We start from the raw sequence: 127,038 nt of genomic DNA, 5'->3' as shown, positions 1-127,038 counted from the left end.
GGAAGGACAGACAGACACTGGGGAAAGTGACCCAGAGGAGGGAATCCATATGTAGACAGACTGATGCTGAATCTAAAATCTGAAAGAACACCCAGGCTAACAAGTCATGTTGCTGCTTGCCATGACAACCAAAATGTAGGTTATCAGGTTAGATGATGAAATGAGGCCTTAGATGTAAACAAGAGAGTTAAAATATCAAAGAGGGAAACACTGTAGGACAAAGCCTATTCCACTCCCGAAGTGGAGCAGGGATCTCTTTGTAGGACTTGACCATTGGAAATCACCATTCCCTCTGAGAACCTGACATAGGAGACCCAGATGCTCTAGCTAGAGGATAGGCTAAGCTTCCTATCAGCTGAGAATCCGAAATCCCAGCACAGCACAATTGAGAGCCTTTGCTGTGAAGGTTGCCAACATAGCAACTGTACAGAGAAGAGTGTTCAAACAGCAGCAAACCACACACCATGCCCAAACCTACATGCCCATGAATGCAGCCTTCAGCTGTTCTCAAATACTTCCGGAGACCTTAAATGGGTAAACCTTTGTTGACAGTAGAAGACCCCGACTTCCCTGCAGTGCTGTGACCTAGGCCTTTACCCTACCTATAGGGATCCCATCCAATACCTAGGACCCCTCCCGTGATCTTATTTGAACTCCTTAGTAAACCTTGAGGTTAACTTTAGAAGCCACCAAAAGCAACTGCAAAGTCACTCCGTAATGACTCTCTCCTGGGCAGCCCACCCTAGTGCTCCGGAGTGGGCCTCACTCCTTCCCTATGTGTCTCCATGCCCACTAACTCCTGTTCTTAAATTTTCTGAAAATGCTTAACAAATAAACTAATCCCCAGCTCTGCTTCCTAATGGCTTGTCCGGAAATTCTTTCCTGCAGGGAAGTCAAGAATTGGGATTGACGTCATAAAGGGCCAGGGAACTGAGGATGGGAGTGAACTGCAGGCAGTGTGGAGCAGAGCAGTGTCTCCCCCTACTGCTCCTGACTCTGTTACATCCCCTGATGTCCCTCTATGGGTCTGCCCAGCAGCATAAGTTTAAAAAAAAAGAGGCATATGTTACCAAAGCAAATCTAAACCATCACACCATATCACCCCAAAGTTCTTTCAAATAACATGACCCCACCTCAAAACTTCAGCCTCAGAATCTTCTTTTAATTGAGACAACCTCACTCCCAAAACTGCTCATGCTTGTGAGAGGAGAAGCTTCCAACCAAGGCTTCTGAATACTAGGAAGCATCAGAATTATTGGAGAGAGGAGGGAGTCTGTTAAATGCCTTGAACACAGAGTCTTTGGTTTGATTAAATCTGAAACAGGATTCCTGGTAAGGGGGCTGGGGCTTACAGCAGAGCTCTAGGTAAGGGATACCCAACCATGTGCAGAGCCAGATAACAGATGATGGTGGGCTGTTCAATGCTGGGGAGTGTAGGTGGAGGCTGTTCATTTGTTTCTGGATACCCAGACCCTAAATAATCACACAGAAACTGTATTAATTACAACACTGCTTGGCCAATAGCTTAAGCATATTTCTAGCTAGCTCTTACATCTTAAATTAACCCATTCCTATTATTTTATATTTTATCACAAGGCTTGTGGTTTACCAGCAAGATTTCAGGCCATCTGTCTCCTTCAGCAGCTACCTGGCATCTCTCTTATTCCATCTACTTTCTCCCAGGATTCAGTGTAGATTTTTCCACCCTGCCCTATTCTGCCTTGCTGTAGGCCTAAGCATCTTCTTTATTCATTAACCAATAAAAGCAACACATATACAGAAGGACTTCCCACATTATCTCCCCCTTTCTGTCTAAATATAAAAGAAGGTTTTAACTTTAACATAGTAAAATTACATGTACAAAACAGTTATCAAGCAAGAATTGTAGTTAACAATATTTATATCTATGTCATCTTTTACCATAACTAAGAAAAACTATTATTATAACTATTTTTCAACTCCCTCAAAGACCCCAGCAGGATATAATATTACCTAAGTTAACAGGAAGTGCATTGTAAGCAACCTTCAAAACTCTAGAAGGAGCTAAGTTCAGAGAGGGAAATGATGGAGGTGGGTCATCTGTCTATCTGTTGCTTTCATTGGTTAATTAATAAAAAAACTGCTTGGCCTTTGATAGGACAGCGGCTTAGATAGGTGGAGTAGACAGAACTAAATGCTGGGAGAAAGAAGACAGTGAGACAGACACTATAGTTCTCCTCTCCAAGTTAAGGTCTTTCCTGGTAAGCCACCTCATGGTGCTACATAGATTACTAAATATGGGTTAAAGCAAGATGTGAGAATTATCCAGTAAGAGGCTAGAGCTAATGGGCCAGGCAGTGTTTAAAAGAATACAGTTTCCGTGTAATTATTCTGGGGCTAAGCTAGCCAGTGGCTGGGAGCTGGGCGGCAGGAAGCGGCCCCCAGCTCTCTCAACACCTCACTCCATGGCAAGTGTAAACTGGCATAGCTTGTCAATCCAGTGTCTATAATTTTGAGAAAACCCTGTCCTTTTTTACTGACTTACCGCAGGGCTCTAGGGTATATTTGAAAAGAGGCTTCATACCTCCTCCTCATTTTGCTCTTAGAACTTGGGACTGTGCAAGCTTATCCTTGGCCAATGCTCATGTTAACAGAAGGCATAGTTTCTCCCCACAACCAAACATGCATGGTTTGAAGGAAGGAAGACTCCAGGCAGGTGTAGACCCTTTCAGACGTCTAGGCTGATGAAGGCCTCATCTGAGCCATCTCTGCCCCACTATCGCCCTCTGCTGGGTCATCTTCGGGTTCTGCACAAACTAGACCTCTCAAGGCTATGTAGAAACCTGCTTCTGTACTGATCTATATGAAGGCTATCAACTCACCCGAGGCAGGACCTGAGTCCACAGTGTACTGCTAAGCAGCCAGCAAGAAGTGATTCCAATGGGGGGGGGGGGAGTGGTGGTGCATTAAAATGTTGAAAACAAGAGAGCCATGGCTGTTTAACGAGGACACTTGAGGTTAATGAGAGAATGCACCTCTGACGTTGTTCTCCTCTGATGGCGTTCTTTCGAGTTTGCCCTCTTTTCATGATTTTTTCAGGGCTAGCAGCCTCAGGAACTGTGGGAAACTGTTAGAAATGTACATGCAAGGCTCCTGCTGAGGCTGAATGCTCACCACACCACACGTGCAAAGAAAGTCCCATCCCAGCAATACAGAAACTGAACATGGAGGTTCACCTATGTCATCCCAGCACTTGAGAGGTAGAGGCAGGAGAATCAGGAGTTCAAGGTCAGTTTTGGTTACATACTGAGTTTGAAGCCAGCTCCATGCTACAGGAGATCCTGGAGATCAGTGTGTGTGTTGGGGGGGGGGGGGGGGTAAGCAGGAAGGAAGAAAGGGAATGAGGGAGGGAAGGAGGGAGGGAGGGAACAGGGAGGGAAAAAGGAAGGAAGACAGGTGAGAACCCTCCAGCTTCACCTTAGATACACTGAAACCGAGGCTCTGCAGCTCGGTGCAGCATTGTTATTTAGCAAACAATCCAAGAGCTCCTGACACACAGCAGAATTTTAAACACATTGCACAAAAATTTGTCTTTTCAGAACGTTATCCCCCTGCAGATGCATGCTAACATATCTCCCCAAAAATTGTTGCAAGGTACCATCTTGAGGGAATGTACTCAGGGCAGCGACTTACTCACACCCCAGCGATGTGTCTGGCAGGAAGAACTCAGCAGATTCTCGCAGCATCACAGTGGTTGGCAGCTGTCCCTGCAGCCTTTCCTGCTAAGGTTTCATCGCATATGGATCGAGGAGTCTGCTCAGAAAATGTCGCAGCTCTTCGAACTCCTTCTAGATGCGCCCAGGTGCCTCTTTTCCTGGAGTGACTGTGTCAATATTCATAGCCAGGGAGGAGCCAGACCTCACAAGCTAACTAATGCCTGGGCTCTGCATAGCAGAGAGCACAGGACACTGGGGGACAGACATAAATGCTTCCTCCAGATGGAGAGAAGAAATCAGGGTACTCTTTGAGTTTCATCTGCAAGCTCCCCAGCTCCACAACATGAACTCTGGAATGGGGCTGGCCATCCGGATCTGGCCCATGGTGTGGAAAAGGAGTCACTTCTGCAAAAGTGTTTTCCTCCTTTGCTTTTGTGATATAATCTCGGGCAAAGTGCCTTTCCTTGGCAGGGGACAATACCCAGAAAAGCGGCATTCTTCTACATAAAGACCCTAGTGCTGAGGGCCGCGAGTTCAGTCTTGAATGGCAGATGTTGCACCCACAACCTCTGTCAAGCGTGACTTGTAGTGGACAATGGCTACAGACGAATGGTTTCCGAGGTGGGTCTCTCACTGAGAATCAAGGGGTAGTCCTGGTTCTGTGTTTTTGACTATCCCTTTGGGTTCAGTCCAACCACACTGGATGCTTTTAAGTCTAATGAGGACTCTGGAATCTTTTCCTGATCCTCCTTGGATATATTATGTATGTTCCATTAAGGAGGAGGCATCAGGCTGGCATTCTGTTCTTAATCGTTGCAGCTTATTCGAGCTCCACAGATGCTAAAGCTGACATCTGCTCTCTATAATCTGGGGGAGTTTCTTGTCCCCACCTCCTGCAAGGCTCATCTAGTAGTTACCCAGGTCCACCTGAATTACACACAGAAACATCGTCAAGATCTTATCCATCTGCAATGGTTCATCGTGACTGTCAAGTGGATGAGGTTTAGAATCACCATGGAAACAAACCTCCACTGTGCATTATCTCTAGGGACTCTCTAGGTTAGGTTAATGACGGTGGGAAGACCACCCTGAGTATGGGCAGCACTGGGCCTTAGGCTGAATAAAAAGGAGAAGGTGAGCTGTGCACCAGCATTCGCCTCTCTCAGCTTCCTCCCTCTGGACAGACACAATGTGACCAGCTGCCTCACAGGCCTGCCATCTGATTCCTGGACACAGTGGACTGCACTGGGGAAGTGTGAACCAAGAGCAACCCTCCCTCCGTTGCTTCTGTCAGTATTTTGTCACAGCAAGAAGACAAGTAACACACCCAGGCTCACACACACATGCATGCACACGTGCATATTGCACATTCACATCCACATGCATACAGGTATATGCACATAAACTCTCAAGTGTGCACACACAGGCACACACAGATAGATACACGGGACAATGATCCACACATGCGTGAGTGTGCACACATACACAGGCACACAAGCTCACGTATACACACTTACATGCATGTATACACTGACTTGAATGTGTGTACACACACACATGCACACACACATGCATATAAAGTAAGCCTCTCCTGACTGCCTTGTGTAAGGCTGAGCTGCTCCCTGCTTTGAGTACAACCATGTTAGTTTGATTTTTCACCTCTGTGACGTAGTGAAAAAAAAAAAACAACTTAAAAAGATAAAAGATGTATTCCACTCACAATTTTAGTCCATCATGGCCGTCGAGGCACTGAAGAGCACCTCCCTTCTTGTTAGACAGGAAGCCAAATAAGGGAATGCTTGCACTCTCGGGGCTCACTTCTTTCTCCAGCTTTATCTCGTCTGAGCCAAAGAGATGTTTCTACCCACACTTTAGGGTGGGGGCATTTCCCATGGAGCCACATCACAAACAGCAAGGCATCTGCCAGTACTGAGAGCCCTGAGTCCCTGCTTCAAGGACTCGCAGATGCACCCAGGGTTACTGATTTCCTAGGTGCCTCTCAGTCCATTCAAGCTGATGACCAAGATTGCCTATCATTGTACCTCAGGAAAGACAGTGAAGTAGTGACTCAGATGGGCTGGATCTGGGCATGGCATTGTGGATTCGGTTGGGAGAGGTCACTTAGACATTGGGCGGACATTTGTTTTGGATCCATAGCGTTCCTTCAGACACCTGCCCTTACCTCACAGAGTGAAAGTGGTAACACCGGTGTGATTTCCACACAGAGACAAACTCAAATACAGCAGCTATGACCTCTTCTTCAAGAGGGAACTCCAAGACCCAGGCTAAACATGGGAAAACTGCAATAAGGACAGTAGGGTGCGAGCTGTGCTGTGCAGGAAACATGGTTAACAGGAAGACATGCACATACTACAAAATGGTTCGGACTCTATCAGGTATTAGGATTAAACTGCAGGTCAGATCAGGAGAGAAAACGGCAGAATTCTTAGGCTCTTTCCTCATCTCCATCACCAGGAAGCCCTGTCAGACACCCTGACTTATGACCCAAGAAACTGAGGAGGCTGGAGAGCTGGCTCGACACGTGCCAGCACTTATTCTGGCAGAGGATTGGAGCTCAGTTCTCAGCACGTGTTTCAGGCAGTTCCTAGCTACCATTATTCCAGCTCCGAGGTTCTGAGGCCCTCGGCTGGTCTCTGCAGGCAGCGAATGAATGTGCGCATAACCCCTACACACACACACACACACACACACACACACACTCACTCACATTTTTAAAAATTAATTTTTAAAAGAAATGAAGGCTTAGGTCATCTTTCTAAAGCCAGACAAAGATTCAAACCTTTCTAGAACGAAATTAGACACAAGCAAGCAGCCAGAAGTACACAAGGTACACAGACCGTAGGGCATCAAGGCAAGCTTACAAACCCAATCTGAACTGGTGGGATTGCAATATCATTTTGGTATCAATAAATAGCAATGGTGTCAATGAAGCAGGAAGGTCAGTAACTCTTTCCCTATGGGACGTTTTATTGAATCAGCTGTGTTGCTGAGTGGAGGCCTGGGGTAAAGAATACCAAGGAGAGTAAGGAAGTTCGATGCATACCCAGGCAGCAGAGAACAGACACACCATGCAAAGCGAGGCAGTGATTCAAGGCAGGCTTGGAATGGGGCAAAGAGGAGGATGCATCTATCCGTCAGGGTACCCACCTTGTGGTACAGAGATTCGAGCCCCCAGTCTGGGAATCACTTGTGGGTAAGCTGAAGGAGCCTGGCAGAATTGAGGAAACCCAGAAGGTAGGCTCAAAGGAACTCTGGAGTGTTCTGAGTGTTCTGAGGCATTGGAGCTATGGTTCTTTCTCTCTGCTAGGACCCACGCCTCCCTGAAGAACCTCCTGTCCATGGTTCTGCCTGAGGCTTCTCCTGGCTGACTCTGCCGTCATCCGTCAGTCAGAAAGGTATCTGGAAAAAACACTGATTCCAGACATCTGAGTCTGCCCAAGCCTGGGCATGCAGGGGCCACTGTGCCCCAGTGCTCCCAGTTCACTCCCTAAATCTGCATCAGAGGCATGAAGGCTGTCCATATAAGCCAAGCCATCAGGCCAACTTCAGCCATTTGTAGAGCTGATGGTTTGTACAGCTTTGTAAGAGAACTCACGGCAAGATATATCGAGGTCAAAGAAAAAAGCAGGTCCCTTTGGTGGTATATGATGTAAGCAAAAACTGAGGGAGAGGAAACGAAAGGATAATGAGGTTACAGCTACTACCAGCTATGCCTTTGCAGGGTGTGGTGGTATATGCTTGAAACCCAGCAGTTGGGAGGTAGAGGCAGGAGAATAAGGAGTTCAAGGGCATCCTTGATTGTCTAGTGCATTTAGGACGGCCTGGTTGTATAAAACCCTGTCTCCAACAAACAAACAAAAACATAGACAGAGCCAAAAAAAATCTTTGAGGACTCCCAAGAAGAACTGTGGTCCTGAGTGTCAGAAAGACCAAGGAGGAAGACAGGGCAGAGAGCCTCTGTGTTACCCGAACCACCCTGCAAGCCAGAGGAGAGGGCAGTGAGCCTCCGTGCTGTCTGAACCACCCTGCAAGCCAGCTTCTAACAGCCACTGCAGTAACAGTTGCACCTTGGCAGCACTCAGCAGAAATCCTGACTCCAAGAAACACCTGCAGCTTTTCCAACAGAGCAGAACCTGGACACAGAGGAGGCCTGAGAAGCAGCCAGTCTCGGACCTGATTCGCCTAACTCTCCATCATCCACACTGGCCTCTGGCACCCTCAGCTCAGTGCTGAGGCCTTGGTTATAAGACGATATGCTGAATGTTCTGTGTGGGGTGCATGCTTGGTGAAAGCTTGGTTGTAGTTAGCTCTTTAGGGCAGCAGACTGGTCACAATCTAGAATTCCACCTGTGGAGCCATTAGGTGGGGCCCCACACTGTGCAAGCCCCGGGGCTCTGAGAACCAAGCAATCCAGCTCATCTCTGCTTTCCGAGGACCACAGATGAGAAACCTTTTCCCCAAGGCCACTGACTCACCAAAAGGAGATGCAAGTGTGCAAGGACCCATGGCAGAAATTATGTGCATAGAAACACAATTATGGGAGAACACACATGCATACAACATACACATATGTACATCTATCCATATAGAGAGACACAGATACACATGCATTCACAAGCACACACAAGCACACATAGAGGCACACACTCATCCTCATATACACATACATAGACACATATACACATATGCACATATACAAAGACATACACACATACACACCCAGACAAGTGTATGCAAACACAGGCATACATGCAGATGAATACACATAACCATACACACACACATGCACACACAAACATATTCACATGTACAGGCACATACATACATACCCATATATGCACACATCCAAACATACACTTGCAAACACTTCCACATATATGTACACATATACATACACATAGAGATACATGCATACACATCCATCCATGCACACATCCATATACATGCACAAATGCATACACACTCAATGCTGCAAGGCTGTGGAATTGCTGCTGTGCCATGGACACACTGGATAGTTTTTGCTTTGTGCTTTATTAATGGCCCCGGAAACACCCACTTTCTTCATGATCTCTTGGCAGAAAATACACTCAACAACCCTGGTCCTCTAGGATCCAGCAACCCTGCTGTGGCTCTTCCCACAGTGCAACAACTCCTATGTCCTAACAAGATGTCTGGGTGAGAGACAGCGATGATGGCGATCCGTGTCACTTCTCTAAGATCCAAGATCTGAATCAGGGAATGCCAGCTGCAAAGTGGGCAACCCAGCACACTGCTCTGGCCATGGGCGGTACCGGCACCAATATCTTAGGTGCCAGCTGCTGGCTCCTTTGGCTGGCCTGTGCTGTCCCTGGCCACAGTCTGTCCAGCCTGTCCCCTTCCAGGCAGGCCTCATCCTCTGGTTTCCTTTTCCAGCACTGACAGGGGCTTTGTGTACCCTGCGCTCCTTCACTCACTTGATCAGAGCCCAGACTGAATCCTTTTCATTTTAAACTTTGCCTTGAGTAACAGGAAAAATGTAAAAGCTGATTAGCATTCAAAGTCGGCATTAGTGGAAATAACTAGACGCACAGAACGAGACAGCCATCTGCATGGCTTCAGTGACAGGCTGCAGCTGAGCTGAAAGGCTGTTTCAGTGGCTGCAGAGCTGAAGGGGTGGTCTGTGCTGCGTTTCTGCCCCTATTTGTATTTTTCCCGGGGTACTTACAGACAGGCGTGCATGTCAGCCATTCCTTTGCAGCTGATTTTACATGCTGAAGCTTGAAGCTTGGTCTATGCAAAGGCATCTCTGCTTGGTAGGAGGCTTTGTGTCTGCAAAAAAAGTCCATCTTGTAATGATGCCTCTGGCCAGAGTTCAGATAAGAGAAGCAGGGAAGTTGGCCTCCTCCTCCCAGGCACCCTGCTGACATAGGCATGCCTGGGGTCTGCCTTCCCTTTCCCAGCACCCTTCTGGCATAAGGGTGCCTGCCTCTTGCTTCCTACACTAGTTTGGAGCATCTCTCCAGCTAATGAGGACCCAATGGAGAGAGCTCCTGGTGATTGTGACTGCTTCAGAGAGACCTTCTCGGCAGGAGCAGAGAGGAGTGAGGAGAAACGCTGAGGCTTGCTCATGCCTACTTTGCTCGGATGTTGTTCTGACGTTTTAGTATGTTGAAGGAATTTCATGACACCTCATGTAAGAGGCTACTAATGATGTCTCCTTTTACTAATGTGAACACCAGGAACAGAGAGGTGAAGCACCTTGCCCCAAAGTCACCCAGCTTATAAATGTGGAGCTTAACCACTGTACGAAAACAACCTTCAAGGTGCATTTGATCTTACCTTGGCACAATTGGCATTCAAAAGATGTTTCCCTAGTCTCCTTTGCTACCCAGAGCAGTTCTTGAGGATGTTTGTAGCTGAAAGGGTCTAGAGACAGAATTATGGACCTTATAGGAAGTTTCATGAGATTGGCAAGAGGCTCTAAAAGGTCTTGAAGAGTCTAGAGAAGTGTTGAGCCAACCTCTCCCTAAAGCCCCGTCCCTCGAGTGTAAGCTTTAAAAGATGTCTAGGAAGTATATGGAGCAATTGCCTGAATGAAGTCACAGTTATTTATGTCCATATATTGATCCCGTTCTTTTCGTTTAAAATGACACATCTTCTAGACCAACCACAAACCAGGTTGCCATGCTGCCCATGCTGAAAAGTCTCGGCCACAGCTCCCTGTCTCTGCAGCCTGAACTGCACAGTGAACTGAGCCATGAGGAAATAGAAATATTCCTGCTTCAGAAAATAGAATTGACGCTGGGTATGAAAAGGCCCATGTTAGCAGGTCCAGTGCGGACAGACATGGCAAATCCTCTTCCTCTGCAGCATCAGCACCACTGTGTACATAGCTGGATGACCAGAACGCCTCCCTCTCATGGGCTCCCTATCTCACTTTACATATGATCAGCTAGGGAAGAAGCATGGTTGGTAGAATGTTTGCCTGCCATGCTCAAGGGCCTGGGTTGGATACCATTACCACAAAACCCAAATGTGATGCTGAATGCCTGCCATCCCAGTACTGAAGATAATCAGGAGGATGGGAAATTCAAGAGCATCCTCTGCTACCTGGTAAGTTCAATGACAGCCTAGGACCTATGAGACCTTGCTGCCACTAGAAAACAAGGAAGGAGGGAGGGAGGAAGGCAGGGAGAAAGGGAGGGAGGGAGGGAAGGAGGGAGGGAGAGAGGGAGGGAAAGAAGGAAGAAAGGAAAGAGGGAAAAAAGGAGGGAGGAAGGAAGGAAGAAGGAAAGCACCACTTTGGCCCATTAAAGCTGGATACATACGTGAACATATCAGACTGGATTTTGACTTTAAAGCAGGGTAAACTCATGTGGCTCACAGCCCATCTACAGATTCACTTTGAAGGGCTGAACCCACGGTTGACTCTGGGTAGGTGCTGACGTGGATTAAAGTTCATTAGACGAGGAGTAGCAGAAGAGTCGGTCCCTTCTCTTCTGACCCTTTTTCTTGAAGCCTGAAGAGTGTCATGGAAACTGTTAGCATTTGCCAGAAAGCTCCGCACTGGCAGATTTGGAGTATCCTAAAGTAAGCTAAGTATATATAAAACTCCCCTGGGCAGTAATAATTTTCTTCCAAAATATCAAGTGACATCCAATGCTTTTGCTGCAGGCACTTGGATGGTTGGCATTTCCCTGTGCTTAATCGTTCGAAAATTACTCAACATTTCTTCCTAAAATTAATATGCTGTCTTGACATATTTGGAGATAAGAAATGAAGCTCGAGGCATTTCAAGAAAGAAGATGAGGGGTTTATTGAAAAAAATCACTGTATAGGGGAAGGAGGGCTGGAAAGAGTAGCTCCTTTTCTAGCACAATGCAGGGGTTCCATTCACCAGACATCAGTCAGGCTTTCCTGCTCAACATGGCAACTCCTCCCTGTCTGGAGCCTTGTGCATGCCTACTGCCCACCATGTTCTGCTCGCTCTGCTGAGGAGTGTATTGTCAGAAAATGGGCCAGGTAAGACATCGAGTCTCTGCAATGGAAAGCTAAGAGATTGGTAAGACAAGCCATAAGTTGGAGAAAATATCTGTGAATCACAACGTTAATGAACAAGTTGTATACAGTATACAGGCAACCTTCTGTATCCATGCATTCAACACCACAAACTCAATAACTGTGAGGAAGAAATAGTGGGAGAGACTAGACCATATCCAGACTTTTCGCTAGTCCTTAGTCCCTAAACATGACAGAATAGCATTTGTTGCATAGGGCTTCGATGGTATTAGGCATCACAAGTAACTCAGCGATGATGTCAACTCTTCTGGTGTGAATATTTTATGTAAGAGACTGGAACATTCCCAAATGTTGACATTGATGGGGGATTCTGGGGTTAATCCTCTACAGATCCCGAGACAACTCTTTATTCAGAACTCTCGAGAGCCAACAGTAGAATCAGAAATGACAAGGAGAAGAATCTGAGCTGGCATTTTTTTCTCAGAAAATGGAGACCTTCTCTCCAGTCGTTAGGGAATTCGAAACGGAAACCTCTAGGAAGCACAGGGCAAATAGGAGGCTAAGGTGAAAACAAATGACCAATCAAGGCTAAATAGGGAGGTGGATCACCTGAGGGGCTCCCGTGTTGCTCCTGAGGAGTGCTGTTTGCTTCTGTTGCTGTGAAGAAACCCTCTGACTAAAAGCAGCTTAGGGGAGAAAAGGGTTTATATTTCACCGTACAAGTCAATGTCCATCGCTGAAAGGTCAAGCAGTGACATTGCTCATTGAACTGCAGGTACCACCTGCTCCTCCCTAAAAGCCAAGGCTAACCAGGGAACCACGGTTTGGAAGAAAGTGGTGACTAAATGTCAAGTCTCAGCTACACGGGGGTGAATATTCTGCAGACAGCTTGGTTTAGCATGGTGCCCATGTGCAACAGGGACTCAAACTCCCAGCCTCTGCCAAGAGGGCATCTGATGTTAAGCGTTCTTAGCCACAATCAAAAACAGTCTTGAAGATGGCTTCCCTGGGCCTTTAAAATTCTCCGCAAAGGAGAGATTAGCTGGACATTCTCCCCTTTCTCCTAAATCCCAAACCAGGACTCTGTGGTCAAATAAAAATGAACTCCAGGCAGAAAAGAAACATCGTTGAGCAGCTGGGGGAGGCAGAGAGAAGTTCTGCATAAGAGCAGGTTCCCTGAAAAGGAGAAAGCTAAGGAGGAGGAGGAGGAAACCATGAATGGTCTACGAGGTGGCTACCTTGTGACTGTTTGCCTGGTGGCCTGTGAACCAGGGCACTGCCATAGTCCATCCATTAGCTTTGAACAGGCGCACATTTCCTCCGAGGATGGAGCCAGCCAACCTGGGGCAGGAGCTGCACCATCTTGAGATGGCCTGGCTTAAAGTTTGTCAGTCCTCCTACAGGTTAATTATGCTAGTGCCAAAGAATAAGCGAATGAATGGATGGATGAATGAATGAATGCATGCATCTCTACTGGTTCTGCTTCTCTAGAGAACATTGGCGGCTAAAGTAGAGCTTGGGAGAAAGAAGGACAGCCTGGTCTCTCCCTTCATTCCCTTGATTACAGCCTGATCTCCCTTTCAATTCAGGCAGTACAGCCTGGTTCCTCTTCATCCCAGTGAGTATAACCTGGTCTCTCCTTCATCCCAGGGAGTACAGCCTGGTCTCCCCCTTTATCTCTGTGAGTATAACCTGGTCTCTCCTTCATCCCAGGGAGTACAGCCTGGTCTCTCCTTCATCTCAGGGAGTACAGCCTGGTCTCCCCCTTTATCTCTGTGAGTATAACCTGGTCTCTCCTTCATCCCAGGGAGTACAGCCTGGTCGCCCCTTCATCCCAGGGAGTACAGCCTGGTCTCCCCTTCATCCCAGGGAGTACAGCCTGGTCTCCCCTTCATCCCAGGGAGTACAGCCTGGTCTCCCCCTTTATCCCTGTGAGTATAACCTGATCTCCCTCTTCATCCCAGGGAGTACAGCCTGGTCTCCCCTTCATCCCAGGGAGTACAGCCTGGTCTCTCCTTCATCTCAGGGAGTACGGCCTGGTCTCCCCCTTTATCTCTGTGAGTATAACCTGGTGTCTCCTTTATCCCAGGGAGTACAGCCTAGTCTCCTCTGTCTCATTAACACAGAGGTCTGTGCTTTACAATCGGTGTAGATCTGCATTTGGGACTAAAAGAAAACAAAAGAATTTTCTAACAAAATGTGACTGGAGAGGGAATTCAACTGGCAAAGCACTTGAAGACCCGAGTCTGATCTCTAGAACCCATGTTAAGAAACAAAACAAACAAACAGAAATCGTGTCAAGTGCTTCTACTCCCAGCACCAGGGAGGAAGAGACAGGGTGGTACACTGAACCTGCTGGCTGTGTCAGTCAAGGCTGTCTGTTGAGATCCAGGCCAGTGAGAGACACTGCCTCAAAACACAAATGGTGGATGGTACCTGACGAATGACACCTGAGGTTGTCCTCTGGCCTCCACATATATGTGCAGGTGTGCAAGGCACCGGCATGTGTGCACACATGCACACACACATGCACACACATACACACACATACACACATGCACACATGCACACACGCACACACATGCACACACGTGCGCACACATGCGCACACGCGCACACACATGCGCACATGCACACGCACGCACACACGCGCACACATGCGCACACACATGCACACACATGCACACATACACAAACATGCACACATATACAGATGCACACACACATGCGCACATGCACACACATGTGCACATACACACATGCGCACATGCACACACATACACACACATGCACACACACATACGCACACATGCGCACATGCACACACATATACACACATGCACTTATCTAACATAATTCTGTGACACAAAGCCCTAGAGAATGTATGGAAGACCCCCGTGCCTTCCCAGAGTTCAGTGATGTCTATACAGCATCAAGGACATCTCTAAACTCTCAGATCCCAGCTAACCTACTCAGATACTGCATCAGTGGGCAGGAAGAAGGACCCAGCTAAAGGAGTCTGGCAGAGGTTGTGGATACAACTCAGTGACAAAGCAAGTGCCTAAAACATGAGATTTTGGGTTCAGTTTCCAGATAACAAAAAGAATCCTGTCTTCAGGCAGTATACCCAGGACCTCAGAACCATGGTGGTTCAGAAAAATAACAAGGGGAGACGGCATCCATTTGCTGGGACCCCAAGGGCTGAAATCACTGTCCCCAGACCTTGGAGGACTGAAGCAGGTCCCACCATTGGCATCAAAAGGCAGGCATCCAGGTGTCTTCTCTTGCCTAGGACAGTCCTTTTAGAATTAGGGATACTTAAAGTAAGAGATGGTGAGTGGAATGGTGGTGGGCTCCTTACTGAAGCAAGTGCAAGCAGCTAATTGTGCTGTCTAGTTTTTCCTTCAACGACTGAGGGAAATGTAGTCTATAGAAATGAAGGAAGGAGAAGCCACTGCCCTTGAATAATTAATTGCTTCATCTTCTCTTGAAAAACGGGTTTATTATCTCCAATGGAAATGCATTTGCTCTCGTCACCTGTGCCCGTGTGACAATAAGACGGATGTGCTCTGGCATCGCCTTGCCTCTTGCTTCTTTAGACATCTCTCCTGCATGTAAGATGGAGAGGCACTTGCCATCACAGCTGGTCTAAAGAAGCCCCTCAAGCACACGCCCAGTCCCAGGCCCTAACCGTCTCAGTGAACATCCATATAGTTAGAACGGCCATTCGGAAGCTGTGGAGCTTTGCTTAGAATTTTACACTTTTACCATCAACTTCATCTTTGTTCACTTGTTCACCACACATAAAGAAAAAAAGAAGCCATGACAGAGCAGAAACTAGAAGGCAAAAAGCATCTTATCTCCGGTCAGGACTTACGTCCCTTTGCCTGCCTCCCATCCTCCTTCATCACCAGACATTACCCTCCCTTGCTCTCCTTTCTGGATGTTGCTCTACAGCCACGCTTGCATCTCTACACACATGCATTAGAAGCAGAATCCACATCTGAGACTGGGTCACCTCGCTTAGCAATAGACTGTCCATGTCCACCCTCTTCCTGCAAATTTTGTGACTCCAACTTTTACAGCTTACTAGTATTCCGCTCTGTCTCTATACCACATTTTCACTATCTGCTCATCTGTTTATGGACATCTAAGTTGGTTCAGTTTCCTTGGTATCATAAATAGAGCAGCAATAAGCATGGGTGTGCAAATATCAAGACCCAGCAACATCTTGGGAGGATCCTTTTGGATGAGCACAGCCCACAGAAACAGGCATCCCCATCCTTTGCTCTGTAATGGCAGCTGAGCTCAGTTACTGCAGTAGAAGTGACTTCTCACTGAAATGAGAAAACAAACCTGAGCCAGTGAGGACAAAGCTGCAGGTCTCTCTCCTGATGAGCTTCATGCTCAGTATTTTCAATAAATCTATTTTTATCAGTCATGCATTGTGTGGCATGAAGCCTCATATGATACCCATGAATGTGTTTTCAAATGATGCTGGCTGTTAGAATTGAAGGTCCACCTCCTTAAAATGGAGACAGTGAGGTGAAGATAAACTCGCAGCTGTTGACTCTGTAGGGCCTTTTGCAGCCAGGTTATCTCTGATTCCTGGGCTGCAGGCGAAGGAGAGGGAGTCTGGGGGGAGGCACATCTAGTTAAGGGGTTCCCATTGTAAGACCAATCCCTTGACTCTCCAGAGTCTGGCAACCTGAGCCCCCGTGACGCAGAGTGGAAGAAACACGACATAATTATCAAAGTGAGTAGAAGATATTTGTAATGATAACTCAGAAGTTCAGGGTGGATGAAATGAGAACCACAACTCTCTCCTGCTGCATCAGCACAGGTTGGTGGAGTCTGCCAAACCAAGCAGGTCGTCTTGACTGCCCACAATATCATCTTTTCCTCATTTCCTTTCTTCCTTGATGGCCCCATGGGATAAAAGGAGAGGACCAACCCCTGCACGCTGTCCTCTGACTTCCGTATACATACTGTGGTAGGCATGTGCCCCCACACACTCACACATACAAACAAATAAATGTAAGGCTCAGATGTGGGATTTCTGAGTAACACAGAAATGGACTGTTGGGGATTAAGGAGTTGATTTAATGCCACAGACAGACAAACTGACAACAACGTGACAGTGGCTTTAAGGAGTGTCCGGGTCCTAGCACCAGAGGCAGCATAACAGGGACTCTGAAGCAGAATCCGTCCTTCCTGGCAGAGTTGGGGTCTTCCAGCTTCCTGGGGAGGAGGTAGTCAGGCTTTCTATTGCTGTGTTAAAACACCAAAACCAAAAGCAACTTGGGGAAGGAAGAGTTAATTCTATCTTACACCTCCCAGGTTATATTACTAAGGGAAGGGTTGGTGGAGAACTCAAGGCAGGAGCCTGAAGGCAAGAGCTGAAACCGAGACCAGGAAGGAACACTGTTTACTGACTAACTCCCTAGGCTTGCTAGCTTTGCTTTCTTATACACCACCAGAGTGGGCTGGGCTCTCTCACATCAATTATTGATCAATTAAATGCCCCTCATTAATTAAGAAAGTGTCCCATAGACTTATCTACAGGCCAAGGTTATGGAGGGATTTTTCTCACTTGAGGTTCCCTCCTCTCAGATAACTTTAGCTTGTGTCAAGTGGAAAAAAAAAATAATAGCCAGCCCAGAGGTGGTTTCATAGCATAAGCCTTCAGTCAGGCTCTCTGATTCCCAAGTAGGAAACATGGAAAAGGGTGGGAAGCAGGGTGTGTGGTAAGAAATCTAGGCACCTACAAATCCGTTAGATTGAGATTTCACAGTGATTCAGTGGGAGCTGGCCCAGGTCTGTGAGAGGGGAGGGTCTGCCACCAGGGCGATGGCCTGAGAAGCAGCTGAATTCAACATCCCATTCTTACAGAGCTGTAAATGCCATCAGAACAGGCCACCTTCCTTGCAGTGGGATCAGGAGGACTCACTCAGGCAGGAACCCGGCTGTGGCAATGGTAGGTAGCCTTGCTGGCAGCCAGAGATAAGAAACTGACCCATGAGACAGAAGAAGAGCCATTCACATCACAGCGTCTCAGAAAAGGGATCTGCAGAAGGAGGAAGTGTGGAAGCCAGAGGCCTGTGGCAGATACTGAGAAATCTGCGGTGCTGCAGAGGTTGCCGGCAGCCTTGAAAATGGTTTTCTTGCCTGGTAGGCACAGTGGTGCATGGTGCTGAGAGAGCCCGAACCCAAGGCAGGCTCTGGAGGAGGACCTGAGCCCAAGACAGACTCTAGAGGAGGACCTGAACCCAAGACAGGCTCTGGAGGAGGACCTGAGCCCAAGACAGACTCTAGAGGAGGACCTGAGCCCAAGACAGGCTCTAGAGGAGGACCTGAACCCAAGACAGGCTCTGGAGGATGACCTGAGCCCAAGACAGGCTCTAGAGGAGGACCTGAACCCAAGGCAGGCTCTAAACCCTTGCAACCTGCCCCCACTTCACATCCTCCTTCAAGACCGAGACCTCCTAAAGGTCCCCCAAGTCTGCACACAGTGTCACCAACTGGAGAAGAGGTGTCCAAACACATAAGCCTTTAGGGGACATTCCCCATCCAAACCACCACTCCCAAACAGTGCCTTCCCTCTCGTTCCCAACAACTGATGGTCTTCTCATATTTATTTAGATTCTTTCACTGGGGCATCTTATTGTCCATTTTCTGTTATTTCTTTTTTCTCCTCTCTCCTTTCTTCTTTTCTCCTTTGGGTAGATGGCATTTCACCCACTCATTCCACCTTTTTCCTCCCTTGTCTGCTTTGGAGTTTGTAAGAGGCTTGTCTCCTTTTTTCAGTGAGTTGTCTTGCATTTCACAGTCCATCAACATCAACTCCACCCTCCCAAATGGCACAAAGACCTTAGGGTCTTCGAGTTGCAATATCTGCCCTCCACACCCATGGACTCGTATTGTAGTTTCACCATCTGTCTTGGTTTCTTTATCTGCTTTCATTGGTATGTTTATTTACACGGGTTGCATGTTTATTATTCCCTTTGGCCCCCATTCCTCTTCACTTTTCAAAATCTTCATGGGAGCAGTTGGTGTGTTCAGCCACATCTAATTGGATCTTCCCTCCCTTGCTGTTTTCATGGTCTCTCTTTGTGATTTGCATGTTTGGTGTACACACACACACACGTGTGTGTGTGTGTGTGTGTGTGTGTGTGTGTGCAGGTCCATGCATGTGTATGGACAAATGTGTGTAGAGGTCAGATAACACTCTCAGATGTCATGCCTCAGTGACTGTTCACATTGGTTTTTTAGCTGGGGCCTCACCCATTAGGCTAGGCCAGCTGGACCCAGGGGTCCACTGTCTCCTCCTTCCCCATACAGAATTACACATGTTTGCAACCCCTTTCTGTGAGGTTTCTGGGAATCGATATTCAGAACCTCACATCTGCCTGGCGAACACTTTGCTCGACATACAATATTCCTAGCTCTCCATTTCATCGTTTTCCATGTGCTCCTTCAATAATTTTAATCCCACGTCTTTGTGTTTCCCACATAGCCATTCCAGCACCTGCCCTCATGGCTGAGTGTATCTGTGCCACTAGGCTGATCCTTCTCGGGGTGCCTCCCTTCCCCAGATCTTTTCCATTCCCTAATCTGTATGTCTTGGCTTTGGGGAGCTCTCAGGGTTGGAATTCCTCAAGGCTTGAAACAAAATCTATTCTTCTGAAGAGAGTTTCATTTGTTGCTAGGCACCTGGAATACCAGAAGCTTGACTACAATCTTTTTGTTTCCCTTGAGATTTTTCAGGCAGTCCTTTTAAAGACAAGTCCCAAACCCACATAGAGAGTTTGTGTCAGGAGCCCTCGAACACAGTTCCCATTCCTTTCCTCCTCCAGGGCAGAGTCAAGGCAGGCATGATGTACACACATCTGGCATCCAGGAAAGGCAGTGCATCTTGTATTCACCTGGGACAGGTATCAGCACAGGAGCTTTTGATTTGTGGGTGAATTGTCCCTCCTGAGGCAGGTAAATACAGCAGACAGTTTAGTTATCTGAGACCCCATTTGAGTTTTCTTATATACAACCCTACTCATAATAATGCGCTTGGCAGAGTAATTCCATCACCCAAAAGGACAATGAATACACATCTTTCTCAAACAATACCCCTAGCAACCTCAGAACTCCCATCCACGTGGATAGGTACCTTTTATCAGCGAGGTATTCTCATCTTGCTTCTTCTGTGTCTGGGTTACGACTGCAAACTGATCCTTTCCTCTTCCCAGAATTCTCCTGTTCTCATTGTCCCACCTATACTTCCTGTCTGGCTACTGGTTAAATCAGTATTTTATTAAAAATACAAGTAACAAATCTTTACAGGGTACAAGACCATTGTTCCACGGCACACTAGTATAGATTTCCCTGTCCCTAGCAACATCTAAATTTAGACAGTATGTATTCAAGTGTATTCTTAACATATCTGGACATAGGGAATAAAAATGATAATTCAGTCTGAACTTGTTTGGGGCAGATATGCAGTAAGACAAAACTGCCAAGAGAATTTTAAGGAAGACCCCCATGCTTACACATAATTGGGCATGCACCTGATCAAAATCAGATGCTTTATGAAAAAGGGCATTCATATTAGGAAAAATGAATATATAGTGTGACTGTTTGAATAAAAATGTCCCTCATAGGCCCATAAGGAGTGACACTATTAAGAGGTGTTGCCTTGTTGGAGGAAATGTGTTACTGGGGTAGAATTTGAGATCTCAGAAGCTCAAGCCAGGTTTAGTGTGGCATTCTTTTCTTATTGCCTACTAATGCCGACGTAGGGCTCTCAGCTACCTTTCCATACCATGTCAGCCTGCCCCCTGCCATGTCCCCCCTCCATGATAATAATGCCCTAAATCTGTGAATGGTAACTCAGCCTCAATGAAATGTTTGCCTTTATAAGAGTTATCATGGTTATGGTGTCTCTTCACAGCAATGAAACCCTAACTAAGACATCCAGCTTAACCTATCAATCAAACTGTAGTCCAAACTCCTCCCTTAGTAGCCAACTCTTCCTTCTCTTGAACCCATAGAAGAAAACTCCAAATAACACTGGGGCTTTGAGGTCCTGATCCATGCGGTCAGTATGACCTGAGTGCATGCCCTCTGCTCTGTTTGCTTTACTTCTGAGTGAGATTGCCTTGTTCCATCTCACGTAGTGACCACCCTTGCTCAGCTCTTTTAGTCAGAGTCCAGTACGGTGGTTTGGATCAGAGTGGCCCTCAAAATATCATATGTTTGAAGACTCTGTCCATAGTTAGTGAGGGATTAGGAGGTGTGGCTTTGTAGGAGGAGGTGTGTCACTGGAGTGGGCTCTAACATTTCAAAAGATTTGAACTGCTCCCAGCATGCTCTCTGCCCCGTTTGCAGTTGGAGGTGGGAGTTCCCTCCCAGCTGTTTGGGCTGATGCCATCATGGACTCGAACACTCTGGAATGGTGAGCCCCATTAAATGCTTTCTTTTATTAGTTACCTTGGTCTTGCTGTTTTATCACAGTAATAGAAAGTGACTAATACCGTCAAGACCCTGGGAACACCCAGCTCAGGCCCCATCCTCTGCAAACACTTCCAGCCTGTGAGAACCCAAGATTATAACCTGGCACTATATGTGGCCCTAAACCTCCATTCCGGGCATCACTCTATACAGAGAACATGTGTGAATGTAAATTAAAAAAAAAAAACCAAGAGAGAGAACAAAGACTGGTCTATGCCCCAAGGAAGGTTCTGGCACCTGTGAATGTCTGCCTAAAGGATTTTCACTTTCTTCTCTCTTCTTAAACAGTTCTCTTACTCTGCTAGATAATCCGTATACTTGTTTAAACTGTAGTTTTAAAAGGCTTTCCTAGACATTACCAAGCATTTGCTGGATGAGGGGAAAGCTCTATGATTTCCCAGACTGCTCCATTAGCAGAAATGGAGGTGTGCACCTCATAAAATGAGGACAATCAAAATAAATGAGCAAATGAAAAGAAAAACTAGAAATCAATGCCCTGAGTGGTTGGTACACAGAGTCCATGAAGGCATCAATGGAGGATATTGACAGACAGACCAGTAAATACCACTCAAAGGCCAAGGTGTTCACAGCTTTCATTGTTAGGAAACAAGGATGCACTTTGAGTCATTATGAAAATTAATATCATGGAAAGAAAAGACAAGAAGAAGGAGAGGGAATGACATGGAGTCTGAACAGATGAGGAAGATATGTGTTAGGAGCCAATTTCTTCCTAAAATCATTACAGGAACCATCACCCTGGGGAGTCTGCAGAGAACCCCACACCCTTAATTGTGTTAGGAATAGTTCTATTGACAGAGCCTACCCCACACCCAAATTGGCTGTTAATGAGAGCTATCTGTTAGCGGAACCCACCCCACATTCCAAACTATCTAGGGATCTAGGTGTGTCAACTCGCGACTTCTTGGCCTACAGTGACCTGACCGAAGACAACCTCCTGCCTACGTGACCAACTCGGACCATGTGACCAACGTGAACCACGCGGCAAGAGCCCAGGCCCCTGTGCCCACCCCCCAACTCTTTACCCTATAAAAGTTGTACCCCGTCTCTAATAAACGGAGGCTTTGACAAGAATTCTCGCTTAGCCTCATTCCGCTTTCCTAGCCCATATCTTCCAGGTGGTGCCTCTCCGTGACCCTGGAATAACTGACTGCCAGGTGGGTTACTAACCCTAGACTGAGTAGCCCACCAAGGCTATGCATACAAGGTCAGGAAAAATAATCAGGTTCATCTAAGTTACCACATGCATACAAACGCCTGCACAGGTGTGCTCAAACATGTAGGGATATATGTGTGCATGTAGGATACCTAAAGAGAAAGAAAGTAGAGCCACTTGCTATAGCTTGCTAGAGGAAGGTACATGGGCCAGCTGCAAAGTTGTTCTCAAATGAGCCAAACTTTCTAGACCACATTGATGTGAAGGGAGGATGAACAAAATTGAGAACAGAGCCCAGCATTCACAGTGACTTCTGAGTTCCGCCACACCCACTCTGAGTGCAAAGTCTATAGACAAAAGCATTTCCATGACCTTCTCCTTTGCAAGAGAAGCCGCTGTGAGAGAGAGTGGTCAGACTATGGGCATGTGAAGGAAAGCTGATCATCCCCCAGGGTCTGAGCCTGGAGAAGCCGCTGTGAGAGAGAGTGGTCAGACTATGGGCATGTGAAGGAAAGCTGATCATCCCCCAGGGTCTGAGCCTGGAGAAGCCGCTGTGAGAGAGAGTGGTCAGACTATGGGCATGTGAAGGAAAGCTGATCATCCCCCAGGGTCTGAGCCTGGAGAAGCCGCTGTGAGAGAGAGTGGTCAGACTATGGGCATGTGAAGGAAAGCTGATCATCCCCCAGGGTCTGAGCCTGGAGAAGCCGCTGTGAGAGAGAGTGGTCAGACTATGGGCATGTGAAGGAAAGCTGATCATCCCCCAGGGTCTGAGCCTGGAGAAGCCGCTGTGAGAGAGAGTGGTCAGACTATGGGCATGTGAAGGAAAGCTGATCATCCCCCAGGGTCTGAGCCTGGACAACAGGTGCTCTTGCTCCGTCAGAGGGAGAGACAGTTAGAGCTCTGACTAATTTCTTAAGACTTACTTTTATTAAAGCGTAGATGAACCCCTTGGCTTTAATCTGCTGGTAAGGTGACCATTGCTGCCAACGAGCAGTGCTTTTGATTTCCATACACGTTCACATGTGCCGGGGCTGGGGGTAGGGGCCAGCCAGGGCCATGCCATTATGTAAAGTTCCTATGTTTTGGTTGAACTGCAACAATTCACCAAATAAACGTAATTTGGTCCCCAGAACTCAAGAAACTTGTTTCTCTATAATCCCTGCCCTCTCTATAATCAAGCCCAAATAAAGGAGGCCAAGAGAGGTGCTGGCCCATCACTTGATATTCTTTAGCTCACCACTTCCTTTCCACCCTCCTCCTCCCACCCTCCTTCCTTCCCACCTTCCCCCTTCCACCCTTCTCCCTTCCCACTCTTCCCCCTTCCTACCCTATTCCTACAAAACCTACTAGAAGGAATTTCTACTCTGCCAATTGAACATAACTCTCCTTGGACCCCCTGCCATGCTGTCTGCCGGTCTATCTATGACAACAATAATTCTAATAAGACTCTTACCCAAAGGACAATTTGTCTCAGTTGTCCCCCTTGAATGCTAAAACCCAAAACCTTTCAGTAAATAGAGCCTATGTTTTACTAAAACTAGGAGGAGGAGGAAGAGGAGGATGCAGAAAGGAAGAATTTCAGAGCTGAATTCCCAAGTTTCCAAGTTTCCCCTGTCAGTCAAACGAGAAAATTGGATTTTGTTGCAAGGGATCCAAGCTTCATCTAAGTCTGCCCGACTGTGGCAGCTGGTAAGCCACTTGCACAGAGAGCCTTCTCTTTATCTAAAGCTCTTTCTAACCACAGAAGCCCACTCTTAACTTTTCATATGTTTGTTATTCAAATCAATGCTGCAGGCAGACAGGAAGTATTTACTCGGCCAAAATGTGTACAATTTGCATAGCAAAGGAATGGCAGCCTTGCTATTATCATAACAATGCAGAATTGTTCTGCCAGCTCCCCTGAAGTCGGACTGCAGCAGCTAGGGATCAGCTGGCAGGGTCACTTTCTAGAGTCAGTTAATTAGGAGCTACTCAGACGTCTGGGCAAGACTGAGCCATTGCTTTGCTTTTTAGAAGCAATGAAGTTTCCTAGATTAGTTTGGGGATTTAGTCCCTAAAGTTTCTAATGCAAAAGTCCCACTGACTACAGTGACTAGGCTGGTGTTACACAGCATTGAAGCACTCTTAAAGGACATCTTATACTGCTTCTCGCCTTTTGGCTAAGATCAGATGTTAAGGACAAGAAGGGCGTCTACCTCTGGGCAGAGACTTGTCATTGTCTCCTCCCTCAAGAATTAATCCATTTGTGCTGTCACTCATGTGGCCGAGGGACCACTCCTCAGGAAGGCTGATTCTGCATAAGCTATGTTAAGGAGATGAGAGGAATAATTATCCCTTTAATGAGATTTTGCCTTCACAGGATTCCTGCTCTCCCCGTAATCATCATATAGCATGGGCACAGAGCAGAAAGAGGCTTCTTCAGAAAAGGCAATGATCCGTGGACATAAATAAATATTTAGAAGGCCCATTGACAATACGAGACCTATTAGCACTCTTTTGTTATGTGTAAACCTATATAATGAACCACCTTATAATCTTAATAGGTTTTCTGCCCACCCTTTCCATAATAGGTTTCCCTGACAACACAGAAAGCCAGATCAAGTCGAATTGAAAAAGTATAAGAACAGGCATATTGAGCAAAGCAACTCCCAGGTGGGTTCTCCAGTTCCAGAGACAGAGGTCAAAGAAGTCACACCCCAAACAACAGCTGGGAGATTTTATGGGTTGTAGGTAAGGGGTGGTGACGTGTCCTGCACAAGCTGGGTTGTGTCCAAGTATGGCCAAAAGCTGAGCGCTTAGGTGGGGACTTGAGCAGCAGACAACTTCCCTCTGGCCTCGCTATTTTTGATCACTCAGCTTTTTATTAAACCAATCATAAGGTGTCTTAGGCAAGTGAGGAAGCACATAGACACATCTTCACACAATGTATGAAAAGACTGTCTTAATAGTATACCAAAATATTTTTACTTAATTTTTTTATTTATTTTTTTAAAGATTTATTTATTTATTATATATACAACATTCTGCCTCCGTTTATGCCCACACGCTGGAAGAGGGCGCCAGATCTCATTACAGATGGTTGTGAGCCACCATATGGTTGCTGGGAATTGAACTCAGGACCTCTGGAAGAGCAGCCTGTACTCTTAACCACTGAGCCATCTCTCCAGCCCCCTTTACTTAATTTTTTAAACTTGGATATAGATTACCTCTGTTGGCCACTGTAACTTCAAAAGCTTCTAAATAATACAGAGAGCTATTTCTAAGCCTCTTTTTCTCCCCACCCCCTCTCTCCATGCATGTGATTACATCATGTATGTCTGAGTGTGACAGGGCAAGACAGTGCATAGGTTTCCCCATCTGTGTGATGTGGGATTTCCCTCTGTATGCTATAAATATGTTTTATTGCCAATGGTTAATAAAGAAGCTCCTTTGGCCTATGACAGGGTAGAATATAGCCAGGCAGGAAAACTAAACTGAATGCAGGGAGAAGGAAGGCGGAGTCAGGCAGATGACACGGAGCTACCCACGAAGCAAGATGTGAGGTAACAAGCCATGAGCCTTGTGGCAAACTACAAAATAATAGAAGCAGGTCAATTTAAGATGTAAGAGCTATCTAGGAATACACCTGAGCCGTTGGCTGAACAGTGTTGTAATTAATATAATTTTTACATCGGGATTGCCAGGAAATGAAAATTATTCAGGTTTGGATGGCCGGGAAATGAAAACACAGTCTCCATTTACATCTGTGCTCTTCTTGACACCATTTCAGGTTTCACAATTTGATCCCCTTGATGAAAACTCCCATGGGAAATGACCCAATTCTATCCTAAGAATCGAAATCAAGATACAGCTTAGGTTCTGTTAAACAGACTGCTTGTGCACACGCCCCCTGCAGCTACAGAGTGAGATCCCAGGATGTAGTTTTGGCCTTTAAAAGCCCCTTGGTCTAAATGCCCAGGGATACAGGCAGGTCCCCAACTCCCTGAGTGTAGTCCCAGCCAACTGGAATAAAGACCTTCAGTTGGCTATAAATGTCTGGGTGGTCGTCTCTGGCAGCCTCCAGTAGCATAAGCATGTCATATTCTTATTTGAATACATTCCATCTTCAATTCACGGACTCATCCTGAAATTCCTTTCTGCAGTGGAAGTCGGATCTCAACTGCATCTAAGTAGCAGTTCCTCCTCATCCAGTCCAGCTGGCAATGTCCAGTTTTACCCCAGTGATGGGCAACACACAGCAAGATAAGGGGCCAAGGTGGCCAAAGTTCATCTTGCTTTTGGCCTGTTAACTGTCAAGCCACTCAGGCCCCAATCAGTGAACTGTGGAAAAGGTTTAATACAGGTATGATCTTCAGTTGCTGGTACCAAAGCCAACCACATTTATCTCAAGACTCAGAGATGGGGCAAGACAGTCAACCCTCACACAGAACATGACAAAGGGTTCATGGTGGATGGGGCAGTAGAGGCTAAGTAAGGGGCACAGCCAGCCAGGGTTGTCCTATGATAGAGTTGATGTCACTTTCTCTGTGGTCAGCCCTTGCTACACAGAAAAGGGAGATTATGCAGAACTAGCTCCTATCTGTGTCCTCTGCTTACGTAAGCAGATAGGTGCAAATCTCTTGGCACAGAGGACAGCCAGCCTAACCCTGCATCTCCAAATAACCAGTTTTTCAAGCTTGTTGCTGCTAATTGCCAGCACAGGTGTGTCAGGGAAGGGACTGGGAGGGGCACCCTCTCCAGCTCCTGCTGTGTTAAGTGCTCTGTTATGGGCAGTTTGTGTGCTCACATGGAGGTGTGCTTAAAAACACCCAGTCCACACTGCTCACTTTTATCCACTTGCTTTTGTTTTAACCTCAAGACTATGTAGCCAGCGATGACCTGGAGTTTCTGATCCTTCTACCTCCACTTTCTGGGGGCTGAGATTAGAGGTGTGCACCCCTCCACAGCACATTATGTGGCGCTGGGGCTTGAAACCGGGACTCCATGCCCAGTCTTAGCCTATAAACAGCTCCCCAACCCCATAAAATGCTAAAGTAGTGGGTGCTGGGAAGCCTTTGACAATAACTTATTCTCTAGAGCATAGAGTCGATGGGGAAACTCCCACAGTGACTATGGAAACCAAACACTCACTGTGCATAGAAGCCACTTCAGAAAACCAGGGAAAGTTATGCAATCAATGACCTGACTTGGAGGTCACCTTCAGAACGAAGAACGGTCTAACCCTGGGCCAAGCGGAATCCCTACTAGACCATTATGATGGTCTGAGATTCATGTCTAAATCCTAGCAATTGTGGCTATATATTTTTTTTCCTAAGGATTTTAAAACCAACCTGTGACATGCACGCTCTCTAAATGGGTAATTTCTAAGGCAGCAGGCCATGCCTAATGCTTGGCCAAGGGTGTCATCACGCTGTCATTTAGCCTCACGATCAGGTCCCCAAGGGCAGAAGAGCTTCCATTACAGGCACATTAATAACTGCTATAAATAGAGGCGGGGAGTGGATGAAAAACTGTTACCATGTCCCTTCATGCGTGAAATGCAAGGAGGACTCTGTGTTAAAGAACACCAGGCCTCTGTGATGCCTTCCGAGGAACAGCGTCCAAGCTGGCTCTACCTGGGATGGGATTTCACCCAAGTCCTTGTTGTGCCTTCTTAACCTCCTTTCTGAAGGGACTAGCCCTGGTCCAGCTGAGACTGGTTTTGGCTAAAAGCTGTTAGATTTTTGTCAGATTTCCTCACTTAGAAGGAGGGTGTCTGGCTGGCACTGTGCTGCCCTCTGCTGGACATCAAAAGTCAGGTCAGGCAAGAAAAATCTAGGGTATAGTTCTCTCTCTCTCTCTCTCTCTCTCTCTCTCTCTCTCTCTCTCTCTCATACATGTGTGTGCAGGAGCATGTGTGTACATGTGAGCTCACGCATGTGAAGTCAGAGCAAACCCTCCAATGTCATTTCTCAAATGCCTCCTGCCCTTTTGTTTGAAGTAGGGTCTCTCTTGGGCCAGCCCTTTGCCAAGCAGGCTTGGTACTCCTGGAATCCACCTGTCTCCACCTTCATCTCCATCTCACTGGCTCTGAAATTACAAGCCTGTGTGGTCATACCTGGATTTTTGCACAGGGACTGAACTCAAGTCCACGTCCGTGTGCGGCAAGCTCTCAGTACACTGAGCTGTTTCCCCAACCTAGATCACTCATTTTAAATAAAGCTTATGAGAATTATGAAGAGATCTGCATGGGCAGACAAGCAAGCCTGTTACAGTTTAAAAAAAAACAAGCACACAAACAACTAACTATCCAGAGACAAACCTGGGATATCTGAAAACATTTGAAGTTGGAGATACAGTAGAGACCACGGAGTATAAAGCTATAAAGAGTTCAGATAGAGGCCCTAGGCTTACAGGTCCAGTCCTGTCTACTTCAAGGGTTGGAGACTCGAAGATTATAAATGGGAATTCATGTAAGTTGTTGACAGGGTTTCACTTAGCTATTGTGGTGGTTTGAATAGGAATGACCACCATAGACTCATGCATTGGAATGGTTGGCCCATAGGAAATGACACTATTAAGGAGGTGTGGCCTTGTTGACATGTTGCTATGGGGGTGGGCTTTGAGGTCTCATATAGTCTACACTCAGACTCTCCTCAATATGGTCCATATTGAGCATATGATGCCTGCAGATCAAGATATGGGACACTCAGCTACTTTCCCAGCACTATGTCTGCCTGCTGCCACGCTTCCCACCATGATGATAATGGACCCAACCTCTCACTGTAAGCCAGCCCCAGTGAAATGCTTTCCTTTATAGGAGTTGCTCCAGTCATGGTGTCTCTTCACAGCAATAGAACACTAACTAAGATAGTCTTCAACAAACGCTGGTCGCCATCATTTCTCCAACCTCCATCTTAAAGCTGCAGAGGCTGAAATCCTTAGGGAAGGGAACCGAGGCCTGTTCAGGGTTAGAGAAGGGATGAAGCCCAGGCTGCAGTCTCCACTTTGCCCTGGGTGTCCTGGCTTCTGAAGAACTTCCCTAACCCTTGTCCCAAGCCGGTGCTCATCATAGAGGAGCCTTCGGCTGGTCTTTGGCTGACTAATCCCAATAGCCTTACACCAGGTAACTTGGATTGGGCCTAATGCTCTCCCCAGCAGAGCAGTTTATCAGAAAGGGGCCAGGAACAGAATGGGGATCCAGGAGCTTTCAAAGTGAGGAAAGAAAATCATTCTGATACCAGCAGAGAGGTAGCAGGCCAGTCACGGAGCAGAGGTCCCAGCAGAGAAGCCATGATGAACCCATGAGCTATAAAACATATTACTGGAAGTTCATTCATTCATTCATTTTCATTTGTTCACTCATTCTTAAGTAATTACTGGACATTGCACAGACTGAGCATAACCTCTTGACCCCCATGCTGAAGAAGAGCAAAGTATGTGGCCTCTGCAGTGGCCTCTGGCCCCTGTCTGTCAGTGGCCTCTGTCAGGCTGTCATGCCCTCTAGCACCTGCTGGGTGGACCTGTTCCTCTTTCTTGAGGTTCGTCACGCTCCCAAGGCTGTGACCAACGCCATGCAAAGGCATTTTCAGAAGACCTTGCCAAGCATGCAGTCCCTCCAGTAAACAGTTTGAACAGGTGGAAGGCTCACACTGAGAGTTTCTGGTCACCAACATCCCATACATTCTGAAGGGGATGACATGTTCTGGGTGGGCACCAATGGAGACCCCTCTGATGTCTCTGGTGTAGAGTGTGGAGGCGTTACCACACAGCACCAGGGAGGTACAGATCCGTATCACCAGTGCTGGTGGAACTCCAGAACAACTGAAGTTTTGCCCTTGCACTGCCTTGCGTCTCTCAATAGAATCTGCCCATCAGTCTTTCTTGGACCTTGGGAACAGGAGCACAAAGCTTGTGAACTGTTGCAAAAATTAGGGATAGTAGTAGAGATAAAGACCATGACTGTTCTATGAACGGTGGCCATTGCTATTTCACAGTTAATAAAAACCCATGCAATGGACTCTGTGTAGTTCACTTCACACACACAAGAATGCATGTAAAAATATTCATACTAAAGTCAGGTGGTGATGGTGCACGCCTTTAATCCCAGCACTCAGGAGGCAGAGGCTGGCAGATCTCTGTGAGTTCGAGGACAGCCTGGTCTACTAGAGCTAGTTCCAGGACAGACTCCCAAGCTACAAAGAAACCCTGTCTCAAAAAAAAAACCATACTAATTACTTTTTATTCATTAAATATTTAGCCTAATATAGAAAAGAAAGGAAGAACATATATTCGTTTTATTACAATGGACAAATGGGCTTTTTTAAAGAACTAAAACAGTGAAGTCACAAAGTCATGACCACTACCATTCCTTTCTCATCTCTTACTGAATTTAAGCTTCTGCTCATTAAAAGGCAAGAATAAGACAAGAGCAAAGACTTGGGAGGTAACAACTTGCCCTGTGTGCCTGGCAACAGGCTTTGATCCAGCCTGCAGCTCCAAAACTAGTAATAACCAAAAGATAATTCAAAGTAACAAACACAAGTCAAAACCCAAAACCCAAGGATAATTTTTATAGAAATTAGTGAGGAAAATATTGGGCAGCATATTAGATTGTTGGAGGAAGGCCCTCTTGTTTTTTACCAGCTGTCCAGCTATCTTAAATTCAAAATAATCACACAGAAACCATATTAATTAAAACACTGCTTGGCCCATTAGCTCTAACTTTTTATCTGCTAGCTCTTACATTTTAATTTAACTCATCTCCATTAATCTGTGTATGGCCACATGGCAGTGGCTGATCAGCAAAATTTTGGCATGTCTGACTCTGGTCGCGGCTCCATGGCGTCTCTCCGACTCAGCCTTCTTCCTCCCAGCATTCCATTTAGTTTTTCCCCATTTAGTTCTGTTCCCCTACAGCTCTGCTATAGGCCCAAAGCAGATCCTTTATTCATTAACCAATAAAAGCAACACATAGACAAAAGGACCTCTCACACCATTAGATACGCTCTGTAAAAAGAATAGACAACTCTGTAAGTATACAGGATATGTTCAGCTCAATTGGCCATCAAGGCAACCCACACCTCAGTGTGGTGGCACTCCAACCTAAATAGAACAGCTGAAGATGGAGGAAGGGCAGGAAGGGCTGGCCCTCCTGCTAATAGAGGCTGGGTCAGGAAGCGCTGGGCCCTCCTGCTCTGCAGTTCTTGACTAGGAGCTGGTACAAGCCCTTTGGAGCCTTGGGCAGTTTCCTGTGACTCAGCAGGTGTGTTTGCATATCCCAGGCTCTCAGCCAAGAGAGTTGTTACAGCACGTGTTACAGCACGTTTATAAGATCCACATAAGAATGCTCATACTAGCTTCACTCCCACTCCTTAAATAAGAAGCAGCTTCAACACAGATGTATGAACTATGTGTACCTGCATGCGCACAACATGCACAATACATACACATTACACACAACATATACATGATATACATGCAATACACAAGCACATGCATATACACACACAAAGTATAACATGTACCATTCACATAAACACATGCACAAAGACACAAACATAGATTACTCACAATGCACTGCATACATACATGCAATACAAAAATATATACACAATACACAAACACATTCACAGACTCAGCACACACACACAACTGCAGTAGAAAAACAAGTAAACTTAGCAACTCAACATGTGTCCATCTGCGGGAACAGTGTCCCACACCAAGCCAGGTATCTTACAGTTCAATTTATTCAACACCAGCTACCTAAAGACATATCCCACATACAGGTCGGGGCAGAGACCCTGGGGACTGACTCACAAACCTTATGTTGGGACCTACACTTCTGATCAACTTGCTACAAAATAAGTCCCTGCCATCACACCTCAACTTGAGTTACATGACTGAAAACGGTAAATCACAGAACTCTGGGAAAACATTTGGCATTTATTATGAAATTTGTTACATAGCTGAGCAGCCAGAGGTGTATAGAAGACAGTGGAGGTCCCAGCTTGGTCACTATCATCCAAATATCCCACATGCTCACTAACCCAGAATTGCTCCAAACCCTGGCCTTGAAAGGTCCACAGAGGTCCCCTTGAGGCCTGCACCTTTAGGATAGATCCCACATCTGAATCGGGCCATACCTCACTGAAGCTCTCTTGGACAGAATTAAGAAGCTGTCTGTGCTTCTGTGCTGGAACTGGAAGCCCTCAACCATGGCACCCTGCCCTTCCATGCCCTTTGCCAGCTTTACTCTAGGGCCTAAATCATGTGATACTACACTATCCTGAAAGCTCCTAAGAGTCGGATATTTCCTTGGTTCAGGGAATTTGGGTCTGAAGAATCCTGGGGAGAACTGTTTAGGTGGGCTCTCTGAAGAGGCTCTAAGGCCTCCTTCCCCCTGCTCCGCCCCACAGCTCTTTCTTGGTGGCTCTCTATTCTCACTCTTAATGAAGCTCCTCCCCAGACTTAAATGGGAGCTAGTCCCTCCCTCAAGGCCCCATCTTGCTAAGATCACTGTATACTGTGTGCCTCTGTCTAGCTCTCCCTCTCACCTTGAGACCCAATTGTGGCCATGAGATTGTTTCCTTGCAATAAGCCTCATTAAAGGGAATTGTGCGGGCAGATTGATTTTGCTTCTTTATCACTTACACATGACTGATCAAATCAGCAGCCATTGGCAGCCAGCCTTCTCTCTGGAATACTCTCTCTCCATAGCTTTCTGAGGATCACTAACTTATTAGCTTTTTCACTCCTTTCCATCACAGGTGTGTTTTCTTCAGACACCCCCCTGTCTGCTTGCCATTCTCACGCCACGGTTCTTTGCAGCGTTACCTCTACCTGAAAAGTCACGGTGGGTTGCCCCTCTGCCCATCAGGCTGCCAGCGTCAGAAGGACAGAGACCTTCTGGATGATAGCACCAAGCTTTAACACAGCATGAGGTCTGTAGGCACTCCACACATAGAGCAGGTTGATTGGCAATACACCTAGCACAGGGTGTAGGGTCAGCTTCTCACTGCTTGTTACCATGAAGTATATACGATGTTCCAAAGTTTGGCATTTACAAAACTTTTGATACAAATTTTTGCAAGCAGGCCTGATTCCCTACAGGGAGTTTCTTCTTTTGATATGTGAAACACAAGGTTCTTTTTAAAAATCGTTTTTGAAGCTTTCTCCAATACACTTCCCTTCCGAAGTGTTTCTTCCTGCTCTATTCTGCTGCTGGTTGTGGTTTGAGCCCTGCCAACTCCCCGCCCTTCCAATCTCCGAAGAGCCCCTTTGTACGCAGCCACACACTCTTTCCTTGGTGCACAGGCCTGGGTGGTCAGCTCAAGACTTTGTTGGGATTGATCATCTCATCAGGCCCTCCAGGAAAAGAGTCAAAGGCCACCTGTCCCAAGGAAGACAAGCCCATAGGAGGAGCCAGGATTTCTACTTCCCCGTCAGCAAGTCGCTGCCACACCTTTACAGGTTTTGGGTAACTGAGTAATTCACCATCTGATTTTGCATCTGGTCCGTGGGAACACCATTCACCAGCCCGGCGACAACTGTTCTCAGAGCAGCTTTTTTGACACCCACTTCTATATGCAGAGAATCTGCTGTGGGGTGGAACGAGGTGATCAGCTCAAAGATCCAGACCCCATGTGCAAACCTCTCCGCGCTCAGTGCTGCTGATGGCGAGGTGTCTCCCCACCTCCTGCCTTTACCACTCTCTACTTCTCCTGCCTTTCTCCTCCTTCCATCCCTTTAACCCATTGTCTGGGGCCCGTGGAGAAAGCTGCTGGTAGTGTAGACTCAGTAGCCTTGCAATGAGTGCCAGGTGAGAGCAGCGTGGGCTTCTCTCTGCTTTGAGAGTTCCTCGCTTTTTTCAGTTTGGTATTTTCAACTGGAAGTTTCTTCTCTCGAAATTCTCTGTAAAGTTGTGTCCCTAAGAGTAATTTAGTGCATATGGCATTCGATGGTTCACTCTGCCTCTGCAACCTTCTGTCCAAGAGAGTGTCTCTGGCTGCCATTTTTGAAAAAAAAAAAATGGCCAAAATTTATAAACAGCATCACCTCCATCTATCTTTCTTTCTTTCTTTCTTCCTTCCTTCCTTTCTTCCTTCCTTTTTTCTTTATATATTTATTATTTATTTATTTGTTTATAGGGTCTCAAGTATACAGGTCTGACCTCAAACTCTCTGCAGCTGAGCGTGACCTTGAACTTCTGATTCTTCTATATTAAGATAACGAAACAAGCCTTGGTTGTACTAAAGATCAGTTGCACTTGAAATGTGTTTTTAACTAAAGATTTTTAAAAAGTGAAAAGAAAAATAAAACAAAACTCAGGGCGTAACAGAGCCCTTCTTTATTCCCAGCACTTGTGAGGCAGAGGCAGGCAGTTTGCTATGAGCTCCAGGACAGCCCGGGATACACAGTGAGACCCAGGATCTGAATACATGAATGAAATTAAAAGTGTTTGATTGACATGGGTTTATCTAGAAAAGTTAGCTAGTAGATTATCTGATATCATTTTAACTCAGCTCAATAGCTAGAGGATCAGGAACACCCAGTGACAAGGTTACAGATGCCACTGAGAACAACAGCCTGTCAGCAGTGTGAGTACCCCACGGCAGAGATGGCGCCTCCAGGTTTGGAGGGTGCATCAGAAAACTGGTTCCCCGACACGGTTTCTGTGCAGCTCCACGGAAACAGCTGTGGAGCGTGAGAGAATAGCATGGAAATCATTTTGATTTTGAATTTCTCTAATGTCCCTGAGAAGAATCATCTCCCTTCTCACAGTTACTCTCATACCACACCCTCCTGGGCCCAAGGATCATTTCTGGTTCCTGCCTTAGGTCAAAGAAGGTCATGATCCGGCTGCCCGGCACCCTCTGAACCAGGGTGTTTCCCAGTTGGCGAACTCCCCAGCAACAGTAGACTCTGAGCGTGTGTGGTCACAGGCTCCTGGTTGTATTCTTGTCTCTCTTATTGTTTTGAAAGGACAGTGGCAATCTTGTTATATGTTGAGCTGGCATGTGGTTAGTCTAAACATATATATGCATGCACCTGGAGACTTTTCACAGGACTGCTGGGTCATGCGTCTACACTCTCAGGAACAGCAGAGCGCTCTGAAGTCCAGAGCTCTAGAGACCTGGAGAGCTGCGTTCAAATCATGATTCTCTAACTTCCTGTGTCACTCAGGACACAGAACCTCTTCTCCCTTGGCTCCTCCACCTGTGAAACAGAAGGTAACCGTTCCTACTTCACAGACCAGAACCAGAGAAAACCAGGTTGCCCATGTAAAGGGATTAAATAAAGGTGTTTGGAGCTCTCCTAAACGTCTACTTAGGGTCTCTTCCGAGCAAAGTCTGCTGGGAGCTCTACACAGAAGAAAGAGGGAAGTACGCTGCCAGTTAAGCTGGGAAAGGGGAACTGAGCCCTGAAAGGAGGAACTGAGTTTAGCTGCTACTCATTGCTGGCAGGGGTCGCCCTTGAATTGTGACCCTTAGCGTGAAAACAAAATGAGAGCTGGTGTTTGTCGGGTGCTCTCAGTGGCCAGAGAGGGAAGTCCACGCCCCAGTAACCCCTCACCCATGCCCCTGGAACGCCTCACCAATGGCCCTGAAATCCCTCACCCATGCCCCTGGAACTCCTCACCCATGCCCCTGTGAGTTCCCTCTCACTCACACCCCTGGAACCCCTCATCCATGCCCCTGTAAGTTACCTCTCAGCCACGCCCCCAGAACCCCTCACCCACGCCCCCAGAACCCCTCACCCACGCCCCTGGAAACCCTCATCCACACCTCTGTGAGTTACCTCTCACACACGTCTCTGTCGTTCCTCATCCATACTCCTATGAGTTATTCCTCACCCATTGTGTTAGTTAAGGTTTTATAGCCGTGAAGAGAAATCATGACTATGGCAACTCTTATGAAAAAATATTTAAATGGGGCTAGCTTACAGTTAAGAAGTTTAGTTCATTAACATCATCATGGGGAACACGGCAGCATACAGGCAGACATGATGCTGGGGAGGTAACTGAGAGTTCTACATCTAGATGGGCAGGCAGCAGCTATAGAGAGTGACACCGGGCCTGGCTTGAACTCCTGAAACCTCCAAGCCCACCCCCAGTGACACCTATGCTCCTAGAGGTAACCCCTCAACCGTGAGCCTATGACCAACTAGTAAACTCATTGGCTCACAAAACAAAACACAATGTAAAGCTAGTGCCGCAGGGCGTGTCCGTTGCTCTGGAAAGAACGGAACACCCATGCACCCTGGAGCCTCAAAACACTAACTGCAATTGTGGAGATTCTGAGTACAAGTTAGATGCTGCCCTCTTTCTGTGCGTGTGTAAACACAGTGTAGGCGATGCTATGCAAAGATGAGCCATAAGGTCCATGCTAGCAATTTGTATGCACACTTGGAAGGACATACACAACAAACACAAGCAGGACAAGATAAAACAACGTTCCACAGACATTTAATCTTGGTTTTTGGACCAAGACCCACATGTCCATCTAGCCGAGGAGTACCTGCACATTACTGCGGTCTGACTTGTTTATTCTTGGGTATCTTTGTAAGACTTCACTCCCAATCCTAGTGTCTTGAAACATCCATTTAAATCTTAAAATTATATTTATTTATGTGTGAGTGTGCAGGTCCCACATGAATGCAAGGGTGGGCATGCTACTGCATGGGTACAGAGGTTCAGAGAATACCTTTGGGAAGTTGGTTCTCTCCTCCCACCATGTGGGACCCAAGGATTAAAATCAGTCCTCAGACTTGGCTACCATTGAGCCATCTATCTGGCCCCAAACAAACGTGTTGAAATACTGTGAGGGCTGAAGTTATGCTTTAAGTTTTAATTACTGTGCTTAAGAAAGCTATAAAACAAAAACGCCTCTAGCCTGTGAGCCCCACTTGCCCACGGACAGACAACTTCCTGCAGTGTTGGGGGCTGATGCTCACATGAGATAACAAACCCAGTGTCTTCACTTCTGTAAACAAGGTCGGTTGTTGCAGCTGCACAGGATGTGCTTGACCACAGGAGGGAGGTACATAGGCAGGAAGTATGTCAGGATGTATGCTTGTCTCTGATTGGACGAAGGCAGGAAGTACATAGCCTTGTGGGTTTTGCCTTTATAAGCACCTGACTAAATATCTTGTGGCCATTCTTGAGAATCCCAGTTATGGACCTGGCTAGTATCCGTCATTCTGGCCAGTATTTAATGACGCATGCTTAAATGTGGCTCAAAAATTGTGGCAGTGGTCTTATTTTCACACAGTGGGATTAACAGTACCTTATGATGTGTGTGATCTATAAAATGAATATCCATGTTCCCATTCCAAGAATGAACAGTTAACAACACCCATAAAACCTAATTTTAATGTCTGCCTGTCAGGGCTGGAGAAATAACTTCCTAGGTGAAGTACTCACTGCCAAATCATAGGACCTGAGTGTGGATCACCAGAGCCAAGAATAAGGTGGAGAGCAATTGAGGAAGACATTCAGTGTCAATCGCTGGCCGTCACATATGCATGCATGCGCGCACACAAGCTCTCTCTCACACATACACAGACACACATACATTCACACATATGCATACACACACATATAGACACAGACACACTCTTACACACACACACATGCACGCACACATATACAGACACGCACACACACAGGCACACATACACACACAGAGGCACACACAGGCACACATACACTCACACACATGCATACACACATACACACACACTTACACACATGCATGCACACACATACAGACACACACTCTCACATGCACACACACACATGCACACACACACACACTATTGTACACACGCTCTTCTTTGTCAGTATTTTAAAGCAATATCTAAGCAGGAGTTCATCAAAAATCCCTCAGTGTGCACTGTAAAAACGTGACCCAGCTGCTTATAAAACTAGGACCCACCGCGGTGACTCAACATATAGAGCTTCACTCTCTATGCAAATCCCCTGCTCATATCCATATTTTTTTCATTTTCTGTGTATAGGTGTTTCGCCTATACATCTGTGTGCCTCGTGTGTGCAGTACCCTTGGAGGCCAGAAGAGGGCGTCAGAACTCCCTGAACTGGAGTTAAAGAAGGTTGTGAGCTCCGTGTGGGTGCGAGGAACTGAACTTAAGGTCTCTGAAGATCAGCGAGTGCTCTTAACCACTGAACCATCTCTCTAACACCCCCCCAACACACAACACACAACATCTATTTGTGAGTCATATCCCTTAGTTCCTGGGTTTTCTCTGGAATACTATGGGAAATACACCCGAAGAGAGAGCGGCAATGCAGAGGAGAAGGTGAAGGGGGAACAGAATGGCGGTGAGCTATGATAGGAGGGCAGGCGTAAACAAAAGGGTGCAGGTCTGTGAGAGCCGACTGAAAGTGACTCACAGCTCCTCCTAAGTAGCGTGGAAAGGAGTAGACGGCAGCTGGAGGAGAAGACTGAGCTGTGGAACTACAGGAATGTCCAGACTGCCCAGCAGCAAGCTGTGAGGACTGCTCCCTCGAAGCTTGCCGGCCAGCTAGTGGGGGCTACACCACTGACGGCAGAGACACAAGAGACTGCCTCAAGACAAAGGTGAGGTGAGAGACAAGTCAGACAATGGCATGCATGCGCCTGCACAGAGAGGGAAAGAGAGAGGGGGGGGGAGGGGGGAGGGGGAGGGGGGAGGGAGAGTGAGGGGAATTAAAAATGCAGTGAGACCCTATAGTAAAAAGACATGATGTTAAATTCTGGATAAGAGTAGCAAAATAGCCATAGAGTACCATGAAGAACTCCCCCCCCCCCTTTCTAATTATCTACCCCATGAAAAGAAGGAGAACGGAGAAAATAAGCCAACGAGAAGCGTCAGCGAGTTATAGCTTGAAGTCCGCAGCTCCCATGAAAAGGAGAAGTATGAATGAGAGGATAGGGTGAGGTCAGATGGCTTCCCACCCTCTTCTGTGAGTCCAGCATTTTAATCTCACTCAAAAACCCTGAGAACAGCCACGAAGCTGTGGCTTGTTCCTGCCCTTATCATTTCTGACAGCGGGACAGTAAAATGGCAGCTGCTCAGATGTGTGTAAAGGGAGAGTACCAGCCATCACACCTGCGCTGGCTTGCGTGTCGTTTGTATGCACTTCAAAGGTCCATGTGCTAGAGGCCCAGTCCCCAAAGGCACTGAGTTGGTGCAGCCTTGTAGAGGAGGGAATAGTTAGGTCAATGGAAAGGAGCCATCAGAAGGGAATTAATAAAGTCTCTAGGACTCTGGTTAGTTTTTATGAGAGCAGAATACTATGGAAAAGGCAAGTGTGGCTTCAAGCTTCTCTCTGGGTTCCTGTCTCTGCCTTTCTTGTGTATACACCACCACAGTTGTGATTCCATGAGGCCCTTGTCCAAGGCTGGACCAGTAGGACTTCCAGTCAACAAAAATATGAGCAAATACAACTATTTTCGTGGGGTGTGGTGGTGCACCGCTATAATTTCAGGACTCGGGCTGAAGCAGGGGGAAAATGAGTTTGAGGTCAGGTTGTCTCAAAACAAATAAATAACTAAACAATTTATCAAGTAATTTCGCAGTCTTAGGTATCTGGTTACATTGGCAGAAAACAGAATAAAAAAGCAAGTTGTAAGGAATTAGAAGACTGGTTATTTTCAGCTTTCTTCAAAGCAACACTCAGTGTTCCAAGCTCAGAGCAAGGGACTCAGTCAGTCCCGCCTTTGCTGCCATTCCTTCTCACACGGATGGCAACACACCAGCACCCCGAAACCTGAGAAGATTGGCGCATCCAAGGTGGGATCAGTGGTGGAACAGATAAGGAGATTAGACATGGGAATTATTGTATCATGAGTGTCAGGGCTGTGGAGTGGCTGCCCAGAAGTTGGAGTTCTTCCTAGAGGTGGACAAAGAAAGAATTGGACACCCAGAGACAATGAAAGTCAAGGCCCAGAAAAGGTGACAACAGGCATTTACTGAAGCAGAAGTCACTCCATTAGGAAGTGTGGGAATCCCCAGAACTGCCAGACCAGTGAACTAGTGGTCTAGGCTGGTCCCCTCTCTTTTATCCCCTCTTTTCCTTCTCACTTCCCTCCTCTTCTATTTCTGTCACCTCCTCCTTCAGACTGTCCTTGGCCCAGGAAGATAACCACAGTGAGTAAGGAGACTTGAGAGTGGTGGTGGTGGTGGGAGGGGGGGTGTCATCTCTCTTCACAGTCTAAGCTACTGTGTGGGAACCTTATCTCTCCCTCCAGTCTCTTCCCCAGCTGCCTATTTATTCCCTGCTAACTCCTCACAGAGACACTGGTGGAAAGACCCTGAAGTTAACAGAGTCCCTGAACTCCAGAGCTAAGAATAAACAGCTGAGGGGTTGTTGCTGAAAACAGAGAGGTTGGGGATCTAACACTCATTCAGAAGCATCACAGGGTATGTGTGTGTGGGGGGGGGAGGGTATCAGGTAGCAGCAGCATGGTAGAGATACTTATTGCAAGTCTCACAGAGGAATTAACTCTAAAATTCCAGCTGACTGCCCAACAAAAGGGCTAAAGCTGCTTCTTTTCCTTTAAGTGCAGTGAGATAATTCAAAACAACAGCTTATTTATGACAGTCATTTCTGTACAATCAGTACATCTTATATGTTTATCCTGCTAAGCTCAACTGTTATATTTCATACAAGGATAGATAGGGGAGTGTTCTAGGTAAAGCGAGGCTGTTGCCAAGGGTCTACATGGGAAGAGAACTCTATGGTCATTGTCTCTATTACTGCTCTCATGGCCATGAACGCAGACTTGACAAGAGCAGCTGAAGGGAGGAGGGTTCATTCTGAGAAACTACAGATCAATGTGTTGGGGAAGGTGTGACAGCAAGAACGGCCTGTGGCTGTGGTGACAGGAGTGTGAAGTGACCAGGAAGCAGAGAGAAGACAAAAAGAAGTCCCAACTCTAAGTCCTCAAGCCTGCCCCCCTTCCTTCCCCTCCCCACTTCCCCCACCACACAGTAAAGGACCCACTCTAGGGATACTCTACCTCCTAACTTGTTGGGCATGGGCTGGAGACCAAGTATTCAAACACAAGCTTTTGAGAACAAACTACAAGAGTCACCTAGGTAAATGTCTTGAGTCTGGAGTCTTTCTATTTTCTCTGTACTTTTGTTTACTTCAGGAATTCTAGCAAAATTGGAGGCAACTTTTTGAGCAGTTCTAGGCACTCAGAAAAACTGATACATAGGCAAATAAAATCTGTCCCCAAAGTGACTTCCCCAGTTTGTTCTCGCCAGCACTGACAGAGCTCCTGTGGCTTCACACCCTGGCCAGCATTTGGTAGTGTCAGCATCTGCATATTGGACAGTCCAATAGCCCCACAGCGGATGCTCATCACTGCCTTACTCTGCATCTGTGTTTACAAATGAGGGGGGGGGGCATCTTCCCATTTTGTTCTTCTCCATCTCTACATCTTCCTTGGTGAGGTGACTGAAGTTTTCCCGACCCTTTGAAACCAGAGTCCGAGTTTACTGTTGTGTGCTGTGGAATAATCATTTGGACACTGAAGATCTGTCGCTCAGATTGGTTTAATAAAAAGCTGATTGGCCAGTAGCCAGGAAGAAAGTATAAGCAGGACGACTAAACTAAAAAGGTTGAAATGAAGAAGGGCAGAATCAAATGAGTAGCCAATTAGAAGCAGAACAAGTCAGACACACAAAAATGGGATAGAAGTAACATCCATGTGGGAGAATGTAGATTAATAGAAATGGATTGATTTAAATTATAAGAGTTAGTTATGTAATGAGAGTTACATGTATAAGAGTTAGTTAGAAATGAGCCTGAACTATCAGCTGAGTATGTATAATTAATATTAAGCCTCTGTATCGGTTATTTGGGAACTAGTGGGCAGAACAGAAACTTCTGCCTACCAATGTCTTCAGCTCTTTGTACATTTTGCACAGCAGCACTGTCTGCTCTTGTCTTTTTGGATCTTGTTCCTGGTTTGTTTCTCCTCTCATTCTCTTGATGCTGTCTTTCAACAAGTAACTATTTTAGAAACCATGCATTTTTATTTAAAAAAAAAAAGCATTGATTGATCAATGCAACAAACCTAGAAATAGACTCAGTGTAGGAATACTAAAGTTTGTGTGGGGGAAAACCAGCATTCTCAGCTCAGGGCAGGATTGTTGATTACAACTGATATTATTGGGCCAGTGAGAAGATTCGGTGTGTAAAAGCACTTGGCACTTGCCCCACATGCCTGAGTTTCATCCCCCCAAAGAATACAAGTGGAAGGAGAGAACTGATCCCACATATACAGTGTGTGCCCATGAACACATCCTCTCTCTCTCTCTCTCTCTCTCTCTCTCTCTCTCTTTCTCTCTCTCCCTCTCTCTCTCACACACACACACATGAGAGAGAGAAAGGGAGTTAAAAAACAAATGGTTTCATTATTTCTTCATTTTGAAGACAACTGTTAGTTTTACATATCATACCATATCATATCAATCATAACATATCATATACTAAGTTAAATTAAAATAAATCTCAAGGAAGAAGAATCTAAATATAAAAAGAACTATTAGAAGGAAATGAAAGACTATCTGGGCAAGGCATTTTGTTTATTTTACTTTTATGGGAAGGTTAAATTATTTTTAGATTACTTTTAATGTATATGGGTCTTTTGCTTGCATGCAGTACCCATAGAGACCTCTGGAACTAAAGCTAAAGACTGTTGTGAGCCATGGTGTAGGTGCTGGGAACCCAAATCCTGGTCCTCTGCCGTGAACAGCAAGCATTCTTAACTGCCAAACTGTCTCTCCAGCACTTAAATGTTAAATTTTGTCTGTGAAATTTTATTTAAAAAAATTTCAGGTTTATTGAAGTTTAATTGACAAAAATGATGTACATTTTCAGTGCACAATGTGGTGTTTCTGAAGTAATTGCCATAACTAAACAAATTAACGTCTGTCACCACAGTTGGAAAGACAGAAACATGAACTTGTAAGGCCTAGTGCATCTGAGGCAGTGGTGATGCACACCTTTAATTCCAGCACTTGGGAGGCAGAGATAGGCAGACCTCTGTGAGTTCAAGGCCAGCCTGATCTACAGAGTGAGTTCCAGGACAGCCAGGACTACACAGAAAAACCCTATCTCAAAAAAATAAATAAATAAACAAATAGCTCTCAGAGAAACTGTAGCCCTAAGTCAAAGGAAATTGTTCTCATATTTACCATCCAAAGTCTTATCCCCTGCCTACTAAAAACACGTAAGATGAACATGTACCTTAAAACTGTTAGGGGACTAGTAAGAACATAGGTTTCTGTCAGAGACAAAAGCTCTTTCTTATTGAATGAAAATCCCTTCTTTCTGGCTTCACCCGTTTCCCGCAAACAATTTTTCAGGGGTGATGAGTAGCTCACCATCAACTACCACTGAGATCACAAGAAGGGGAGGTGCCGTGAGCAAGAAACAGCAGAAATACTCACACAAAATAACCAGACATGGAAAGACTTCATGAGTCAGAATTAGCATTGAAAACAGCTATACTGCATGTGCTATTTTTAAAGTTTTATTAAAGACCCTAAAGTCAAAAAACAGATGATTTTTTTTTTTAAGTCACGGTGCTGGGAAGTCCCGGGTGCAGAGATTAGCTGATGGCTCTCAGGGCCAGCATACTGACACACAAGAATGCAGGTGTGTAAGGGGGAAGCCTATTGAGTGTAGAAACACTGGGCAACATGTTGACTGTCAAGAAGATTTTGTTTTTTTTAGGTATTTGTGTGATCAACTTCAGTGGCAGTTAACACTGAAGAAGACTCAGAAGTGGGAAGGACCCTTATGTCACCTTGTCTGCACTCTCAGTGAAACTCCAGAGAGACTTGGCCAGTTGAAAAAGATCGAATTTATTCTGCACGCACAGATCCAAGTCTTTTTACTGCTGTGTAGCAAAGTCCCCTGAGCTAAAACATTCAGTCTTTGAGGGATGCACAGTGTCCTAAAGGAAAGCTCACTAAGACTTGGGAAGTAAATTCAGAATCCTTAAGAAGTTCCTGAAACTGACCAGATACACTTGTTCCCTTCCCTCCCCCCAAGGTTATATAAGCAACAAAGAGTGTTGCAAGACACTTGCAGACCAGACAAGTTGCCTAGAAGAGAGACTCTTGGACTTGCTGAGTGAGCTACAGGTCAGTCATAAAGTAAGCTGCAGAGTTTTAGCTTCCTGGGCTGGGCTCTCTATTATGAAGATGTGTTTGATTCATTACTGCTCCCGTCAACCCATAAAAGTAACCCCAATAAACAACTGGTTCACCAAACTTGATATTGATGGTGTGGCTGTTTGGGTCTGTTATTAATTCCCTATCTGGGGTGAGTAGATGTTTGTTCATCTCTCCCTAGAGAGCTGTCATTAAAAATCCATACCCTTGAAAACACCTATGGACTCTGCAGCCTCCTTCAAGAGAAATGGCTATTCTGCTGGTTCACTGAAACAAAATTAAGTCTAATGATTGACAAATTATTAACCATAACAAATGATGAGCAACAAAAATTCTCCATTCAGGTTAAAATATTTAAAGGTGAAAAGGGAATAGAAATGGAAACCCAGGAACATTTTAAGCGCAAAGGGCAGAGGGGCTCCCAGTGAGTATAAACAGCCCGCATCCCTGCATTAGTGAGTATAAACAGCCCGCATCCCTGCATTTTCTTTGGTGGTGATTACAGTCTTTGCTTGGGCTTAGGGAACAGTTTTTAATAGGCACTTAAATAATCAGTGCTTCCAGGAAATCTTCGACAGGATGCTGCTCTTTTCAATTCCCCACAAACAGCATCGTTTATCTCATTGTATTTGTTTATTTACTGTATCTAAATACTCATTGTATTTATTTATTGTTGGTTAGAGTTTGCCAAAAGTGACTGTTTCGATTCTGATGCTATTTATTAACAGACTAACAAAACCAAAAACATGTCAAGAACTGCAGACCAGGATATAAGGAGACTGTGGGCAATAGGTAACGCCCTCAGAAACAGGGTTTTTGCAGGCAAAAGCCTCTGGGGCCACCTTTCGGATCACAATGATGTTGGCAGGAGCATCTTGGTCCTTTGACATTAAACACATCATTCCATAAGCAGTCTCAGCCTTGGGCTTGATGAGCAGGGCTGTGGTGGAGGGAGAAGCTTGAGCTTGGGAAACCCTCCTTTCTGCAAAGAGTGGCCTTGGTTCCTGGGACTTCCAGATCTGGGGAATGGTCTGTTCCTCTGGATATGTCGTGCCAGGGGACTGAAGGCCAGTTGTCTAGGGTTGCTGCCTGTCTCCAGTTCAGTTTGTGATGGTGCCCAGCTCAGGATCAAGGGCGCTGACTAGCTCTGTTTGTGATGCTGCCCTGCTCAGCTCAGGTTCAGGGTGGTAATTGGTTGAAGCTTGGCTTGGGGATCTGGGCTTCAGGTTCGGTGCTACTTGACTGGGTTCAAGGTACTGCTCATCTCAGGCTCGGTTAGGGGTACTGCCCCGTCCACGTTCGGGGTCTTAATTGTTTCAGGCACGGTTCAGCGAGCTGTTTTGTTCTAGCTCGGGCTTTGGGTGTTAACTACGCTGGATCTTGGGGTATTCCTACCGCGGCTCTGTTCAGGGCGCTGCCCAGCTCTGTTGGGTTCTGGGCGGGGTGTTCAGGGTGGCGGAGGAAGCGCGGACGCTGCCCGGGCGCTACCCGGGCGCATTGAGGAAGTTCCCCTGAGGAAGAAGCGGCGAGCCGGGCAGCGGGGAGAATCGGGGACCCGCGTGCACCAGGCGGGAGGAGGAGCAGGAGGAGAAACAGGAGTGGGGAGGAGGAGAAGGGGTTGAAGGACGAGGCCACCTGCCCAGGTAGAAGCCACTCCGCCCCGCCGCGCTTTAGAGCAGGGCCTCGGCCTCCCCTAGGCGACAGACCTTGGCTAGCCCAGGCTGGACCTCGGCTTGGCTCCACCATCTGCTGCTGAGCGCCGACCCACTCGACCCCAATACTCGGCACCGGACTCCGGCGAGCACGCGCGCGCGCCCGTGGGGCAGGGAGCGCGGCTGGCAGCGGGGCCGAGCCGGGAGCTCCACCTCTCGGCTGCGCACTTCGTCGGGCGACTCGGCGAACCCCGGGACTGACACTGTGCGCGCCCCCGAAGCGATGCAGAGTCCCAGAGCCTCTGAAATGCGGTAGGTGAGGGCAAGAGCAGTTTCACCAAACTCTGAACCCCTACCCAAACCAACAAGCTCTCTCTGCTTGGCGGACTTCCTTTTGTGAGTCGCCTCTCCAAATCCTTGGAGACTCTTTTAGGCACTAAAGTGTACATTTGAATGTATATCAGTAAGGCTCCCAAAACTTAACCTCACCTAAAAGTCATTGAAAAGAGACTCACTTCTTTCAAAGTCTGAGGAGTAGAAAGAATTGGGAAGGTCGGTCAGCTTGCCTTATTCTTGGGAAGGGTTTTTTGAGTTTTGCCTGCCTGACCAAAATTGTGTTCAAATTTAAGTAAAATTCTCCACGATGGGTATTTTTCTTTTCCTTGGTATCTTCTCTCTCTCTCTCTCTCTCTCTATATATATATATATATATATATATATGTAAAAATATTTAAATACTTACACAATATCAGGTGTTTTAAGTGACAATTTTTTTCACTCGGATTATTTCACCAAGTCATTTTGTTCTATCCAAATGAATAATTTGGTTTTAATAGACTTAGGAAAATTTTTACAGTCAAACAGAAATTTATTTGTATTCTGTATTTGAAATGCTTAAATATATCAGATTAAAAATAAGTCTTAAAAACGAATTTTTTTTGAAAAATGTTTTAAGTTAGGATAATAAATGGGGAATATATTGTTGAAACATATTTCACATCTGGAAGGTGAAATTGATAGAAAGTTTTATTTTGTTGCTAGGCTTGCATGAGACAGTTCTTTGGTCCTTTCAGGGCCGTATTTAATATTCTACATGTAGGCATTATCCCTCTGGTTTGGTTTTACTTACCCAGCAAACTGTCCCTCATCATTCAAGGTGTGTTTGGGATTTAGGAGTTTTCAAAAGTTAAGGTTTACATTTAGACTTCCGAAGGGTATTTGTATACAGAAACACCGCTGCTTGTGACCACTCCGGCACTGTTGGGCAGTGTTTTGTTATCCCAGGCTTCATTCTTTCTTCCCACAGAAGTGTCTGTATTCTGAGGGGAATAGATACCAACTATAAATAGCTTCTGTCAGTTTAGACCAGGTGGTGTCGTTCGATGAGGTTCCTTAAAACTTAGAGCGAGGAAGGAAAAACAAGCTTTGTTTTTCATAGCGGGGGCTCAAGGACTGGGGCCTTATTGGACTCCTCAAACTATCGCGTGCTTTTGAGAAAGTTGAGTGCTTTTGCAGCGGGACATCTCACCCCTTCCAGTACCCAGTGGGCGCGGGAAACAGCAAGGGTCCACCAAACGTCCACGCATTTAGTCACCCAAGTAACAGGCGGTTCATCCTATAGAGATAAAGTTTCAAAGATAGAGATAAAGTCGCATCATCCTGCGACTTCGGGAGAGAGCAAAAGTCACTCCAGGAAGGGGCGTGGTCATCCCCCACAGCTGCAGTTCTTGGAAGACAGATTTCCTGCTCCCACTATTATTGAAACTTTGTGTCTGTTCTCTTTGCCCAAGTCAGTGTACAGTCTCTCAGCTTTCGCTGTATGGACCTGTTTCCAGCTGCCCCAGCTACCCCAGCTACCCCAGCTGCCCCACTGCCCCAGCTACCCCAATTACCCCAGCTGCCCCTTTACCCTCGTCTGCAGCCTTTGGCCATTTTCTTTGTTTTTGGATTGGTGTCGTGACAACTGGGTGGGGGAAAAAAAAACACAGGTTGGATTTTTTTCTTTTTATGTTAGAAGGCAGAGTCCTAACAAAGATGTAATTCAATTGCTGCTTACTCAGTTGGATAGGTATCGCCACAATCTTTACCCTTGTGTTTGAACATTAGGCAAAAGAGGTTTTCATAGGGAAACGCTGCATAAAGACTAAAATAATAACTACGTTGATTGTATTTTATGAAGATTTCCGAATTTTGAAATATTTTAGGCACAATTTTCATTTGATTATAACTTTGACAAAAATGTTAGCTTGGATCTGTTTGAGGATTCTTTGTTTTGGCTTTAGTTTTTTTATACATATTACATATTTTCTTTTAAGAATCAATTACGGGAGAGAGGTGGTTCCTCAGGTAAGAACACTTAACTGCTTTTGCAGAGGACTGGGGTGGGTGCCTTTCCCAGCATCTACCCTGAATGAGGCTCACAACCATCTGTAACTCCAGCCCCTGGGGGCTCCAGCTCCCCCTACTGGCCTCCACAGGCACTGCGTAATTAGGCACAAATGTACACACACACACACACACACACACACACACACACAATTAAACAAACTTTTAGAAAAGAATCAATTATGTAGGCAGGTGTGGTGATACTTCTGTAACCATAACACTTGAGAGTCAAAGGCAGGAGGATCAAGAGTTCAAGGTCATCCTCGACTATATAGCAAGACTGAGACCAGCCTAAAGAAGACATTGTTTTTAAAAAGAAAACAGTATACCATGAAGTAGCAAGGGTTGTAAGTTGGTCAATAGAATACTTGTCTAGTGTGCATAAAATCCCCAATATCAAATAGATCATATGTGATAACACAGACTTATAATCCTAACACTTGACGGTGATAGGATCAAAAGGCCAAGGATATCCTCTAGTATGTTCCCAGTTTGAATCCAGCCTGAGCTGCATGAGACCCTGTCTCATAAAAAAAATGAGTAAATAAAAATAAAACTATGTAACTTTTGCTCTGTATTCTTTAAAACTCATTGACTGAATTTAAACATTAAATACCATGAAATATGGTTAAAACCAAAGCTGTGAAAAAAAGCATATTTCATTTATGTTGCGATCAGTTTAATAGACCAAAGTGGCCCTTCTTCATCCTTCATTTCATGGAAACTTGGGGTGCGTGCGGGAGTTGGGATGCTGTCCTGGCTGCTTGGGGTGGGGAGAGAGAGATGCAAGGAGGGAAGAACAGAAGAACCCCTTGCTCCCCCATATAGAGTCCTGACTCTGGGAGCTGTGGTGTGCCCCGCACTTCTGGGTCAGCTTTCAGGCTTGGGTGGCAACACAGGTGTGGGGAAGACTGACCCTGCTGGAGGAGGTCAGCTAGGAGAGGCAGGACAGACGCCCGGGTTGGCAGATCTGGGTGCCAAGTGCAGAGAGAAGGAAGGGCTCAGCACAGTTAGGGAAATCCATAATCTCAATATCAATGAATTTAGGTGGATTCAGCATGCCTATAGAAAGTGTTGAAATACCCGCTGTGGCGCTTACTGCCGCCTTTCTCTGTAGGTTTAGCTTCACAGATGGACCTTTGTTCTAGCTACAGCAGCCTCATGTGAATGCACTTGACAGTTCCTGTGGCGTTGCCATGGAAATGTCTTAGTGTGACCCGGGTTAATTTTGTCTTTTTACTTCATTTTAATTTAACTGAAAAATTTCCCTCTTCAGACTCAGCATCCTGTCTTTCTGCCCCATAGTCCCGCTTCCAAGAAGCAGGCTTTTCATTTTGGAAGCTGTTCCTTTCCTCTTGCAAGGCACACTGATGAGTTTATTTCATGACTCAGTTTCAGAGTGTGTCTGAGAATGAGGAGTGGGGAAGCCAGATGCCCATACCTTCTGATGGTAATCTGTCTGTGGTTTGTGTCTAACAGTTTACAGCAAGTGTTTACTGATGCTGTTTACTGCCATTCATGAGTCCCTTCTTTGTCATAGCATCTCCACTCTGATGACCCAGCCAGAGTCCACTGGCCTTCCCCAGTGTGTTCCCTCTTCAGTGCTCCCGTGTAGCCCTCGGGGTTGGCAGCCTCGCCAGCTACAAGCGCTAGGACCCCTTGGGTAGTCTGAGGTTTGAATAGTTTGCCTATGGCCCCTGAGAAGGTCTGGTGCTTGGGTTAAACCCTGAGTGGGTGTTGAAAGACAATTGTACCCTTGAGAAGTGGGTCCTAGCTGGGGTGAGGGTAATGTCCTCAGAGGAAGATGAGCACAGGTCTTCAGGGACCCTGAGTGAAACAGCTAGCCAGGCTACTGATTTCTTTGGCTCCTGTCTCTACATAGAATCTCTTCCTCACTCGTGACCCCTCCCAGAATACCTTCTGCCATGTCGTTCTGTGGCTCACAGGGCCATACCAACGGTAGAACAGATGGGATCACCCTGTCTTGGGCTCCCAAAAATGCAAGCCTGATAAACTTCTACCAAGTACTGGGCTTCAGGTATTATTTTCATAGCAACAAGAAGCAGAGAGGGCCGTTGTGCATTGCCATTTCCTTTCTCGTTCTTCCCTTGTCCCCTCTGCTCTCCTAGGGCAAAACTTTGTTTTGGCGGGTTTTTGTTGTTGTTGTTTGTTTGTTTGTTTGTTTGTTTTTAGTTTGCACAGAACCTAATACAATTTTCTTCTCAACTTATGACATAAAAAACTGAAACCTCGTTTGACACAAGTTTCCACACAGTCAAAAATATACCATGTTATCTCTCAGTTCCATTTTTTTCTTCTTCTTTTTTTTTACCCCCCCCCCCCCCCGGAACTATCTCCTGTCTTGCTCCAGGCTGACAGATGTTCTTCAGTCTGGCAGAACATATGTTAAGAGCTGAAGAAGGTCCTTAAGGAGTTTTTTGATGAAATATATTTCTTGGTACTCACTGAATTCTGTTTTGGATCTTGGAGGCCTAAAAACATCCAGGTCAGTGAGTAGATACATGGTATTACCATAATCTGTTATCATAATTGCTGGCCACAGTTCCCATAATCTTTTTATCTCTGTGGTTGCTTACTTTTTTTACTTTCAGAAGAATTTCTATGGTTTCTTCCATCTGAATGTATTTTTCAGTCATGCTATGTGAGAGATTGTTTTCACTTCCAATGCAGCGGTTAGACATCTACATTCTAAATCAGTGTATTCACCCATCACTGGTGCGCTTATCTGAGAGAGAGAGAAATGGTGGTCTCTCTGGAAAGCCCAGGCCTGGCCTTCCTGTCAGTTCTCTTAACTGTGCTAAGGTGACCATCATGGGCTGTGAATACCACCTTCAGAAAACTGTCTTTGAACCAATGCGGAAGACATGAGAAGGATGAAGTTTAGCAAGCAGAACTCATCTGAAGGACATGGAGAAATAGCCATTGTCATTCGGCTTGCTTCTCTGAGTGTGTACACCTGACATGGCTAGAAGCGAATCTTTTTCAAGTTAGGAGAATAACAACAAAGAGAGGTTTCATTGGAAGAATGGGCAGTGAGTGGACCAGGAAGGAAACTAATTTTGAATCAACGACATTTGTCACAACAGCTGGGAAAATTCTGGCCCCAAGTGAGGGCCAAAGCTTCCAGAGATTGAGGATGGCCCAAGGTCATGCAGACACAGTTTTCAAAGGGGTTTGTGCACCACCACGTGTGCACAGTCTCGGCCCCTGATGCTCGGGTCCATCTTGAGATGCTAAGAGGTCTGGGGTGTGGCCTTCTGCCCTGTTCTGCCTGGAGCCACTGGAGAAGAACAGGAGAGATTGCTGTTTTAGAATGGCTCACAGGATAAATAGCACGGACTTGAAGGCCAGGGAGTTTCAACTGCATGGGAATTGGTGAATGTGCTGGGTATAATGGCTGCTCTGTGTGTTAGTTGCAAAGACTGGGTGGTCCCGAAAGTTAACTCCCCATTTGATGTGTGAGAGAGAAAGAGCCAGAAACAGAGACAGAGAGCAGTGGGGGAGGGATCGGGCAACCAGCTTCCCTCTGTACACAGGTGTTTGTGTTCATAAACTCTGCCAGTCTTGGAATTTTCCGGTGTTTGAGTGTTTGTGAATGTCAGTCTATTCTGAGACGACTCACAAAAGATGAAAACATATAAAATAACTCTCAGGGAGAGAAAGCGTGTACCCGCCTGCACTCACTTCCACACAAGTCCGTTGGAGCGGTTTCTATCTTCGTGATACTCTCACAGTATTCTTAGTCCGTCCAGGACTTTGCGATCACACCGTTGGTTCTGTGCCTGCTTCTGTGACCTGGCTTTTTTTTTTTTTCCCCTCATGAGGACACAAGCTGCTTTTCTTCTGGTTGAGAGCTTGGGCTATGGTTTCTGGGTGACTGTGGCTTGACAGCTGAGCCTTTCAGGCTGCAGCCGAGGGTGACCTGAAGGCAGCCTGTGTGAGCCGTGGGCCGACTGTGTGTGCGGTCACTTGCTCGGCTCCAGATGTGTCTATCTGCACTGCTGCGCTGACCACAGAGAGCCCCAGGACATGTCACACACCCCTTCTGATGAGAACTCTGGGACTGTGGCTTTGATCAGCCACTGTCCAGTTCTACATGGTGGTTTCCTAGGCCCTCCCAGGGCAGCATAGTTGACAGAGGCACCCAGGATCCCGACTCCACCATTTCTTTCAATTACTTAGGTTTATGTTATCTCATGTACAAAGTGATGCTGGGCTCCCCCTTCCCTGGAGCCCCTTCCAGTCTCACAGCTGTGCTGTGCAAATCTGAGCTGCTGGCCTCAGAGAATGAACCCCCTGCAAGCGTTGATGGGAGAGAGCTGGAACCAAGGATAAAATGCTGCTGGTCACCTGGAGACTGAGGAAAGCATCTTTTTACAAGCAGAATGACTTTGCAAGGCCTTGTGGGAGGGTCATGAATACAGAGTGGCTCTTGCCCAAGAGCATCACCTCATTTTTGAAGCAAGCTTTCAACACATTAAAGATGATTGTGTTTATCATCAGCAAGTTGTGTGTGTGTGTGTGTGTGTGTGTGGTATATATGTGCAATACAAGTGTGTCAGGTTGAGAATTAAAGGTAACTAAGTCACTCTCTCAAAGAGACCTGAGATCAGAATATAGATCAGAAGGGACCCAGAGGCATAATTCTTGCCACTTTAACACAGTAGCTTCCTCTACACACACACACACACACACACACACACGCACGCACGCACGCACGCGCGAAGGGTGAGACTACAGAGAGGAAGACTAGGTAGAGAGAGAGAAAAAAAAGAGAAACTAAGTGGAAACAGTATGAACTTTGGAAACCCAAAGCTCACCTTCAGTGAGCATACCTCCTCCTACAAAACCAGACAACTGTAATCCTTCCCAAATAGTTCTGCCGACTGGGGACCAACTATTCAAACATAGGAGCCTGTGGGGGGCATCTTTATTCAAGCCATCACCCCCATCTTCACACACACCTTATCCTTCTCTAGACTGCCCATGACACCTGACACACACGCATGTCTGGATACATGGTACTGTCAGGGAACTAGGGCATGAAGGACAATGGGCACATATTCAATGCAGACAGAGTGGCTGTCTTTGACTACTGTCTGAGGCTGGGTGCATCTTCAGGAAGCTGCTGCCATGAGGGCTACATGTTAACTGAACCAACTCCACTGTTGAAGGTGAGAAGGTGAGGGTTTATTACAATTCTCAGCGGTGAGGTCCTTATTTGTAAGACATCAGCGAGGCAACCACTGGGACCAGCTCAGGTTTCCTTAGGACTGATAAGGAAAGGCGTACCACTGAGGGGACTATGTGAGCACTCCTGCTTGTGGATCAAAATGTAAGCTCTCAGCTACTGCTCCAGTGCCCTGACAGCCTGCTGCCATGTTCCCCACTGTAACCATCACTTAACCTTCTGGCACTGAAGGCTCCAATAACTGTTCTCTTTTCTAAGTTGCCTTGGCCACGGTGTCTCTTTGCAGCAATAGAAGAGTAACCAAGACAACAGGCATGTTCTTCACACTGCTAAGGACTCGAGCAGCTGCAGATCTGGGTACTACATGAGGTGGGGTGCTTGTGAACCAGTCCTTTGCAGATACTTAGGACTTAGTATGCAGGACTTAGCTTCTGAAGTATCATTTTTAAATAGGATTTTTATTTATACCTTGAGAATTTCAGACTTGTTTATATAATATATTCTGATTGTATTCATCCATCATTTCCCTGACTCAACAAGCCCCTCCTACCTCCATCTCCTCTTCCTCCTTCCCCTTCACCTCCTCACTACCCTCCTCTCCTCCATCTCCTACTCCTCTTTCTTTAGTAACCCACTGAGACCCATCAGGGTTGCCAGTTCACACGAGGATGCAGAGCTGGGCACCAGAGCATGGGCAACCTAAGGAAAAATTTCCATCCCTCAGTTACCATCAACTGCCAGTGACTTCTCAGCAAGGCACGGGCCCCCACTATCCCTCCATCACGACTGGAAAGTTGAATGACTCGGTCCTGTGCAGGTTCCATAGGTACCCACATCTGATGTGAGTTCTTGCATGCGATCGCCATGGCATGTCCAGAGGACCGCGTTTCACAGCGTTTCTGCCCATCCCCCTGCTCTTATGTTCTTTCCCTCCTCTCTTCCTTGGTGTTCCCTGGCCTTTGGGACAGGGTACAATGATGACATAAGGGCCCCATTTAGAGGTGAACACTCACAAAGCTTAATTTTTTGTTTTGTTTAGGAGGATTTGGGGTTTGGGAGATTCTTGGTATTTTGTTCAGTTTTCTGCAGCTTTAAAAGAATAATCAAGGTCTGGGGTCTGGGTTGGAACTTGGTGGTAAAGTGCATGCCTAAAATGTGTGAGGCCCAGGTTTTTAATCCCTGGTATTACACACATGCCACATGCACACCCATACAGACACACACACACACACACACACACACACACACACACAGGCATCTCCTCCCCCCCCCCCCATACACAAAGTGAGCAAGCCAGTGAGAGAGTCAACAGTGTAGTGCAAAGAGGGATCATGTCCCTTGTGGGGACAAACTGTAAAGGCCGTGTTGAGCAAGTTCCCTCATTCTGCTCTTCTGAATAGAGAAAAGTGAGATTATTTGCTGGGATAGAACTACCATGAGCTCTGAGAGAACTGGAAGGGCCCCTGAGGCCAGCAACAGGCCAGAGCATCGTTAGGTCCTTTTGGTGGACAGAAGTGAGTGGAGAACTGGGGACTCCTCCCACTGGGCCCTGTGAGTCTCCTCAGGATCCAGCCCCTCTGCCTGCTTACTCGGAGTCTAAGGAGAGACTGAATCACCTGCGTCTAGGATTTCTGTGCTGTGTAATTTGGGAGAGGAGAAAACACCACAAGAGGTGTTGCTCTGAGGGGCCCTGCAGATTAGGAGACTTCCTCCCTCCCATGAATCAGCCTGGCATCAGGAAGTACAGCTGCCTGGGCTGCCCCCGCCCCCCCCCCCCAGCCATCGCAGGGCTCTGTGACAGCTTCCAGCTCAGCTTCCATAATGAGCCTCTCACAAGACCCACGTGTCTAAAGGATTCCTTGTGGAGGGATTTTAACAGAAAGGGTATATTGGTTATTTTCTCAGTGCTGTGACAAAAACACCCGCCCCCTCCAAAAAAAAATGCAACTTGAAAAGGGAAGGGCTTATTCTGGCTCACAGTTTAAGGATCCAGTCCATCATGGCAGGGAGAACTTGGCAGCAGGAGCTTTAGGCCACATTGCATCTTCATTCAGGAACCAGGGACCAACAGATGCTGGCCCTCAGCCTGCTTTCTCCTTTTTATTTAGTCAGGGACCCCAGCCCATGGAATGGTACTGCGTACTGCCGGTGGTAAGGATGGGTCCTCTCCCCTTAGCCTAATCTAGAAAATCCCTCACAGCTGGTGCCAGAGATTTGTTTCCATGGTGACTCCGAGTCCACCAAGTTGTCAGTCAAGATGGAGCACCTCAACTGTTTCCCTGAATGCTGGGCTTCCACAGGACTTCCTTAGAACCCCAGGGGAAATGTGAATAGTCCCCCCTGCAGTCAGAAGCTGTGTGTCTGCTCTATAATTTCGGGAGTCAGCTCAGAGCCCCAACCTCCTAATGGAGACCAGAGCGCCAGAATGAGGTACTCTCTATCCAGGCTGCCTGCGGGCCTCACCTGAGAGCTACAGAAAATCTGATTTCTGGGCCCAGTCCCAAGATTTGAAGATCCTGAGGGGCTTGGGATCCTCCACTGGTACGGTAGGGAAAGTGCCAGAACCCTGACACCTGGTAGAGCAGCACTGTTCTTGTGACTGAACTGGCTGGTGCCAAGGAGCTGTCCCCAGCATCACTGGCAGGCATAGGTGGTTCTAGACTGCTTCTGCAGACTGCACTGGGCTCTCTGAATTTCTAAGAACCATCAGAAGCATCAGTAGACAGCCCTCCTCTGCCCATTTTCATCCCCTAATAAAGATAAAGATATACAATTTATTCCAAGCTCTAAAGTTCCTTTCTGCCCAGCCCTGAGCTTAGCTGGATCAGCATGTCCTGGGCTGTTTGTAGACACTGCTCACTGCCTTCTGAGAATGAGGTCTGGTAGATGAGAAGCCTGTGGTGTTATGCTGTGTCTAAGCAGCCAGGAGTGACCAGATCAAGCTAATTATCATATTCATGACCTCAAAGACTCAAGTATTCCTCGGGTCCCAAGACCACCACTCCCTGCCTTCTGGTCACATCCCTGACTGGTAACCACCAGTATATCTCATTTCTTTGAGTTTCGGTGTTCTAGACTTCACTTCTGTTTCATTGACCTTTCTTGGGGAGATAAGAGCAAATGTCTGTTCACCTCAAAGAAACCAGTTGGACCAAGTCTAGCTTGGTGAATTAGTGAGTTTATTGGCACCCTGGGAGCAGGATGGGGGTGTCCAATAGGAACACAAGTGGCTCAAAGGCAGCCACTTTCACCTAAAATCTCACCAAGGCTGCATCTCTGACCGCTGCCCAGCTTGCTGGCAGCTCCCAAGAGGAGTGTCCTTTCCCCAGCTTTCCTTCCCTTGAGTTTCTGAGCCTCTCCCCCCTTCCCTCCGGGTGGAGGGGAGCATCTCAGTTCTGAGGAAGGAATTGCATGGCATCTAAGTGATGATGTGTCTTGTTTCTCTATGCCTGACTCATTTCATGTCCTCAAGGTCCATTATTTGTTGTTACAAATGGCAGAGTTCACTTCCTTTTCATTCCTACATAGTACATGATAGTCTATGCTGACCATATTGCTTTATCCTCTCATCCACGGGTGGGCCGATCCCTAGGCTGGTTCTGCCTCCTGGCTATTGTGAGTAGTATTTCAGTGAACAACAAACTTGCTACTGTTTTTTCCACATTGTGATTTCAAATCCCTGAGACGCATGCCCAGAAGTAGAAGGTGGGTCCTATTTTCAGCCGAGGTCAGGTGATTTACTTTTCCTTTAGTTTTGGAGCTAAGACGTTTCTTTTACCCTAGGGATGAGGCCTCTTTTGTTTCTGAAAATGTACATCTAACTAAAACATGAGTTTTGCCTCCTTATTTAATTCTGTATTCGGGGACATCAGTGTTTTTTACCTTGGATCTTCTTTGCCTTTTAGAATTTTTTAAGTTCCGCTTCATTTTTCTCACGCTCTTGCCTCCGTGCATGGGTTCCCTGCAGACTCAACATCTGTCCTATTTGCTGCTCAGAACAATACCTACTATTTATTTCCTGGTCTTACCCTTCCACATACAACCTCAGTCAGTTGGTGCCCAGTGCCTTTCTATTCCTGCCCCTCTTTCCCCTCACAGACAACTGCAGTTTAAAACTTTGGTCAGCTACCTTCTTTAGCTATCTGTGTAGTGCTCATGCTTAGGCAAATATTCTCCATCTGCTGTTAGTTTTTCCTGTGGCTTCTCGCCTTTGATTTCCTTTGAGTAGCTACGTAGACTCCCAGTGGGCTCATCTTTGAAATGAATCATGGATGTAGCAGGACATCAAACCCAGACTATCACAGGGAGATCATCTGTGCTCACAGATCCCTCAGAACAAGATATACTCTGTGCCTTGGAGGACCCCATGGAGAAACATCACAGGGGTGAGTCCAGAGGACATGAGGGGCAGCAGAGCAGAGCCTGCCTATGCTTCCTGCAGAGGGTAAGAGGAGGCAGAGCCGAGCAGGCCCAGGGCTGACTGGTTTACAAAGTGATGTCAGGCTCTGGAAGAGGGTCTTCCCTCAACACCTGCTTCTGTAGAGGGATCAGAGCAGAGGAAAAGCAGGTCAGCATATGAGAGCCTGATAAAGGCCGCGGTTCGAGGTAGACTTTGGGTTGATTTGTTTACACTTTCTCTGAAGATTGCTCAGTGCTGGGATGGATATACCCCTAATGGCAGCAAGTCCTGCTATCAAAACACCAGAAGGTAAAGACAGTAAAAAAGCTGTAGTTAACACACACACCTCACTCGGTTCCCGCAGCGAAGATCTGAGAAAGGCCAGGGAGGGAGCGAACAGTAAGTTTGGAAAGCACCCAAACTCTCCAAGACAAAACACATCGTCAGAGCCACACCCAGCTGAGAGTTCTCAAGTGGATTTCTCCTTTCAGAGCTCTCCTCGCTCACTGAATCCCTTACAGGGCAAAAACCTCTGCAGTGAACAGGGGTCAAGGCTTCAAGGCAATAAGAGAAGGAGACATAGCTACCCTCAACCTGCACACGCAGATCAACAGGGCATCAACATGCATAAGGTAAACCCTAACAAGGTCAAAGACATAAAGAGAAGATGCCAATATTATGATTTGCAGTTTCGCTTTTCCCCTTTCTATAATAGATAGATCAAATAGAAAATCGATAGTAATGAAGAGGCCAGAGCAACACTGTTCATCCACCTGGTATCTGTGAGATGCTTCGTCTTACAACAGAAGAATGCATTGCTCTCACGCTCATGTGGAATATTTACCGAGATAAAATACTTGCTTAGAGAATCTGTTAAGTTTAAATTCAAAAAGCCAGGTGAATACTTTTCCTTCACATGTGCGCTGCACATACAATATGGAGGAAAAGTGTTCATACACATAAAATAATACTTTTTTAAAAAACAGGTTACCAACATTTTAAGAATGATGCCCAGAGTAGTGCTAGGGGAAACTTCCTGAATCTAAGTCCATGACTATAACAGAATTCCCGAGATGAAGGACCTTATAAAGAAAAGGAGTTGAATTTGGCTAACAGTTTAGGGCATTAAACACCCACGTTCCGGCAGCCCCTTCAGGTGAGCCCCTCAGTCATGCCATCCTGGCAGGTGACACCGAGTGGCAGAAGAACATGGTGGGGTACTGGTGTGAGGGGGACCAAGCTGGTGAAGTGACCTTGCTTTACAACGATCTACTGTCAAAGGGACTGACCCAGTCCTCTGAGACTTAACTTAGTCCCCTCGATAGCCGTTAATCTTTCCCAAGGATGGTGACCCAGTGGCCTCTCAGACCAGACCCCACTTCTTACAAGTCCTGCCACACCCTGACCAACCTTCCAACATACCTTTGAGCGGCACACCCACGCCGTGGTGATACAGCAGATAAAAGAAGTGCATCAAGTCAGTTGCCTGTAATCTTAGGCAAGGGTGCTCTGGGGAATTCTAGTAAATTAATCCTATACCACAATGGCGAAAACTTTATAACCAGAAATAGGAAACTGTAGACAAAAATTAACAAAACCCTCTTCAAGCCCTCAAAATTATCAACAGAATTATTAAATCATCAAACATGGTTTACAATAAAAAAAAGAGAGAGACAAAAATATGATATACCCTAAATTTGGAACATGGCTTTAACCATGTGTGGAGAAAGTGTGGGAAACCATATGCCCATCCTGACCGGGAACTGCGTGTCCGCTGACCCTCCTCTGCTGGCGGGTGTTTGTACGGGATCCCTGCCTTCCGACTCGAGCTTCATTTTGACTATGAAATTAACAGCCTGTCCTGGGGCCTCTCACTTCTGCTTTTTGTCTTGTCTTGCTTACTGACACTTTGAGGAAAAGCCACTTCCCTAGTTACAGACACCAGTCAACAGCAGGAAACCTCCACTGTTCTCCTCGGCCCGTTCTCCATTACAGTCATCCCCATTTTCAAGCCTGCCAGCTTCGTGCCATCCACACTCCATGCCGCCTGGAGCCTGGGAGCCCAGGCCTTCTGTGAGTCCAGGAGGGTAAGTCAGATCTGCAGCGATCAACAGTGTGACCTCAGGGTTCTGCGCCAAGCACTGGCATGGGAGGAACACATCAGTATCGGAGTGTGTGTGTGTTTGCGTGTGTGTGTGTGCGCGCGCTTCCCTGCCAACACCATACCCTGACTATGTTCGTTCATCTTAAGCTTTGAAGGACTTGACAATTACTGTAATTCTCATGTGACAAAACTGTATTTCTCGCCTGTACACAAAACCTTCGCAGCTTTCTTTGAGCTTCGGGGGTAATTTGTGTATTTAGATACAGTCATGAAATCTCAGGAATCCATCATAATTTCCTGGAATATTTTATAGTCATGAACTTCAGAAAAACCTGGGTTTCCTTAAGCAGGTATCGCGTGTCCTTTGTGTCTAACTTAGGTTATTCGGCTTCTGTAGAGGCCTTGAAGGCCTGTGTAGATTGTTTTTATGAGGTGGGCAGATGGGGAAGTAAAAATAGTGCCTAGACTCTTGCGGCTTCAGCCAAGCCCCCACGTCCTAAACAGAAATGGTGCCTGCTGATCACAGTGTCCACTGTGGCCTCCACCCTGGCCTCCTAGCTGGGGTTGTCTGGGATAGGGCTTCTTGGGGCTTGAGGTGGGAACCAAGGGAATACTCTAACTTGGCTATTCACCTGTCCTGGTTACTTTGCCCTAAGATGGTGGCAGTGAAAGCTAGAGGACATTTTTTATCATGAAATGTCTGATAGGTATTTTGTGTGTGAGTTATGTGGTATGTATATATGTGGACATTTATATGCCTATATGTATGGTGTATGTGTGCGTGCGTGTGTGTGAGAGAGGTGAATGTATATATGTGCATATAGTGGATATATATGTATATGTGTGCATATATATAAATAAATATATATATACATATATTGTGTCTGTGTGTGTGTGTACTGACACACACATGCCATGGTGTATGAATGTCAGAACACAACCCCAAGGGGACACCAGCCTCTCTGTTGTTCAGTGCTGTATATATAGTCTTACTGGCCCACGAGCTTCAGGGATTTCTCCTGTCTCTACCTTCATTTTACAGTAAGGCACCAGGACTAATGATATTGCTTCCATGTAAGTGAGGAGGGACTTGGATGGTTGGTTTCTCTGCTGTGCCAAGGGCTGTTCATTTGCTCTACCTGCCTGGCCAGTCCAGGGAGAATATGGTCTACCTGCTTCCCTCACTGGCAATGTCAAGTTAAAGAGGAAAATGCTGGCTTCTAGCAGGAGTTTACAAGTTTTCTTTTTAAAAATCTCTAAGAGAGACATTTGTACCAATTTCCCATTCTTTGGCCTCCTTGCTGAGTCTTTGCTATTCAAAAGCGTGTGTGGATCTGACACCCTGAGAACTTAGAAGCTCCGCCTGAGAGCACTCTCTTCCTTGTTCCAGAAGTGTCTGTCATCTGCAGGTCCTGTCAGCCAGTTGCCACGAGGTGCAAAAAGTACACTCAAGAACCAGGGTATATGTAGTCCTGGCTATGGCACCTTTTATTCCAGAACCTTCTTCTCCCTTCTTGTTGTCAGGGAAACAAGTGCATGTGTGTTCTCTCTGGCACAGCACTTGCTGATGAGCTTGTGGTATCCGTTCAACGGGTTGATCAAACAGGGCTGCGATTTAGATTAGAAAATTAAGTGCACCAGAGGCTGGGGAGATGGCTTAGTTGGTAAGGCGCTTGTCAAGCAAGAACAGAGACCTGAATTCAGTCCCCAGCTCTCAGATTTTAAAAAGCTGAATGGATGGCACTGGGTAATTAGGGTGCCGAGGAAGTGTGGAGAAAGGCAGAATCCTAGTGCTCAAAATACAAGGTGGTGACCCCCGAGGGACAACCCTGGGATCACTCTCTGGCTTCTACACACATGCACACCCCCATGTACACGAGTATGTACACCTATTAAGTGCTGGTTAATAAGGTGGGCTGGCTGCTTGTTTGTAAGCAAACAGTTAATAGTCTGTGAACCATAGGTATCCTCTGGGACTTGTGCTAACGGTGTCAAGGTGGGCATACAGACCAGCTTAGGGAACTTGCCTATGGACTCTGAGAGTGACCATGGGCCTGCCGAGATGTCAGGCTTTGTCAGGCATGTTTCTGGGGTTCTCTGCTATGGAGCTGCCTCACACCACTCTGGGTTTTCCTTTTATTGTCTCTCTATTTCTGAATGGTGGTGGACGCTCTGCAGGCCAGTCTTGGCTGTGTGTGTGTCCTCTCTCTCTGAAGTGCAGGCCTCTGCATTCTGAGAAAATTCCTATGCTTTCTGCCAGAACAGAATGGGCGGGGGGGGGGGGGGTTCCTCTGAGAAGTGTGGCTCCTCCTTGAGAGGCTAGGTGTCTGTGCATGGTGACATCCAGGCAGGGTACAGGAAGGCTGGGGGGACAGACCCCCCACAGGGTAGCATCCCAGAGGATAAACCCCTAACTGCCAATGAAGCCATAGCAGCTGGCCTGAGCAGTTCAGGCCCAGTATCCTCTGGGGTCCATTCTCCCCTGCTCAGGCCCCAGTCTGTGCCCATGTGTTTTCTGCATGGTAAGATCCCACAGAGAAGCCATGTGAATGCTCACAGCTCCGGGAAGAGGAGTCGTGGGCAGTTAGCTGCAGAGCCCGGTGCTGTGGGGTGGGCCTGTGGCACCTCCTTTTCCTTCGTTATTTCTCGCTCACTGACCAGCCTGACTAGCTTAGCGAGACTGACTCTCCCTCTAGGCTGGGTTCATTCCTCTTTTTTATGAAAATTACCCTAACCCCTGGAGGAAGTTTTTCTTTTTAATGAAGTTCTGGCACTTAACTTACTCAACTTAAAGCTGCAAGGAAATTTCCCAGGTACACTCAGTGGGACTGTTTTGCCTCAGGGTGGCCATGTGGTTTCAAGTGTCATAAGTCTGTATTTGCATCTTCCTGATTTTGTTTCTCTGTGCAGCCCAGATTGGGTAGAAGTTACCCTTGGGTGATGTTTTTCCTCCAGCCACAGTTCACATTACACCAGGGGCTTTTGTGGCCAAGTGACGGGGACACCAGCACACTTATAAAAAGACAATGCCAATAGCAGCAGGTGTGGTGGCTCACACTTCTCTTGGGAGGTAGGAACAGGTGGATCCCTGTGGCTGACTGGCCAGTCTAGCCTGTCTGGAAAGGTCTAAGCCAGTAAGAGCGCCTGTCCCAGAAAACGAGATGGATGGAGTCTGAGGAACAACAGCTAAGGCTGACCTTTGGTGAGTCCACACACACACACACACACACACACACACACACTCATGTGCATGCATGCACGCACACGTGCACACACAGGCACTTTATTCACTAAGATGTATTTGCAACCCCAGTCATTCATGGCAGCCTTGCCATTATTTGTGGACATGCACTAAGTGATTTTATTCTTTTTCTGTGAAAAAAAAAAAAACACTCTGGCAAAAAACAGCTTGCGGGTTTGGTTTACACTTCCAGGTCACAGTCTGTCTTGAGAGGAGTCAGGGTGGGTACTTAAGCAGGAACTTGAAACAGAAAATGTGTAAGAATGCTGTTGTTGGCTCACACTCAGACTCAGGCGTAGCTTGCCTTCTTGTCCAGCCTGGGACTGCTTGCTTAGGGATTGCGCTGCCTGTCAGGGGGCTGGGCCTTCCCACATAAGTCATCAATGAAGACAGTCTCTCACAGACATGGACCCAGGCCTCCCCTCAACTGAAGCTCCTCCTCTCAGATGACTCCAGGCTGTCAAGGTGACAATCACAGGACAGTGGTCCTCTTCTTGTCTCACAGCATAAACAGACCCGTTTTCTTGATCTCTTTAGGGCCACTTTTTAATAGTGGTTTTTGTGGGGCCATCCCTATTGAAAATGGTTGAAAACATGAGCCCTGCCTAGTGTCTCTGAGCATAATAAGGCTGTAGTGCGCTTCATTAAGTAAGCCTCCGTGTTCGGTGAGCTTCTCACACGCATGGGAATGCTGCCTATGGGTCAGTGCCGAGGCATTGACAATGAATATGAACTGTTTCGTTGAATGGACACATGTCGGCTACCAGGCTGTGTGTGCATAGTCTGGCTGATAGAAACATAGCCAGGGAATCTCCAGGATTTAACCTTCAAAGTTTCCTGAGAAACAGTGTCTGAAAATTTGTAAGCTCCATGCTCAGGGCACCTCTGTGGAAAGAACCTACTGTGCTTCACAGGAAGTAACTCTATTTAGTTTCGTGCATAAGGGGAAGAAAGTAGGGACAAGGGCAGGAATATGGATGGGATAGAGAGAGGAGAAAAGAGACACGACACTGTGAGGACGTGTGAGCTGTGATGCCTGTGATGGTAAACTAACCAGAACACTGAAGTTGTCTCTGATCCCAAACACAGTAGACAGCAAGTCCTTGGCTCAGATGGTCCTGCCTCACAGAACCCAGGCAGAGCGCCCTGGCCTCCAGTCTGTGTGCACAGATAGAGAAAATGAGGGAAGGTGGGGCGGGCTCATAGCATCCTGGAACACACCTCAGGCGTGTGTATGTCAGCATTTCTTGATGTGGGAAGTCCTTCTGTATATGTGTTGCTTTTATTGGCTAATGAATAAAGCTGTTTCGGCTAATGGCTCAGCAGAGTAAAGCCAGGCAGGAAATCTGAACAGAGATGATATATGGAAAGAGTAGGCGGAGTCAAGGAGACGTCACGTAGCTGCCAAAGAAGACAGATGCCGTGTAGCTGCTCAAGAAGCAAGAGGTAACAAACCATAAGCCTCGTGGTAAAATATAAAATGATAGGACCGGTTAATTTAAGATATAAGAGTTAGCTAGCAATATGCCTAAGCTATTGACCAAACTGTTGTAGTTAATATAGTTTCTGTTGATTATTCGGGTCTGGGTGGTTGGGAAATGAATGAGCTGTCTCCATTTATGATGATTTTCTTTGTGTGAGTTTTCCTCCTCTCTCAAATTCTGGGTACCAGAAAGCCTTCTCCTGACTGTGGAACCCAGACCTTAAGCCTTACTCACTGCCCAGGTGTTTGTTAATTCAGATATTTCCAGGTGCTGGCTGCTTCTGCAGTCTGATTTTTCATACATGCTTTCCGGGATCTAAGGAGCTGCCTGTGACCACCCTGAGAAATGTGATTGCTTAATTAGCTCAGTGGCTATCAGAAACACTGTACCTGCAACGGCAGGTGCAGTTATTGCTCAGTCTCTATGGAGATGTTGATGTTGATAAGATATTATTACACAGATGCCTATGAAAGGACAAAGGTCACACAGTCCACCTTAGTCCTGGGACTGGAGAATTGGCGTGTCATTGTCTAACGGGAAAGGAAGTTCAGAAATCTGTCAGTTAGCCAAGGGCTTGTGCTGCCAGCCTGGGGACATGAGTTCACCTTCTAAGCTCCCATGTAAAAGGCGGGTGTGACAGGCGTTGTAATCCCAGGGCTAGGGAAGCAGAGAAAAATAGACAGATCTCTGGAGCTCCCTAGCCAGCCAGGCAAGCCAAGTCAGGAAGCTCCAAGGTTAATGAGACACTGTGTCTTCCGTGGCCGCAGGAGAACTGCTGAGGTGCACGGGTGTCAGGGTCATGCAGGACCAGGAGGGACGCCTGCGGAGCTTGCTTTCCTCTCTGCTCTGCATCCCATCCTTGCTGCCTTCTAGGTTTGGAGGGCATCATGTGTAAGTGGCCTTCTAGGCCTTCTGTCCTCCTCCTCAGATTAGCTGTTCCAGCTTGCATCAGGAGCCAATCTGGGAACCATGACCCAACCTCAGAGAAGGAGGGGTAGTGGGGGGGCCATTGAACCCTCAGGTGAGACTGACTATAGACACTCCTTCTTGTCATTTGTATGCAGTTGTGCCCTAGTTGCATGTGGTGTGGGATCTCAAGCAGGGGCTGGAGCATGTAGGCTGGGGAAGACTAGAGAATAGATATTCTAACTATGTAGTCGTGGACAAAGCCATCGTCTTTGCTGGGTACTGATCTTCCAGTGCAGTTGCTTTAGGGTCATCCATGCTCCTGTCCATAAAACCCTCACCCATGTTCTGTAATTAAGCCTAATGAACTCATTGGTCCTCTACGGTGAATTTTGGTGAACTCAAAATTCTTTGGGCCCTCATGAGGAAGAGGAAAATGTTGTTTATGTTTCCCCTTTAGGTGGAATTTCCACAATGTCTGCTCATTGTTGAGAATGATCATCAAATAGATAAGGGAATGTTTGGTTATTTAATGTATCGGTGAAACCAAAGACACAAAGACAGGCCATATAAGATTTGTGGTCATGACATAGCAACCAAGCTAGTGGTTTCCAGTCAAGGGCACCTATGCCCCAGAGAAGACCTGGCGATGCCTGAAGATGGTTTTTGGTTTGCATGATTGGGGAATGAACTGCTCTAGACACCCAGTATGTGGGCGGCGGGATGCTGCTAAATCAGCTCAGGTGGAAGAGAAGCCCCTACTACCATAAGCACACATACCAAAGACTGGTCCAGCCCCTCCATCAAGACTGTGCGGGCTGAGCAGCTCTGAGATGAAACTGTAAAATGCTCTGGAGAAATTAATGGGTGTTATAGCGTGCCAATGCAGCTGTCTTCATATGTAAATAGAGGGCAGGAAGGCCCTCATGACCACATGTGGAAGAGAAACTGCTCATTCTCCAGAAGCCCCAGGCAGACGATAGACAGCTGGGGCCATCCATGGCTGTGTTCGTGGACCTCTGGCCCAGACCAAGAAGATCAAAAAAGCAGCGTGGAAGTCAGTGGTGCATTTGAAAGGGGCTTGTCCAACGTGAAGCCATGTGGGAGAATTAGGGAGACATGGGCACCTTAGAAATACTGACAAGTAGGAAGAATGCATTGGCAGGACGTCCCCTGCAGCCAGGTCCTTGAGGAATTAGGGAGCAGCAGGCATGGTGTCCTAGGAGTATCAGGAAGAGCGGGGCTGAGGAGAAGAGGCAGGGACTCTGTTGAGACGGCATTTCCTGCTTGAAGCATGGAGCATGTGACAGAAGGTTCCTTCCCACAAGAAGCTGTGAGCTCATGCAGGACAGGAGTGAGCTGCATCAACACAAACACAGGGCTGGGCCTCTGGCCAGCTGATGTGTTAGGCTTCAGGGTCCTCTGGACTCAGACAACTTAGACTTTAAACATTTTCATTTAGGAAACTAGCAGTAAAGTCTCCAAAATGAAAGAGGGGCACATTCACACTAAGCGCATGTTTTGTGGTCATCTGGTAAAACTTGATCAAGCTGGCTGAACCGCCCAGACCTTTGAAGCTTACATTTTTGCATAAGGGAAGGGTGGAAGCTGTATATAAGAGAAATACACTTACATGAATTTCAATAAGAATGTGTTGGTGGGGAGCAATGGCAGGCAAAGACAGACACCTAACAATCAGATCATCAGAACATCTGAGGGGATGGCAGGAACTTAGAGCACAGGCCCGGGAAGGAGGAAAGTCACTAGGGAAAATGCTGTAACCCAGACATTATGTGTCTGGCATGTGAGGCATAGAAGCCATGTGTGGAACACAGCTGGGTGGACTGGAGTTGGGTTAAGGAGGGCCTTGTAGGCTGGGGAAGGTTTAGGATGTGCTGTGGATATGGCCATCTTGAGTGCACTGTGTTTACCTAGAAGGAAATGGACTAAGAATGAGGCTCAATGGGGAGAACCAGGTAAGACTCAGAGGTGGTGGACACCCCAGGCAGTGATGGGAGTGGGTGAGGAGCGCAAGTGGCTCGAGATTCTCTTTGTGAAATCTGCTGCTTAGATGGACCCTAGAAACTGGCTCAGTGAACCTCCCTTTAGATCCTTCACCCCTTGGCCACATCAGTGAAGATTAGGACATCTCTGCCCCAGTGTGTGCCCATTCTTGGAGAGCAAAGTCTTTCATGACTCTGGGGATGAACTATAGAGGAAGGGAGAGAAGGAAGGCTCCAGAAGGCCTTTAGCACTGTCTTGACTGGCTGTTGCAGTGGCTGTCATTTCCATTAGAGTGGGGAGAAATATGATGGGCCCTCAAAACACAGGGTCAGTGTGAGTGGATCTGGGAGGGTCAAGCTATTTCTTGGGTGATATAGGTATGAATAATTTGCATTAGTATAGATTTTGCTTTATTGATAGAGATTTACGTTCAATTTTGTTTTATGTATATGTGTTTCTGATATTGATTAGGTATTGTGATTGTGTAGTTCATTATTAAAATGTAATGTATAATTAGGAAATATAGGTTGTTGATGGATAATCATAAATAATAGTCAAGTTTGTAGTCATGTTAATATTTTCTAGATGTACATAGATATATTTTAGATAGACATTCTTCATGTCTTTCAAAGATTACAGAATAGGACATTTAATGTTTTAATAACTGAGGACTTTTCATGACAATGAGACACTCTGCTCCTGGCAGCACCAATCTACTTCAAGAAGAAGATGGGCATCGAAGAGGCACCTTATGGAGTTTGATAGCCATTTGGGCAAGAAACTGCTCTTGCCTGGACTATTGCATAAACTGGACACAGAGAACCCACAGAGAGAGGACTACTGAACTTGCCTAAGGTGAGATGATCTTTTGGGGTTCCTGATTCATGAAAGAGTCTGCGAGACATTCTGCAGGACACAACAGATAGTGACTGACCTGACTTTGAATTTTCCTGCTTTATGGAAATGTCTGCTGGATACCATGGGCCTGAAGGCTGAAGATGGATGCCCCAACGGTACAGAGGAACTTTGGGTGACTGTCCAGGCAGCGAGATGTCTCTGCCATTTCTAGAGTTTTAAAAGTTGCTTTTTTCTTGTTTGCTTAGGTAGTATTGTATCTTTCTGGAGTCTTTGATGGAGTTAAGAATAGTTAGTTATAGTTATAGTTTTCCTTAGTTATGACAAAGATTATTGTAACTTTTACTTGATAACCGTTTTGTTATATGTAATTTTGCTATGTTAAAGCCTTTCTTTTTTTTTTTTTTGTTTAAACCGAAAAAGGGAAAATGATGGAGGAAGGTCATTGGCTAATAAAGGAACTGCCCTGGCCCATTTTATTGGTTAGAGGATAGGTGGGAGGAGAAAACAGGACAGAACGCTGGGAGGAAGAGGAAGTGAGGTCAGACTACACAGCTCTCCTCTCGGGAGCAGACGCCTGAGAGCGACGCCATGCCCAGCTCCCGGGATGAAGCTCTTACCCAGGATGGACATAGGCTAGAATCTCCCCGGTAAGCGCACCTTGGGGTGCTACACACAGATGATTAGAAATGGGCTAAATTAATATGTGAGAATTAGCCTAGAAGAGAATGGGCCAAGCAGTGATTAAATGAATATAGTTTCCGTGTAATTATTTCGGGCATAAGCTAGCCGAGCAGGCGGCTGGGGTGCTGGGAATGCAGCCCCGCTGCCCCTATTACCACACTTGGGTATCAAAAAGGAGCTTGGGGCCGGGATGTGGTGGCACACGCCTTTAATCCCAGCACTCGGGAGGCAGAGGCAGAGGCAGGTGAATCTCTGTGAGTTCGAGGCCAGGCTGGTCTACAAGAGCTAGTTCCAGGACAGGAACCAAAAAACTACGGAGAAACCCTGTCTCAAAAAATCCAAAAAAAAAAAAAAAAAAAAAAAAGAGCTTGGGTCAACCAACACACAGTGAGGGACTCACTAGTAAGACTGGATGTCCATTAATCATCAAGTATTCATGTATTTGTTTTTATAACCCTCCACCAAACACCAAGAGCTGCCCCAGGCATGGGGACAGGGCAGTCCCTTTCAAGCCCCTCCCAGCCAACCCTGCTAATGTGTTAAAGGGATCTTACCCTGTGATGATGGACCATAGAGACAATTGAAGTGAAGGAGGGGAGACAAACAGCCAAGGAAATCCCAAAATATTACTTCATGTTAAAAAACATCCCCTCAGTCTGGGTGCTAGCTCAGTCAGTAAGGTGCTTGCCTTGCAAGCACAGGATTGAGCTGAATGGTCAGAACCCCTGCAGAACAGCCATGCTTGGTGGCACAGAGGCAGAGACAGGAGGATTCTGGGGCTTGCTGGCCACCCAGTCTAGCCCGTCTGACAAGTTCCAAGTTCATTGAGAGGCCTGTTTCAAAAAGAATGAGGTGACGAATGATTCAAAAACAACCCCAATGTTGACCTCTGGCCTACTTATTACACATGTGCACAAGCATCCACATGAACATGCATGTGTACACATGTTTCTTTACTTCTAAAGCCTTGTGTATAACTTACCTCCTAAAGTCCCCAAGAGAGTGAGAGATTTGCTGTGTTCTGACAGGCCCCCCCTACACCTCACTACTATAGAGCAACGTAGACAGGAGTGTACAGAAGTAAGTACAGGCTAACTCTGGGCAGAGCTGAACTAAGGAGGAATGAGGGGGTGGTTTGTTAGGACTGGGGTCTTTAATCTTTCTCAAGTTCAAGCTTTTATACAGTGGCCTCACACACTTGTTAATGTCAAACTAAGAAAATGTAGTGTTGAACTGAGAAAGAACGCGAGAGTTCTCAATACTGTTGAGGGTGTTGAAATGATCTCGGGCTGTGGACTCTCCCTGCAGTCAGAGGATGAGAGTCCAGACAGGACATGAAAGCCACAGTGGTAGGTGTGATGAGTTCAACGGCACCCGGAAGAGCACATGTGTCAGGTAATGGTGACTCTTCAAGGGATGGGGATTAGGAAAGTGCCACTTCTGTGGCCAAGACTAAGTGAAAAGCTCAGTCTCTTCGTTTTTGTTTGAGGTCCTTTGGGAATTTGTTTGGTTGATATCTGTCTTAGTTGGGTTTCCATTGCTGTGAAAAGACACCATGACCGTGACAAATCAAATAAAGGAGAACATTCAATGGGGCCTGGCTTACTGTTTCAGAGGTTCAGTCTGTTATCGTCATGGTGGGAAGCATGGCAACACAAAGGCAGACACAATGCTGGAGAGGGAGCTGAGGGTTCTACATCAGGATCAGCAGGCAGCAGGAGGTGAACTGGCTTGAGGTTCTGAGACCTCAAAGCCCAGCCCCCAGTGACATACTTCCTCCAACAAGGCCATGCCTCCTAATAATGCTGTTTCCTATGGATCTATGGGGTCCACTTTTATTCAAACCACCACAGTACTCCAGTCTCATTTCTGTTGCCATAATATAATATTTTGACAAAAAAAACAGTTTAGGGGGGAAAGAGTTTATATGGCTTATAATTCCAGGTTGCTGCTCACCATCATGGGGAAGTCAAGGCAAGAACTTAAAGCTTCACACCCAATTAAGAGCAGAGAGAATGAGTGGACCCATGCTTGTTCACCGGCTGTTTGCTGCTTATGTTCAGTTAGCTTTCTTCACACAGACAGTTCAGGGCCCAGGAGTGAAGTGCTGCTACCCACATTTGGAATGAGTCTTCCTACTTTGAATAACAAGCAGGTACAATCCCCTCTATACCTGCCCAAAGGCCCAGCCTGTTCTAGACACTTCCTCAGCCGAAACTCTTTCCAGGTTGTGTCAAGGTGACAGTTAAAACTAACTAGCACAGTTGCTTTGTTCTGTCTTTTTATTGTGATCTGTTACATTTACTTATATATTTTACTTATTAGAGAGTCTCACTCTGTAGTCCAAACGAGGCTGAAAATCACTGTGTAGCCCAGGCTGTCCTCCAATTTGCAGCTACCTCTTCCGAATGCTGAAATCGCAGGCAGCATATACCACATGCCACACAAAAAGCCTGAATTTGTGAGTTTGGCATGGTAGGCACAAGCTAATGCTTGCAGAGTCGAGACCTGTATCCAGCCGTGAGACTTGCATGGTAGCCTGGTTAAGAGGAGGATGGAATGGAGACCAGAATGAGGTCCCGAGTGGGCACGAGGAGTGCCAGCCTTGGAGAGATATACATGTGGGGGCAGGTACTGACGCTATCCATGCTCCAGGTTAGAGCCCAGGCCAGGCCAGGAGCAGCTGCTGTCTGTCATTTCAGCATGGCACTTCCTCCCTCCAGCCGGCACATGCATTACTTGCGGTGTCAGAAGTCAGGTCAAAATGAAGACGGCTTCTTGGCAAGGAGAGTGCCAACACCAACCTTTTTCCTTCCCACTGAAAATTAAAGGGGCTGCCTACTAGGGAAGGAGGCTGCATTGCCATGTGGAGTGGTGATTCCCTGAGGCTGTGGGCCATGGTGGGGACAGGGGTGGGGACAGGGAGAGGCTAGTCAAAGCGGATGGAGTAACAGTGAGCTCCCAGAATTACGTCAGCAGTCCTTGCTGATTCTGTCCCACGAACCACTGTCCACACTCAGGGTGTGTGTGCCCTTGAGCACTGTGTCAAAAGACTACTATACACTTCTCTTTTCTGTGTGTCTTGTTTTGGATTTGTGTTGCTGTGTAGAGACACCATGACCATGGCAACTCTTATAAAGAAAACGTTTAATTAAAGTGGCTCACTTACAGTTTCAGAGGTTCAGTTCATTGTTATTATGGTGGGGAGCATGATGGTATGCAGGCAGACATGGCGCTGGAGCTGAGTCCTACATCCTGCAGGCAACAGGAAGTCTACTGACTGTCACACTGAGTGAAGTGTGAGGAAAAACCTCAAAGCCTGCCCCCACAGTGACACCCTTCCTCCAACAAGGCCGCACCTACTCCAACAAGGCTTCTCCTCCAAATAGTGCCACTCCCCTTGGGGACCATTTTCTTTCAAACCATCACATTGTATCTTTTTAGAATTCTTTTTTTTTTCCACTAGAAAAAAATCATGGTGAATTGGGTCACCTTTGTCAAAGGTCATGGATTTGGTTAACTAACCACAGTGCATTCTGGGAAACTGGAAATTAGGTAACAGAACCCCGCGCCGAACAGGGCAGTGTGCTCATTCTAAACTAGAAAGGCGTATGTCCCTGTGGAGTAGGTTCTGGTGGGTTTAGCCAGTGCCCCTTACTGTTTGGGTTCCTCACTGTGTCTAACCCATCTCTGTTATCCCCAGGTACTTCCCTCCATACCTCCTGGAATTCTGAAGGGGTGCAGACATGGCAGGCAATGCGGCAGACAGCGCTAACCACCTGCCCTACTTTTTTGGCAACATCACCCGGGAGGAGGCTGAAGACTACCTGGTCCAGGGAGGCATGACCGATGGGCTCTACCTGCTGCGCCAAAGTCGCAATTACTTGGGTGGTTTCGCCTTGTCGGTGGCACACAACAGGAAGGCACACCACTACACCATCGAGAGGGAACTTAATGGCACCTACGCCATCTCCGGCGGCAGGACCCATGCCAGCCCGGCGGACCTCTGCCACTACCACTCCCAGGAACCTGATGGCCTCATCTGCCTCCTCAAGAAGCCCTTCAACCGGCCACCGGGGGTACAACCCAAGACCGGACCCTTTGAGGACCTGAAGGAGAACCTCATCCGGGAATATGTGAAGCAGACATGGAACCTTCAGGTGAGTCTGGCTGGTGGCCACTGCTCCCTGAGACCACGGAGCCCTGTCCCAGAATCACCCAGAATCCTTTGCGTCCCTTACCTGGAAACTGAGGCAGTAAGGGTGTTTGAGTGGATTTTCCAGCTTCTGCTACTTTCCAGACGCCTGCGTGGCCACGCCCCTCTCGGCCATTGTTCCCACTCCATCCATACGTGTGGTCAGAGCCTCATATTCACATTCCCTCTGCACTCTGTCCTCCTCTTTTCTCCACATGTGAGACGGCTGAGTTTTCATTCTGTCCTTTTTGTTTGTTTGTTTGTTTGTTCATTCGCTTTTGTTTTCTTTTTTAACTTGTCAGTAACCGAACTCTGGCTATTCATTACCAAGAAGGTATTTTTTTTTTCCTCACTGGAAAAGATAAGGAAATCAGTCCCCTCAGCTCTTAAGGCGACTCTTTTTATTTTCGCCTTGTTTCCACGTGGTCCAGGCCACTCACCTGTGACTCCTCCGGTGACATTTCCTGCAGGTGAGGGGGGGCAGGAGGGGAGTGAGGAAAAAGCTGAACCCTGACAGACAGAAAGCCACAGATGCCTTCCTCACATGCATCTTCTTTAAAACATTTTTCTTTGGTTCCAATTATTTTAGCACGCACGCACATGTGCGTGCATGCGTGTGTAGTGTGTGTGTGTGTATACAGGGGAGGAGGGTACAGGTGCTATGACACACATGTGGAGGGCAGACAACTTGCAGGGGTCAGCCTCTCTTTCCACCAGGTGAGTCCCAGGAACCAAACTGAGACAGTCAGTCTCAGCAACAAGCGTCTTCACCTGCTGAGCTACCGCACTTTCCCCAACCTCACACACATCTCAAGGCTTCTTGCCTATTAGGAAATGACTGTATTTTCACTCAGAACCTGGGTGGAATATATAGCTTAGCTGTCTTTGGAGGATCCATTCTCTGACTCCAGGGGTATATGACCTACATATGCAATTTTTTTTCTGAAGGGCCCATCTCTTCATTCCAAAACATATCCCTTTGTTTATACACTTGAAGACATGCAAGTAATATTACAAGGACCTACTGGTTCCCTTATTTTAGGCAGCGCACAAGAGAAGGATGAGCGAGGGATAGAGTAGATTTTGGTCCTGATTTGCTGCACAGAACCTGAAACACAGGTCTATCTTCTCTGTACCCGGCCGGCTCACTCTCCCTCTGTTCACTGCAGGGCCAGGCTCTGGAACAAGCCATCATCAGCCAGAAGCCCCAGCTGGAGAAGCTGATTGCCACCACTGCCCATGAGAAGATGCCCTGGTTCCATGGCAACATCTCCAGAGATGAGTCGGAGCAGACAGTCCTCATAGGATCAAAGATCAACGGAAAATTCCTGTGAGTATCCTGCCATTTCCCTTCCTCCTACCACCAGGGCCGCTCACCTAGCGGTAACAGCTTCCCCATGAATAGAACCCAGGTGGGCCCAGGAAGGTGTCACACCTTCCCATCTGCCAGTATGGGAGTTGTCGTTTGTGACCCAGCATGTGTTTTTATCTAGTCTGACCATAAAGTGTGACATTGTGCTTAAAGAAAACGGTGTTCAGCCACATGAGGGTTGAGTTTGGTATCCAACATGGTGGAACCAGAAGTGCTTTGGATTGGGGATGTTTTGGATACAGGATATATTTGCACATATGTAAAGAGATGTCATGAGATCTTACCCAAGCCTGTACTAGAAAGTCATTGGCCTTTAGAAACACCTTATGCTTGTGAAATGCCTTTTGTGTGTAGCTTTACCTGCTCATGCATGTAAGTGTGTAATGCAAGTGTGTATGCATGCACGTGGAGGTCAGAGGTGGACATTGGTATCTTATCAGTTTCTTTCCACCTTATTTATTTATCTTAATATCTCATTATTATTATTATCATTATCGTTATTATTGTGTGTGCATGTCGGTGGGGGAAATACCTGTGCCATAGTGTGTGTGTGGAGGTCAAAGGACAACTTCCTTTACATCTTTACATGAGTTCCAAATATTGAACTCAGGCCTTCGGGATTGGGGGCAACCATATTTACCCAATGAATTTGTTTTCTGGCCCTCCCTTCCCGACTCATTTTTTGAGAAACAGTCCCTCACTGAACTTGGAGCTTGCTGCTTTGTCGATGCTGACTGACCAAAAGCCCCCAGGACTCCTCCTGTCTGTCCCTCTCCAGGACTGAAATTACAGGCACCCACTGGCACACCCAGATTTTTACATGGGTTCTTGGGATCAGCTGGGGACCCCATGTTTGTGTGATAAGCTCCTTACCCGCTGAGCCATTGTCCCAGGCCCCTAGCATCAAGGTAATTTTTCCCATGATCTTTTTAGTGTTGTCAGAGTAGGGTTGCTCAACCCAAATTCTGTTTCCAATGGCAGGCAGGGTACACACCATGTGGTGACGGAACAAAAGTCAGGCAGCACAGTTTGCTCACGGAGATCTTGGACTTCTGTTTGTGCTTGGAACTGCGTGCTAATGCAGACACCCAAGAACAAACCCCTGGGAGCAGCTCATACCAAATGTGGGTGTGGTTGTCTGAGCAGAAATGGGTCTATGGGCTTCAGCCTGGCCAGACTTGGATCCTGGATTCCTGGCCTAGGCATCTGCAGTGTGTCTCTGTGAGTCAAAATTCAGAAGGTCCTTGGGTAGAGGTCCAGCTGGGCAGGGTCTGTGGTCCAGAGAGGCAAGGAGCCGTCTTTGTGTGGGTTTGCCTTTTCTTCTAAAGATGTGCCTGCCAAGGTGATACTGTGGCAATGCCAGTGTTTGGTGTCATTCAGTGTCCCCACACAGAGGCTTTTGGGGTTCTAAAAAACCACCCCTATTCCTTCCTGAATCAATGATGTCACATCATGGTCAGGTACATTGATCAGTACCAGGCTGCCTTCCTAGAAACGCAGGTGTTTTCTCTGCATTTGCATCTAGCTAAAGAATTTTCCTTTTCTGATGTTAAAAAAAAAAAAATTTAGGGGCTGAAGAGATGGCTCAATGTCTTAGATCACTGACTACTCTTCCAAAACACCTGGGTTCAATTCCCAGCACCCAGGTGGGGGCTCACAACTGTCTGTAACTCCCGTCCCAGGGTATTCACCACCTTCTTCTGGCCTCTGCATGAACTAGGCATGTGTGTGGTGCACAGATATACATGCTGGCAAAACATTCATAGGCATAAAAAATAGTAAAATGAAAGTTGTTTTTAGATGATCTTAACCACTTCTTAAAGAAATAAATCAATAGGCGAGATCAACAGACCCTGGTGGCAGGAATGTGGTGTTTTGTGGGACAGAAGCCCCATCACAGAGAGGCTGGAGGAGGAGGAAGACAGCTTCCCCTTGTGTAGATGCACAGCACAGCACTTTCCTGAGATCTGGCTGTGTCGCATCTTTGAGCAATAGTTTCTGGCACAAATACTCTAGGGTAGCAGGCAGCATTGTGCCATGTTGAGCACCCAGAAGACATGCTGACCCCCAGAAAGCTGTTGCCCTCTTGCTGCCTAGAGCTGTTGTTCTCAAGCTCTTTGGAGAAGTAATGGGGCCACAGATTGCCCATGTTCTGCACTCCTATGTTTCCCCCAGGGACATATATAAGCCCACGCAGAAGGCAGAAGGTCCTCCAGCAGTCTGTCAGTCATTTGCACAGACATCCCACGCCTCTTCATGCCACATTCCACCCCAACACTGGGCTTGTAGTTTATGCAGGGCACTCTCAAAGCTTGCATGTGTCCTTATCAGTTAGTATCAGAGCTCAAAAAATGCAGAGGCCTCACAGACCAGGGCCCTACCTGGGTGGCTGTGTTTCCACAGCGTGCTCAAATCCCTTTAGGAGTGGGTCTTTCGTCTGTCATAAATGTCCCCTGTAGACACAAACCTTTCAGACACTGCCCTCCCTACCTTTGCGTTACCAAAAAGCCAGCCCTAGTCTTTCCCAGACTACTACTGCTCCACCTGCAGGGTTTGCCCATGGCTGGATATGTGGAACTTCAGCTAAGGCTTCACGTCAGGTAGGGTGATAGTCATGCATGGAGAAGTGGGGCCCTTTTTCAGACCCCCCTTCAGGTCAGTTATAGGATCCAAGTCTAAGGGACTATCTTCTCCAGGACGAATTCTCTAGGTCTGGTCTTACTAATTGAAACTCTGTCTCTGTCTCTCTCTCTCCCTCCATTTCTCCTTCCTTCCCTCCCTCCCTCCGGCTTTCCAAGGTCACAGACCGGCTTTGAATTCCCTGTGTATCCAGGCTGTCCTTGAGTGTATGGTCCCCTGCCTAACCCCCCTAAGAGTTCCCAGTGTGCACCATTATACCTAGTTTCCACAGGACTGGGAACTCAACCCAGGGCTTCATGAATACCAAACAAATTCTCTGCCCACTTACCCACATCCCTAGCTCTGCATCACTGCCCTTGAGAAATAAGGTACATGTGAGCTCACAACCCAGTGTGTGGTCAGCTTGGGACCGAGTTTCCTCTCTGTGACTCTGTGTGGTTTCTCCACCCTTAGCATCAGGCCATTCCCCTCATGAGGGAATCTAGGGGATCTTCAAACAGAGGAAATAGAAGGCAGCATTCTTGAGACTTGGTGACTGTCTCGTGCTTCCTGGCTTCCTACAGAACCTCATGAGCTCAGCTGTTTCTGGCATGGGTCTTTCACTCTCTTCTTTTGTCTGGTGTGTGAACAGGGCATGTAGCCTGTGGGACACCATCCACTGGGACTCCTGGGCCCCAGTGAACCCAGGTTGCCCCAACCTTGCTCCATCTTCCTTCCTCCGCACAAGTATTCACATGTTATGGGAAACAGAGTCAAAGGCTCCCGAGAACTCTTGCAAACCATCCCTGACTCCCAATCCGTAGCAGGCATCTGTCCTGTTTCCCCGGTGGCAGTGAGCCAAAGTTTAAGGAGATCTTGAACTTGATTGAATAACCCAAAGCTAACCCACTTACAGTTCACTCGTAAAATGTCCCTTACTTTTAATGAACATCCAGGGCATAGAGTTAGTAAAGTCAAAACTGGATTACACTTACAGTTGGCTGTCCTCAGAAAGGGCATGTCACCCAGAAGTGCCTGCACTGCCTGGAATAGCCAAGGGTCTAAGGCAGCTGTTGGCTTCTTCCTTCTCTGTTTCCTTTTCAGGCAGATTTTTCTTTTTGTTCATGTTTTCCTAAATAATGTGTCTTCTGTCACTTGCTTACTCCGTGTGCCCATCCCTCCTAGATGAACATAGGTAGAGTCTTCATACACAAGGAACAGAACTCCCGGCCCTGTCATGGCCACTGAACTGCAGAAGTCAGTTCTGCAAGAGTCTACCCTCATACACACAATGTTTGAGCAAGGGGGAGGTGGGGCTGAGTCATGAAGACCCTGTAGTCTGTCACCTGCAGCCTTGGGTTTTGTTTCCAGACAGTGCGGAAGCTCTGCACACAGAGGCAGAATGAGAATTCTCTATGGACCATGAGTCCCCTCTAAACATATCTAATACGATGCCAGTGCCACACAAATGGATGTCATACTGTTTATTTAGAGAATGATAATGGATCTGGATCGAGAGAGACAGAACTTAAGAGCATTGGCAGAGGACCAGGGTTCAGTTTCCAACACCCGATTTGGGCGGCTCACCACTGCCTTTAACTCCAGTTACAGGGGATCTGACATTGTCTTCTGCTGCCTGCATCACACACACAAAATTCAGAACAAAGTTAGTCTTTAGAATGAGAGAACAATGACAAGAAAAAAAATCTGCATGTGTTCAGTCCAGGCATGAATTTTCTCTGCAAATATTTCAGTCTGTAGTGGTGGCTCCATGGACATGGAGCCCACAGATACAGAGCACTGACTTTTACTGAGGGATGTGTGAAGGCATAGAACATGCCGGGCTGGGTCGTAGTTCTGTTTCATGCCCACCTCACTGTGCTGACGGGATTAGAGGCTATGTGCAAGGAGCCACCTGCCCAGGGAACAGCACATGCGGGTGCCTGGAGTTGGGAACAGGCCAGCGGGCCAGCCCTACCGTAGCCAGTGCAGCATGAGAAGCATGAGACGGAGGAAGAGGGTGGTGAAGGCTCACAGTCCTCCTGTGTAGGAAGGTCCAGGCCTGCCTGATATTCAGTGGGGCCTGTCTGTCTGTAGTGTCCTGAACAGGTTATGGTGAGCAGGACAAACCGATGCTCTGAGCTCCTAGATGCCAACCCAGGTACTGAATAGTTGGTATCACAGCTGCAGGATCCTGCTCTCTTATGCATGAGTACAGATGCTGCATTTAATGCTTGCTGGAGGGCAAGGTAGCCTGTGTGTGGCTGTGCTGTGGGGATCCCAGAGCACAAGACAGGATGCACAACTCGCTCTGAGTGCCAGCTTCTACCCTGCTCATAGAAAGACGGACCCCAAGTCTTCCTCGTTCCTCTATCCCTTTGTGCAGTACTCAGTGGCGGGGTCTCTGTCATTTCTGTTCACAAATACTTGCTGTGTGGAAACTTAGTGCACAGAGAATGGTTTGTCTCCTATGCCCTCCCTTGCTCTCGGTACCCACTGAAACAAGGTGATGACCCAGGCAGCCCACAGTAATTGGTGGAAGCAGAAGATTACAACCTTGATCTCATTCAGATATGTTTATGAGCCAGTGTAGCAAGGGAGCAAGTCCTCTGTCTTAGGACAATGTTCATTGCTACCAGCGTAAAGTCCCACTTTCTCTCAGGTGTAAGCATGGGACGTGAAAGCCTTCCCCACCTCTTCTTTCCTTCCTCACTCCATTAGCTTCCCACCCTAATCTCTCAGCTACCTGCAGAGAATGACTGGGAAGACCCAAACAACGAGAGTAGACCACCAAAGCTCTCTTCACACTAAAGAAAGCACACAGCCCTGCCCCCACACACCCTGTGCTCCCAGCCATCTGGGCTGGGCTGGAGCTTGAGGATGGCCACGCTGCCCTAGGAGCTGAGTCCACCCTGGTGTATGCCACTGTGACAGGCCAGACTCTTCACACCATCCTTCATCCCCACGGTCCACCCCATCAAAGAATCCATGAGTAGATAAAAGCTCCAGGCCTTCAGCCAGAATCTGCAGGAGCTCTTGACAAAACCTCACAACATACAGGAATCCCCAGGGCAGCTGTGGAGATGGCAGGCTACTGTTGTAATCCCAAGAGCCATAAATGTCATATTTGTGGAGTCATCCATCCAGGAAGTCACTAAACTGCTGTTTGAGCCATAGTTCCTATTTTCTGACTTGGGACATACATTGTGCAAACCAAAAAAAAAAAAAAAAAAAAAGAGCACAAAAGCAGTTATTCATTCAACAAGAGAGTCATGTGTCTGACTGGATGACTGGATGAGCGGCAAACAGCACGGTGGGATCTGAGTTTCGGTGACCACAGACACAGGCCTTCCCTCCCACCTCACCATGTCATTCATGTCCACATGCTACTGAGCCCGGGACATGAAAACATGCCACTCCCTGCCATGGTCTCTCACCAATATGTGTCTATGTATATACATATTTAGGAGCATGTATCTACATACGTATGTGTTGGGGTCAGCAGTCAATGTCTCTCCATTGCTTTCCACCTTGTGTTTGGAGGCAGGGTCTCTCATTGAATCTGGTGCTCACTGATTCTGCTAGGTCAGCTGGCCAGCAAGTCCGTGGCATTCCCCTGTTTCTGTCTCCCCTGTACTTGCTGGGATTGCAAGTATACACCATTACACCTAGGGATTGAACTCACCTCTTCACACTTGTAAAGTATACTCCCCACTTTATGGGAGCCATCTCCCTAGCTTATTGTCTTCTAGGATTTAGTGACACTGTTTCTGCCCCCACATTCTGGTGCTGCGTCTGTCTATACATCTACTTCTCCTCATTCCCGCTCATTCTAGGTGCCTTGGGAGCAAGGACTGGGCTCTTGTCTTCAACAGCTACAATCTTAGCGTGTACAACAATACTTCAGTGGGAGGAACTCTGAGGCAAGGGACTTTCAAACGGCTCTGAGAGAGGAAGAGGTGGTTAGCTGGGGGGAGCATCCTAGCAGAAGGAGTATCTGTGCGAGCCCTAGGGACCTACATGTTGCATGTGACCAGCCGTGGGAAAGGAGGTGGCCAGACCAGAGAAGAAGCTTCTGTGAAGTGACTGACCATATGACATTTTCAGAGAGCAAAAGGACTGCTACCTGAAGGGGAGGGGAGGAGAGGAGGAAGGACAGAGGGGAGGAGAGACAGTGGGAGGAGAGGCTGGGAAAGGAGAGGTGGGGAAGGCAGGGAACAGGGAGGAAGGAAGTTACACAGCCTGGCTGGTTATCCTGTGGGGCAATGGTGGAACTTAGCAGCTACTTCTATCGCCATCTGGGGTTGAGGTCCTGCTGAGTGGAGCGGACATCAGGGTGGTGAATTAGGAGTCCAAGGAGGTGGCTGGAGTGGGGTGACCTGGTAAGGCCTGGATTCCAGCCAGAGAGGTGGGAAGCTCAGCAGACAGATGCCGGAGAGAGTGCCCTCTGAGGACAGACAATTGCAGTCACAGCCGTCACAGCAAATAGGTGGACACAGCATTCTGGTGATGCCCAGGCTTCCCTCACTGGGGGAGAGGACTTGGAGAAGACTGAGGGAGGTCCCAGGAGAGCAGAGCACCATGGGTAGAAGAGATGCCCCCAGGTGATGGCTGATTAGCTGGGTGGAAGAACAGGTGGTCCCACCATTGTCTTGTGATTGCTTGCTGGGAGGGGACACTTTGAGGGACCCCTGAGAAGTGGAGTTGGAGACCAGGTCTGAGATGGACCCATCCAGATGTCTTCAGGGAGTGAGAAGGATGCCGTTTGTGATATCTGAGTGATGGAGGGGGGATTGAGGTGGGGAATTTGAGAAAGTTCATCAGAGAAAGGCACCCGTGTGGTCACTGGATAAGGAAGATGGGAGCTACATCCTGTGGGCTTAGCTGGCCTGGGAGCTCCAGATCATCCCTGTCACTTGCTGTTGGGATGGCCCTTGGCACTTGGCTTCGGTCTTTATCAGTGTGTGTGATTGGAAAGGACTCCCACGTGTTCCCTTGCCATAAAAGCTTATTAGTGCCTCAGTTAAGTCCCAAGAAGCCCTTGTTTTCTGTATTCAGAGCAGAGTGCACGCACAATTCAAGTGAGTGTCTAAATATGTTTCTCTGTATATGAATGTGTGTGTGTTACTGAAAGTTTAGCAGGTGTATATGGAGGGTCCCCAGCCCCTGAGCTGTTAATTACAACTTAGCAGTCCATATTTCCAAGTTCCCAAAAGCACTGATGATGGCTGTGGTGGTTGTGGTGGTCAGACAGCCTTGCCTGAGTCTGAAGAGACACCTGATGCCTAGGCAGGCTACATCACGAGATCTCTATAGGTCTGTAACCATAGTCGGGGAGAGATTCCTACAGCACATCCAAGTGCTCTGATATTTGACTGGGAGAGAGAATGAGCCTTCAGTGTGCATGATGCTTCTACATGAGACTGTCTAAGGGACCTGCAAAAACACCTGCTAGAGGGGCTAAGGACCAGTAATAGAACATTTGCCCAGTGTGTACGGGGCCCTGAGATCAACACCCATCCCAGCCAATAAGCTACTAAAAAGAAAAGTGAACCACCAAGTTTGGAAGGCAAAACTTAACTGTGTATTAAAGAGGAAATTAGGCACTGGAGAGATGGCTCAGTGGTCATGGGCTCTTGCTGCTCTTCCAGAGACTGGGATTTGGTTCTTAGTACCCACAGCAGGCAGCTCACAACCTCCTGTAACTTCAGCTCTGGGGCATCTGGTGCCCTCTTCTGGCTTCTGAGGCCACTTTTATACATGTGGCATTCACCACACAGACACACATACACATAAGTGACAATGATAAAAAAAAATCCTTTTGAAAAAAATTGTAAGTTGGAGAAAAATGAAAAAAGTCAATGTTACATCTGTTCTAACTGAAGGAAACTTGAGAGACCAGTAAGCAATGTAGGTACCTAGGCACCGAACCCGACTGTCCTGCTACCATGAGCTCCGTGCTGCAGACAGACCTCTTGAAGCATAATTAATCTCTGAGCCTTGTTTTACCTAGCAATAAGGTTACAGGAATACGGTAGTCCCTTTTATCTGTGGTTTAACTTTCCAGGTTCCCGTTGCCTGCCATAAGCTAAGTCTGCAATTGCTAGGTGGAAATTTCCAGAAACAGCTCAGAAGTTTTAGATGCACTCACACTGAGTAGCATGATGGCCTCCTGTGTTATCCTGTCCCATCCCATGTGGCACCAGGTGGAAATCCTCTATCCTGGGATGAGAATTATCCTCTGTCCTGTGTGCCCACCCTGTACATACCACCCACCCACCAGCAACACCACAGCCATCCTGATTATTGGTTCTTGCCCTTCCTGTGAGTTACAGCCATTATTTTACTTAGTAATGGCCCAAGAGGAAGAGTAATGATGCCCAAGAGAAGCTGTGCTTGATATGGTACTTAGTTTGCTACATGGTAGTGTCAGTCATCTGCAGGGAGGCGTGGTGAGTGCTCCCTGTAGGTGGAGGAGGTGTGGTGAGTGCTCCCTGTAAATGGAGGAGGTGTGGTGAGTGCTCCCTGTAGGTGGAGGAGGTGTGGTGAGTGCTCCCTGTAGATGGAGGAGGCGTGGTGAGTGCTCCCTGTAGGTGGAGGAGGCATGGTGAATGTTCCCTGTAGATGGAGGAGGCGTGGTGAGTGCTCCCTGTAGGTGGAGGAGGTGTGGTGAGTGCTCCCTGTAGGTGGAGGAGGCGTGGTGAGTGCTCCCTGTAGGTGGAGGAGGCGTGGTGAATGTTCCCTGTAGATGGAGGAGGCGTGGTGAATGTTCCCTGTAGATGGAGGAGGCCTGGTGAGTGCTCCCTGTAGGTGGAGGAGGCATAGTGAGTGCTCCTTATAGATGGAGGAGGCGTGGTGAGTGTTCCTCATGAATGACGTTGTCTGCAGTCCTGTTCCACCCTGAGCTGTGGTATGAACTGGGTCGTGTTCAGAGATGAGCTGGTGGTTGTGTTGTTCCTGTGCTTCCTACACCCATTGATCTCTCCATCAGCAATGCCTGCTTTCCCTTTGCCACTCCTCTCCGCTCACAAACTAGTTCTCCCATCAGAGAAAGCATGCCGGGCCTCCTCACAGTATCCTCTCCAGCCCGCTTTGTGTCCACTGCCTTCCCCTCTGTGCCACATTGGTTCCCGGAACAGCTAGTTTATTATAGTCCATACTTTGTGGTTTTAATATCAAGCAGGTCTGGGTATATAATGTCCTATTCTTCTTGTTGCTCTTATTCAAAGCCTCTTTTATTATAACTCATGCTTATTTCCTTTTGGGGTGATCTTTTTGAGCTCATGATTGGTTGATACTCATCTGTGGGGAGGCGGAGTGTCCTGCACTGGAAATGCTTTTCTCCAGGATTTGAGATGTTGTTGCTGGCCTGTAAGTCAGCTCCAGCCCATTGTAGTGCTGTGCTGGTAGTAGTGTTTGACTTTACCCAATTCGTGTGTGTGTGTGTGTGTGTGTGTGTGTGTGTGTGCATGCACTTGGGTGTATGCATATAGAGGCCAGAGATTAACCTTATGTGGCTCTCGGGGGCCATCCAGTAGGACCTCGAGGTCATCAATTAGACTAGGTTGTCTGGCCAGCAAGTCTCAAGAATCTGCCTCTCTCCACCTCCCCAGTGCTGGGATTTAAAGGATGTGCCCCCCCAATGTCAGTTATTTATGTGAGTCCTGGGATTGAACTCAGGTCCTCGTGCTTGTTCAGCATGTATTTTACTGACTTAACTGTCTTCCCCAGCCCCATGGTTTTGCTTTTATTTGCTGAACAATTTTGCCTCCTCAAGTTTCAGCTCATTTTGTGTTCTATACATGCATTACAAAATTATATTGTAGGCATCAAAGAAACCCCTCTCTTTGTTCATTAATAAATGAAACCGTGACTGTTGCGAGCCTCCTGTGCCACAGTGAAAGCCAAGTTCAATCAGTCTTCCCACACTGCCAGGCAGGATCAAAGCCAGGTCATTCATTTGATCTGTTTGGCTTTGCCAGTAGGGTCAGCAAAAAAAAGTGTCGTAGCCTGTCTGAAGGAAAAGTTCAAAGACAGCTGTGGACTGATGTCAGTATCAGCTCACTGTTGCTGCTCAGAGGTCCTGGGAAGCTGGAGAAGAAGCCACAGAAAGAAATTCTACCTTCAGGAACTGGAGCAGAGACACCAGGACACAGAAGCATTCGGTGTGTGGATGAATGCATGCCCACACAGTGAGTGTGTGTAAAGGCCAGAGGTCAACCTCAGGAGTTATTCCTCTGGATCAATCCACCTAGTTGCTGAGACAAGGTCTCTCACTCAGACCTGGGACTTGCTGGCGTCACTGGTCTAGTCCAATGACCCTGCAAGTCCCAGAGATCCACCTGTGTCTGCCTCCCCAGTGCAGGGATTACAAGCACAAATTATTACACTTGGCTGCTGATTGTTTTAATAGGGATTCTGAGGATTGAACTCAGGGCATCATGGTCCAAGCCGAGCACTTTCCCTAGTGCACCACCTCCACAATGCAGGGAGAGACATTTGTGAAGAAACGTTCTAGATGACGCACTGTGGAGAACGCATGCTTGGTATGCCCCAGATATGTTGTTTTAGGAACTCATCTTGCTCTCAGGTTGCACAGAGGACACCCAGGGGCCTCTGTGTTGCTAGTATAAGGTGTTGGCGGACATGATATTTCTGTTCAGAGTGTCACTTACTCCTGCATCCCTCTCTCCCTCTTTCCTTAGCCCACCTGGAAAAGCCACTGCATTCTTAGCTCTGAGTAAGGATCCTTTTCTCTTACCTCATAGTCCCTCTCCTCCCCTCCCCTCTCTTCTCCTTTCCCCTCTCCTCTCTCCCCCTACCCACCCAGACATCCTTCCTTCCTCTGACTCTGATGGCCCCTCACAGATTCCCCGGAATGAACAGGTTCCCTGAACAGAGACTGAATGGTCCAAGGGCTGGGACATGCACCTGCTCTGTTCTGTTTGCAGCAGATGCAAACCATATCCGCAGAGTCTTAGGGTGACAGCCTACAGGGTCTCATTACCTGGGTCCCCAGAGTCTTAGGGAGACAGCCTACGGGGTCTCATCACCTCCCAGGTCCTCTGCTCAGTGCCTGGCCTCACCCCTCCCCCCCCCCACATTCTCCTGCCCTGAAGGCACACAAGAATGGAGAAAGGGGTCAAATCCTCTGGCAAAAGTAACATCCTCCTCTCTCGCCTCTGGGAAAGGCAGGAACAAGGTCTGTGTGTTTAATCAAGCCTCTGGAAGAGCATGTTAAGGAAGAACAAGGACTCTTGTAAAGACAGCTCAAAATCCCAGCATAATCCTCAAGGAATCACCCCGAGACTTCATAAGGGCAAACTAAAAATCCGCTCATTTACTTATTGAAAGGAAAATGTTGGGTGTAAATCGTCAAATGTTGAGCTAGGGAGGTAGCAAAGTCAGCGAGGTGATTTTCTTACAAGCTTGAGGACCTGTGTTCAGTCCCTAGAATTCACATATGTGCTTGGCATCCAAACCCTGAGGACAGGATAGGAGGCTTTCGGGCTCTTACTGGCCATGTTCAGTTAGAGACCCTGTCTCACAAACGTAAGGGGAAGAGTCATAAAAGAAGACCCCAATGTCACCCTCAGACTTCAGTGTGACACCTTGCACACACCTGCATAACATACACACATACACACTACACACACGCGCGCACACAGTGTTAAACATTGGTCAAGGGTGTCTAGGAATAATTGAGAGCCAGTAGAACCTGAATATTAACCTCGGGGTTCTGTCCATAGACCAGAGGCCCAGGTGTTGCCCATGAAACCTGCCAGGATTTTTAGAAGCAGGAGACGGCCAAGACAGAAGCCAGAGAGCAGCTTTCTCACCAGTTCTCCTGTTTTGAGTTCAAAATAATCCCAGCCGGGCTCTGCCTGCAGCCTGCAGATAGATACCTCAAGCTGCCTGGCCGTTGGTGAGGTCAGCCCTTCTGGTCTTTGTCGCTTATAGATGTTAAGTCTGTGGGTTTCCCGTCTCTGCCTTCATTTCCTCCCAGCTGCCATGGGCACTGCTCAGGCCGTGTGTCCAGGCGGTAACCACAGCTACCGGCTACCTGCTGCCTGAGGGCTTAGCCTCCAGTACGGAGGGTCACTTATGCATAGCCCCTTGGGGAGGCTACAAGAAGAGGGGCCTTAGCAGAAAGACTTGTCCAAGAGCAAGAGGCCGCCGGCTCCATTTCCTCCCATATCTTCCATGCTGCTTTTCCAGCGAGACACTAAGTTCAGCAGAGCTAGGCAGGGCCAGTCTAATGACTATAACCATCAAGCAAACACCAGCTAAGCCAAGAAGTGAACTAGAACCAAGTTGCAGAAGTCCCTCCCCCATCTCAACCCCACCCCATCCCCAGGGGACATATGCTCCTAGACCTGTGCTCACAAAATAGTCATATTTTCTTTCTTTCTTTCTTTCTTTCTTTCTTTCTTTCTTTCTTTTTGTCTGTCTGTCTGTCTGTCTCTCTCTCTCTTTCTCTTTTTCTTTCTTTTTTCCTTCCTTCCTTCCTTCCTTCCTTTCTTTTTCAATTTTACCACCAAGATATATACATCTCTACATCTCTAAACTCAATCTTTTGCTTTTGCCCTTCTGGAACTTCGTGTATGTGGAATCAAGGAGTAGCTTCCTCATGTGTGGTTCGGAGGGGCAGTATGTACATGTATGTGTACCTGAGATGCACACGTGCTGGGGAGGGGCAGGTGTTTGCAGAGGCCAGAAGCTGGCACTGGCTGTCTTCCCAAAGGTCACTCTCCTGGTCTTTTGAGACAGAACCCCTCACTGAACCTGGAGCTCACCAATTCAAACAGGCTGAGTAGGCTGTGAGCTCCCAGGATCCTCCTGTCCCCACCTGCTCAGCACTGAGCTACAGACACCCACCCACACTTGGAATTGTGAGTCCTGGGGATCCGAACTCAGGGCTTCCTGCTTGTGTGGCAGGTGTTTGCCAGTGGAGCCTCCCCCCCTGCCCCCACCTCAGTGCGTTTCCTGTTTGTGACACTTCTTAGTGCCCTGTGTAGCACCCTTGTTCACTTGGGTTTTACAGCCCCTTCTATCGTATGCATAGATTTGCTGAAGGACTTGACAGTTTGTGCGGTAGCTTGTGAACATTGGGAATGTGGGCAGCTTCTGAGAAGCACAGAGAGCCAGTCGGTCTTTCGAACACCTTCTGGGGTCAAACACACCTGTGATTTAGCAGAGGATCCCTTTCCTTGTGATTTGTCAGAATTTTTTTTAAATCATGTACTTCCTGTTTCTTTCATCACAGGGGTCCTACACATTTCAATGGACAAAAAAGGAAGGAAGGGGTGGTTAGAAAATATAATGGATCCAATACACTTTTTTCTTACTTTCTTGAGTGCATTAAAAAAAAGAAGAAGAAGTGGGGGCTGTTGCTTTGGTGAGCTTGTAATGACTTTCCTTGGGTTATTTTATGTTTTTCCTCCAAACAGGCACAAAGGAGGCTGTAAGCTCAAATTCTCTGTTGATGTTTTCCTGCGCCTTAAAACAGTTTCCTTTTCCCCGGGACTCCTAGCCAATGTTTGCCCGACCTCTATGAAATCTATTAAAAAGTCTCATTATCCAAAGTACCCTGAGCAGCCACGGCAAGGGGCGTGCACATGGAGAAGGAGTCATTATCACAAGGCTATCCCCGACGTTTAGAATCGGCAGCTCCAGTAGAGAGTGTGAAGTGGAAAAGCATTTAAACAATAACAAAATTTGACGGAGCATGAGGTGCAAGTTTCCGAGACTGGACGGGCTCCTTGGGAGGATGGTGGAACAAACATCTTGGGAAGGAGGAAGGGCAGGAAACAGGGCTCGGTTTGCTGTATCGACTTTTCACTCTGCTGACCGCACGTTTCTCACACCTGGAGGTGGAACTGTTGATCCTGTGGCGTGAGTCGTGGCTGGAGCGCATCCAGGTGCTTTTCCAAAGCAGCGGCACTGATGGCACTGATGTGTGCTCCCATTGGCAGCAGAGAGGGCAAGAGTCGCTCCATCCCGGAAACATTTGCATTACTCATTGTTTACACGACTGCCGGGGTCCACAGTGCCATGGCGTTTCTTCTGAACTTAATTTGGAGTGTCCAGATCTCTCACAGCGTCCATTGTACCATCTCTCTAGACCTCTGCCTCACTGAGTACCTGTGGTCTGCTGTGTTGGATTTGTTTGTTTAGCAGAGAAACATTGCTGTGTTGCTCAGGCTAGCCCTAAATTCCTGGCTCCCATCGACCCTTCTACCCCAGCATGTGAGAGGTAGGCACCACACAGAGCCTGGAGCTTTCTTGTCAACTTTAGCCAGAGAAAACCAACCAAGGCCTGAGGCAAGAAGGTGGGTTAGTTAGCAAGTTCAATGTGGATTTAGAAATTGGACTTCAGACCCCATCTTTTCTTTCCATGACTTTGGGATCTCAGGCATGAGGGACTCTCAGTCAGGAAAATGACATCGAGATGTGTCTTTTGATCATCTTTCTCCCCAAACAACTTTTATAGGTATATGCACAAATTCTTCATGAGATGACACCTGTGTGCTTCTGGTTTGGTTTTGTTTTCCTTGAGACAGTGTCTCCTGTACCCAAGGCTAGCCCCCAACTCACTGTATAATGGAGATGGTCTTGAGCTACTGACCCTCCAGCCTCTACTTCCTATTGGAGGGATGGTAGGTGTACATCTCCTCCTCCCCTTCCCCTCTCCCTTTGTCCTTTGTTCTCTCTCTTTGCTCCTCATTCTCCCCTCCCCCCATCACTGTGTTTTATGCCGGTTTTTGTGTGTGGATGTGCACCTTGTTCCTTTGAGACAGGCTCTGTCACTGGACCTGACTCACTGCTGCAGCTGAGCTGGTCAGCCCTAAAGAGCCTGAATCCTCCTGTCTACACCCTCCAACACTGGGCTTACACGTGCAGGTGCCTGTGTCCAGTTTGCTTTACAGCAAGTGCTCTTACCCACTGAGTCACATACCCAGCCTCTCACATGTATGTTTGTATACACGTTATCCATCCTTTCTGCAAGCCTCTGGCATCTGTAAAATAGAGCCAGCACACACTGTGGATGGCTTCCCTAAAAACAGGCCCAACTCTCTGTCCATATAAGGTGTTTTATGGCATGGTTGGGCATTGCCCAGTAACCAACAAGGTTTTCATCAGCCACATGACTGTCCGAAAGGAGTTGGCACCTCAGGATGCTGGTGACTCACTGTAGGTTGGAGGGGCTGTTTCCATAGTGGCGAAACTTTGGAATAACCATCTGCAAAGGCCAGGAAGGGTTTGGTTGTGCATCTTCCACCAGCTGCATTCGTGTATCTTGCCAGCTGCCCTGAGCTTCAAGCAGGGGCTTGGAGGGAGCCCTGGCCACTGTACCAACCAAACACCATTTCAAAAGGAAATAGTTTTTAAAGTTGCAACCTCCCCCCACTTTCAAGAGATGGGCTGCCTGGAAGGAGAAAGGGAAGTGTAGTCACTGGTTCCAAGGTCCAACTTAGCCTGAACTGTGGCTGTGGTCTTGACATCTTGTACCCGGAGAAAGCAGCACAAATCGCTCCTGTTTGCAGACAGACTCCTGGCTGCTAGCCTGACTGAGCTCTTCTCAAGCTCAATGCATTTGGGTGTTGTTGAATGCTCAGAGAACTCATCTTCCTTGTTTTAGCAAATGCAGAGGCCACGGAGGTGTCCCAGGGACTCACCCTGCCCAGATCACGTGATCAGAAGGCATGAGCTACTAGAAAGCGGGGAATGGCATGGCTGGGGAGAAATGAGGCTCTGATCTGGAAGAGTCACATCCCTTCATGCCACGTCAGCCTGGAACACAGCCTGGCTGGGGCCTAAGGTTTTGAAGTACCACTTCCTCCTATTGTGTCCGGACTGCCCTGTTCACATGTCTCGGTTCAAGAGTGCACCTGTGTGTTGTCACTTGGCATGGGGGCCTGGAATACTACATGTAGCTCATGAGACCAGTGAAAATGGAGCCCTCAGGTCATCTGCAGGTCCTGCTGGGCCTCAGGCTGTTCTGTGGGTTCACCTCACATGGCTACCATTCCCTTCTCAGGCACAGGATGTCAATGCCATCTGATAGTATCAAATAGTGTTTACGCCTAGCCCTGGTGTTCAGGAGAGGGTGAGAGAGTAAAGAAGACCTTGGGGAGTAGAAGCATTTGTAATCTTTCACGTGTGCTCCAGAAGGTACTGTTAAAATGCCCACTGGATTCCCCATCCACACCACACCTGCACCTGTGGTTAAAAAAATGGAGATGAGTCCAGGGGCTCCATAGACACCCAAAGCCTGTGCCTGTTGCCCTGAGCTACACAGATCCCAAGCTCTTTTCCTGATCTCCAGAACTTCACAGCCCTGCTGGATCTTTGTCACAGTCCAGCTCCTTCTCTTGACCTTTCTTTTTTTTTTCTGTATGCTGACTCTGGTACTGAGCCTACCTGGACCAGAGGTCTGGGTGCTGCCTGCCAATCACATGCCCACTTGCTGGTTCTGGTGAGCACCTGTTGCCCACAGTGGCTAGAGTATTGGTTCCTGGGTCAGAAGGTCAGAATATGGGGTGATACGGTCTGTTCTCTCTCCAGGATCAGGGCCCGAGACAACAATGGCTCCTACGCGCTGTGCCTGCTGCATGAAGGGAAAGTTTTGCATTATCGCATCGACAAGGACAAGACAGGGAAGCTCTCCATCCCCGAGGGGAAGAAGTTCGACACCCTCTGGCAGGTGTGTATATATATCTGTGTGTGCCTGTCTCTTTCTGTCTCTGTGTGTCTGTCTCTGTGTCTTTGTCTCTGCCTCTGTCCCCTCTGAAGGGCACAATGCAGGTCCATGGGACTGCTAGTAAGAGAAGGGACAAGGCAGTCTGCCCCAGATACTCCCTCAATCCACTCTCTGATTTCTGATGGCTTGTTTGAGACATGTTGATAGAGGCCATTATCAAGTCAGTGAGGCTACAGAGATTCCCATCATTTTTCTCGAGCTATTAAGTTCTTGGTGCTTCAAGATCATGTGATTCAGGGCACTGCTCAGAATTTAGCAGAATGTCCCTGCCATCTGGGTCTAGAATAACATGGAATAATACACACACACACACACACACACACACACACACACACACACAGTCATAGGTGACCAAAGAAAGAACCAAGGACTTGTGACCCAGATGCTCCTGGAACTGAGAGATGCCAGGGTGACATCAGGGTATATAAACCATCTGGACTTACCCTCATAGCAGAGTCCCTGTGGGAAGTCAAAGCATCTTGGGAAACAAATTTATACTTCCTAAGCTCCAGGCAGCTGCCTGTCTAGAAACACTGCAGGCCTGCTCTGCAAAGGGTTCATTCTCAACCAAGCTGTCAGTAAACATAGAGACAACTCAAGCATGCAGAAGCACCCTGACACTGTTCACCCTACTCCCCACAATTGCTACTAAGCACATTTTTCTTCCTTAATTTGGGATCGCAGCTGCATTAACTATGGAGACAGAAGGAACAAAAGTTGAAGGCCAGCCTCAGGTACATAGTAAATTCAAGGCCAGCCTGGGCTACATAGCAAAATCCTGTCTCAGCAAACAAACAAACCGATAAAGGTCTAGCTGATGGAGATGGTATGGATTCCTAGTGTATCATCACCTGGCTGTGATGGTTTGTTTTAATGGCCAATTTGTCACACTCTAAATGGCCTGAGAAGAGAGCCCAATGAAGGATTGTGTAGACAAGATTAGAGTGCGAACATGCCAGTGGGGACTGTTCTGACTGCATTCATTGATGTGAGAAGACCAGGCTGTGGTGGGTGGTACCATTCCCTGGGTTGGAGTCCTGGTCTGTGCAAGAGTGGAGAATGTTACCTAAGCAGTAAGCAAACATGCATTCATCACTCTCCATTCTTGATTCTGGATGCGACTCACAGTTTCAAGGCTAAAATAGTTTGTTGGCTCTACACAAGGACATCCTCAGCCTATCCCCCGAGTGCTTTGTGGGAAAGACTGTCTGGGGTTTCCATGGCTTTAAAGTCTGTGATGGCCATGACTCTGTCACTGTCTCCATTTCTCTCCTTCTACTGACCACTTTCTTCCTTGCTTCTCTTGTAGCTAGTGGAACATTACCCTTACACTTTCTTCCCTGCTTCTCTTGCAGCTAGTGGAACATTACTCCTACAAGCCGGATGGGCTGTTAAGAGTCCTTACTGTACCATGTCAGAAGATCGGTGCACAGATAGGTGAGTGATTGGGACACATTGGGTCTGGTTTGGGGGACATTGGTCACTATCAACGGGGTGTCAGATTTGTCTATTCCAAACTAAAGCAGGCTGAGGCTTTGATTTTACCATGTGATTAAACTTGATGTCATTCCAATTCTAGGAATCATTAGTTGAAGGATAATTAATCACTATATTTAATTGCATGTGTTGCCAGAGATGGTAGCACAAACCTTTAACCCCAGCATAGGAGACAGAGGTAGGCAATCTGTGTGAGTTCCAGGCCAGTCTGGTCTATATAGTGAGACTCTGTCTCAAAAAATAAAATCTTACTTAATTGAATGTGTGAAAAATTCAGTAAAAGAGCAAAGTATTGATGCAGAAAGTTTACTGTCTCCTCAGTTTGTTCCAGTGGTATCAATTGATCTGACAAGTAGATGGTTTGCAAGAACACAACAGTAATTGTCTAACCGCAACCATGGCATATTCTTCTTGCAGGTCACCCACCAAGTTCAAATGCTCACCCTGTGGTAAGTGTTATTACAGGTGTCTGTGCTGAGGAAGCAGTTGTATTTACGTACTCAGGGAGTCCCGTTTTAGTTAGCACAGCTTCTGGACTCCAAGCTCAGTCCTGAAGACCTTGGAACTCCAGCGAGTCTGGGGAGGCACCTGCCTGTGGCCACTACTCAGCTAGCCTGTTTTTGTGGTTTCATGACTGGCTTATTTTCTCTCCATCCTTTAGAGAAGTATACAGAGCGAGGAAGAAACCCACTGTTAGATCAGAAAGGTCTCCTGTCAGATGCAGCAAAAGGGGGCATATTGTTCAAGCTCAGCCTTTCACTGTCAATATGAACATGTGTGAGCCTTCCACAGGCCTGCTGACATGCATGTCAGTAGGACAGGGCTGGCAAACTGGTATCTCCTTGAGTTTAGCTACTCAACTCCTTTGACCAAACCAATTAACACAGAATTACTAGAGATTTGACCTCCTGGGTAAACCGGTTTGGCCAATGATTAGGGTAGGGAGGGTATGCTTGGTAAGAACTCAAAAGAAAGTTCCAGAGAAGGAAAGAATCTGGGAGTCTTGGCCAGAGACAACATACCACTCCATGTCACTAGATGAGACTGCACCCCTGACGTCCCTGTGTTGGCATACCCCTTTCATCACCCTGCCCACAAACAGAGAAGGATCTCAAATCACTTCTCATCTGGGATGACAGAGCTAGTACTTTGTTACTCTGCAGATGTTGGTCTTCTCATATCTTGGGGACTCCAGCGTGAACATCCCAGACCATTAGCACTAATTGGGGAATGATTCTTGACTTATGTCCTGCTAACTCCTAAACAACAAAACTGACCAAAAGCCAGAAATGTGTTCTGTCTCCAGTGGGGACAGGTGGCCACTCAGTACTGACACTGTTGATCCAGGGTTAGTGCCTTCTACCAAACTGAGAGACCTTGAATTGGCTAAAACACCAGTGAACTTGAGGGTCCTCTAAAATACAGTGCTACCAGTGCATGGGCTTCCCATGTTTCTCATGGCTCTGGTATTTATCATTTGGTGCCCTTGAAACAGATCTGTTGGCCCTCTCATCTCAGGCATGTCCAGCTTGTGGCCTAAGGGGCTACATTTGTCCCAGGACTTGTAGATGACAATGTCATCTGCAACCAGTGCCACTGAACAGAGACACCCCTGAACCATGAGTGACTAGAGTCTCTAGTGGAGCCTGACACATGAGATTTCCACAGACAACATGGCAGCTTCCTGTCTCAGCTTTAATTTTGCCGCCTTCAGTGGAAACTATTTACTGAATATTCTAGACATCCCTGCCCCAATGGCAGCATCTCAAATGGTCCAGATTTGCATGCAGGAAATCTCGCTGGGGCTGGTGAAGGGGCTGGACTGTGCACTTGCAGAAGCAAAGCCAGGTAGCTTGTCATGACAAAGAATATCTTGCATGTGTTTTCTGAAACTAAACGCTCTATTCCTCTCTGCCATTGTGGTTTCTAGACTTGGTCACCTGGTGGAATAATCTCAAGAATCAAATCCTACTCCTTCCCAAAGCCTGGCAAAAAGGTGCTAAAGCGTCCCCTGCTTACTGCCCCTGACTAAGTGGTAGGGTAGACCCGCACGCAGACCATGCTTGGCTCCCTCTCCCCTTCACCCAGCACAGCTCTGCCTCCATGCCTCCACCGCATGCCCGCTTTTGAGTGCACCCGCTGAGCCGAGCGACCCTTGCACAGCGCATTCCATGCTTTGTGTGCAGCTTCTCCATCGCTGCTGCTGCATAGCCAGACCATGTTGCCTTGTTCTCTGCCAACACATAAATTCAGTCATTTCAGTGAAGACAACCAGTGCCCGCTGACTCTCACATCAGACGCTGCACGGTCAGCTCGCCCTTGCTGTCTAGAGTCACGTGTTGCAGCATTAGCGCCTCTGTCACATGACGCTCTTCACAATAGCGGGAACTGAGGTCTCTGGAGGTGCTCTGCCCCCCAAGACATCGGACTGAATTTTGAGGGACAATAAAAAGAAAACCTTGAGGGCAAGACGGCTCAGAGGCTAAAGGCACCTGCCACCAAGCCAGACAGCCTGGGTTTGATTTCTAGAACCCACATGGAGGAAGGAGAGGACTAACTCCTGTAAGTTGTCCTCTGACCCCATGTGTGTGCTGTGACCCAGGCACATACTAAAGAAGTAAGTGTAAAATGTTTCTTCAGGGTTTGGGAATCAAACTCAAGTGCTTTACCACTGAGCTATGTCCCAGCACTTAGCTGATTCTATCAACAGCTGTTTTCATTTTATATCGATGTTTTTCCAAGCACGTGGGCACATGGCTATGCAGAGACACACAGAGATGATTAACAAAAGGCATAAAGGCCCAGATATTTTGCTCAGTAATTATCCTCTATATTGATCATTCGCTAGAGGATCTTAATGCTGTTGACCAGATCACAGGAGAGAGAGTAACACGATGGCCAAAGAGAAAGGAGACCGTCCTGTGCTCTGCGCTGTCAGTGACGGTTAATGCTGGAGAATGTTCTGTAGCTGCCCCGGGCTCCACAGCCTGAGCCTCGCCCAGATTCTGACTCACTCTCCATGTGGAGGGCCCCATTGGGACTGGGGATGCTCGTATCCAGCGAGCTCAGTGGACAGCAGGGAGCATAGTACCTCACGAGCTGAGGTACTTAATATTCTCCAGCTTAAGGAGCTTTTCAAAGGTGTCAGTTATAAAGGCCACTCAGGCCAGCAGCTACAGCACTGTGGGTCAGTGTTAGACTCACAGACACCATAGTCCTGAATGTGACACCGTACTTACCAACCCTCACAGAACTCTGTGGGGCAGCGAGTAAGCCTGTGTCTTCTCCTCTTCGGCTTGACTCCTCCTGAGCTTCCAACCACACCCTGTATGTCATTCCACTTGCCTAATCCAAGGCCTGTTGCCAACTCACAGCCCCCAGCTCTGCACAGTTTTAGCAAGAGACACTTACATCCTAGCATCTCACGTTTTGTCTCTTGGGTCCCACCAGAGACGGATCAGCCAGAGATGCCGTATGTGCACGAGCACACATAAAACATATGTATGATACACTCATATATGCATCCATGCATGGAAAATCTGTGCTTGTGTGTATATATTTGTATATTATAGTTACATTATATATGCACATCCATGCATATGTCGAATGTGTATATTTTTGTATGCATATATTGGTGCTCACACATGCAGATGTATTACCTGCATATATCTAAACACAAATTTATTACAAGAACTTATCTTATGCAGTTACCAGACTAGATAAAGCAAGTACAATGTTCTTGGGGGAGATTGTCAAACGGGGAGGTCTAGAGCCATGTGCAAATTCAGTGGCATGGTTAAAGCTGCCACGTGGTAGGGGTCGGTTAGCTTCCCCTTACCCCTTCCTTTCTTCAGAAAGTCTAAACTTGCATCTAAGGATTCTCACCTGATGGAGCCAGGCCCATGGGGGATAATCTCCATGACATAAGTCAGCTGACTGGGGACTGTAATTCCATCGGCAGAACCCCTTCTCAGCAGCAGCACTGCCTCACTCTGAGACTGCCACATGATTCAGTGATGGCCACTCGGATAGGCCAGATGTGCCGCAGCTGGAAGAGATGGCCCAGTTGGTAAAGTTCTAGTCATTCAAGCTTGAGCACCCAAGTTCAGGTTCCTGTCACCCATGTGAAAGAGCCCAGGAAGAGTGGCACATGCCTGCCAGTCATCGCAGTGCAAAGAAGACAGAGGCAGGAGGATCCCTTGGTTGGCCGTCAATTAGTCAAGTTCCAGGTTCAGTGAGAGACCCTGTCTCAAAAAACAAGGTGCAGAAGTGATTGAAAAAGATACCTGGCATAGCCTCTGGCCCCTGAATGTACACACACATGTACACACATGCACAAACACACACCACACACATGCACACACAGAGGAGTGCACACACAGGAGTACGCACACACACATGCACACACACACACAGAGAAGTGCACACACACATGCACCACACATGGAAAAAAAGCCAACACCAGCAAAGCCTGTCAGCCACACCTTGAATGAATTCTAGCAGTTTGAGAGTCCAGGAAACATATGCTTTGATTTTTAGGATTATCAGTTTGAAACTTTCACTAGAAATGAAACTAGGGTGTGGATTTTGCTCAGTCATAGAGTACGTGTCTATCACCCATAAGGGCCTGGATTTGGTCTCTAGCACCAGGAGGGAGAAATACTCTGAAAGTCAAGTACAATTTCTTAATTAATTTTTATTCATGTATGCATGTGCATACTGGGTGAGTATATGCTGCATGTGTGCAGCTGCCTTCAGACAGCAGAAAAAACATTGGATCCCCTGGAGCTAGAGTTACAAATGGCTGCGAGCAGCCCAGTGTGGATGCTGGGAACCGAACTTAGGTCATCTGCAAGCAGCAAGGGTGGTATGTGGTCTTAGCCACTGAGCTGCCTCTCCAGCCTCAAGACAGGTGAATTTAAATTTGGAAAACAGCAATGTGTTTTATATTCTGAGAATGTAACCACACTTAGCTAAGAAGTAAGAGCACCAGTGGTCATATAACCCCCTGCTGTTGTGTTGGTTACCTTTGTCCACAGTCGTACCCATGAAGAGACTTCCCAGGGTCACACACTCTCCCTAAGACCATTAAACAGAAACTCATCCTTGGATTTCTTGTTTTATTCAACATAAATTTTGATGGCCGGGGTTTTGAGAAAGTGTAACCCGAAAGGGCCAGGTCTTGGATCTTTGTATATTTGGATGAAATAATAATCATATAGGTCATGTGCTTCTCTTCAGGCAAGCCTACCCATAGCCCACCTTCTAGCAGAGTCTGCCCTCATCTGGGTATTCTCGCTCCTCCTTGGCCTGAGCTCCTTCTGAGACTGGAAGCCACAGCCAGCTGATTGCAGCCCATGACCTGAAGCCTGCAGGCTTTCGGTTTCTGAGGAGTGTTAGCACCCACAGTGCCACTGCTGTCTAACCTGAAACTACTTGCATAGAGCTGGGAGCAAAAGCCAGGGTCTGAGAACTAAAACACAGGCTATGGAAGCAGGATGCTGGGCTGAGACCATCAGCTCCACAGGGCAGTGTGGTTTTCTCTTCAAATCATTTCAAAGTCAAAGATGGATAGATAGATAGATAGATAGATAGATAGATAGATAGATAGATAGATGATAGATAGATAGATGATAGATAGATAGATAGATCGATGATAGATAGATAGATGATAGATAGATAGATAGATAGATAGATAGATAGATAGATAGATATAATAGACAGACAGATAGAAGAGAGAGAGAGAGAGAGAAGAGAGCAGTCAATAAAGTACTCACCACACAACTGTGAGGGCCTGAGTTTGATCCCCTGTATCCACATAAAAAGCTGCATGTGATGGAGAGCTCTGGCTATTACAGCCAGAGAGGTAGAGTCCGGCAGATCTCTGGGGCATACTAACCAGCCACCCAGCCATGGAGACACAGTATCAAATACTAGGGTGGATGGTTCCTAAGGTTTACTTCTGCCCCCTCCCCCACAAGCACACACACACATAACTGCTCAGCCACACACACAATATCATGCATGTGCACACACATCAAATGCATCACTCATTTTCATGCCCTGAGACAGAGTAGTTTGAACTTGAAAACTATCTACCAAAGGTTGGGTAGCTGACACCATCTCGAGTCACCCAGAAGGCGTGAGTTGGTGGGAAGTAGCAGCGAGGTGAGGCTGTCAGCTGTTCTTGATGCAGAAAAGATGATGCCCGAGAAGGGGCAGACCACCAAACACCTTTGGAGAGACTGATGATGCAGGCCAGGGTTGCCTACCCGCAGCGCGCTCCTCTCTGCAGTTCACATTTCCCTCCGTTTTAACACTGGCCCATACTTGGTTGGTTGTCATTGTGCCTTTGTGTTCCTTTCTTTAAAAGAGCCATAGTCCTGGAGGCTTTGCTTCCAGAGCGTTTAGTGATGACAGTGGTCCCAGCAAAGGCCTGTTCTCAAGTACTGTGGGAAAGCTAAAAGTGTGGCCTTGTGTCTTCATCTATGTCACAAAGCAGCCAACTGCTCTTTTAACTATCCCAGTGGAAAACCACCCATTCCTTCTACAGAACGTGCCCCAAGTTGGATGCCGTTATTGCCCCAATCCCATAGGTCTCTGCCTGTGCATGAGGCAGGAGGTGGTGGGGACCTGCTGAGGGCTGAGACATCCAGATGAGAAAAGTTATGTATCCCTTGGAGGGTCTTGGGGGTCTCTGTTTCTGGATCAGGAATGCTCATTCTCAGAGGATGCTTTGTAATGGGTCGAATAGAAATGAGGCCTTGTGCTACACCCATATAAGTGGAAGCCGACTCTCCAAAGCCCTTTCCTGTGTCTATCAGACAGACACAGGGATAGCACCTGTCAGTGTGGATATGAACTCCCTGCAGGAGCTTGGATGATCTGGGTCCCTTGCCACCCATTCCCACTTGCTTCTGATACACTGCCATTTTTTCAGTGATTTTTCTAAGTCCCTAAACTCTGCTTTAAAAACATCCCTAGCAGATTTTGTTAGGAAATTGTGGGTGCTGGTTTATTGTAACAAGCCATTTGAAGTCCTCTTACCTTGGAGACTATTCTAGAGAGGCTGTGTGCAGCCCAGGAACAAGGCACTGAAGGGCAGAGGGCAGGAGCTCTTCAAGCCATAGGAAGGGATAGACCTGTTTTCCCCATCTTGGGGTATCCTTTAACTCCATGGTGGGCCAGAGTGTGTCTTGGGAATCTCAGAATGTACAAAGAAAAATTTTTTTAAAAAAAAAAAACACTTAAAATTGTCATTGTGCTAACCTGAAAACATTTTTAAAGACTCTTTGTGGCTGGAGTTTGTTTATAGAGGGAGAATAGCAGGGTGGGAAGGATAGATACGGTAGGAATTACTAAGTATGAGCTAAGAGAGTTGTCCTTAGCCAGGGCAATGGTAGTATAAGTGATAAGAGGGATCCAAGCAACACCCAACACTACTGAAGTCATATGTAAAAGTTTAAGAGGGTCTTAAGAGATTTACCTGGACCTAGTTCCCTCTCTGAGTGCAGAGACTCAAGAGAGAATTCATTTAAAACTGTACATGTTTACATTTCACATTTCCCACTAATGAAAAGTTACTTTTAAATCTCTCTGTCAAACCGTCCATTATCCATCCATCCATCCATCCATCCATCCATCCGTCTGTTCAACTATCCATCCGTTTATCTGTCTGTCCATCCACTTATCCATCCACTCATCCATCCACACACCCACACACCTCTCTATCCATCTATACATACATACATACACACACATACATACATACATACATAAACACATACACACACATACATACATACATGCGTACGTACACACATTCATCCACCCACCTATTCATCCAGCACCCATTCTTTCACATGCTTGTGTTGTGTGTTTTTCCTAAGCCCCCGTTACAGCATGGCGCCGCTGCTGAGCTTTGATTTAAAGCCTACCTTTGCATAACTTCTGCTCTGTTGTCGTGGTTAGTTCTGTTATACAACCCAGCAGGAGTGTTTGGACAAACCACAAGAAAGTGAATCCAGTGGCATCTCCATGGCATCTGAAACCAGACGTCCTCTGACTTCATTGAAAGGTCCTTTGCCACAGGCATTGCCAGCCTCTACCTCATGGCAAACACTGTGTAGCTGGGAAGTCAATGTATCTTGAGAGACACATGTCCCTGTGCTCGTAATGACACAGTGTGACTCTGTTGTTAAATTGTGATGTGTGAGAATGTCATGTTAGTGAGACAAGAGAATTGAATGTGAGCTTCACGACAGTGGCTGTGTAATGTTAGCTGAGTGTCTCTGTTTCTTTAAATCCCCCCAAACCTGGTGCTGTCTCATTTCTTCATGGCAATATGTGGATCTGATAAGGTAAATAGATGTGCACGATAAACAAAAATGGGGGGAGGGGAGGAGAGTTCAAGCCCAACAGTGGTTTGCTGGTGAGACGAGTTTAGTAGCCATCATCTTGTTTTAATCTGTGGGTTGAGATGGGTCAGAAGAAGAGAAAAATGTTTCAAATGGAAAATCCATAGGAATACAAGGAGAGTTTCCCCTCCACCTGCTTCACAGGGCAAATCGCTCTTAATGGAGTGAGGGAGAATCCCCTCGCCTATATATAAATGTCTACAAGCCAGTGAGGCTTTCCTTCAGCTTCTGCCTCAATGACCAGTCACAGGTAAAAAGGAGGAGTTCCTCTGCTTCAGGAAGGCAAAGAGAACTTCTCTTGTGGCCTGGCACGTGCCTGCTGCAATCATCGCTGTCTTGTGGCACGGCACGTGCCTGCTGCCTGTCCTCACTAACTTTATCGTTATCATCAATGGCAGCAGTGCACAGGGTGGGGGTGGGGATTCGGCAGGATGCATCCTTCTTTGGGGCTTGTAGCTAAGTGGCCTGGGCTACCCTGTGGCATCAATGCCTTGTGTCTAAATCTGTATGGAAGGGAAACAGGTGGACACAGCTCGACTTTGCTTTTTAAATAACTTCCACATGAAATTAGGCAGCAATAAATCCGTGGGGAACGTACGAGGTTTTCCCATCTTTGGGGAGGTGGGAAACACACACAGAGGGCACATAATTGGGAAGGAAGTTCTACTGGAATGAGAAGAATGGATTCTCTCCCTCCAGTTCTGAGGCCATGTCAGGGGTGGGTGCTGTAAGGCATGAGCCTGTCTAACCTTCTCAAGTCCAAACAGTTGCCTGAAGACTGAGATAAGCCTTCTGACCTCTTCTTAACTCTTCCTCTGTCTCCTGCATAAGCTAACCAGTGATCATTTGAGAATAATAGCATCCGTGCAGAAATGATAACATACTGTCATTCCTGTGCTCCAGACTGCCACACCCCAAGGGAGTCGTCCTGAGAGTACCGTGACCTTCAACCCCTATGAGCCAACAGGAGGGTCCTGGGCCCCGGACAGAGGTGAGAGATGTGCTTTTACTCAGTAAACCTTCAGAGAAGGGTGCACACATGCTTGTCAGTGTGTGGAGTCAGCTTACAAATTCAGGGCACTGTTCCAAATCTCCCTTATGGTGAGGGTCAACACTAGGCAGCAGCGATGTCCAGTCACAGTCAGAAGACATCCCTTATCCATAAAATAAGCAGTCTGTCAAGTGAAAATGGTCTTTTACAATTAAAACAAGCAACAAGATCCCAACAGTTGTCACCATTGACAGCACCATGCTTCTGCTTCAAATCCTGTGTCTGTCACACTCCATAGACCAGTTGCCTTTCTTGGAGGAGCATGTGGTCTTGACAGAAGATATGACTCACAGTCACGATGACTGGGAGGCCACAGACGTGACTTACTCCCAGAATTGAGACCTCTGGTTGGTTTTCTTGGGTTCATGAGTGTATCTATGTTGTTATTTTTTTTTGAAGTGAGCTTGAGGTTTGTTTATTGCTATAAATTGCCTCCAGAGGCTTAAAGCAGCAAGAGGTAATTCTCTCTCTTAATGTATTCCTTGTGGCTGGAGATGTGGCTCACGGTAGAGGTCTTGTCTGGAATGTATGGGAGCCTTGGGTTTCTTTCCCAGCACTGCAAAAGTCAGGTACAGTGTCCCACATGTCATCAAGGCCATTGTTGGATAGATGTTGAGTTTCCCGGTCCTTCTCACAGTTTGGGAGCCTCAGGACAGCGGGACGCCATCCTTAGCATATCAAATATTAAGCATTTTGGCTTTTCATAGCCTTGCCTTGGAGAGCACATGCATCATGGTTCAGTTATAAAAAAAACAGCAAGGATCATGTCCTCGGTGGCACCTCTTCACAGGAGGATGTCAAAGACTGTTCACAGAGGGTCACAAAGAATGTTCTTAAAGCCTAACTGGTGTAGAAGACCCATCTCCCCTTGCTTCAGTTCTCACTTGCCTGTAAATGCCCCATAAGACCACAGGAGTGGAGGGAAGGGGTCACAGGTGCCCTGTCTGGAGTTATGTGTTACCTAATTGCCTTGCAGGCCTTCAGAGAGAGGCCCTGCCCATGGACACAGAGGTGTATGAGAGCCCTTACGCCGACCCCGAAGAGATCCGGCCCAAAGAGGTCTACCTAGACAGAAGCCTGCTAACCCTGGAGGACAATGAACTGGGCTCTGGTAACTTCGGGACCGTGAAAAAGGGATACTACCAAATGAAAAAGTAAGTACCGTTACCCATTGTGTTACTGTCAGTCACCATCATGTGAGCAGGCAGCATGGAAAACTTCAAGAAATGCACTGAGAATGTTCATCTAATCCCAGATGTGAAGTTTAGCCTAGCATGGCTTAGTACTTTTTCACTAGCATTATATGTATTCATTTTGAAATTATGTCTTATTGTGTATGTGCACATATGTCCCAACATTCATCTCATGTGGTCACGGGACACGTAAGTTGGTCCTCTCTTTCTCACCTGGGTTCCAGGAACTAAACTCAGGTCATCAGGCTTGGCAGCAAGCTCTGTAATCAACTCTTCCCTTTTGCCCACCTTCATTTCCGACTCTTTTGTAAAGAAAGCACCCTTTGTGTGTGCTAACTGTAGTCACAGTAATGAAATGTTTGTGTTAGTACATGTGCCTCGTAGAAAATAACTAAATAGAAATAAGCAAATTCATAAGAAAATATGACTATGTTGTACCTCCGAAACATGACTACCTGCAACTAACCTTGGTATAGGCATTTGCTGGATCTTTATATGTTTGTAAAACTTTGGTTTCTGGTGCCTTGCGTCCTGTGTACAAGCACAGAGGCCATTTTTAAATAGATGTATTTAAATCACAGTCACTTTTAAAGTTGAATATTAAGAGAGAGAGAGATGACTCAGAGGTTAAGAGGGTATACTGCTCTTCCTTGGAACCTAAATTCACTCTGCTGTACCCAGATGGCTCACAGCTGCCCTTAACTCCAGCTCCAAGGACTCTGATGCCCTCTTCTGGACTCTGAGGGTGTAGGAGGAAGGCCCGCTTGTTTGTCCTGGCTGCCCGGCTAGCTTAGCCCTGAAATAACCACACAGAAACTGTATTAATTAAATCACTGCTTGGCCCATTAGCTCTAACTTCTTATTGGCTAACTCTTACGTATTAGTTTAACCCATTTATATTAATGTATATCACCACGCGTTCGTGGCCTACCAACAAAGTCTCAGAACATCTATCTCCAACAGTGGGTCCGTGGCATCTCTCTGACTCTGCTTTCTTCCTCCCAGAACTCAGTTTGTCTTCTCTACCTACGTAAGTTCTGCCCCCTCAGGCCAAGGAAGTTTCGTTATTCATTAACCAAAACAAGCAACACACAGAAGGAATTCCCACATCGCTGAGGGTACCTGCACTCAACATGCATATACCAACGCAGACACACACTTAGATACAAAATTTAAAACAAACCTTTTGAAAAACTGAATATGTGAACCTACTATTCTCATTCAAACCACCCTGTAAAGTTATCAATTGCTTTCTTACATTCCTGTAATGAGGTCTTATTCTCTTGTCTGTAAAAGAGCCCAAATGTTGGAAAATGAGGAGTCTCAGAAAGTCTCTTCCTGAGCCAACATAAACAAATGTTTGGACACCAGAACAACGGCAGTCTCATGAAATTAGTGGGTCATCACTTTCTCTTGGACTTCTCTAGAAAAGATGGTATTTTCTTTTGTAAATATTTAGAGGAATTGAGACTTTTTTAAAAAACATAAATTTGGATCCCTACCTCACACCATAGATGCAACAAGAAACCTAAATATAAAAGTCAAAGTAGGAGGCTAGAGATGACAGAATGGAACCTCTCATGGTTCCAAGAGGACCCAGAGAGTCTCCTCAGGAACTGAACTGTCTAAATGCACTTGTAAAGACCATGGACCGCATCCCAAATTAGTACAACACTAGTGTGTGTGCTTTTCTGGTGTGTCTATCCCACTTATTCTGTTATTTGATGCATTCTATTTTTTTAGGTGTGTGTATGTGTGTGGCTGTAGTGTGTGTGTGTATACACGCATGCAGGTATGGGGATTGAGGGATCAAACTTCAGTACTCAAGCTTGGCAGCATGCAGCTTTACCTACAGAATCTCTCACGGCCCCTTAACTGACTGTTTTTATTCTCCAGTTTGAAGGTCCAGCAAAAGAACCACTCTCATTCTTGTAGATATTTTATCACAAGTATAGTTTTTCAAATCATACATAGCTAATATTTGTTCTTTCATTTAAACCACATTTTGTTATAAATATTTTCAAGAGTTCAGTATGATTCATGTGATATTTTTTATGAGAAAATGAAAAAAATCTGTATTTTGGAAACACATTGAGGGCTGCTTAAATTTAACAGTGCCCACTGGGAGAGAAGTGTGCCTTTAATCTTTAACATTGTGTGAGCTTTGAACTGGGCATGGTGGCACCACCTGTGATCCTCAGCACCCCAGAGGTAGAGGCAGGAGGACCAGAAGTTTAAAGTCAACTGCCACTTACAGCAAGCTTGAGACCAGAATGGATTACATAAAACCCTGTCTCAAAAAGAAACAAACAAAAAAAAGTAAAACAATGTATGCTCTTTAATTCTGGGCCCAGACACCCATTTTCAATACTACAAATGTATTCACATATGCATATAGACATAGCCTAGCCAGTAAATCACATGATGTTGCTGGAAGTTATATGTATGGCATAGCTGGTGAACCTTATAGAAGCTGTTTTAGTATTTTTCAATTGGGGACTTTCCTCAGCTTGGAATATTCTGTATCACTGTCTGCTACCCTTGTTTACAGGTAGTGGGACATTGTTCCTCTGTCTATCAAAGAGCAATAGATTGGAAACCTGGCTACTACAGAGGCTAACCCTGGCAGATGTAAACAAGTGTCTACTTACAGAGCACCAACCACAAACCAGAGTACAATTCCCCCAGAGTTCACCATGGGGGACTAGTGAGTTATCAGACTGACTTCAGAGCATGTATGAGGGTTGCTTACGGGAATTGCACCACCAAGAAGTCTGGCTTCTACAGGGATGTGTATAGTCCCTGTCTTGGGTAGGGTTTCTGTTGCTGTGAAGAGACACCATGAAGGAAAACATTTAATGGGGTGGCTTCTATTTTCAGATGTCCATTATCGTCATGGTGCGACATGGTAGCATGCAGGCAGACTTGGTGGTAAAGAAGTAGCTAAGAGTCCTACATTTTGACTTGCTTGCAACAAGAAGTGGTCTGAGACATTAGATGGTCTCTTGAGCATTTATGAGACCTCAAAGCCCACCTCCACAGTGACACACTTTGTTCAACAAAACCACACCTCCTCCAACAAAGCTATAGTATCATTCCCTTTGGGGGCCATTTTCTTTCAACCCACCACAGTCCCCCCACATATGACCTCACACACTCCTGCTAAGCTTCAGGGTCTGTGTGCACTAGCACCTCCCAAGACCATGAGTCTTTGTTCAGTTAGGACAGAATCTCATAGAGACGTCTGGGAGGTGCCAGAGAGAGCGGCAGGAATCCAGGTGACAATCCAGTGGTCATCCCCGCCCTTTCTTCCGCCGAGCAAAGTGACAGACAATGCTGGTCTTGCTGCCCTCTTGCAGAAGACATAGCTGATCTGATAGAAATGACAGCTGTTATATTTAGAGGGAATTAAAGACGACCTGAAAGTTCGGGGCCTCCCATCTCTACCTCTGGGGTGCTGGGGTGCTGGGGGCCACAGGTGTGCACTACCAGGTTCAGTTCAAAACTCACACATTGTTAAACCTCAGAGTTAAAGATAAAGAAAGTCTCTCCCATTGGGCTTTGTTGGATTGAAGCAAGTCCCAACATGTTTCCAAAATATAGATTTTTCATTTTCACATTAAAATATCACATGGATCATGCCAAACTCTTGAAAATTTTCTAACAAAATGTGGTTTAAATGAAAGAACAAGCGTTAACTATGTGTGATTTGAGAAACTACACCTGTGATAAAATTTCTGCAAGAATGAGAAAAATGGTACTAGCCATTTTTAAGTGTGTGTGCATGTGTGTGTGTACTTAGGTGTATGTATGTCCACGGTGCATGCAGGTACTCCTGCCACAGCACCAATATAGAGGTCAAAGGACAATCCTGGGTGTCACTTCTTACTTTTCTATCTTGCTTGAAACAGAGACTCTTGGGGTTCACGGCTGACCCCTTGGTGTCCATGGATTCTCCCATGTTTTCGTGCCTTAGAAGTGCTGCCATTACAGTCTTATGCTGCTATATCCAACTTCCTGTGGGGCCTGAGGATCTGAACTCAGGTCCTCACTCTTACATGGCAAGCACCTTACACACTGAGCTGTCCCCCTCAGCCTGTGGCCACTTTCTGAATGGCTTTAAGAGACTCTCATTCTGTAGCGCGTGTGTCAACATTTCCCCACCCTGATCAACCCTGGCATTGTGCATTCCACGACCCCAGCCACACCCGGGCATCATGCCTCACGGAAGAGAACTTCTAGGCAGTTTGGACAGTTTCTCATGAGCTACAATCTGTATTACAGAGTTGTGAAGACAGTGGCTGTGAAAATCTTGAAGAACGAGGCCAACGACCCCGCTCTGAAGGATGAGCTGTTAGCAGAGGCAAACGTCATGCAGCAGCTGGACAACCCCTACATTGTGCGCATGATCGGAATCTGTGAGGCCGAGTCCTGGATGCTGGTGATGGAGATGGCGGAGCTGGGGCCCCTCAACAAGTACCTGCAGCAGAACAGGTGCCGTGGAGCTCAGGTGCACAGGAGCTGTGCGCTGGCCCCCCTTGGGCTGTGCTGGGTCCTGATTTCTGTAGGAAGCTCTCTCTCTCTCTCTCTCCTCCCCACTTCCTACATTCCTACATTGTTCCATGCTCAGGGAATTGAGAAACCTCATGGAATGAGGGGAGATGCAGCCTTTAGATTCAGTTCTCTCTCTCTCTCTCTCTCTCTCTCTCTCTCTCTCTCTCTCTCCCCCCTGTGTATACATCTGTTGGAGCACACCTAAGTGAATGTATGGGGGGGGCAGAGGTCAATGTAGGATGTCATTCTCTCTCCTCTATCATTCTCCCTCCTATTATTGTTTATTTATGAGCATATGCCTGTGTGAGTGTGTGCCACATGAATGCAGATACTCACAGAGGCCAGAAAAGAGTGTCAGATCCTTTGGACCTGGAGTTACAGGCAGTTGTGAGCCTCCCAGCCAAGTTCAGGCCCTATACAAGAACAGCACGCATTCTTAACCACTGAGCTATCACTTAGAATCTCCGCCTGATCTTTTGAGACAGGGTCTCACTGACTCTGGAGCGCACCGATTCAGACAAACTGGGCTGGCTCTGGAGCCCCAGGGATTCCAGGTTCCTACTGCCATGCCTGGCTTTTATCTGAGTGCTGGGAATCCCCAACTCAGGTCTTCTTTCATCCTTGTGCATCAGACACTTTACCAACTGAAGCATCTCCCTAGCCCTGGCAGAAAACAACTCTCACTATCATTTGGTCTTGAATCTCTGCCCAGTGATAAAATCCTCGAGGTGTGTGGGCAGGGCACCTTCTGCAACAGGCAGAACATTCTTCCTAGGTAAACACCGTGAATGAGCATCTTCCTGGGGTACCAGTCTTGTCTCCTCTTGCTGATCTCCTGAGTACCTGCATCTCAGGAGCAGGCTGCTGTTCACTGATTGCTCATCAGTGGTCTAGGCACAGCTGCTCTAAGGCTGTGGTCAACACAGAGAAACTCCTAGAAGGAACCAAATTCAGTGGCTTAGCTCATCACACTGTTGCAGCATTGTTTGTACTTTAGCTGTTGCCTTCGACTCTGTGGAAAGAGGGTGTGAACCCTTCTTTACAGGCAGGGAATGGAAACACAGAGCCAATTTTATAAGGTAAGCCCAGCCCAATGGGGGGCGTGTTCGCCTCGGGCTAATGTTTACGTATAAATCTGGTGGGTGTGAGTCCCGCCAGTCCCTTTTTCTATTTCCTGCCTATCGCTGGATCCCTGGTGTTGTAAGCTATCCCTTCATTAAAATTTGCTGTTTCATATTAAGCTAGCCTGGTTATTACGCCGAATACACAATTTATAACCTATCCAGTTTGAAACAGGGATTTAGAGTCATCTCTGACTCCTCTGAGCCAAGGCTGACCACTTCTCACTTTATACACCCGTTCTTTACTATTTCCAGTATATGGGTGTGAATATGAGTGTTTGTGCAGGTGCAAGCGGTGGAGGCCAGAGGTCAACCTAAAGCAGTTCCGGTACCCTGGAATATTGCCTGTCTCCTTTGAGACAGAGGTCTCTCATTGGCTGGAGTTCATCGATTATGCCAGACAGATTGGGCAGCGAGCCCCAAGAATCCACCAGCTTCACTTCCCCAGCGTTCAAACTGCAAGCATGGGCCCCTATACCTGGCTTTATTTTCACACAGACTCTGGGCATCAAACTCGGGTCCTCATGCTTGCAGGATGAGCACTTTGCCAACTAAGCTGTCTCCGCAGCCCTGTGTGACTTTCTGTACATGTGTAAAAATGAAACACATTGAGTGTCGTGAGAACGGTGTTCAGTCTGGAGCGGCTGTGCAGCAGAGAGATGACCTGCCACACTCAGGCCTGCAGTGATGTTTTACTTATGCTTTAACAAATAAAGCCTGCCTAAAAATCAGAAGGGCAACGCTAAGGCACTAGAGTCAGGCAGTGGTGGCACACACCTTTAATCCCAGGACTTGGGAGACAGAGGCAGATGGATCTTTGTGAGTTCAAGGCCACCCCAGTCTCCACAAGATCAATGCAGAAACAAATCCAGGTGATGGTGCCTTACACCTTTAATCCCAGCACTAGAGGGAATGTAAAATGGAAGGAGAGAGGGGCTGAGTCTGCTGAGTCTTCTTTGTGAGCCGCCACTGCCTGACCTCTAGGGGCTTAGCTTTGCCCTTCTGATCTTTAGGTGAGCTTTATTTATTAAAACATAAATAAAACATCACTACCCATGCCTCCCGTGATTGTTTTCTCATGTCTGTGCCTAGCAAATGTGTGTGCATACACATGTGCATGGGTGTGCATGCCCATGCACACATGCAGAGGCTAGAACACTGTGTCCTCTACTACTTTCTGCTCTGCTCCCTGAAGACACAGCCGGTATGGTAGGTAGCACTTGTCTTTAATTACAACACCAGAGAGACAGAGCTTGGTGGGTCTCTGTGAGTTTGGTGGGTCTCTGTGAGTTTAGAACCAGCCTGCTGATCTACATAGCAAGATCCAGGCTATTTTGAACCACACAGTGATGCTCTATCTCAAAAAAAAAAAAAAAACAACAACCCAAAAAACCAAAAACCAACCAACTAACCAAACAAACAAAAAACAAAACCAAAAAACAGGAAGTTTTGCTATTTTGTTTAGGTTTTTTTGTTTTGTTTTTGTTTTGTTTTGTTTTGTTTTGTTTTGTTTTTTTGGCTATGCTGGTAGCCAGCAAACCTCAGGATCTTCCTGACTCCACCCCCTACCAGTGTTGGGATTACAGGCACAGGTGGCCACATCCAGCTTTTTCACATGGCTTCTGGGAATCAAAATTTAGGTCCTCATCTCATGCAGCATGTGTTCTTACACTGATCCATCTTCCCTCTTTATACATGTACACAGGGAACATAGCTGTGTGTTTGCCATGACCACTGACTACTCTTACTAACAGCAGCCTGTGGTTCTAGGCACATCAAGGATAAGAACATCATCGAGTTGGTTCATCAGGTTTCCATGGGGATGAAGTATTTGGAAGAGTCCAATTTCGTGCACAGAGATCTGGCTGCAAGGAATGTGCTTCTGGTCACCCAACATTATGCCAAGATCAGCGATTTCGGTCTTTCCAAAGCCCTTCGTGCGGACGAGAACTACTACAAGGTAGGACAGCTTGGTGCAGGCTCGTGACAGCAGGGTGAGGGACAGTTCAGTGCAGGCTCATGACAGGAGGTCATAAAAGTATTGAAAGATAAATGTATGCTCTCTGTGTTTTATTATTGTGGAAATCTCACCAGTAACCTTGGAACTAGCTCTTGAAGACCAGGCTGGCCTCGAACTCACAGAAATTTGCCTGCCTCTGCCTCCCGAGTGCTGGAGTTAAAGGTGTGAGCCATCAACACTCAGCAATGGGAAAGTAGTCTTAAGATTAATTCTGTTGATCAAGAAATGAAATCCAAAAATACTTAACATATCTCAGCTGAAGACTTACTCAGACTAGCATCTTCTGTTTCTTTTTTTTTCTCACATTTATCTATCTTGTGGTGTGTTTGTAGGCATGTGTGCCACAATGTACCGATAGAGACTGGAAGAAAACTTATAGGAGTTTATTCTCTCCTTCTACCGTGTCTGTCCCAGGAATTGAACTCAGATCTTCAGGCTCGGCAGCAGGCACCTTACCCACTGAACCACCTTGCTAGCCCTGAATTTTGAGTTTTGAAAAAAAGGATAGAATGCTTGTGCTAACTTACTTTCATAAATACAAGTCAAACAAGTTGATTTTATTTTTTAGACATGCTTTCATGCAACCCAGGCTGGTTTCACAGGTACTGAGTTCTAGGTTTATAGTCACGCACCACCATGATTGGGTTACACTGTACTAGGGCTCCAACTGAGGGCTTCATGAATGCCCCAGAACTGGTTGATCCTTGGAAGATTTTTCTGAGTCCCTTTCCTTCGAGCTGGCACTACGGGTTTCAGCAGAGGTTTTTCTCTGCCCTGCTTCTCCCACCCAACTCCTGCTTGCATTGACACGAGCACACCTGACTTCGCTCTGCTCCCAGGCCCAGACCCACGGGAAGTGGCCCGTGAAGTGGTACGCCCCCGAATGCATCAACTACTACAAGTTCTCCAGCAAGAGTGACGTCTGGAGCTTCGGAGTCCTGATGTGGGAAGCGTTCTCCTACGGGCAGAAGCCTTATCGGGTGAGCCGCGCTCAGCTGTGTGTCTCATGTCTCAGCCTTGTGGCCTTAGGAAAACATCACTCGGTGTTGGGCTATTGCCACAAGAACCTGGGGACACTCTGGGGTTGCTCATCAGCCTCTAACAGTGGGCAGCTAGTACAACCTTAGCTTACAGTAACCTGGAAATGACACTTGGTGCTAAGTGAACATATTTTCACTGTGTGTTAATACACACTTACCAGACACAGCCCCAGACCATTCTTCTTGAGAGTTATAATAGAAATGGTGACACTGACAGCATCAACTACGTTAGCTGTTGTTATGTGCATTCTCGTGTGTGTGCATATGTGTGTGTGCATATGTCTGTGCATTCTCGTGTGTATGCATATGCGTGTGTGTGCATATACATGTGCATTCTGGTGTGTTTGCATAAGTATGTGCATTCTCGTGTGTGTGCATATGCATGTGCATTCTCCTGTGTTCTCATATGTGTGCATATGTGCGTGCATTCTCATGTGTGTTCTCGTGTGTATGCATATGCGTGTGTGTGCATATACGTGTGCATTCTGGTGTGTTTGCATATGTATGTGCATTCTCGTGTGTGTGCATATGTGTGTGTGCATATGTCTGTGCATTCTCATGTGTATGCATATGCATGTGTATGCATATACGTGTGCATTCTGGTGTGTTTGCATATGTCTGTGCATTCTCGCATGTGCATATGCATATGTGTGTGCATTCTCATGTGTATGCATATGCACGTGTGTTCTCATGTGTGTGCATATGTCTGTGCATTCTCATGTATGGATATGTGTGTGTATTCTCATGTATACATATTGTGTGCATTCTCATGTGTATGCATATGCACGTGTGTTTCTCATGTGTGTGCATATGTATGTGTTGAGACATCATTCCTCAGGGACTACTTGCCTTGCTGTTTGTGGTAGTCTCTTTCTTAGCCTGAGTTCATCCAATAGGCCAGGCTAGCTGGCCAGCAAACCCCAGGGATCTGCCTGTCTCTATGCCACCAGCACTGGGATTACAAGCATTCACTGCCACTCTTGACTGTTTACATGGGCTTTGGGGATTGAACTCAGGTCCTCGTGCTTGCAAGGTAGCACTTTGCAGACGAAACTAGTGTGTGTGTGTGTTTTCCTGGATGGTGCCACTCAGTAGATTGCCACACATGAAGGCCCTACATCCCATAAGGCCAGGCCCTAAATAAGGAATCAGAGCAGGAACCCCAAAGCCCCCCTTCTCCCCAAGTTATCCAACCCTTCTCACCAGGCAGCCACTTCTGACTGGATTCGGAGGAAGGGCCCCTAGCATTGTGACTGATGTCACTTGGTGTTGCACAGCCTGTGTCTGTGTCCCTCTGTCTGGGGGGGGGGGGGGGTGAGGTCCTTTGTTTGTTGGCAGGTGGTTTAAAAGCTTGTGTGCATGTTCATGTCTCAGGGGATGAAGGGGAGCGAGGTGAGCGCCATGCTGGAGAAAGGAGAGCGTATGGGGTGCCCTCCAGGATGCCCCCGAGAGATGTATGACCTGATGAACCTTTGTTGGACCTATGAGTGAGTACTCAACCCTGCCTTCCATTGGCCTGGATGTTTGCAGAAGCAGACGGCGTGGCTAGCGTCCTAATTATGTCTGTCGCCGTGATAAAATGTTTTGGCCAAAAGCTAACATAGGGGCAAAGGATTTATTTTAGGTCCGAACTCCAGATTACAGTCCATGGTCACAAGGCGGTCAAGGTGGCCCTAACTGAAAACATTTGGTCACACCGTCACAGTGGAGAGCTGAGAGAAAAGATGTCGTACATCCTTCTGTGCTCAGCTCACTTTCTCCTCCTTGAGAAAGTCCAAGAACGGTAACCCACGGCAGGCTGGGTCTTCATATCAAATAACATGATCAAGACAATTCCCTGACAGGCTGGCCTGTTCTAGACAGCAGTCCCTCATTGAGACTGCCTTCCCTAAGTGGTTCCAGACTGTGTCAACACGCGTGAACTGATGCATCTACAACGCAGGGACAAGTTAGTTGTTGAGACGACTAACTTCTGTAACATAGTACAAAATCCTTCTAGCTCACAAGGACACAGATCCTCCGGATCTTGTAAAATGCAGGCTTGAGTTCTGCAGGTTGGGATTGGGAAGGGACTTCAGACCACACTGGTACAGGGTGCAGTGACTGGCATTCACCACTAGGGGGCACAGTGAGCTAATCATGTTTCCACCCCTCTACCTACAAAGAGTAACACATCTCTTCCTCCTCCAGGGTAGAGAACAGACCGGGATTCACAGCCGTGGAGCTGCGACTTCGCAATTACTACTACGACGTGGTTAACTAACAGCTCTGGCACCTGTTACCGGCTGCCTTGGATCCTCGAGCGATCACAGAAACTTCATTCAGATGAACTGGCTTCCAGAGTTTCATCTCCCTCTGCCCAGGGTGAGAGCTAAGAAAAGTTAGGACTTACCTTCACAGCAGGTCTGGTCCTCCAAAACAGAGCAGCGGCCAATCCTCAGGGCCCATGGATTCATCTGTCTGGTTCTTGTTGCCCTCTGTGTGGTTTTCCTTATGGTCACAATCGGGAACTGTTTCTAAATCATCTTCTCATCATTCTGTGCCTCTGGGTCCGGGATTGCAATGTTCCCCTGAAGATCGGAAAAGTGCCCCGAGGCCTAAGCGAAGGAAATACAGTGAAAACTCAGCAGTGCAGCTGGCAATCACACAGGCGCGTAAGGAAAGCAACACGCCTGGACCCTGGTTTTGCTCTCACGCTGGAGACAGAAATACCACACGCATGAGACACACCGACTTGGCCGACCTGGCCCTGGTGTCTGCCTGCCTTCCTGCAGAATGACCTGAAGTCTGTCCCGTGTGCTTGCTGAGGGAGGCTGCCAGGGAAGGTGGGCTCCCTTGATCCTCTGCCACTGAGCACAGTCTGTCAGGCGTGGGTCAGACTCCCTTCCCTCTGCAGAGGGAGTGCAGCCAGGATCCCTTCTGAGTCCGTGATGGCATCTGCGTCTATCAGGTTCTTTTCTCGTTGCTGCCACAAAAGACCTGACAGACAAATTTAAGGGAGGAGGGGTCAGTTTGGGCTCACAGTGGGGAAAGGCCATCATGACTGAAAAGACATTACACCCGGAAGGAAAGACTTGGTGGTCTGAGCAGGAAGCTGGAAGGACATGGCATCCACCCTAGGGAAGCAAAGAATGAACAGGAAGTGGAGCCAGGCTACAAGGCCTCAAAGCCACCACCACCCCAGTGACCCACTTCCTTCACCAAGATCCCGCCTCCCAAAGGTTCCACAAGCTTCCTAGGCAGTCAGTGCTACCAGCTGGGGGTCAGGTGTTCAAATATGTGAGCCTTGGGGAGTGGGGAGAGGCATTTCACATTCAAGCCACAACAGGATCCACCCATTTCCTGTTGCTATAACTGAACACCTAGAAGGGTCATGGACAAAGAAGAGAAAGGTATCTGTGAGATGTGTGTGTGTCCCTTCTGAACTCCACCCATGAGGTGCAGCATGAGGCACGGGCCTTCCTGACAGAGCAGGTGAGCCATCTCAGCTGCCCTCCTCTTAGGAAAGCCCGGATCCCATCCTAGGGTCCCCCTCAGGACCCCACCTCATGCCCCAGAGGCCCCATCTCCAAACACCGTGCTAGTAAGTCTGGGTACTGAACCTTCAAACATGGACCCTGAGGGGACACGTTCATACCGGAGCAGAGGGCAACATGGTGCCCAAGACCCTCTCAAGATGAGTTCCTGAATGTAATTTTAATCCACAATAAAACCAGAGATTTGATCTTCTCCACAAAGAAGCCTGGCTAAGTACAATTCCGAGCCGAGGACACGCGACCTGAGATTTTCACTCTGTCCTCCTTATGTGTGGCTTGCTGTTTGATCACACACAAGGTGTCACCCCTTCTTAGCACTTTTGCCGAGGACCCTAAAATTACAAAGGCTGCATAGTCTTCATTCTGTGTCTGCGAATATACACAATTGACATCTCCACCTCAGAGACACTGTGACATAAACAGGCAGGGTTGGTGCGGGAAGCCCCACTGGAGGCGGGTGAGGAACGAGAGGGCGCCTCCAGTGCCTTTCAGACTATGAATGCAATAAACTTAGGCAGGAGCCTCTTAAAGGATCGTTAAGAAGTGCTTAGACACCATCACTGTGTTTGGAATTATGCTGACGGCCAGTCATCTTGTTAAAGAGGGAATCCCTATATGCTGGGCTCACTGAGCAGACCCGCAGAACACAGAATTGCTGATGAAGTTCCATGGGTCAGGCCACCTGCAGATTTAGAGTCAGGAAAGGAAGAAGCCGAAGTATTAATTATGGAGACAGGACCCTCCAAACCACATCTGAGCAAGTTCTCTGCTCCCGCTCTCCCCTACCCCCAGGGTGGGGATATAAAAAAGGTTACCTCGCAGGTTGGGGAGCACACGGGTGAGAACACTGTAAAAGTCTCTGGATTCCTTCTGGCCTCCCTAGCAGTGTCTCTCCTTTCCAGAGGTTTGGCACTGATCATTGTCTAGATATGACTGAGCAGGATGGAGCAGGATGGAGGCAGAGGCTTTGCCTTCCTCTAGGCCAAAACAGGCTCTCGTGTGCAGAAGTTGCACTGTGGCCAGTGTTCGACGCTCTCATCTGATGAAAACCATGTCTTGCTATCAAGACTGATTCTCCCTGCTGGGGCCACAGAGGCGGGCGGACAGGGAGAAGATCCTCCCTGGATGATTTAGACTACGTGGATACTCAGAATTTGCAAGATCAGAAACCAGCCAAGATCCTTGGCTGGGCCTCTCTTCACAAGCTTTCTATGATGACTGCAACCCCTTCCGCCTGGCAGCGGGGCTCAGTGAGTGCCTTTTACCTATGACCCTTTGCCAACAGAGGACAAGGAGCCTCCCAAGCTGCCTCACCGCACCCCGCTGACCACAAATACCAGATACCTCATGTGGAACTGAATGTCTCTCCAGTAAACACCCAATCCGGCTAATCCTTCAAATGGTCTGTGTGTGTACCGGGACATGTCCTCCCTGCACCCAGCCCTGCTTCGCGTGCCAGACAGTGACTCCATGGGGCTGTCAGCCCCTGTGATTGCAATGCTCCCTGCAGAGTGAAGCCCTGGTTGTCAGTGCCAGCAAGCGCTCCCAGTAGCAGTACAGAATGTTTCCTGTTTATTTCAGAAATTGTTTTGAATAAAGATCTACTATTAGTTTTGCAACAACTTTTATGGAAGTGGGTAGGGTACAATGGGCTAAACCTTCCACCGGAGTTGGCCAGCATCTTTCTGAGTGCAGCCTGCTTGCGAAATGTTGAGTGCTTGCCCACACTGCTACCCGTGGGTGGGAACAGAGCCCAGAGCTCACAGTGAAGTCCGGACATGGGAGGAAGCCTGCAAGAAGGGCCCGATCTTGTCAGAGAACATCCATGTCCCAATGACTCCTTCAACAGCCCTTCCCAGCGAACGACTTTGCTTCCACTTGGTCCTATCTCTTCAAGTTTATTATTTCATTTTTCATTTGTGTGTGCCTGTGCATGTGTGTAGGTGTGTTTGCATGTGAGTCATGTGTGAAAAGGTTCCTACAGAAACCAGGAGAGAGTGTTGGATCCCAGGCGCTAGTTACAGGTGGTTTTGAGCCATCCAACGTGAGTGCTGGGCAATGAACTCTGGGAGTCTAGAAGAGCAGCAAATGCTCCTAACCACCGAATCCCTCCAGCTACAGAGGCCTAAAAGTCTCATCACCTCACAGCAGGACCTCAGGCATAGCCTCTCTCTGCCTCTCTGCCTCCCTTCTCTATGACACATCCCAGAGCAATAAAACCTGCAGTTCTTTCAAAGAGAAAAAATTGATACCATTTGTATACAGCAGAGGGTGCTAGTGAGCCGACTTTGACAACTCGTTTCAACTTTATTTCCAGCCACTTGTTTTTAACTTTACAAAATGAACCCACAGGGAGAAAGCACACTTCCAGAGTCGCCACTGCCAAACCCAGAAAATAGTCCCTGGGATGTTCCAGCTACTGCCACTACCAGAGCTTGAAGCCTGAAGCCTGCAGAGCTCTTTGCTTTCTCTCTCTCTCTCTCTCTCTCTCTCTCTCTCTCTCTCTCTCTCTCTCTTTGGCTAAGCATGTTGCGCTAAGCCATTAGTCATTGGCTTTGGGGCTTTGGGGCTCCGTCTCCTCTGTCTGTGGGTGACTCACTCCACCGTGGCTGTCATCAAGCCGTGGAACAATGAGTTCAAAATGCAGACTACTCATAAACAAGTCTCCCTCACTCATGGAAAATAAAGAGCCAGTGTCTGGGACAGCTTCTTCCCCACACCGCCTATCAGATGACACCATCAATTTCTATAAATCACCGGGGTTGACGAAACCTTTGGATTACAGGCCTTGAAGACTTGGCTGCCTGGGACCAGGTTCTCAAATTCCTCGTGTCCCAATGTCCCTTATGCAGGAGAGAAAGGCCCCCACCCTAGAGGGTGTGGAGCAGGTGAGGAAGCAGAGGGGACCACTTAGAAAAGCACACTGCCAGACCGGAAGTAACTTTCCCAAGCAGGGCAGTTGGTGGCATCGCCGCACCAAACTGCATAGTTTTGGTTCTAGGATGAACCTGGAGGTTCATGGAGCATTTCGGGCAGGCAGGCTCCTCCCAGTTGTAAAACTTCCAGACAGGTCATGTTCACACACTGTCCGTCCCCCCCACCCAACACACACAATGGTCACCCCTCTTCTTGTTTTCTTTGATATTCAGCTGTGAAGAACAGAGAAGAGACTGAGGCGGTACTTGCTTATAAAGCTACCCTAGCGTCCTCTGCTGTGTCCCGCACAATCCCTGTAAGCACTGCAGGGGCCCACCACAGAGTGGGCTCCAGAAGCTAAGCAAGCCTCCTGACGGAGGAAGGCAGGTCTTGGGAGATGGAGCCCCAGGAACATGGCACAAGCACCCTGGATGATAGTTTTTCCTGTCATGAAAACGTTTAGACAAATGTCCACTCCAGAATGCATTTCCCTTGAAATTCATCAGACACCCCATGCCAGTGCTTCCTCAGGAGACTCATTCTCTCGGTGTCTTCCCATCACACCATTCTCGTGTGCGTCCATCATTCCCTCCCTGATAAAACATTCCCTCTGGCAGGGAAGTGTCTTAAGATTCAGGAAGTGATGGCTCAAAAGCTTCAGGAAGTCCCAGAAACTGACCAAATACACTAGGCCCCTCCCTCTTCTAGTTGATAGGTGCACTATGAACTACTGAGAGACCATAGGAGCTAAGCTGCCTAGAACATTCTTCCAACCTGTGGAGCTGCCTGGGAATTGTGTTGTGAGCTCCAAGCCTCCAGCTGTTGTGAGCTGTGAGCTTCAAGCCTCCAGCTGTCGCAAGCCATCACCCATTCTAGGGTGGCCTTCCAGGTATTGCAGCTGCCTTTGCGTCATCCCTGCCCCCGTAACTAACCCCTTCCCCATACATGCTACCATAACCCTGCTAGGAGTGCCAGTAAACTTTTGGTTCACAAAGCTGAATTTTAGTGGTATGGTTTGTCATTGAGTCCCTATCTGGGGCGAGTAAATGTTTGCTCATATTTCCCGTGGAAATAGTTGTCACACGACACGCCCAAACAGTAGCCAGCCTCCTACACAAGACCTGTGCAGTGGGGCTACGTTTGGCCTGATGCACCTGCACAGCTGGAACTTGCGCTTCTGCCCACCAGATGTGGAGACGCTGCTGTCTAAAGAGGGATGCTGGGCCTTTGTTCTTTTGTAGTGTGCTTTGTGTGTATCTATTTTGGTGTGCTTGTCTTTGTATGTGGATGGCTGTGAAAGGGCCCCCTATGTATGTAGTATGTGATCCTGTGTGTGCGTGTCTGTGTGAGATGTGTATCTGTGTTATCCATGTAGTATGCATGTTTGTGTATATGGGTTTGCCTATGTGTGGTGTGTGTCTCTGTGTGTGTGTATCTGTGTGTAGTGGAGTGTCCTGACATATGCATCTGTGTGTGTCTATATGCATATGTTGTGAATGTGACATGTGTGTACATCTATGTGTCGTGTATGTTTGTGTGACTCACATATCTCCTTCTTAGGGAGTGTATTCCTACATGCGTGGGGCCTGGGAACTGTTGCATAGGAGTCTTTACCCATTGACCTCGGATCCTGGGTTCCTGAAACTCCCGAACTGACATTAATTCTCCTATGGACCATAATAACTCCATCTTCTAATCCATAGAATCATCCTGAGGATGGCTTCATGGCAATAACTCTCCTCCCACATAGAGTCTGGCCGATGCTAGCACCCCAGTCCCGGACCACCTACAGCTGACTCTGTCCTACACACCCGTGCAATCACAGGAAGCAGGACATCATGAGAGACCATGACCTCACAAGAAACCCTGACTGTAGCCCCACAGAATTCAGGTCAATTTTGCTTGATCATTTACAAGAGCAATTACCCTCATTCAAAATGGGGGGACTCTACCCCAGGAAGCTCAGGGGGACCCTGCCTTGCCCCTTGGGAGATGGGGATGGCTACTTCTTCACCTTGTAGGTACTTGCTAGGTAGATTCTGGACTCATGTTGTGACTAGTCTTCCCACGGACAGCATCTTCGTGCCCAGCTGCCCTCCTGGGAGTAAGTTTCGTTACTATCAGAAACACTGGCTTCTACTGCATGGCAGCTGGTAGTGAGTGACTCAAGGGCCTAGCCTGCTGGAAGCATCAGCAGCTAACTGTCCTGGACAGCTCAAGTTGGAGCCACTCCAGACCCTACTATGGTGGGCAGAATGATTCTGCCCAGGTGATATCCCCTTCTTCAGGTCTCTGCTTATTCTCAGAGATGTATTCTTCGTGTGCGTGTGTGTGTGTGTGTGTGTGTGTGCGTACACATTTGCTCGCACACGCAGAGGCTAGAAGTGCCTGCGTGATCCCAAAAGAGGGTATTGGATCAGCTGGAGCTGGGGCTACAAACATCTGTGATCTGCTTGATGAAGGTGATGGAAATCAAACTCAGGTCCTCTGCCCCCTCATAACCATCTACTGAGACAGCTGTTAGTATTAGGTAACTTTATAAACGAACCAGAAAGACAATGAGCACACACACACAAATTAGACCCAGATGTCAGGGTCTCAATCCTGACTAACCTCAGAACAAGTCAGAGTGTTAAAATGCTGATGTCCAATCCCATGTCCCTGAGATTAAAAAATGGGTCTGTAGTGTGGCCTGGGGCAGTCTCCAGGAGTACACCTGGAGGAGTACACCCGGAGGAGTACACCGGGAGGCGAGGCTGTCCCTTCCAGCACAGCATGTGGCAGTCTGTGCCATGGTTGGAATGGCAGTCACTTGAGTCCTGTTTCAGGGAGGAGAGGCTCGGACCAGACTGAATCCTGGCCCGCTGGAGTGGCTCCTAGTGCAGGTGCAGGCTTCCTGTGTGAATGCTGGCCACTAAATGGCCTCAGGCACATGACTATATGATGCCAAGGAGCTGTAAGTTGGAACTGGGACTGACGACTCCACAGATTCCGCCTTTAAAAGCGGCATTGCCTTTCTGTGATTTGAGTCCTGTGGAAGAGCAGAGTCTACAGCTGACCTAGGACATGGTGAGGCCAATGCTATGATCAGCCACAGTCCTAGAACCTCCAGTCAAAGCCTTGCAAGCACCCTTTACTTTTTTGGAGAATTAGCAAGCTGGAGTTTGAGGCATTGCATACGGTCTGAGCCAGGCTTCCAGAACACGTATCAGTCTGGGATGACTGTCCAGAGGCACTGGTGTTCTGTAGTGGCCAGACCTTTGTGGGGAAAGAAGCCAGAAAGTTCCAGCCTGGAATAGCACATCATCCTGTCCACCTTGGCTGGCCCTGCAGAGGCTGAGCAATGAGCAACACCCCAGGTATTTTCAACTTGAAACCGTCCCTCACTGGCAGCCCCGGAGCCCATGCCCTCAGTGTCGAAAGTCATGTCAGAGAAGCCAAGGGTCTCCCAAGGCTGTGCTCAGAAGCTGGGGCAGATGTGGACCCTCATATTCACGTGATTTGAGAGACCTCTTTAAGAAAAAGAATGTGGAGGACACATTCCCAGGAACCACCAAAGTTGGCTACAGTTCAGTTTCTGGGACCACGAGCACTGGCAATGGCCGTACAGCTATGACCCAGTCCCCTGGTTGACAACGATAAAATGGACAATTCTATGTACAACCACAGGGCACAGAATGCCAATCGGCTGGGAATTTTGCTGAGTTTTCTTTTACACAACTTCATTCAAAAGAGAAAACTGGGGGCACGGTATGTGTCTAATTGCATGTCTAAAAACAGGGACTTCACCCCCCAACTTTGATAACTGAGTCTTCCTCTATAACACTTCTCCAGGGGCTCTCCTCGGTGAGAATATTATTGCATGAGCCTCCCCTTGAGCCTTCCTTCAGGAGAAGATCTCTCCAGGAGCCCTCCTCTGTAAGAGGCTTTTTCCCAATCCCGTTTCTATCTCAAGGACTTCCTCCGCACGATGTTGCTATGTTTACCGTGAGACCTTGCCTTGCAGTAGCAATGGCTCCACCTTGTCAAACCAAGATTTGTTTCCGCTGTCCTCATGAGCACCACGTGGCATGTGAGCATCCTGTGTAGCCTTCTCATCTCAAAAGCAGGTGGTCAGTAAGGTGGGTGGTGAGCTGTGCTGCCCTGGGTCGCTCCCAAAGACAGGAGGACTGTCCATCACACACGTACCTGCCACAGAGACCAGACTGCTTGTTTTCTGGCTCCGTTTTTTTCCCTCTCAAACCTGTAAAGTGCCTGTGTCTGTTTCTGATGCTACAAGGAACTTGGAGGACAAAGAGATAGCTGTCTTAACAGATTGCAGGCACAAATGTGTTAATTTGGGAAAGTTCTTTAAAAAACAAAACAAAACAAAAAGTGGCTGCCTTGGTACATCTTTTCCACTCTTCCTTGGAATCTTGGAAGGAGCCCATGCAGACACCAGAAACAGAGGGTCGTACTGCAGTGGCAGTCTGGCCAGTGGACACAGTGCCAGAGAACAATGGGGTGCTGGGATACAATGCATCATAGAGACAGAAAGGGGTAAATGATGAAGGGAAAGTGGCCGGAGAGGAGAAGGGAAGGAGGGAGGGAGAATAGAAGCAGAGGGGAGAGGAAGGGTAAAGAAAAGTAGAATGGGAGAGCATGACGGAAGAGGAGAAGAGGGGGAGGATATGGAAGAAAAGGGCCAGGCGGTGGTGGCACAGGCTTTTAATCCCAGCACTCGAGAGGCAGAGGCAGGCAGATCTCTGTGAGTTCGAGTCCAGCCTGGTCTACAAAGCTAGTTCCAGGACAGCTAGGGCTGTTAAACAGAGAAGCCTTATCTTGAAAAATAAAACAAAACAACAAAAGAAAGAAAGAAAGAAAGAAAGAAAGAAAAGAAAAGAAAAAATAAAGAAAAGGGAGGGAATAAGGAAAGGAAGGAGGAAAGAGGGAAGAGAGACTGAGGGAGGAGAGAGAAGGGGAAGGAGGGAGAGAGAGGAAAGGGGAGGGGAAGGAGACATCTTGCAGTGATGACAACTCGCAGACGCCTTGCAGGAGAGGCTGGAGCTGAAACAACGATGGGTCAGTGATGGCTGGAACACCTTCCATCAGGACCACTTAGTTACACAAGCAGTGTGTCCCTTGCTTATTCCTGAACTTCGTATTCAGACCCTGAGGATGACTGGAGGGAGGGGGAGTCACTGGGCATCTCCTTTCTCTACTTACTAAAACCTATCTGTTAACTAGGCGTATTGAGGATGGGTGGCCACACCTAGATTCTCAGGGCTTCCAGGGCCAGGCATCCCATCCCTGACAGTAGCACATCCCACAGTGTACCACCCACCCCTCACTCCCAGGGCACAGCCCACCATGTTCTGCCCACCACTCCCTGGGTCCATCCCACTATCAGCAAGAGAATCGGGGCTTCCAAAAGTGCCCTGTTTTTAGCTCTTAGCATCTGCGTTCAAACACACACCTCCTCTCTAGTGGCTAGACAGATGGCACAGGCAGGGTGATGCCTTGGCATCACCTGGGTGGGTAGGGGCTTCTTCTAGATGCCAGGTTCCTCACCCTAAACTATTTCATGGGCTATCCAGGCCGAGACAGACAGCCTGTGTCACCAGGTGAGACGAGGAAAGCAAGCATGCTACTGCTGACCACAGGCCCCACAAAGACAACCCTCACGGGGTCAGCTCCCCACAAGCAGCTGCTCCCTAGCTGCCATCAGAGCCTGCCCGGGTGACTTTATCCAGCAAGGCTTGCCACATCCTAGGTTTGTCACCTGATCCCACAGCATAGGCACCCAGAGGTGGAAAGGCCTAGCCCATCACTCCCTGGTCTCTCAAAGGGACAGAACCGTCCCAGCTATGGGAGGATGGGGGAGGGACTTTGAAGAATAAAGGTGAGTATCACCACCATTGTCAGTCTTCCTCGGAGGGACTAAGGGATCACTGGAGAACGAGGACCAGGTTTACACATGGGAACATGCAACCCTAGGACTCCAGGCCCTCACCCTGCCCCATGATTGGTGTATGTGTTGGGGGTGAGTAGCAGAGGATACCGAGTTAAGGATGTATGTGCAGAAATACAGGAGGAAGCAAGAAGAGTGGGTATGGGGGAAACCCTGGGGATTTTTCTACAGTCCAGAGAAGGTCTGAGCCATGCTGTGAAGTCATGCTTGGCCGCCTGTGTCCGGTTCTGGTGGAAACCAGTTCTAACTTTAAAGGGACGGGATGGTACTTTGAGAAGTAGGAGCTGAGAACCAACCAATGTGATTTCTCCCAAGTCTCCAGCTGTTCCATGACACACCAACCACTAATGAAAGCAGACAGGCCCCAGTTCTCAAAGCCCTCTCTGGTTGAGAAAGTCACCACCACTATGCTCAGTACCCCTTTAACTGTCAGTCAGCAACAGTTGTACCTGTTGGGGGTGGAGAGATGCTATCTGGGTACCTGTCCCTCTGGCCACAGCCAGGGTACCCAGCACCAGTTCTCAGCCCACATGGCTGCAGCTCAGAGTGTTCCCTTGTCACATCTGTTCTGTGGGTCCCTCAGGAGACACACAGCAGCTGGAAGTCAAGTCCGATGCTCAGCCCTCAGCTTCTTGCCTTGTACCAGGGCTTCTGGGGCCCATGGTGTGACTCTCAGCCCCAGAACATGCTGTCCCCAACACAGACTTCAGGCCAGCCACCCAGCAACATGCATGGGGTAGACATGCAGGATGGGTAACACAGATAAGGACATCCTGAAGCAACGGAGGCATTTTCTGAAGCAGCATGCAGATGGCAGCCATTCGCTCTGCTCATCTGGTTCTCTTCTTTTAGCACGGGTCATGTTAAAAAGCAAGCATTACTATGTCAGAGGAGATGGGAGGAAGAAGAGGAAGATGAGAGCAGAAAGGGAGGAATGATCATAACATCAAGCCCCTAACACAAAGATGGGTAGTCCTGACCAGTGGGACCCTTTCATTTCTGGACACACACCCCTCTGTGCCCCATTTAAGAGTCTCCAACTTAGAATGTTGGCACTACTCTTCAGGTGTCCAGTAGGTGGCAGCAACCCCTCAGACAAGCATACCACCTGGCCCACAGGCAGGAAATGGAGAGGCTTCCTTCTTGACAAAGTACCTGTTTTAACAAGAGTCAGCACTGCCAAGTGGATACACACAGCAGGAAAGCACATTCCAGCAGGTGCAGAAATAATACACAGAGTTATATTCGAGGAAGCAATTTCTAATCCTAGACATCAAAGTACTGCTGAGAAGGAATTTA

At 47.4% G+C, this 127,038-nt stretch overlaps 1 protein-coding gene across 3 annotated transcripts; it reads left to right on the top strand.

The window, feature by feature from the left end:
* The first annotated feature begins 46,008 nt into the window (after positions 1 to 46,008).
* LOC121444492 (tyrosine-protein kinase SYK) lies at positions 46,009 to 119,120 on the top strand. Of its 3 annotated transcripts, none has more exons than XM_041646303.1 (14): positions 46,009 to 46,532; positions 73,198 to 73,654; positions 74,859 to 75,019; positions 92,249 to 92,387; positions 93,800 to 93,881; positions 94,359 to 94,390; positions 95,872 to 95,937; positions 103,262 to 103,349; positions 104,386 to 104,563; positions 108,887 to 109,096; positions 112,048 to 112,237; positions 113,137 to 113,277; positions 114,712 to 114,824; positions 115,528 to 119,120. In XM_041646303.1, the coding sequence occupies exons 2-14, from the start codon at positions 73,241 to 73,243 to the stop codon at positions 115,598 to 115,600; spliced, it is 1,887 nt and encodes a 628-aa protein (XP_041502237.1). In that variant the 5' UTR covers positions 46,009 to 46,532; positions 73,198 to 73,240; the 3' UTR covers positions 115,601 to 119,120. The 3 variants fall into 3 exon arrangements, with proteins under 3 accessions (XP_041502237.1, XP_041502239.1, XP_041502238.1); XM_041646304.1 differs by lacking the exon at positions 46,009 to 46,532 and adding an exon at positions 64,995 to 65,007; XM_041646305.1 differs by lacking the exon at positions 95,872 to 95,937.
* Positions 119,121 to 127,038: the final 7,918 nt, after the last annotated feature.

The sequence above is a fragment of the Microtus oregoni genome, unplaced genomic scaffold, assembly GCF_018167655.1.
Source record: "Microtus oregoni isolate MIOR12 unplaced genomic scaffold, Mior012 000128F_ref0000496, whole genome shotgun sequence".
Classification (NCBI taxonomy): Eukaryota; Metazoa; Chordata; class Mammalia; order Rodentia; family Cricetidae; genus Microtus; species Microtus oregoni.
This window is presented reverse-complemented; position numbering and strand designations above follow the sequence as displayed.

Bases quoted from the DNA above. Each gene is read 5' to 3' on its own strand.
- LOC121444492 (XM_041646303.1), top strand. From the start codon at position 73,241: ATGGCAGGCAATGCGGCAGACAGCGCTAACCACCTGCCCTACTTTTTT. The intron at 93,882-94,358 runs GTGAGTGATTGG...TTCTTCTTGCAG, and splicing joins GAAGATCGGTGCACAGATAG to GTCACCCACCAAGTTCAAAT. The intron at 114,825-115,527 runs GTGAGTACTCAA...TTCCTCCTCCAG, and splicing joins AACCTTTGTTGGACCTATGA to GGTAGAGAACAGACCGGGAT.